Genomic DNA, 124,146 nt, shown 5'->3' with positions numbered 1-124,146 from the left:
CCCTCCTCCTCCTCCTCCCTCCCCCCGTGCCCCCCTCCTCCTCCCTCCCCCCGTGCCCCCCTCCTCCTCCTCCTCCCTCCCCCCGTGCCCCCCTCCTCCTCCTCCTCCCTCCCCCCGTGCCCCCCTCCTCCTCCTCCCCTCCCCCCGTGCCCCCTCCTCCTCCTCCTCCTCCCCCCGTGCCCCCCTCCTCCTCCTCCTCCCTCCCCCGTGCCCCCCTCCCTCCTCCTCCTCCCTCTCCCTCCCCCCGTGCCCCCCCTCCTCCTCCTCCCTCCCCCCGTGCCCCCCTCCTCCTCCTCCTCCCTCCCCCGTGCCCCCTCCTCCTCCTCCTCCTCCCTCCCCCCGTGCCCCCCTCCTCCTCCTCCTCCCTCCCCCCGTGCCCCCCTCCTCCTCCTCCTCCCTCCCCCCGTGCCCCCCCCCTCCTCCTCCTCCCTCCCCCCGTGCCCCCCTCCTCCTCCTCCTCCCTCCCCCCGTGCCCCCCTCCTCCTCCTCCTCCCTCCCCCCGTGCCCCCCTCCTCCTCCTCCTCCCTCCCCCCGTGCCCCCCTCCTCCTCCTCCTCCCTCCCCCCGTGCCCCCTCCTCCTCCTCCTCCCTCCCCCCGTGCCCCCCTCCTCCTCCTCCTCCCTCCCCCCGTGCCCCCCTCCTCCTCCTCCCTCCTCCCCCGTGCCCCCCTCCTCCTCCTCCCTCCCCCCGTGCCCCCCTCCTCCTCCCTCCTCCCTCCCCCCGTGCCCCCCTCCTCCTCCTCCCTCCCCCCGTGCCCCCCTCCTCCTCCCTCCCTCCCCGTGCCCCCCTCCTCCCCTCCCCCCCCGTGCCCCCCTCCTCCTCCTCCCTCCCCCGTGCCCCCCTCCTCCTCCTCCCTTCCCCCCGTGCCCCCCTCCTCCTCCTCCCTCCCCCCCGTGCCCCCCCTCCTCCTCCCTCCCCCCCGTGCCCCCCTCCTCCTCCTCCCCCCCGTGCCCCCCTCCTCCTCCTCCCCCTCTCCCCCCCCGTGCCCCCTCCTCCTCCTCCCCTCCCCCCGTGCCCCCCTCCTCCTCCTCCCTCCCCCCGTGCCCCCCTCCTCCTCCTGCCTCCCTCCCTCCCCCCGTGCCCCCCTCCTCCTCCTCCCTCCCCCCGTGCCCCCTCCTCCTCCTCCCTCCCCCCGTGCCCCCCCTCCTCCTCCCTCCCCCCCGTGCCCCCCTCCTCCTCCTCCCCTCCCCCGTGCCCCCCTCCTCCTCCTCCCTCCCCCCGTGCCCCCCTCCTCCTCCTCCCCCCGTGCCCCCCTCCTCCTCCTCCCCCCCGTGCCCCCCTCCTCCTCCTCCCCCCCGTGCCCCCTCCTCCTCCCTCCCCCCCGTGCCCCCCTCCTCCTCCTCCCCCCCCCGTGCCCCCCTCCTCCTCCTCCCCCCGTGCCCCCCTCCTCCTCCTCCCTCCCCCGTGCCCCCCTCCTCCTCCTCCCCCTCCCCCCGTGCCCCCCTCCTCCTCCCTCCCCCCGTGCCCCCCTCCTCCTCCTCCTCCCTCCCCCCGTGCCCCCCTCCTCCTCCTCCTCCCTCCCCCCGTGCCCCCTCCTCCTCCTCCTCCCTCCCCCCGTGCCCCCCTCCTCCTCCTCCTCCCTCCCCCCGTGCCCCCCTCCTCCTCCTCCCTCCCCCCGTGCCCCCCTCCTCCTCCTCCCTCCCCCCGTGCCCCCCTCCTCCTCCCCTCCCTCCCCCCCGTGCCCCCTCCTCCTCCTCCTCCCTCCCCCCGTGCCCCCCTCCTCCTCCCCCTCCCCTCCTCCTCCCCCCGTGCCCCCCCTCCTCCTCCTCCCCCCCGTGCCCCCCTCCTCCTCCTCCCTCCCCCCGTGCCCCCCTCCTCCTCCTCCCTCCCCCCGTGCCCCCCTCCTCCTCCTCCCTCCCCCCGTGCCCCCCTCCTCCTCCTCCCTCCCCCCGTGCCCCCCTCCTCCTCCTCCCTCCCCCCGTGCCCCCCTCCTCCTCCTCCCTCCCCCCGTGCCCCCCTCCTCCTCCTCCCTCCCCCCGTGCCCCCCTCCTCCTCCTCCCTCCCCCCGTGCCCCCCTCCTCCTCCTCCCTCCCCCCGTGCCCCCCTCCTCCTCCTCCCTCCCCCCGTGCCCCCCTCCTCCTCCTCCCTCCCCCCGTGCCCCCCTCCTCCTCCTCCCTCCCCCCGTGCCCCCCTCCTCCTCCTCCCTCCCCCCGTGCCCCCCTCCTCCTCCCCCTCCCTCCCCCCGTGCCCCCCTCCTCCTCCTCCCTCCCCCCGTGCCCCCCTCCTCCTCCTCCCTCCCCCCGTGCCCCCCTCCTCCTCCTCCCTCCCCCCGTGCCCCCCTCCTCCTCCTCCCTCCCCCCGTGCCCCCCTCCTCCTCCTCCCTCCCCCCGTGCCCCCCTCCTCCTCCTCCCTCCCCCCGTGCCCCCTCCTCCTCCTCCCTCCCCCCGTGCCCCCCTCCTCCTCCTCCCTCCCCCCGTGCCCCCTCCTCCTCCTCCCTCCCCCCGTGCCCCCTCCTCCTCCTCCTCCCTCCCCCCGTGCCCCCCTCCTCCTCCTCCTCCCTCCCCCCGTGCCCCCCTCCTCCTCCTCCTCCTCCCCCCGTGCCCCCCTCCTCCTCCTCCTCCCTCCCCCCGTGCCCCCCTCCTCCTCCTCCCTCCCCCCGTGCCCCCCTCCTCCTCCTCCCCTCCCCCCCCCCCGTGCCCCCCTCCTCCTCCTCCCTCCCCCCGTGCCCCCCTCCTCCTCCTCCCTCCCCCCGTGCCCCCTCCTCCTCCTCCCTCCCCCCGTGCCCCCCTCCTCCTCCTCCCTCCCCCCGTGCCCCCCTCCTCCTCCTCCCTCCCCCCGTGCCCCCCTCCTCCTCCTCCCTCCCCCCGTGCCCCCCTCCTCCTCCTCCCTCCCCCCGTGCCCCCCTCCTCCTCCTCCCTCCCCCCGTGCCCCCCCCTCCTCCTCCCTCCCCCCGTGCCCCCCTCCTCCTCCTCCCTCCCCCCGTGCCCCCCTCCTCCTCCTCCCTCCCCCCGTGCCCCCCTCCTCCTCCTCCCTCCCCCCGTGCCCCCCTCCTCCTCCTCCCTCCCCCCGTGCCCCCCTCCTCCTCCTCCCTCCCCCCGTGCCCCCCTCCTCCTCCTCCCTCCCCCCGTGCCCCCCTCCTCCTCCTCCCTCCCCCCGTGCCCCCCTCCTCCTCCTCCCTCCCCCCGTGCCCCCCTCCTCCTCCTCCCTCCCCCCGTGCCCCCCTCCTCCTCCTCCCTCCCCCCGTGCCCCCCTCCTCCTCCTCCCTCCCCCCGTGCCCCCCTCCTCCTCCTCCCTCCCCCGTGCCCCCCTCCTCCTCCTCCCTCCCCCCGTGCCCCCCTCCTCCTCCTCCCTCCCCCCGTGCCCCCTCCTCCTCCTCCCTCCCCCCGTGCCCCCCTCCTCCTCCTCCCTCCCCCCGTGCCCCCCTCCTCCTCCTCCCTCCCCCCGTGCCCCCCTCCTCCTCCTCCCTCCCCCCGTGCCCCCCTCCTCCTCCTCCCTCCCCCCGTGCCCCCCTCCTCCTCCTCCCTCCCCCCGTGCCCCCCTCCCTTCCCCAAAATCTTGGCCAGTTTGTGCCTGGATTTTGGATGTAAATGCCAATGGCACAAATTTTGCAAAATTATCTGCTTGCAAAGCAGGTTTATGACCATTTCATCCACAGATCATAATGTTCAATTTAATCAAAGCTTGAGTAAAAATCAGAAGGCATTAATGTTTCAACATTATTGTCTTCTGATTTGTATTCATGCATAGGTTTTATAGTTCACTGTTATATTTTCTTCATTGTTACACAGTGATTGTAGATGCTATGCCATTCTGCTAATATGCTTGAATTTGTATATTGTAGAATTTTCTCTTCGGTGTTAATCTGCAATTTCTTTGTCATTTTCGGTGCATCAAAGGCAGAAGAATTGTGTTGTGCTCCGTCTTTCCAAGAAAATTTGAGCGTAAATTACGCAAGACGAGAGAACACAGGTTTTTTGCATTTTATTTGACAAAGTAGGACCCAATGCATTTAAACATATTTCTCACTACTGAGAACTGTACTGTCTTTTCTATACATTATATCTTGCAGGCAACATAACCTGTTACATGAAAAGCTTCCACAGTTGTATTTTTAAAAATATCTGTGCCTAATGTGCAAAAAGAATGATTTGATGGCTTCAGGCTTTAATTTTGTAACTAGATTGATTACATCGATTCCCAACTTTCCTAATAAGCTCATGTATATTAATGATCTTTCCCAGGAAATCTAGGCAGAAGTCGGTGATTGCAATATCGGTGTAAGATTTGTGGCTATATTGACCCCGTGGCCAAATCGTGGAAATTCTTGGCTTTACTGTATTTAACATTCCTTTTGAAGCTACTGCCCTTGTGGATTTGTGCAGAACATTGATTTAGAATGGTATCCAGCAGCTGCAAATGATTAGCATACATTATTAAAACATTGTCATCAGTGACCTGGCTGCACTGTGATGGAAGCAGAGGGAAAAATAAACAGCCTAACAGAGAGGATTGGTGAGGGTTGTGTGGTTGCTCAGGTGTGCATGGATTTCCAAAAAGCATTTGAAGTGTCTCATAACAAGCTTGTCAGCAAAGTTAGAACTCATGGAATAAAAGGGACAGTAGCAGCATAAATACAAAATTAGCTCAGTGACAGGAAGCAGAGTCGTGGTGAATGTTTGGATGTTTATTTGGACTGTTATATAGTGGGTTCCCCATGGCGTTGGTGTTAGGCCCCTGCTTCTCTTGATAAATACCTATTCACTTTTAAAATTAGCAGACGACACAAAAGTCTGTGTGGAGTTTGCACATTCTCCTCGTGTCTGTATGGGTTTCCTCCGGGTGTTCCGGCTTCCTCCCACAGTCCAAAGATGTGCAGGTTAGGTTGATTGGCCATGCTAAAAATTGCCCCTTAGTGTCCTGGGATGCATAGGTTAGAGGGATTGGTGGGTAAATATGTAGGGATATGGGGGTAGGGCCTGGGTGGGATTGTGGTCGGTGCAGACTCGATGGGCCGAATGGCCTCTTTCTGTGCTGTAGGGTTTCTATGATTCTAAAACCTGGAAGTATTACATACTGTGAAGAGGATAGTGATAAACTTCAAGCAAATATAGATGGTGGAATGCATGTGCAAACGGCAAATGAAATTTAACGCGGATAAGTGAGAAATGAATCAGGTTGGTCGGAGAAATGAAGACAGACAACATAAAGGTTACAATTATAAAGCATCTTGCAGTATAGGTGCACAGATCATTGAAAGTGACAGGGCAGGTTGAGAAAACGGTTAATAAAGTGTGCAGGATCCTGGACTTCATAAATAGATGCATTGAGTACAAAAGCATGGATGTTATGGTAATACTGTATTAAATACTGGTTTGTTCTAAACTTAAGTATTATGTCCATTTCTGAGCACTGTGTAGGAAGAATGTGAAGGCATTAGAGATATTGCAGAAAAGATTTGTGGTTCCAGGGATGAGGAAATTTGGTGGATAGATGGGGAAGTAGGGGTTATTATTCTTGGAGAAGAAAAGATTGAGGAGATTTGATAGATGAGTTCAAAATCATGAGGGGGCTGGACAGAGTAGATAGGGAGAAACTGGTCCTTTGGTGGAAAGATCAAAAATAAGAACACCAATTTACAGTGATGGCAATAGAAAGAATTGTGACGTGAGGAGAAACTTTAACACAATGTGGTTAGAATCTGAAATACACTTTCTGAATGCTTAATTATAAAGCAGATACAGGAGAAGATTCATTAAGGGTTTAAAAGAGAATTGGATAATCATCCGAACAGAAAAAAGTTGTGAGGAATTCTAACTTTGGGGTAGAAATACAGGTTTAAACCTGTTTACAATTCATTGTTCTTAATCTGTGCGGAGTCTGCACGTTCTCCCCGTGCCTGCGTGGGTTTCCTCCGGGTGCTCCAGTTTCCTCCCACAGTCCAAAAGATGTGTTGGTTAGGTGCATTGGACATGCTAAATACCCCCTTAGTGTACCCCAACAGGCGCTGGAGTGCAGCGACTAGGGGATTTTCACCGTAATGGCATTGCAGTGTTAATGGAAGTCTACTTGTGACACTAATAAATAAACAAGCATTTTTTAAAAAAGTATCTGCTGCTTCGTTGTGCATTTGGTAATTTATTACCAAATTCTGTGTTCTCCTCCATGATTTTGCAGAAGTGCACTCAAGTGAAAATGATAGGGTGCCAAATAATATCTATCAACAAAAAATAAAAACCAGCATTCTAAATTATGATGAAACTAGAGTTAATTTACTTTAGAAGCATGATGTGTTACTGAATTAACATTTTGGCTATTTAATTGCAGAAAAATATGACTACATAGGCCGGTTGCTGAAACCATGGGATGAACCGTCAGAATACACAGATGAGGAAGATGTTAAGGAGCACTCAAAGCAGGACTAAAACTGTTCAGCAACCAAAGCAAGGGCCTTCCGTGCTGCAACCCACTTTACTCAGATTTCTGCAGCTTTCTTTTTCTTCACAAGCTACAAATGATTGAATGCAAAATATATTTTGTAAAAAGTGATGAATACCCTTGTGTGGAGATTTTAATTAAAATGTCCAGTATATGCTGCCAACATTGTTTTGCAGTTGTTGTATAAGTCAGGTACAGTTACGTCCATGTTAGCAAAAAAAAAGAAACACCCAGGAGTTGATTTATCTTGGACCTTTTGTTTGCCGGTGGAAGTGAGATGGGCTTTAGCCGTCTGACATCACTAATGTTTCAAGATTCTTTAAACTGGGTGTAATAGGACAAGGCTCCTTATCTAGGGATCCTTGTTTTGTGCAATTTTTTATGTACAGCAACATTACAAACAATCACCGGTGATCTTGCTTTTACAATAAAACAGTAAGTAGTTTGCACTACTGACAGCTGGGGTTCAGAGGTGAATTTTGAATTCTCTGCACAATGCGGTTTTAAAGGCTATTTTCCCATAAAACTGCACTAAATCAGTATATAATCAAAGGAAAGAGGGGGTACTGCTAACTGATTGTGCTGGCTCAGTTTCAAAATGTTATGTGGTTTATTCCCACTGAATGTTACGCAATTATATTTCTCTGCAATGATGTAACACTGAAGTCTGGTTCCCCTCCATTTATCGAAATGTAGGTAATATTCATTGTGCCTTATTTTGATTACTTTTCTACTTCAACTTGAAATATTGTGAATCAATTTCCCCAGACCCGAGTCAATGCTGTAATAGTGTTCAAAGAAGAAAAGCAGTTATTTCCTGTAGACCTCAGTTTATCATTGCCTGTAGTATGATATTGCCATTGGTAGAGTGGAAGGAAAAGTCCACTCATGCTAATGTATATGTAGCTAGCATATCCACTGATACTGCCATATTTATGTAGTGTATAATTTAGTGTTGTCATTTTTTCCTCCTTGTTTGGAGTAGCTCTTCTATTCTGTGGAGAGGAGAGTACCTTTATTTAGCTTGTGTGGGATAGGAAAAAAAATTGGGATGGTAAGGCAATGTGAATTTTGTAAATATGTGTGCAATTGTTTTACTGAAAACATTCAACAACCAGACAGAACTGACTTCATGTAGCGTATCAAATCTTGAATTGGAGCTATAGGTTATGGTGGATCAGATGGATGTTGTACAATAAACAATTGGTTATTAATCTGGTCTGATTTTGTGATTTATTTTGAAAATCTTTGTTAACAGCATTGGTAACAGAAATTGCAAAGAAAGAGATTGAGTTACATTTGCTGAAGTATTTAATCTTTACCAAAAGTTATTTATATGAGAAAAGTTACAGATTAAATATCTGTAGTCTCCCAACATTGTACTTGTAAATTTGGGTAGAGCATTGTCTTTGTGTTTAAATTGCATTAAATTGTATCTACTTGTTTTGATGGATGGGAACCAATGTAATCCTAAAACGCGGGCATACAGCTGAGTATCAAAATGCTTGCAGCCTTTCAGAGCACTCTGCAGCTATCTGTTTAGGAATGCAAATCTGTTTAGGCATGCAACCCATTTGCAATATAGTGTCATCAGATACACCTGTAGTTTCTTTGGGAGACTTCCCAAGTGTTTGTAAACTCAAATGCTTGACTATAAAAACTGGATATGAATTCCTTTTTTTCTGTCTGATCTGTAAGTGATCAATCTTTAGCTACTACGTTAATCTTCTTAAAATGCTTTTAATCACATATTCTCCGAACTTTGGTTTCATCTGACACTTTGTTCATTTTGAAAAACTGTGTGTTTGCTAATGCCTTTCTAAACATCTCTGCCACTGCATATTTTTTCCTTTAAGACACTCCTTTATAACCTACCTCTTTTCATCTGCCCTACTATCTCCTTGTGTGGCGCAGCAAACAATTTTGTTTAACATTCCTGTGAAGCATCTTGAGACTATTTTGTGTTTAAAAACACTATTTAAATGGAAGTTAATGTTGTATGCTCACTAAATTTTATTTCGAATCATTTTGATTTTTCAAAAGCTGGGCATCCAGGATACCCCACATTCAAATATAAATGTAAAAATGTTTGGAGAATCCTTTTAATGTGTAAACTATATCCAGAAAAGGCACGCAAACACATGCCTATAAGAATGTTTCAACTTTGAATTATCGTAAGATTTCAACAGAAACATCACATCTGTGGGCCACAGCAAGTTTCTTTTGATGCATTAGCCTAATGAGGTTATTGTAGCATCAGTATGCAGTAATGCAATATATATGATAAAACTCTTGCTGATTTTTCAGCTCATGCCTTTTGGAATGTCTTTCAAATTTTCAGATCATTATCAAACATATTTTGATCAGTTGTCTTTTGCAGATATTTCTGCTATAGCCTTTTTAACATGTTGCCATTCATTCAATAAATTTTAGGGGAGTCATGAGCTTAATGTATCAGCATCTGTATGACTAAAATTGGTAGGGACATTGCCTGTCTGCCTAATGAAGAAGTAGTGTCGCCGTATTGCACATTTCTAAGTGATAATGATTTAACTGAGTAGATTTGTGAAATGTTTACTTGTATCATTAGGTGTTTGTAAAACTTCAACTTACAACAAAGTAAATTCTGGTACTAGCTTTAATAATGAACAGTAAAAGATTGTATGACTTCAGAGATTAGATATTTACCCATGTTGGGGGTGTGTGTCAAATAATGAGTTTCAGTTCAGGCTTTGTACTATTTGTGAGAGAGAGAGGTGACAGAATCTATTCTAATAGGGGAGTAAGATCAAAGTCCTGTGAAGCAATCTTTTGTTCTAAGGATTTGTTTTGGAAAGTCAAAATATGTTTCAGTTTTGCCATTTGTTCTTCCCTTTAGAGAATATAAACTCCCGGAGTTTAATAGTATTTTAATCATGTCACTGAATCGGTTATTGTTTTAGCATTGAAACATTGGGCAGAGGTAAGAAATCTTGTACCTTGGTGTTTTGATGTAGCATATACATGTCTGAGGTAGAAACAGAAAATGCTGGAAAATCTCAGCAGGTTTGACAGCATCTGTGGGGAGAGAATAGAACCAACATTTCGAGTCTAGATGACTCTTCGTCAGAGCTCCGACAAAGGGTCATCTAGACTTGCAACGTTGGCTCTATTCTCTCTCCACAGATGCTGTCAGACCTTGAGATTTTCCAGCATTTTCTGTTTCAGATTCCTACATCCGCAGTATTTTGCTTTTATCACATGTCTGAGGTGATGCCTACTAACTAATTAAAGTTGACCTGTGATTTTCTATTCACCATTGCCTAAAATTCAGTGGAAATTTCCCACCATACGTTTTCTCTTCCAGTTTGGGTCATAGAAACAATTTTGAAATTCATGTATAATTTTGAAAATTCCAGCCATTAGATGTCATAATTTAAGTTGTGATCATATTCTAAAACTAGTCTGTAATACTAGTCTCTAATTTTGTGGCTTTTAATATGTAACATTCCTTGTTACATGTATAAACACTAATTGTAAGCTCAAAAGTAGATTTTTTTACATTTTTCTAACATTTGGTAATTGGAAATGTGACCATTCCTAAGGAGATGGCTTGAGCAGCTTGACCCCTGATACTTTTCAGAACACAAAGACATTAACTTTACTTTATCTTGTGTGGTTTTGGTACACAGAGACTGCTTGAGTTGCACCGTATAATCTAACAAATCTAACCACACTGATGAAATATTGGACTGAGAAAACAAAATCTGAATTTTACAACACTGACTGAGCTAACGCGGTTAAACAAAATGGACAATGGATTCTTCATCGTCTTCCACAACTTGTTGTGATTTCTCGGCTGACCGGATTTTGCATTGTCTTTAAGAACCTTCTGCCCTTTGTCATTGTCAATCGAAATGGTCCTATGCTGGGTTTGCCTTGCACCTCCATTCTTTTCTAGCGACATTTATAGAAAAGGTTGATGAGAAATGTACCTTTGAAAGTTGACACACTCATTGATCCTGAAGATTACCATTAGGTTGAACTGACTCAGTGTAATTACCATCTGTTGCCAAAAAAAGGAAGCTGTTTTTAATAAAATTCAGACAACATCATCTGGCTTTGAATGGTTCGAGTTAAACTGAAGCAATTTGTCACAATTTGATTGTTACAATCCCTAATTTCTCAAGTCATTTTTATGAAAGCATATTCTGTTTAGTGATCAACTGCATGTGTGTAGGAATTAGTTTGGTATCTCTCATTGGATAATTAAGTAGCCAATGGAAATGTTTCTTTTGAGCTGACCTAAATGATTTTGCGATTATATATGGAATAAACAGTACTTTTTGCTAAAATATTTTTCAGTATCATATTTTCACTTCATTCAAATAAGTTCAATGGTGGTTTATCTCATGGTCTTTTGGATTCAACAGTTATATCCTTTAAACATAATTATGCAGGAGTAACAGACACGGCATTAAAGTACTTTGGGTTTCAGTACTGTGGTTGAAAACAATTGTGAATTCTCTTAACATTCCCTGCCTCGTAGCACCAGGGATCCAGGTTCAATTCCGGCTCTGAGTCACTGTCTGTGTGGAATTTGCACATTCTCCCCATGACTGTATGGCTTTCCTCCGGTGCTCTGATTTCCTCCCACACTCCAAAGATGTACGGGTTAGGTGGATTGGCCATGCTAAATTGCCCCTTAATGTCAGGGGCACTAGCAGGGGATAGGGCCTGGGTGGGATTGTGGTCGGTGCAGACCTGTTGAGCCGAATGGCAGCCTCCTGCACTGTAGGAGTTAGTAGGGGACTCTGGAGGGGAGTCCGTGGGAAGGCAAAGGGACATCTGGTAAGTGGCAGGTTTTCAAGTGTGTTAACCAGGGTTCAAGGTAAACACATTCCTCTTCGAGTGAAGGGCAAGGTTGGCAGAAGTAGGGAACCCTGGATGACTCGGGATATTGAGGCCCTGGTCAAGAAGAAGAAAGAGGCTCATGACATGCATAGGCAGCTGGGATCAAGATGAATCCCCTGAAGAGTATAGGGGGTATAGGAATAGAGTTGAGAGAAATCAGGAGGGCAAAAAGGGGACACGAGATTGTTTTGGCAGATAAGGCAAAGGAGAATCCAAAGAGCTTCTACAAATACATAAAGGGCAAACGAGTAACAAGGGAGAGAGTAGGGCCTGTTAAGGATCAACAAGGTCATCTAGGTGCGGATCCACAAGAGATGGGTCAGATCCTAAATGAATATTTCTCATCAGTATTTACTATTGAGAAAGTAACAGTTTTAACAACACCAGGTTAAAGTCCAACAGGTTTATTTGGTAGCAAATACCATTAGCTTTCAGAGCGCTGCTCCGAAAGCTAATGGTATTTGCTACCAAATAAACCTGTCAGACTTTAACCTGGTGTTGTTAAAACTGTTACTGTGTTTACCCCAGTCCAACGCCAGCATCTCCACATCCTACTATTGAGAAAAGCATGGATGTTAGTGAACTTGGAGAAATAAATGGTGATGTCTTGAGGGATGTACATATTACAGAGAAGGAGGTGCTGCATGTATTAAAGCTCATCAAGGTAGATAAATCTCTGGGACCTGATGAAGTATATCCAGGACATAGTGGGAGGCTAGGGAGGAAATTGCGGGTCCCCTAGCCGAGATATTTGAATCATCAATAGTCACAGGTGAGGTGCCTGAAGATTGGAGAGTGGCAAATGTGCCTTTGTTTAAAAAGGGCCGCAGGGAAAAGCCTGGGAACTACAGGCCAGTGAGCCTCACATCTGTGGTGGGTAAGTTGTCGGAAGGTATTTTGAGACAGGATCTACAGGCATTTAGAGATGCAAGGACTGATTAGGGACAGTCGGCATGGCTTTGAGAGTAGAAAATCATGTCTCTCAAATTTGAGTGATTTTTTTGAAGGGGTTACCAAGAAGGTAGATGAGGGCAGTGCAGTTGATGATGTCTACATGGACTTTAGCAAGGCCTTTGACAAGGTACCGCATGGTAGGTTGTTGCATAAGGTTGCATCTCACGGGATCTAGGGTGAGATATCTAAATGGATACAAAATTGGCTTCTTGACCGATGCCAGAGGCGGTTGTAGAGAGTTTTTCAAACTGGAGGCCTGTTACCAACGGTGTGCCTCAGAGATCAGTGCAGGGTCCACTGTTATTTGTCATTTATATTAATGATTTGGATGAGAATATAGGAGCATGGTTAGTAAATTTGCAGATGACACCAAGATTGGTGGCATGGTGGACAGTGACGAAAGTTATCTCCGATTGCAACGGGATCTTGATCGATTGGGCCAGTGGGCTGACGAATGGCAGATGGAATTTAATTTAGACAAATGCGAGGTGATGCATTTTGGTAGATTGAACCAGGGCAGGGCTTACTCAGTTAATGGTAGGGTGTTGGGGAGAGTTACAGAACAGAGAGATCTAGGGGTACATGTTCATAGCCCCTTGAAAGTAGAGTCACAGGTGGACAGAGTGGTGAAGAAGGCATTCGGCATGCTTGGTTTCATCGGTCAGAACATTGAATACAGGAATTGGGACGTCTTGTTGAAGTTGTACAAGACATTGGTAAGGCAACACTTGGAATACTGTGTGCAGTTCTGGTCACCCTATTATAGAAGAGGATATTATTAAACTAGAAAGAGTGCAGGAAATATTTACTAGGAAGCTACTGGGACTTGATGGATTGAGTTATAAGGACAGGCTGAATAGACTGGAACTTTTTTCTCTGGAGCGTAGGAGGCTGAGGGGTGACCTTATAGAGGTCTATAAAATAATGAGGGGCATAGATCAGGTAGATAGTCAATATCTTTTCCCAAAGGTAGGGGAGTCTAAAACTAGAGGGCATAGGTTTAAGGTGAGGGGAGAGATACAAAAGTGTGCAGAGGGGCAATTTTTTCAGAGGGTGGTGACTGGAAACAAGCTGCCAGAGGGAGTAGTAGAGGCGGGTACAATTTTATCTTTTAAAAAGCATTTAGATAGTTACATGGATAAGATGAGTATAGAGGGATATGGGCCAAATGTGGGCAATTGGGATTAGTTCAGGGGTTTAAAAAAAAAGGGCAGCATAGGCAAGTTGGGCCGAAAGGCCTGTTTCCATGCTGTAAACCTCTATGACTCTATGTAGGGATTCTGATTGCCAATATTTTCTTTGCAAATTTGTTTTCATTGTTTAATTATTTAAAGATTAATATAGCAGGCTATGATTGGCACAATATTTTATTGCATAATAAATTGAAATTCTTATGTATAATGGAATTTTGGTATAAAATATGCAGAAGTTACTCGTCTGTGGTAACATCTTGACGTTGGTTTTAGTGTCCCTTGTGCTCAATGTTTTTAGTAAAATCATAGAAAGTTTACAGCACAGAAAGAGGCCACATGGCCCATCATGTCACTGCCAGCTGACAAACTACCCAACCAGATTCCTGGATCCACAGTAATTTGCTTTTACCTAGCCTATTTCTACTTTCCAGCATTTGGTCTGTAGCCCTGCCGGTTACAGCATTTGATCTGCATATGCAGATGCCTTGAAAATGAGTTGAGGGTTTCTGCCTCTACTACCCTTTCGGGTATGAGTTCCAGACACCTGCAACCCTCTGAAAATTATTTTTCTCATCTCCCCACTAATCTTTCCTCCAATCGCTAAATGTATGCCCCTAGTTACTAATCCCACTGCTAAAATAAATAGGCCCTTCCCATCCACTCTATCCAGGCCCCTCACAATTTTGTACAACTCAATCATGTCTCTCCTCATCCTCCTCTGTTCCAAGGAGAACAACCCCAGCTTGTCATGGCTGCAACTTTCCAGTACTGGAAGCAGCCTCGTAAATCTCCTCTGTGCCCTCTCCAATGCACTTGCAGCGTTTCTGTAATGTGACCAGAATTGCACACAGATTTAAGTCATGGCCTAACTAATGTTTTATATATTTACAGCATAGCCTTCCAGTTTAATAGTATATGTCTTTGCTAATAAATGAAAGGATTTCATTCGCCTTAACCACCTTATCAACCTGTCCTGCTATAGAACAAAGAACAATACAGCACAGGAACAGGCCCCCCGGCCCTCCAAGCCCGCGCCGCCCCCCGGTCCAGGACCGAATCCCGAATCCAGGATCCCCGCCCAACTTTCCAGCTATCTTCAGGGATTTGTGGACATTCCCTCCCTCTTTACACCTCCCAGTATCCTCCCATTTATTGTGTAATCCTTTGCCTTGTTTGACATCCCCACAGAACCTCACAGTTCTCTGGGTTGAATTCCGTTTCCCAGTTTTCTGCCCAGCTGACCAGTCTATCACTATCTTCCTGCAGTTCACAGCAGTCCTCCTCACTGTTTACCATGCAGCCAATTTGTGTGTTGTCTGCAAACTTCTTGATCCTTCCCTCTACATATATATATATATATCGAAATCATTAATACATACCACAAAAAAGCAGGGGACCTAGTACTGAGTTCTGCAGAAGCCCATTGGTAACAGCCTTCCAGTTACAAAACATCCATCAACAATTGCTCTGTTTCCTGTCACTGGGCCAGTTTTGTATCCAGCTGCTACATTCCCCTGGATCGTCTGGGCTTTTTAAAAAAACTAGTTTGCCATCTGGAACCTTGCTAAAATCCATGCCGACCACATCAACTGCACTACCTCATCAATGTTCCTTGTTCCTCAAAAAATTCCATCAAATTCTGACAACATTCCCTTAACAAATCTATGCTGACTTGGCCTTCGTTAATCTGTGCCTTTCTATGTGACAGCTTATTCTGTCCCTCAGAATTGATTCCAATAATTTGCCCATGACTGAGGTAAGACTGTCCCGAAAGTATTTGGTTTATCTCTTGCTCTGTTTTTAAACAAAGGTATACTGTTAACAGACCTCCAGTCCTCCAACACCTCATCTGTATCCAGTGAGGATTGTGAAATGATGGTCAGGCTCTCCGCAATTTCCTCCCTGGCTTTTAACAACCTGGGATATATTTCATCCAACCCTAGTGATTAACATCCTTTTGAGGATGCTAATCCCCTTAATATGTCCTCTCTCCCAATGTATATCGCAGCCAATACTTCACGGTTCTCCCCTTAACTAAAATGTCTGCACTGACCCCTCTTTTGTGAAGACAAACGTAGAGTATTAATTAAGAACATACCCACATTCTTCACCTCCATACACAGGTTACCTTTTAGGTTTTTGATGGGCCCTACACAAACTCTTAATGTATTGATAAAACATTTGTGTTCTCGATTTTGCTTGCTAATATTCTCTCATGTTCTCTCTTTGCCTTCCTAATTTCCTTTTTAATTTCACCCCTCCTCATTCTCTTCCTCTTGATTTTCTGTAGCATTGAGTTCTTGATGTTTAACATAAGCTTTCCTTTTGTGTCTCGTCCAGCCCTGCAAGTTCCCTTGACGTCTGGGGGGCTCTAGATTTGGCCATTCCACCCTTTTTTTGTGGGAATATGTTTACTCTGAACCCCTTTAATCTCCCCATTGAATGCCTCCCATGCTCTGACATTGATTTACTGTCAAGTAGCTGTTTCCAGTCCAGTTTTTCTAAATCATAGCTTAGTAACATTGGCCTTTCCCAAATTAGAACTTTAACTCCTGTTCTATCTTTGTTGTTTTCCAGATTTATGTTAAAACTAACTGAATTATGATCGCTATCACCAAAATGTTCTCCCATTGTCACTCCTTCCAAATGCCCAGATTCATTTCTGAAAACTAAATCCAGGACTGCACCTTCTCTTGTTGGACTTGCTACATACTGGCCAAAAGTGTTTTCCTGAATGCACCTTAAGAATTCTGTTTCCTCCATTCCTTTCATACTATCTCACTTAATATTCCGGTGATTAAAATCCCCTACTATTATTCCCTACTTTTTCTTTACTTTTCAGAGATTTACCTAGACATTAGCTGTTGTTTCTCCCTCTGACTGTGGGTCTAAAGTAAACTCATAGTAGTTTGACTGCCCTTTTTTTGTTCCTAAACTCAATCCATATGGCTTCAATTGATGATCCTTCTAACATATCATCCCTCCTCACAGCTGTAATTGCTCTCTAACCAAACTTGCCACCTCCGTCCCTTTTTATCCCCCTCCCTCATTTGAAAACTCTAACCAGGAATGTTGAGCTGCCATTCCTGTTTCTCATGAAGCCATGTTTCTGTAATAGCCATGATATCATACTGCCAACTTTCTATCTACCTCGGCCTGTCTGCTTTATTTGCAACATTTCTTGCTTTGAAGTACAGTGGAACCCCGATTTAACGTGCCCCGATTTAGCGCGAATTCGGATATAACACGATGGTGTCATTGGACCCTTTTTTTCCCGCTAATAATTGGCAAATTTAGCGCGATCCTGCTTTTTTCGCAGCCCCGCTTTTATGGACCCCAACCATCGCGTTATAACGGGGCCGCACTCTATGCCCTCGAACACTGCCAAACTCTCTTTATTTTCTATATTTTGTTTCCTCTGTCTTCCAGACTCTCTGATTTTCTACCAACCATTATTTTTGTTTTGAGTCTACCCTCTGGTTCCCACCCCCTTTGCTAAATGGGTTTAGACAGTCCCTAACACACAAGCAAACCTTTAGCATAGTGTAATGTGACTGTTACCTATAAATTATTATCCAACATTATTACATGTACCCTTCTTGAGATATTCTGTCTCCTGTCTTCTCTCTGCTTCCCAACAACTTCCTGCAGAACAGGTTCTGGATGAAGCTGCATTAGAAGTAAACTTTCAATACAACTTGAGTTTGTTTATACAATAAATTTTAATTACAGTATCTGCTTGGTAGAAGAATTTTGGTTCTGTCGCCACAGAATATTCCAGTATTCATTGTGTTTATTAATTGAATGAAATTTCCTGCTTTCCCAGGTAAGTCAATGTCAGAAGACCAAAAATTGAAATATATGAACCCTGAATCTCCCTTTGCTCCTAAAGATTTGTAATATGTTGTACTATATCGAACACATTTTAGATTATAGAACCATAGAATCCCCACAGTGCAGAAAGAGGCCATTTGGCCCGTTGAGTCTGCATGTCTCTCTGAAAGAGGATCTTACCCAGCAGGTTCAGCATTTCTCTGGTAGTAATATATGCAACGAATCTGAGCATTTATCAAATGTTAAGTCATTCTTCTAACCAATTTGGGGATGGGCAGCCATGATTTGCATAACACTGTTTCACATTTGCTTGACCAGCCATATTTGCCTGATGTATTAGTATCAGATTGCAGCCTTATAAATGGAAATGAGAAACCTAGCAAACCAGGTCTAGAAATATCAAATAAGGCAATAAAATTTGCTTGACAAAGTTTTTAACTGAGCTTGACATCACTGTTAGTGCAAACTTACAGTATTTAACTTTGTTTTTCAATTGAATCACATCCAAGTATCAATTGCTGTATGTACCCATTGAGTCTTACTGGGAAAATAATGGAATGCCATAAAAGCTAACATGGGCAAAACTTTAACATGTACCCAAAATGAAATTCCTGATCCTAACATGCTACTCGTCACATGACTGTAAATGCTGAAAGATGTATTTATACAATTTTCTGGGGTAGCAGGTAGGTAATCTGCTGCTTTTTTTTTGGTTCTGCTGCTCTGCAGGCAGCCACTAGGAAGTGTGCCAACACTTATGTCAGGCAATCTTTTTCAAGGAAACCAAATAGCCCAATAAATAGGAAACTGCTCTGAAGTAGTATCTAATCAACTAGTTGGGGGTAATATATTAGCATGGACAGAAGATTGATTAACAGGCAGGAAGCAAAAAGTAGATGTAAATGGGGAATCCTCAAGTTGGCAGGTTGTGACGAGTGGAGTACTGCAAGGATCAGTGCCTGGGCCTCATTTATTTACAAGCTATATTTATGACTTGGAGAGAATAATGTATTTAAATTTGCTGATGACGAAAAGCTAGGTGGAAATGTAAATTATACGGAGGACACAGGCTACAAAGGGACTTAGATTAAGTGAGTGGGCAACAAGGTAGCAGAGTATTAATAGAACATAGAACAGTACAGCACAGTACAGGCCCTTCAGCCCTCGATGTTGGGCCGAGCTTTGTCCGAAACCAAGATCAAGCTATCCCACTCCCTATCATTCTGGTGTGCTCCATGTGCCTATCCAATAACCGCTTGAAAGTTCCTAAAGTGTCCGACTCCACTATCACAGCAGGCAGTCCATTCCACATTAATCCTGTCTCATTACACATCACAGCTCTAAAATAACCTCTTCCCTGGTTGGTTCCAGGATGTATTTTCTAAAATTTCTTCCAAATACACTCTGAACTCACCCTCCAGACTATCTCTGCAAATTTGATTTGTCCAATCTAAATGAAGATTAAAATCTTCAACAATTCTTGCAGTACCTTTCTTATAAGCACCCATAGTTCTTGATTTATACTTTTGAGCTACAACATAGCCATTGTAGGGGATTCTATAAACCAGTGACTTCTTCTGTTTGCTATTTCTCATCTCCATCCAAACTGATCTGATATTTTGATCCTCTGAACCAATATCATTTCTCACTACTGTACTGATCTCATCCTTAACAAAGCTTTCCCAAATCCTACATAAAAACTAAGAAATAGGAGTAGGCCATTCAGCCCATTCTAAGACCATACCTGATCTTCTACTTCAACACAATTTTCCTGCACTATGCTCATATCCCTTGATGTTTTTAAAATGTAGAAATCTATTGAACTCAGTCTTGATTAGATAACGATTGAGGCTCCACAGCCCTTCTGAGGCAGAGAATTCCAAAAATTCAACACTAAAAATTCCTGCTCATCTCAGCCCTAAATGGCCTGTCCCTTATTCGGAGACTGTCCCCCTGGTTCTAGGACCTCCCCAACAAGGGGAAACATCCTTCCTGCATCTACCAAGTTGAGCCCTGTAAGAATTTTGTATGTTTGAATGAGATCACCTCTCATTCTTCTAAACTCCAAAGAATAAAGTCCTGTCAATTTAATCTTACCTCGTAGGACAATCCCTCCATCTCAGACATTAATTTGGTGAACCTTCATTGTACACCCTCTTTTGCAAGTAAATCTTTCCTTAGAAAAGGAGACCAAAACTGCATACAATGCTGGTATGGTCTTACCAAGGTTCTATATAATTGCATGGAAATAATTTTACTCCTACTCTCAAATCCTCTTGCAATAAAGGCCAAATTCCATTTGCCGCCTTAATTGTTTGCTGTGCCTGCATGTTAGCTCTGTGTCTCATGATCAAGGACACCAAAGTCCCTTCAACATTTCCCAGCCTGTCACCATCTAAGAATTACTCAGTATTTCTGTTTTTCCTGCGAGGTGGATAACCTCACATTGCATTCCATATCAAAATTTGTGCCCACTCATTTAGCTTTTCCAAATCCTCTTGAAGCTTCTTTGCATCCTCCACACAACTCAGACTGCATCATTTGCAAACTTGGAAATATTACATTTAAGCCCCATACGTCCAAATCATTGATATAGATTGTGAATAGTTGGGCCCAAGCACTAATCCTTATGGTACTCCATTAGTCGTAGCCTGCTAAGCTTGTGGCTCAGTTAGCAATACAGATATTATTACCTTTGAGATTCTGCTTTTTTAGTTCCTAGCTTCTCAGACTCCATGTGTCCCTTATAGTCACATCCTCCTGTCCCAAACTATGGACCAAATCTGAAGTACCCAGCATAAGAGGTGTGACTGTCTCCTGGAACCATGTGTCTCGGTAAGTTTTACCCTCCCTGATGCATTGCAATGTGCAAAGCTCAGACTCCAGCTCATCAACTTGGGAGTAGATGTTCCTCAAACTGCAGACAATTATTGCAGATGTGGTTACCATGGATCACAAAGGTATCCACCAGATCCAACATGCTATAGCTGAAATACATCACTTGTCCTGCCTTTTTATTTTTAGTTAACAGATTTAAGTTTCAAGTTTAGATTATCACTCAATGATTATCCATAGTTTGTGATGATACTCTGCCTTTAAGAAATGTATTTGTGCCATGTTTCTTATGCAGGATTTTTTTTTTTTAAGAATCAGTTCTAATTACCAGTGCCACTTTGTCTATAACTGGCAGCCTACAAGTTGATGCTGAGAAGCATAATTGATTTTAATTACTGGAATGTTTGTTTTAATCTGTGTTCATGCAATTTGGCTATTTTTGTGTTTTCCCCTGGGGTTTCAGAGTGGGGCTTGATTAGGTTGATCGACAGGGAATATTATGTGACTGGGCAGGGCTAGGCTCTCAGAGAAACACACAAGCTCAATTACGGCTTGGGATCTTTCAAGAGAAATAATTTTGTGTGTCACTGTCTCTCTCTGGACATTGGAGACTGGGGTCTGACAGAAAATAGGTCTCTTCCTCTAAAGGTCTGCTGTTTGAAGATGGATCTCTCTCTGAAGGCTACTGCATGGGAGTCAGAAGACATGCAACTTTCTGTATGGCTGTCCAGCAGGGTAAAATGATTGGAAATGTAGAACCCACGTGAGCATATCTGTTTTTGTGCTAACTGATTCTGAAGGATGTATGTCTGGGAATATTTTTTAAATTGCAACTATAGAGAGCTAGTTGTTAAGAATTATAACTTGTCATGTTTAAGTTTTTTAATTGGTAAAAGTTATGCTAAATCTTTTTATTTAACAACACATTAAAAAATATAACAGTGTGTTTTAATAAAAGCTTCCTGCATGTTAACAGAATCACACCTGGAGCAAAATACCTTATCCTTACACTAATTCCAAAATCATAGAAAGTTGGGTCTAGGCTAACTTCATAGTATACCTTCGAGTTTCTGATCTAGTCCCTAACAAGTTGTATTGTGGAGTTTATCTAGTTATGCTCTAAATTTAATATACTATTCATATCTCCCCAGTACTATTTTAAACAACTGCCCCAGTGCAGATGGAAAAAATTACCTGCCTGAAAATCTACAAATGTGACTGTGCTTCAGCTTTCGGTTTTGCTGTCTTTGAACAGCACCACCTTCCTCACTACCAAATTCCCAGAGTTAAGTCCTCTGATCTTGTTGTATTCAGTCATTTTGTGGGAGCGTGAGGGTATTCACTTCTGCCATAAACAAAAAATTAGGATTTTGTATTTTTAAGAGGCATGAAACTTCTAAGTGTTGTTCTGAGACTTGTGTCTACACAGAACTCAAAAATCATGGGCAGAATTCTCTGGCCTCCCAGTCATGTCTTTCCCACTGTCGGGAGGTGGTGTGTTGTTTGCTGGTGGCAGGATTCTCTGGTCCTGCAGAAGGCATACAGCATGCTTGCCTTCATCGGCTGGGGCATTGAGTTTAAAAATTGGCAAGTCATGTTGCAGTTTTATGGAACCTTAGGCCGCACGTGGAATAACTGTGTACAATTCTGGTCGCCACACTACCAGAAGGATGTGGAGGCTTTGGAGAGGGTACAGAAAAGATTTACCAGGATGTTGCCTGGTATGGAGGGCATTAGCTTTGAGGAGAAGTTGGAGAAACTTGGTTTATTCTCACTGGAATGACGGAGGTTGAGGGACGACCTGATGGAAGGGCATGGACATAGTGGATAGTCAGAAGCTTTTTCCCAAGGTGGAAGAGTCAATTACTAGGCGGCATAGGTTTAAGGTGTGAGGGACAAGTTTACGAGGATGTATGAGGCAATTCTTTTACACAGAGGGTGGTGGGTGTCTGGAACTCACTGCCGGGGGAGATAGTGAAAGCAGATACGATAGTGACTTTTAAGGGGCGTCTGGACAAATACATGAATAGGATGGGAATGGAGGGATATGGTCCCCGGAAGGGTAGGGGGTTTTAGTTCAGTCAGGCAGCATGGTCGGTGCAAGCTTTGAGGGCCAAAGGGCCTGTTCCTGTGCTGTAATTTTATTTGTTCTATGGGCCTTAAGACTTACTCGAAGAACAATGAGTCTGCTCTGCTAATCAATACAACCATGGTTGGTTTATGGCCTCAACTCCACTTTCTGCCCCACCCCTCCCCCCACCAACCCATATCTCTTGATTCCCCGAGACCCAAAAATCTGCCTATCGCCTCAACATATACAATAATGGAGCACCTGCAATCCTCTGGGGTTAGGGGATTTCCAAGCTTCACATCTCCCTGAATGAAGAAATTTCTCCTCATCTCAGTCCTGAATGAGTGGCCCCTTATCCTGAAACTGTGCCCCTATGTTCTAGCTTCCCCAGCCAGCAGAAAGGACTTCTCAGTATTTACCACATTAAGTCCCTTCAGTATCTTGATACTTCAACAAGATCATCTTTCATTCTTCTAAACCCCAGAGAATATCGGCCCAATTTACATAGGCTCTCCTCATAGGACAATCATCTCATTGCAGGAGATGTTCTAATGAACTTTCACTGCACCGCCTCCAATGCAAATATATACTTCCTTAAATATGGGGACCAAAGCTATGCACATACTTCAGATGTGGCCGTGCCAATGCCCTGTACAATTGTAACAAGACTTCTTTCTACACTGCAATAAAGGCCATTTGCCGCCACCTTCATAGCTTGATGTACCTGCACGCTAACTTGCTGTCTTTATTTGAGTATATCCAAGTCCCTCTGAACATCAACATTTGCAAGTTTTGCACCTTGCTTTTCTATACCTACTCTTAAAGTAATAATCTCTTATTTCCCCACATTATACTCCATCTCCCACCTTGTCTCACTCAACCTGATTCCTTTGCAATTTCTTGGTGTCCTCCTCACAGTTTTGTATCATCAGCAAAATTAGATGAATTACTCTGTTTCTTTACCTCAGTCATTAATATAGATTGTAAATAGCTGAAATTCCAGCACTGATCCTTGTGACATTCCACTAGTCACAACCTGACAACTTAAGTTTTATTTATCCCTACTCTTTGCTTCCTATCCGTTAACCAATCCTCTCTCTGTGCTAATATATTAACCTTGCCTTATCTTTTATATTAACCTTTTGTGTGGCATCTCATCAGATGTCTTTTGGAAATCCAACAATGCTACATCTCTCATTCCCCTTTATCTACCTTGCTAGAAACACCTTCAAAAAAGCTCAAATTTCTCAAACACCATTTCCTTTAAAACCATACTGACGTTGTCTGAACTTTGTACAGTTTTCTAAGTGTCTTGTTAAGATTTCCTTTAAAAATTCCAGTATTTTTCCAATGACTGATGTCGGGCTAGCCAGCCAGTAGTAGTAGCTGTTCTCTCTCTCCCTCTTTTCTTGAAGGGTGATGTTACATTTACTAACTTCCAATCTAGGACTGCTCTAGAATTTAGGGAATTTACTAAAATAACCAATGCACCCACCATCTCTGCACCTGTCCATTTAGAACCGTTGGATGTAAGCCATGTGGGCTCAATGTCAGCAAAACGATAGTCATTGATTTTGGGAAGCATAATGAAGGACATGCCCCTATTTACATCAATGTGATGAAGTGGAAATGCTCAAGAGCTTCAAATTTCTAGGTGTCCAGATCACCAATAACCTGTCCTGGTCCCTCCATGCTGACGCTATAGTTAAGAAAGCCCGCCCTCGCCTCTACTTTCTTAGGAGGCTAAGGAAATTTGGTATGTCCATTACGACTCTCACCAACTTTTACAGATGCACCATGGAAAGCATTCTTTCTGGTTGTATCACAGCTTGGTATGGCTCCTGCTCTGTCCAAGACTGCAAGAAACTACAAAGGGTCGCGAATGTAGCCCAATTCATCATGCAAACCAGCCTCCCATCCATTGACTCTGTCTACATTTCCCAATGCCTTGGAAAAGCAGCCAGCATAATCAAGGACCCCATGCACACCGGACATTCTCTCTTCCATTGGGAAAACGATACAAAAGTCTGAGATCATGTACCAATCAACTCAAGAACAGCTCCTTCCCTGCTACCATCAGATTTTTGAATGGACCTACCTCACATTAAGTTGATCTTTCTCTACACCCTAGCTGTGACTGTAACACTACATTCTGCACTCTCTCCTTTCCTTCCGTATGTAGGGTATGTTTTGTCTGTATAGTGCACAAGAGACAATGTTTTTCAAAGTATACTAATACATGTGACAAATCAAGTTATTAAGTTGGATTTTAGTCCCTTTGGTTCCTTCAGAACTTTTTCTCAGCTGATATAATTACCTTCTTTTCCTCACTATTACTGGCCCCGAGGGAACCCTTTGTTTCTGGTATGTAACTTGTACCTTCTACTGTGAAGATGCAGAAATTATTTGTTCAATTTCCTCATTCATAATTTCTCCTGTCTTTAAAATTTACTTTAGTTACTATCCTTTTTATATACCTGTAAAAGCTCTTGCAATCTGTTCTTTTATCCCTGAATAGTTTACTTTTGTATCTTTTTTTTACCCTTTTAATCAGCTTTTTTGGTGGCCCTTTGCTGTTTTTTGAAAAGCTGTCCGACCTTAGCTTCACAACTATTCAGTAGTGCAACATTATACAAGTCTCTTTTAATGTAATACTATCCTTAATTTCCTTAATAAGCCATGGAAGAATCTTTCTTCCTGAGTTTTTGTTAATGAAATGTTGAATGTGATGAATTGTTCCTTTAGCAAAAAGTAAATCAACAGGAGCAGGGGTATGTAATTGGAGACCAAATTAAAATCAACAGATAATTTCATTAAAAAAAAAATTAATCTAAAGAGTTGTGTTGTCAAACTAATCTTCATCAGAAATGTGGGGGTAGCACAGTAATTGGCACTGCTGCCTCAGCGCCAGGGACTCGGGTTCAATTCCTAGCTTGGGACACTGGAGCGGAGTCTGCATGTTCTCCCTGTGTCTGCGTGGGTTTCCTTCGGACTATGGGAGGAAACCGGAGCGCCTGAAAGACAAGGTTAGGTTCACCGGCCATGCTAAATTCTCCCTCAGTGTACCCAAACAGGGTGAGTGGCGACAAGGGGACTTACAGTAACTTCATTGCAGTGTTACTGTAAGCCTACTTGTGATACTAATAAATAAACTTTAAAAGACTTTGTTTAATAAAAATGTTCCTTGAATGTTTAACTACTTTATGTTCTTTTAAAAAACATCCGTTCAATTAAGTCCTTCTAATTTAAACTTTTCATTGTTTGTCTTTATATGATGAGAACACTCTTTATTTTGTGTAATGTTATGATGCGGAGATGATGTTTCCCTCTACACGATTTTGGAATCACCCAAAGGGATATATCTCACCTTGTAATATTAAATAAATGTGTGTGAGGGAGTAGGAAGTTTTTAGTTTTGGTAAATTAAAGCAGGATCAGACACTCTCTATCATGAACCATTAACAGGTCTTTATTTTAAAACCGGTGACAACTTTATTAAAACGGTTAACAAACTGAATAAACTTCCCAATAGAATGCCATCTGAATAATACAAGACTCATGAATGAAACAAGGGCTTACAAATTCCAGTAATCCTCAAAAGGATCTATGTACACCCAGGCACTTGTTAGAAGTTTGAAGGCTGTTCAGGTCTGAGACATCTTCTGAATTGATCTATTTTTCGACTGTAGATGGTAAGTTTTATGAAGCTTTTATAAGCTTATGGTATTTGCTACCAAATAAAGCTGTTGGACTTTAACCTGGTGTTGTGAGACTTCTTACCAAGTTTTATGAAGACATACGTTAAACTGCAGGATTCTATATGAGAAACTCGCCTCTCCCTCTTACTGATTAAAGAGGTGGCAAGATTACTCCAACTGTTGTTCCCCCTTGTCCGGGTTTATATACCTGGAATTACCTTACAGTATTCTTGCGCTCTGAGTGGCTTGAGGCTGTCAACAACACTCAAATTTGAATTCAATTGGTTCTGTGTCTTTGAGTGCTTGCTTTAAACTCATTGGTCTAATTCAAAAGCCTGTTTTGCTATGCTGGAACTCTGGCTGCTAGGATTTTGACACAATGTTGCAAAATTGGCTTCTGCAGCCTGCTTTCTTCAATTTAAAAATCCAAGCACAAAACCACATACTTTTTAAAGAGACAATGCTATATGATCTCTTCTTTTGGTTGCAGCATTTCTTTTCAATATTTACATTTGTCAAACATCACATTTTTAACCTTATGAAATTGTTAACTGTTATGAAATTGTATATATAACATGATTGCAAATTTCTCCCCTCCTACAACTGCTGACTCTGGTAAAAATGATGATACTTTGTACTGTGCCCAAGTGACCATGTTTGTTATCAGACCAGAAATATGTACATTGCCCAACCATGTTATGACGCCTGACCCTATTTCCACCTGATTCCATACGTATTTTTCAGAGTGATTCTTTTCAAACACAGGAATCCAGCCTGATTTCTTAATGGAGTGTTGGCACCAATTATAGCACACTAAATTATTTCCTTTCGGAAACGGTAAATTCAGCACATGTTGGCAATTACATGTGAAGCTTTGTGGTCTTTAATATTAAAGTTAAAGTCGCCATGGTTCCAGATGACCATAGGCTGACCTCTCCTTTGAGGGGGAGAGCTGACTGGTGGTGATTTAACCTGAGGATCACCACACCTCAGGCGAGGGGCAAGGTTGAGAAGGTGGGCCTTCATGAATAATCTCAGCTGGTACGGGAATTGAACCCATGCTGTTGGCATCACTCTACCTCACTAACCAGCTGTCCAGCTAACTGGGCTAAAGTGACCCTTCCCAACTGAGCTGAACCAAACCACCACCACCACCACCACCCCCCCCCCCCCCCCACCCCACCACCACCACCAGCTGAGCTGAACCGACTTTAATATTAATGAGCTGTACGATGAGTGAAGAATGTTTTCTTTTGAGAAAGGAATATTGGTGACTTTGAACGTGAGGGGATAGTATCTCAGGAAAGGGAATTGTTCACAGTGTGGTGAACAATTGATATTGGCTTGGAAGGGAAGATAAGTGGGAATGGATCAGAGGAGCAACGCTCCGAAGGTGAATCATACAGACTTGAAACGTTATCTCTCCTCCTATGCTGCTAGACCTGAGTTTTTTCAAGCATTCTGCTTTATTTCAAAGAGACAGGAGATTGGCATCATTGAGATTGGCTGAGAAAGCATGAGGGTCAGATAAGAAGAGAGATGCGGGTTCAAGCCAAAGGGGAGCTGTGTGGGATGGATGGAGTAGCTTGGTGATATAAGGGAAGTAGGAAAAGCAGCATAGGTATGTAAAGGTATAGTCTCAATCTTAGTGACTAATTCTGTGAGGTCCTTGCTTATTAAAGGTGATAGAGAAAGATTCAAGAAGATAGGTGGTAGTGGAGAAAAGCAGTCCAGGGTGGGCCTGGAGTGGAGTCATTGTGACAGTGCAGCAAGGTATGAGTGCTTGATGTGAGCCAAGAGCCCTGTTGATAGATGACTACGCCAGTTGTCCGTCAATTATGTTTTACCCCTTGGTCTTGAGAACAATGATGGACAGCATACACGTGTGAACAACCAGGATGGGAGAGAGTAAAGATTTTGTCAAGCTTAGGGTGATATGTGGCAAAAAGTGAGTGATTCAGCAAATCGATATTTACAGAAATAGCAAATGAAGGGCAAAGGCTAAACAAATGGGAGTTGGAAGTCCAGCTCTAAATGATTCATTCTAGGAATAAATACAAGGAAGTGGAATTGGAAAGGGATATATATGCAGGAGGAGGAGTGCATATGTGAGGGACACAATGAGGTGATGGAGAATAATGAGAGCATGGGAATAGAGATATGCTCCAAGGGATGGCTGTGGATACCATGAAATCATTGTCAATTGTCAGAAAAACCCATCTCGTTCACTAATGTCCTTTAGGGAAGGAAATCTGCTATTGTTACCCGGTCTGGACTACATGTGACTCCAGAGCCACAGCAATGTGGTTGACTCTCAACTAGGCGTAGGCAATAAATGCTGGCCAGCCAGTGATGCCATGTCCCACAAATAAATTTTTTAAAAAATATTGATAGGAGAGTTTAATTGACAGACAATTCAGGGGAGAGAGACGAGGCAAGCTGGAGAATGAAATTGGAGAATGGGATGTTACATTGCAGTGACTGAAGAAAGAAAGGATGGAGGTGAGTTTGGGTAGAAACTTGAGATGGGGCTGGGGGTGGCTGTGGACAACAAGGATTTGAAATGAAAGGTGGGATGTTTGAAAGAAGATGTCAGTGGAATAGGGAAAGAGGCCAAAGGCTATTCAGTAAGAAAAATAGGAGACATTGTAGATAGGCAATGAAGCTTCAAAATGTTGTCACCCACGAACTAAATTTCAGTGAAAGCCAAGAGTTCAATGCAATCACCCACTATAATGTTGTGGATGGCAAGGATCTTGTATACAAATAAGCAAGCATCAATTATAGAAGGAAATAGGTAACCTATTTGGTAGCATTGTCTCAGGGAATATTGGTGAGAATGACAGGAAGGAGGTGAGCAGTGTTAGCTCCCAGCAGATATGCTAGCTGTGCAGGAATGTTATTGGGAGAGAGGAGAGTGGAGTATAGTTGTGTTGTTTGTGAGAAACCAGCATGGGAGGCTCACGAGAGAATGCCAAGAGAGGATGGCTGGGGGTTTATTAAAGCCTGGAACATCAGGGACGTAGAAAAGCAGAGACGCAGTGATTGGTTGGGGCAGGAATTGGTGAAGACAAAATAATCGAGACAGGAAAAGTGCAATGTGAAACTATTGGTTCACAGGAGAGAAGGAGCCAAGAGAAGGCACAGGGAAAATAACGGAGATTGACAAAGTGGACTTCAGTCCAGAATGTCAGCCAAACTGTGCAGGCAAATTAGTAGAATTTGCATGACCAAGATAAAGAGAAATCCAAAAGTGAATAGGAGAACAAAAAGCACAATTTAAAAAAATACAGACCAAATTAGCAGAGATCTGATCATTCTTCTAGTTTTAATGAAGCTTTTGAGCATTGGCTCGATCCCTCTACTTTTTTAAAAGTACAATATGCATGTGATACATAACATTTGTTAATTGTGAAGTTGATGGATGTGAAATAAATATGCAGAAAAGCCAAAATTGTGTATTTTTCTCCAAACCTTGTAAAACAGTAGATGTGCATGAATTCCAGTACAGTCCGTACAGGACTGCTTGTTGTTTTTAAAACTTCTCCCAAAATCACAGTGAAGACTTGCTCAAGAATCTATTGTTTCCTAAATTCGAAGAAGCAGTAACTTACTTAGGCTTGCATGGTCAACATGTGATACATAAGAACATAAGAACTAGGAGCAGGAGTAGGCCATCTGGACCCTTGAGCCTGCTCCGCCATTTAATAAGATCATGGCTGATCTTTTTGTGGACTCAGCTCCACTTACCCGCCCGCTCACCTTAACCCTTAATTCCTTTACTGTTCAAAAATCTATCTATCTTTGCCTTAAAAACATTCAACGAGGTAGCCTCAACTGCTCCACTGGGCAGGAAATTCCAGATTCACAACTCTTTGTGTGAAGAAGTTCCTCCTCAACTCAGTCCTAAATCTGCTCCCCCTTATTTTGAGGCTATGCCCCCTAGTTCTAGTTTCACCTGCCAGTGGAAACAACTTCCCTGCTTCTATCTTATGTCCCTTCATAATCTTATATGTTTCTATAACATCTCCCCTCATTCTTCTGAATTCCAATGAGTATAGCCCCAGTCTACTCAGTTTCTCCTCACAAGCCAACACTCTCAACTCCAGAATCAACCTAGTGAATCTCCTCTGCACCCCCTCCAGTGCCAGTATATCCTTTCTCAAGTAAGGAGACCAAAATTGTACACAGTATTCCAGGTGTGGCCTCACCAGCACCTTGTATAGCTGCAAAATAACCTCGCTGTTTTTAAACTCCATCCCTCTAGCAATGAAGGACAAAATCCTATTTGCCTTCTTAATTACCTGCTGCACCTGCAAACCAACTCCTTAAGATTCCTGCACAAGGACACCCAGGTCCCTCGGCAATTTTTTACCATTTAAATAATAGTCCATTTTGCTGTTACTCCTACCAAAATGGATGACCTCACATTTACCAACATTGTACTCCATCTGCCAGACCCTCGCCCACTCACTTAAACTATCTATATCCCTTTGCAGACTTTCAGCATCCTCTGCACACTTTGCTCTGCCACTCATCTTAGTGTCATCTGTGAATTTTGACACACTACACTTGGTCCCTGACTCCAAATCACCTATGTAAATCAATTGCGGTCCCAACACTGATCCCTGAGGCACACCACTAGTCACTGAATACTATGAAGCCTCAACATTCCACTGCACCAGGGAAATGCCAACTAGAAATGGAAAGGAAATGTTATGGGGCTAGCAAAGTGTAGATTTGCAATGCTAGTCTGAGACAGCGCATTCTTCTCTTTGAACTCCGACACACTGGTTTGTGATAAGTCCATCTATGTGATAAACCCATTTAACTTGTAGAACTTTTAAAAGCATGGAATACAAACTGATGTCAGCAACTGAACAAGAGAACATAATTTCAGATTTTTGTGTTTACGGATTTCAAAGACAAACCAGAAAAGATCGCATTTCAAAGGCCGGAAAAATATTTGCATTTTATCCCAAAGGATAAATAATTGGTATGAGATGGGTTTTAGCATTGTTATGCTGTGTTTATTTATCTTAAGGTGCAATGTCACAGGATCTGTTTCCCTATCAGATACAAGTCTTTGCATTGTGTTTGTATGATCAGTATTTAAATGCTGAGACAATGCTGATCTTTACCCTTGTTTGTGAGAAACAGGAGACACGTGTCAAGAGCAAAGGTCAGTCAGTCTACAGACATGCACACAAACGTATGAATTAGGAGCAAGAGTGGGTCATTCTGCCCCTTGAGCCTGCTCCACCATTTGATAAGATCATGGCTGATCAGATTGTGGCCTTTATCTTCCTGTCTACCCCTATACCCTTTGACTCCCTTGTCAATCAAGAATCCACATAACTCAGCCTTAAAATAGATAAAAGACAAGGCAAGATTCATGAATCATTACTTGCAATCTAAACATTGGAGTTAACTCATTAACATCTTAACTACTGGCTCAGACCTTTTAATTTACTTTTAATTGCAGGGATGTTCTCAATTGTTCAACACATTTGATGTAATGTTTTTTCAAATTCTTTCAGTGGAACAATGGTTACAACATTTCAAACAGTGACACCAATAAACTCATCAGTTCTGTCCACCCATACATATTTAGATGATGCCTGCAATTAAAAGAAAATTAAAAGATCTGAGCCAGTAGTTAAGATGTTAATGAGCTATCTCCAATGTTTAGACTGCAAGTTATTTGCCCATAGTCTTACCTTCAATTCCTCTTCCAGAGTCTGGATTCCATAGCTGTCTCTTCAAGCATATGTGAGCCAAATCCCCCTCAGATAATCTTTGCTGTGTCCCCTGAGGAAAAGAAATGGAGTTGAGGGGGTGTTGGAGCCGGAGTCCGGGCGTGGGTAGGTCGGAGCCGGAGAGGAGATTGAACTGGTGGTGTGGGTGGTGTGGTATATCTCCTGGGAGGCTAGGTCTGGGTGTTAAAATCGTTACTCTGGTTAGAAATGCTTTTTTGCCCTTTCTAACTGTTTCAGAATAACACCCGGGGTACAACTGGCAGAACTATTCAAAATTCGCGATTTAAATCACTTCTGCCGGATGGTTCCCAGCCCAGCGCAGTTGTCCAGAGGAAGTCAGCACTTCTGGGCAATGGGCCAGGTAAGTCCTTAGGTGGAAACCTCCTGGAGGGAGTCCCCAGCGCATCATTAGGGTACACCCTCCTGGGGAAGCCAGAAGTTATGAGCCAGAATATTAGGAAAGAAGTTCCAGAACACAGGCAGCTGGTGGGCAGCTCCTAATGTCAGAGCAATTAAAATCAATGATGCACAAGAGAACAGAAATGGGTGGATCCCAGATATCTCCGGGTTTATTGGGCTGAAGATTAGAGACAGGAGGTGTGAGGCCATGGAAAAAATTAAAAGCCAGGAGATTTTTAAAATCAGCTGGTATTAGGGAACTTATTTGAAACACAAGAGGGAGTTTAGATAAAAACTTGAGATTTGTTGTCATCCTGTCAAGGATCTCTTGTCAAGTACCTGCATTTATTTTGATATTTGAATCAAATAAGCCCTCGGTAATCTAGAGTCCTTTCCCTTTGAGGTTTTGAAATTCACTGAGCTGTCGTCAGTGCATGCCTTTGTGAGAGACTTGCATTTTTATATTCCTCTTGCTTTTATATGTAAAGATATTTAGAGGACTTCTCCAAAAGATGTTGAGAAGTTGTTATTTCTGAGGCCTCTGGTTCACGTTGTTTCCTTGTATTATGCACCATTTTGGGGAACAGTAGCACAGTGGTTATCTCACTAGCTTGGTAATCCAGGGAGCTGAACTAATTAGCCAGAGACACAAGTTCATATCCCACCGTGGCAGCTGGTGAAATTAAATTCAGTTAATTAAAGAAATTTGAAATAAAATGTTGGTATCAAGTGCTCGGCTGACCTTGGTAGAATCCGAGAACAGGATCAGAGAACCTGGTCCAACAAACATAACCAGTAAATATTTTCTTGGATTTGAAGTTCCTCTGCTTACGTAGTGTTCGTGTATCTTTACCTCCAATCCAAGCATCACGATCAGATTCCCATCAGATTCACACCTGGGGAAATAACATATGTTTGATACTCAGGGAAAGCTTCTGTAATAGATAAATATAGCCAATGGGAGAATGTGATATCTTGACACAATAATAGAACCTGATTGTCACATATGCAAATAAAATCTTTTCAAGATGTTAAACTGAAAAAATTAATGATCACCATGAAACCACTGGACTGTCATAAAAGCTACCTGGTTCACAAATACTGAAACAAAGAGGTCTGTTTCCCTTACCCAGACTGGCCTGTGTGTGATTCCAGCAAACAGCAGTGTGGTTGACTTTTTACTTTTCTCTGAAATGGCTTAGCAACAATGTCCCTCTAAGTGGCTGTGCACTTAATCATTTCAGCATATCCTGATCGTTAAATTAGACTTACTGCCTCTCAAGCCCTTGAGCCAAGAACCAGGGCGATTCTTCTAACATCCTCCCCCACCCCCCAACCTTGACAGGAAATTGACTGACAGGGGCTAAGCCTGACATGCTTAGTCAGGCCGAATTAACAGCCTGAATTCACGTGTGTCATGAGTACAGGAGCTTGAAGGTACGTCGCCACTTACGTTTCTTCTGGCCTGCTCACCACCCCTGATGCTGCTGCACTGAAGTCTGTTCTATGTGGATGTTATAAAATGTCTGTCAGGTTTGGGTGTGGGTTCCAGTTTAAGTCATTGCCTTAGCCGTTCATGACAGCCTGCATGAACGTAACCTCACAGTTAAACATTACCGTTATAACAGTTCCCATTCTTCACTTGTATGATACAGATCAATGGACCTAGCTTTACTTGGTGACACCTGAAATGTCTGCTAGATGGCCACAACTGTGCAATGTTATAGGTGTGTGCCTAGCCTCATGAACTACATGTGAGATCCTGGTTTTCTCCTGAAGGTCTGGCTAGCATGACTTGTTAGAATCCCTGTGCTATCTCTCAGAAGGGCAGTCGATATTGTAATCTGATCTGTACCCCTAGATGTCTTTGTTCTATAACTCTCCGCAACACCCTCCCAGTAATTGAGTAAATCCTGCCCTGGTTCAATCTACCATAATGCATCACCTTGCATTTATCTAAATTAAATTCCATCTGCCATTCATCAGCCTACTGGACCAATTGATCAAGATCCCATTGCAATCCCAGATAACCTTCTTCACTGCCCACTATGCCACCAATCTTGGTGTCATCTGCAAACTTACTAACCATGCCTACTAAATTCTCATCCAAATCATTAATATAAATGACAAATAACAGTGGACCCACCTCTGATCCCTGAGGCACACCACAGATCACAGGTCTCCAGTTTGAAAAACAACCCTCTACAACGACCCTCTCTCTTCTGTCATTCAGCCAATTTTGTGTCCATTTGGCTACCTCACCCTGGATCCTGTGTGATTTAACCTTATGCGATAACCATCAGTAAATTAAACAAATGAGAGAGGGTGACAGCCTCTCGTTGGGTACTGTAACTAAACTAAAACGTTAGAAGTCCAGATATATGTGGGGGTGAGAAGGAAATGGAGTTGAGGCGGAAGATCATTTTGAATGAGGGGGAGCAGGCCCAAGGAGCTTCATGGTCTGTTTGTGCTCTTGGTTCTTAGGTTCTAACAGCTTGTCCTTTTTTGATATTGTGGGTGGCAGATCTGGACTCAGCTTCTGATTTTTGTTTAATCTCCCACTATTCCTCCCCCCTGTTTTACTTGAGTTATAGCATTAATGCATAATAGTTGTACCAAGAAAAACAATTTTTAAATTCCCAAGCAGAAAAAAACATTTTACATTTGCAAGCAGTTGTTTTAAGAATTGTTTTTACTTTATAGCTTCACCATATCTTTGGCACAGTACTAAGTTCCAAACCATTAACAGTATGGGAACATTCAGATTGGCGGCAATGTTTATCTTGCTTTTCCTTTTGGGAAAACCAGCATGCAGTGTAACTGGGGAAACCTTGGAAGTAACTAACTTGCTCCAAAAGTCATGTGTACAATAATGTGTTTCTCATGTTGAAAATTGAAAACTTTTCTATATAGTTAAGACAGAGTCCATTTTTCTTTTTTTGAACAAAAGATCGGATAAACATTGGATGAAGTGCAGGGCTACAAGGAGAAGGCAAGGTAGTGGAAAGTATTTTGGATTTCTCAAACAAAAAATCAGCACGGATTAATGCCTCACTTCTGAGTTGCAAACTTCTATACTTTTAGAAAGTATGTGTTATAGTATTCCAATACGATTTAGGAACTGTGTGCTTTTTTAATTCATTCTTGGGATCTTGATGTTGCTAGTGAGGCTAGTGCTTGTTCCCCATTCCCAAATGCCCTTGAAATGAGTGGCATTGAAAGCCATTTCGGAGGGTGGTTACGAGTCAATCAGATGAAAGCAAAATACTGCGGATGCTGGAATCTGAAACAAAAACAGAAAATGCTGGAAAATCTCATCAGGTCTGACAGCATCTGTGGAGAGAGAGAATTGAGCCAAAGTTTCGAGTTGTCATCCAGACTTGAAACGTTGGCTCTATTCTCTCTCCACACATGCTGTCAGACCTGCTGAGATTTTCCAGCATTTTCTGTAAGAGTCAGTCACATTGCTGTGGGTCTGGAGTCACATGTAGGCCACACCAGGTAAGGACAGCAGATTGCCTTTCCCAAAAGGACATTAGTGAACCAGATGGGTTTTTATTTAATACGACAGTTTCATGGTCACCGTTACTGAAATTATCTTTATATTACAGAATAATTCATTGAATTTAAATTCAATGAGCTGCCAAGGTAGAATTTGAACCCACGTTGCTTTGAGCATTAGCCTGGGCCTTTGGATTACCAGCCCAAAGGCCTTACCACTACACCACTGTCTCCCCCATGCCTAAGTATCCAGAATGCCACATCATTCACTACTGCACTGCAGTCTGCTTATCGAATCAGCAATGTATTAGCCCTCAGCATTTAGTGTGATCTCGGAAAGAGATTCTACGAATCTTCAGCATTTGTGTCTAAAACTGTGATTATTTCAATTTTCTGGGAACTGCAAGACTTAACATGGCAGCAGGTGTCTTGAGAGTAAAAGCCAAGCACAGTAAACAAAATAAATGCTGAATTAGACTGAGAAAAAATAGTGCCAGAGAGAAAGAAAAACAGAGTGCATTGATCAGAAATAAAATGGCTGCCATCGTAGCGATGGACGCACAGCTCCAGCTCAGCATGATTAGAGAAGTTTAAACAAAAATGCAAATTGGCATTCACTTTTCCAAGAAGCAGTCATGCAATGGAAAGGGTCAGCTATATCGTTTTGTGGGCAGGAGAAAAGTGTTTAGATTTGTTTAATAGCTGTGAGTTGACAGTTTAATTAAGGACACATTTTTGAGAAATTCAGCATGCATTTCCAGCCAAAGTCAAACCATTAGATCCACTAATAGGAGATTTAAAGCCTGAGGCAGGAACCAGATTAGGATGTTAACAATTTCTTCGTAAGATTGAGAAATGAAGCCAACATATGTAAGTTCAAAAAAAGGGATGAAAAAGGCTGCTTGACCAGATCATTTGGGGCTTGTACACCATGATGTACAAAAAGCTCTGATTGGAAGGGACAAGTTCACAACATTATTTATTTATTAATGTCACAAGTAGGTTTATACTAACACTGCAATGAAATCCCCTAGTCACCACACTCCAGCGCCTGTTTGGGTACACTGAGGGAGAATTTCAGCATGGCCAATGCACGTCTTTCAGACTGTGGGAGGAAACTGGAGCACCTGGAGGAAACCCACACAGACATGGGGAGAGCATGCATACTCCACACAGTGACCCAATCGGGAATTGAACCCGGGTCCCTGACACTATGAGGCAGCAGTGCTAACCACTGTGCCACCCATCTAAGATATCCCAAAAACTCTCAGAATGTTAGTTGCCAAGATCTAGGAGAGGGAGAGGAGCTACAGGCAGCAACACTCTATGGTTCACCTCGTAAAAATGTGTGTGTGTGTGTGTGTGGGTGGGTGGGTGGGAGACTCACTGTGAAAGACAGTTTGGAGATTAAATGGTCCCAGGCTGAGAAAGTTCTGCAGCTAAGAATAATTTTGAACTGGTTCTGGGAGAATTGAATATCTACTTATAGGACACAGTAAATTATACCTATGAAGTGGGTTTTCAGTTGCACTAAGAGAAAAGGGGGAATGTTTTGTGCCGTGGTTTAAAATTGCCTACAAGGATAGTTTTGAGTGAGTCGTGCTTTTGGGTGTTTTTTTTGCCGTAAGTGGCCTAAAGTGTAAAATTTTGTCATGTCATCCTTTCAGCTATTAACTGGAAGTTCAAATTTATTTTAAGTATTGGCTTCTGCAAGAATTGTATGTCTGAGAAATACATTTCATGAAGCTCCAACATTTGTGTCTGAATGTTTTTGAACTCTATTTTGAACTTCTAGGAACCATAAGACATAACTGGATAGAAATAAAAGGTTTTTGAGAAAGGAGAAATGAGATATTTACCAGCTGGATGGGAACAAAAATCTCAGCAAAGAACATGTAGATTACAGTTACTGATTGAAAATGCTGAAATGGAAGGTTGTACTGAGAGATGATTACACCATTCTCCAGCTCCCTGCTGAATGAACTAAAATGCTATCTTGGTACATGTTTGTGCAGGAACAGTTTCCTGAAATTACTCACTCAGATGGAATGAGAACCACTTCTTGCTGCTCTCCTGGTGATGCTTTGCTTGGCTGGCTCTCAAATGGGGTATCCAACAAGAATGCACTGTACCCCAAGCTGGATACTTTAATGAGGAACACTTATATTTACTAAATGTTAAATTTAATTGTTTGTGAGGTGGGGTCACATGATGCAAGAGCAGCAACAACTGCGTTTCGCGAGGTCTGTCGCTACTCATCATTTAATCCCTTTATTTATCCTGATGCACAACCCATCACTACCTAATCCTGGAATGTATACACTGTGCTGTGTTCCTGGAAGATCCTGGTTAAGTTTGGGTGATGTGTAAAGTCAAGAAAATCCTCGTTCGGTCAAGGCGTTTGGAGACAGCTGGTTTGAGGCCTTGTTCACAGTGACGGTTCACCTGGCAAGCAGGCTCACACTCTGGCGATGTTATAGGCATCGAGATAATGGTGCCATTGTGAGTAAATTTGTGAGTGACCATCTCAGCTTCCTGGCACAAATCATTGGTGCTCACATTGATGAACTGTAAAATATCCAAAAGAAATGGATGAAGTGGAGGAAAGAGTCCTGTCAGTCGAGAGGGCAATTTCCTCGGTGAAGGCTCACCTTCAGTACTTGGAAATCCTGCTGCATGGTATGTTGGACATCCTGGTTGATTCAGAGATGGAGCCGGAGAAGCAGTGTCCGTGCGTCCGATCTCCTGACGAGAGCTGAAGATAAATTCCAGGCTGAATTTGAGAACTGGCTGCCATGCGTTCTTAATCTTGACTTGAAGGCTGGGTGTTTCAAGTTCAAAGAGGCATACTATGTCCAGTCTTTGAGATCTGGAGTCGGTTATATACCCCGATCACTGGTCTTACATTGTCTTGACCTTAGTGTTTGTTGAAAGAGGCTGGAGGTGGCCAAACATGATGGGACCTTGCCTCATACCTGGGTGTCCCTCTCTCTCTCTCTGCTGGGACTTCTGAGCAATGACACAACGAAGGTGCAGAGGCATTGGTGAAACTACGGATGGATTGATCCTTGATGTTGCTCAAAAATAATGCCAAGGCTTTGGCCTTTTCAAACTCTGTGGATGGCTATGTTACCCTGCAGTTCATCATTAATCCCCAACTATTCCCTTTGTGATTATAATCCTGATTTTGCAATGTTGCCTTTTATCCTTACAGGGTGGTTGATATATGTGCACTGAGGTGTAAGTCTCCTGTTATCCTGTTATTCTTTGAAAGCCAGTGATATCCATTTATTTATATGGAATTTATCTACCGGTAAACTCTGGCGGTGGAACGAGTTGACCTTAGTTTAAAATGTATTACCATGTGTTGCGTTGTTTATAAAAAATGAGGAAAGATCTTCAATAAAACTATATATATTATAGATGTAATTGGTTGCTCACAAGCACAATGTTCTTCCAAATCGTACTGCTTGTTGAGAAATCCAGCAGCAATTGTACTTCTGCTTTTCAGCCTTGTTCTTTATTGTTTCTGCTGATTCAACATGAGAACATTCATAATGTAGAAATGTAATTGGAACTTTGAAGACTTCTACTGTTTGATTGTGGTATCAGACAGTACCTGAAGCATTTCCAAATGCTCGCATTATTTCCACTTTATGGGTTAATCTTCTGTACAGGCAGACCATGGGTGCCAGTCTCTCTTTTATTATTCTTTTTTACTTTCATTCTTTGTGTCGCCCTACCTTTTCATTTGCTTGTCGTTCTTTTTCTTTAATTGTACTGGCACACGCTTTTTCACTGTTTGTTTTGAGTGCTTATCCTCATGACCACTGTGCCCTCTTGTACAGCTGTCACCAGCCTCAAGTTGAGCACAAGAACACAACACAAGAAATAGAAGCAGGAGTTGGCCACCGGGCCCTTCAAGCCTGTCCTGTCCTGCCATTCGATACGATCATGGCTGATCTATGCCGGCCTCAACTCCTTTTCTGTGTCATTTCCCCATAGCCCTCTATTCCTCAATCTGTCAAATATTTATCCACCTCTACTTTAAATCTAGGCTGAGGCTTCAGTGCTGAACTGTCAAAAATGTTGGTCTTTCAGATGAGACATTAAACCAAGGTCTATTTTCCCTGTTGGGTGCATGTAAAAGTCCCATGGCGCTGTTTGAAAAATCAGCCTGATCAATATTTATCCCTCAATCAAGACCTAAACAACAGAATATAGTCATTATCACATTTCTGGGCCCTCCCTGTATCATTCAGAGTCCTTCGACACATTTAATTATAACAATTAGTGAATTGCCTACTATTCTTTTACACACCTCCCTGTACTACCGACCGAGAGACAATGTGGCCAATGTCTCATGCCACTGGTTTATGCTCGCCACATGACTCTAAAAGAAACATCACTATATAGTTTGAACTGATTTGTTTGAAAACATTCCTTCAATATATTACAAAATCATAAGTATGAGTCGAGAAAATTCAACATTGTTCAAGTCATTGAATAGTGGTGAGATGGTGGACAACTAGCGGGGCTCAAAAAACAATAAGCAGTGGTTAGCACGGTAATAGTTGTCACCTACTCATTTATAAAGACTCATAAATTAAGCCTTTAAGGGGGGTTTCCAAATCCTTGTGGAGTGGCATAACTCCTCTGTCTGGGGCACTTCCACAGTTGACCAACCATAATGACAGGTGCCTCTTCAGGCACAGGCAATTCAGTTCGATCTATTTCCATGGAGACATCGGTTGTGCCTGCCACAGAACCACCATGCACTTCAGTGCTAAAACAGTCAGCAATATTTCCTGATGGCAATATACTTCCTGGTGGCAAAACTGGTTGCTGAGCATCTCTCTTTTTCTCAAATGGTCTGTGTGTTTTCAAACGATCCTTGCTTCTTCATCCACTTGATAAGACAGGGATCCAAGTTTTAGAGATAACGATTCCAGGGACCCAACTCGATCCACTACCAAAATTCCTCACATACTCGGCATTCATCCGTTATAAGTGGCCGTGTTGACTGACATGAATCATGACTTGCCTTCTGACTGCTTTGGCTGGCTTCTACCCTCCCTGGCAAATTTGGAAACATAAGGCTCTGTCTCATTCTTTAACAACTCTGCTGGTGGGACTCCCATTATTGCATGTGGAATGGTCCAGTAGCCAGGAAGAAAGTTTATTTATTTATTAGTCACAAGTAAGTCTTACATTAACTCTGCAATGAAGCTACTGTGAAATTCCCTTAGTTGCCACACACCGGTGCCTGTTTGGCTTAATGCACCTAACCAGCACATCTTTCAGACTGTGGGAGGAAATCGGAGCACCTGGAGGAAACCCATGCAAACACAGGGAGAACATGCAAACTCCACACAGACAGTGACCCAAGCCGGGAATCGAACCCAGGTCCCTGGCACTGTGAGGCAGCTGTGCTAACCGCTATGCTCCCGTGAGATTTTGTTCCCCAAAGTCCCTCCTGACTGCTTCTTTAAAAGTTTGGATGGCTCACTCAGCTGGTCCATTGAATGCTGGGTGATAAGGCACAATTCTAATGTGCTTGATACCATTGAATGTGGTGAAGCTTTGAAACTCAGTGCTTGTGAATACAATTCCATTGCTAAATACTGTTACTTCAGGTATTCTGTGGGTGTAAAAACATGGGTGTAATCTTTCAATGGTAGTATGTGATGTCAGAGACTTCACCTCAAAAAAGTCCATCCAATTAGGGTGTGCATCAACAATGAGCAGAAACATTGTGCCCATGAATGGACCAACATAATCAATATGGACTCATACCCATGGCTGGCCAGCCATTCCCAAGGGTGCAGTGGGGTTGCAGCAGGCGTCCTTTGTTACAATTGGCACTATTCACAATGCTTGACTAGGCTCTCGATGTTGGCATCGGTGCTAGGCCACCACACATAACTTCTGGCGAACATCTTCACCTTTGAGATGCCTGGATGAGCACTATGTAACAATGGAATAGTAGAAGGTTGAAATGTACTAACAAGCTAGAAGAATGGAGCAATTGTTTTACTCTGTTGAAACCTTCTTTCTGGGGAGTCTTCCAAGAACAATGGTAGCATTTCTTTTGCCAATAATGTCGACAAGTTTGGTTAAGAAAAAGCCCATAGTAATTTACCATTCCCAAAAATGACGAACTCAGAAATGTTTTTGGGGGCTGGTGCCTCCTTTATGGCCTTGACTTATCGTCCATGGGGTGTAATCCTTGTGCATCTACATGGTACCCCAGGTAGGTGGCACCATTGCCTTGAAAAGTACATTTCTGCTTGTTGAGTGAACTCCAGTCTCTTGAAATCTCTTCAGCACCTCCTCTAAATTTGCTAAATGCTCAGCTTCTGTTGAGCGAATTATGAGAACATCATTAAGGTACACCACAACTTGTAGCAGCCCCTGAGCAAACTCTCCATTGTCCATTGGAAAACTGCATATGCTGAAGACATGTCTAAAGTTTGGTGCATGTATTGGAACATCCCTTTTGTGTGCATATATTGTGACATAGCCTCGGGAAGTGTAATCTAATTCAAGTTGCTGATATGCATGACTCATATCCAGCTCTGTATAAGGTTGACCTCCAGCCAGCTTTGCATACAGATCTTCAATCTTTAGGATTCGATATTTATCCAACTTGGCAGCCCAATAAACTGTTAACTTCTAATACAAATACAAACTTTTTTTTCTGGTTTCAATACAAAAACTATTGGTGCTACCCATTCCAAGAATTGAACTGGCTGGATAATACCCAGTTCTTCCAATCACTTTAATTCAGTATCTACTTTCTCTCGTAAAGCATATGGTACTGGTCTCACCCTAAAGAATTAAGGGGTTGCCTCAGGGTCCACATACATCTTTGCTTGCAGACCTAATTTTGCCTAATTCATCTTTGAAGACGCTCTTTTATTTCTTAATCAGTTTGAGCAGTCCTCCTTCCTGCAATTGAAAAATTTTGTTCCCGTTTAACTTGATTTCCTTAAGCTAATTGCGGCCGAGAAGGCTGGTCCTTCATGATCACTGGGAGTTGGGCGGACTGTTGTCCATAGCTTACAGATACCATTGCACGCCTTGTTTATTTACAGGTTAAATCTATACAGAGGCTTGTAGCCTCATGCTGCAATCAGCTCCTGAGATGACTCTGAATATAAAAGAGAGGGTGAGTCTCCAGCATCTCCCTGATTGGTTCCCTAGGTCATGTGACCCTTACTCTGCAGATTGATCCTTAAAGGAACAGTCACCACAGTTTAATAACAGAGGCACTTAAAAAAATTCAAGATAATTTGAACGTTTATCATAGCATTGTATGCAATCTGCATTACACTACCTGTTTTTCAATAGCATTGACTGTAACTAAAAGATGCCGTGATTTGCACCTAATTAAAGGATGGTGGGTATACTTGCACATTGACACAATGATCATTCCAGGTGGCCTAGCCAGCACCACAATTCATTTTAAAAGGCTATTAAAACGGTGATCAGGATAAAATGTCACCACGATTTCTGAAGCTAAACACAGCTGGAGTAATGTACACAATAACTTCCTTTCAGTATGAATAACCCAATCTGCTGGAAAGTGAAAACAAATTTGATATTTGCTCATCAATAAAAATCAGGCTGCCTTCTAGTTCTGTGTTTTTTTTACGCACATGCACATGCACGCACGCATGCAGGCACACACACACACAGTCTGTCTAGTGGACATGCCAGCCCCGCATGAGTGCCTAGCTTTGTTACCTGCTGAACATTCATCCTATTGAGGGAATACTTCAATAATCTTCATACCTGGCTTTAGTGATTGGAGAAGATTTATTTCATTTACTGGGTCTGCAATGATTGTTTTCCTATCTAGAAACACAGGAACAATGAACCAGACATATGAACTATTAATTTTCTTTTGTTTACATATTGCAATGGTGCACTATTCTCTCTAATTGTATTGTTTTCTCAAGCATATGTGTGTGCATGAGTGCTGAATGATTGATGTAGGATTTGGACTTTTGGGGTGAATATGTGAATAAATAATCCTCTTTTTTTAAGCCCATGAAAGCTTCCTGCTGTTATTTAAATTGACCGCACACTCTAGAGGTTACGAAACACAGACATCCCTCTTCAAAAACAACACAATAAGGAAAAGGGTACAAAGGTTTTGATTCACCCCCGATCCTGTCTGTAGCATAATCCTAACTCAATTCACACCAGGAGAAAATACAATATATAACTGTTCAGCAACAAGGCATGGTGGCGCAATGGTTAACACTGCTGCCTCACAATGCCAGGGACCTAGGTTCGATTCCTGGCTTGGGTCACTGTTTGTGCAGAGTCTGCACGTTCTTCCCATGTCTGCATGGGTTTCCTCCGGGTGCTCCGGTTTCCTCCCACACTCCAAAAGATGTGCTGGTTAGGTGCATTGGCCATGCTAAATTCTCCCTCAGTGTATGCCAGAGTGTGGGGACTAGGGGTTTTCACAGTAACTTCACTGAGGAGTTAATGTAAGCCTACTTTTGACACTAATAAATAAACAAAAGAATACAAATAAACAATCTATTAATACAAAAGCAGCTTATAAAAGAAAATACAGTGAAAGGGATTAAAAGGAAATGAGATGAGAAAAAGATGAAAAAATAAAGAAATGTAAATAAGGTGAAGATAGAAAAACTTTTGTAAAGCTTTTAAGAATGTCACTTTTACATGATACTGAAGGATGCATTGCCAGTTTTAGTTTGCGATGATATTAATTGGAAGCCTGTTTTCACAGCATTAGAACGGAGTTAAGGAGGATGGATTTTTTTATTTGTTCTTGGCCTGTCAGGAATATCAGGAATTCAGCTCTTTTGTCCATGCTTGGACCAAGGCTGGAATGTGATGCCCGGAACTGAGTAGCCCTGGTAGAACCCAAACACAGTGAACCGGTTGTTGCTGAGCGAGTGCCACTTTCCATCACGTCACGGATGATTGAGAGTATCAAAGACATTAATGAACTAGATGGGTTTGTATAACAACCAGTAGTTTCATGATCAGGCGCTAGCTTTTTATTTTGCAGATTTATCTCATTAATTGAATTTAAATTCCTCGGCTGACATGGGGAACTGATATTCCCAGAGTTCTGGATCTCCAGTGCAGTGACACTACCACAATGCTGCTGCCTCATAATACATCTAGTTCTGAAACCATTCAGACTTCATTGCTCAACAAACTCTTATCAGCAGTGTGAGTTTAATAACTGAGTAGCTTTTATGATAAGAAAAGTTAATTTTTAAAACATGAATAAGTTATCCAAGTTAATTTTTAATTCAAATGTTTAACTTGTTTGGCAGGACTTCTAAATGTGATATTCTAAGTCCATCCTCTGTCAATTAATTTTGATAGCGGATTGATTGAAACACCTTGTCCCATAAGTAGCTGGAAGAATTACTCAGATAATTGAAGAATATCATGGGCTTGCAGTAACCAATAACAGAAGACCTCAATAAAAGTAGTGACAGATTTCTCCATCGTGCTGCATGTGATAGAGGGGGTGAGGGTGACAATTTGAGGATGACAGTTCCAGCATGCAGCTTGTGATTGAAAATCTCATGCTTGCGTTGACAGCCTGACAAGTTTTGTTTTTAATTAAGCTACGATCCCAGCTGATGCTACTATCAGACAAATCAGATCCCAGAGTGGAACCCGGTTTGATACATCCTCACTCTTAATTTTTATGTTCGAGACATGGATGAACAAAGTCACAGGATTGCCGATTAACTTTTAACAAAAGAATAAAACATGAATTAAGCAAGAAAAGATTAGCTATAAAACCCAATTCCTTCACCCCAGCCATACGTTCACAGATATATACAGATTTGTAAGGATAGAACAAGTTACTAAATCTATCTTATATTCTAATGTTCTTTGTAAGTACGCAGTCCATGTAACCAGTAGCTGAAATGTGGTCAGACACATCACACTCTGAAACCAAGTGACTGATGCCACCCGATCCAACTTCTGTGGATTTCTCATCAAATCCTCCCAGATGCTTGTCACACTGTGAGTCAACTGGTCACCCAGCAAATGCCTCATCTCAAGGTGTCCATTCTGGACCAACCTGCCCCAGCCATTCAGTTCTGCCATGGAAGGACCTGTGGCACAACACCAACAACACAGCCCAGAATCAGCACCTGGTTGATGATCCCACAATGGAAATCCCAGACTTTGACCTCCCGCACAGTGGATGGGTCAAACTGAACTGTTTCACAGCTAGAATCAAACACTGCCTCAACAACCTCTTCTATGGGAGACACCGTGACTCCCTCCTATGCAACTGTGGCAAAGTGCAAACCATGTTGTAGATGATCAACAAGTGCCCCAATGTGTATTTCAGTGGTGCCCTCACTGCCAACTGACCAAAGAATTTCAAATTTGACATCTTGCTGCTCGTCCGTGCATATTATAGTAGCAGTAGTAGGTCTGGAACCTGGGCTTTCACACAAGGGTTTCCAATCACCACACAAGAAGAACTTTGAAATTTTCTCCTGCACAAGGCTTTCTCTTGGATGCGTTCTCCAAGGATCCAAGTCCAGGGTTTCAACTTCTCCTTTCAGTATTCCTCTGCCCTGGATCACAACATGCATTCAAACTTCCACACGATCTCTCAGGTACACAGCCATGCCAACAGAACAGTAGTGTTACTCACCTTAGAATTATTTGGATGTCTGGCTTCTCGCTAGCTGATATTTCTAGGACTTCATCCAGTAGCTCTGTCTTATCTCTCTGCTCCTTTAACTTCAGGGAACATATCTTGTTCAGATTGTTGCAAAGAGATAAAAATGCCAACCAACCCGACAACATTCATTTATTTGTTAGGATATAGAGATTCTTCTAGTGTAGCAGCTCAGCCTTCAACACCATTATTCCTACGAAACTCATCTCTAAACAGATCACAAAATGCTGGAAAATCTCAGCAGGTCTGGCAGCATCTGTAAGGAGCGAAAAGAGCTGACGTTTCAAGTCCAGATGACCCTTTGTCAAAGCTGGAGTTTTGACAAAGGGCTGTCTGGATTGTCTCACCAACTTTTACAGATGCACCATAGAAAGCATTTTTTTTGGTTGTATCACAGCTTGGTATGGCTCCTGCTCTGTCCAAGACCGCAAGGAACTACAAAAGGTATTGAATGTAGCCCAATCCATCACGCAAACCAGCCTCCTATTCATTGACTCTGTCTACACTTCGCGCTGCTTCGACAAAGCAGCCAACATAAGTAAGGACCCCATGCACCCCGGACATTCTCTCCTTTACCTTCTTCCATCAGGAAAAAGTCTGAGGTTACGTACCAACCGACTCAAGAACAGCTTCTTCCCTGCTGCCATCATACTTTTGAATGGACCTGCATTAAGTTGTTGTCTCTACACCCTAGTAACATTACATTCTGCACTCTCTCATTTCCTTCTCTATGAACGGTATGCTTTGTCTGTATAGCGTGCAAGAAACATTACTACTCACTGTATATTAATACATGTGACAATAATAAATCAAATCAAAATCAAAATGATAGATTGGCTCTGAGTTGCGGAGTGAAGCTTTACTTCGGAGCTTTAGCATTATAATCTAGATTGATGGTGAGAGTGAATCATTGAACCATTCATTGAATCATTCTACAGTGCAGAAGGAGGACATTTGACTCATCATACCTGTGTCAAATGTTTTAAAATTCTATCCAATTAGATCCACTCCCCTGTTCTTTCTCCACGCCCTGCAAGTATTTTCCTTTTTAAGTGTACATCCAATTCCCTTTTGACTGATATCATCGAATGTCTCCACCACTTTTTCAGGTTATGCATCCCAATCATAACGATGCATTAAAAAATTCTCATCTCTGGTTCTTTTGCCAGTTATGTTAGATATGTGTAATTTGGTTAGTGAACCCTTCTGTCAGTGGAAACAGTTTCTCCCTGTTTCCTCTGTCTATCAGAACTCTTTGTGGTAGTGAACGCCTCTATTAATTCTCTTCTTCATTACCCTCTAAGGAGAACAACCTCAACTTCTCTGGACTACCCACATAGCTAAAGTCTCTTATCCTTAGTATCATTTTAATAAATCTCCTCTGCATCTTCACCAAGGCCTTGATAGCCTTACTAAAATCTGGCCTCCAAATTTGGACACAATACTCCAGCTGAGACCTAACCAGTGATTCTCAGAATAAAGGTTTATCAAGACTTTCTTGCATTTGGACTCTATTCCTCTATTTATAATGCCAAATAAATTATTTTGTTTTTATGAATTTGTCCTTGCACCTACAAAGATTTATGTATGTAAATCTCTAGGTCTCTTTCATTTTGAACCCCCTTTAAAATTATATCATTTAGTTTATATTACCTCTCTTCGTTCATTCACTGTTCTCTGCATTAACTTTAATTAGCCACCTTTCTGTATATTTCACCAGTTTGTCTATATCCTCCTAGAAACATAGGAACACATCTTACTTGCATCCACTCTGTTTGTTCCTTTAGATACTTTGTAGGTTTCAATGAGATTATCACCCATTCTTTGAAACTCTAGCGAACACAGGCCCAGTTTGCCCATATTCTCTTAATAAGATCCTGAAGTCTGCTACTGTCCTCCTCATTGTTAGCTATTGTTCCAAGCTTTGTAATTGCTACAGGCTTTGAGTGCACGCCTCCTAACAGCAGGACCAGGTCATTTATATTTTTGAAAATAAGCTGTGGACGTATACATCAAATGTCGATTGCCATAATTGTATGCTGCCCTCTTGTGTGATAAACAATTGTTCACTACCACTCTATGCTTTCTATCTCTAACTTATTTTTCACCTATTTGCCACTGCCTCTTTAAACCCATGGACTTTGATTTTGTTAACAAGTTCATTGTGAGGCATTTAGTCAAATGTCTTTTGAAACTCCATACAAAATATCAATTGCATTACCTCTTCATTGAGGGAATACAATCAAGTTTGGCAGGCACAATTTGTCTTTAACAACAATGTTACCTGTTATGCTCTTCCAAGTGACAATTAGTTTAATTCTGAATTACAGTTTCTATAAATTTCTCATTAGGTTGACTGGCCAATGGTTACAGGGTCTTTCCTCTTTTTTGAAAGACTTAGTTTGGTCATACAGAGGGCACACTTCCTGCACCTCTCTTTGCACTGTCTATGACATCAGTGCCAGTGACTGAAGAACTCTGATGATTAAAATACTGCAGATCGATCTATAGAATAACTGAAGCAGAATTATAGACACTTCTCTGGGTTAGAGCGATATCATCACCACTGCCAAATGAAGGGCTTAGGAGAGGTGTAGTGGAGGGGGTGGGCTAGTGAGGACTAGGGACTGTTGTGGGCAAGATGCGCCAGAGGGAGTAGCTGAGGGAGGTGTAAACCAGTACCAGCACTGGCTGTCAAGTGTACACCAGTGGTGGGAGAAACTGTGCATTTGCCAGCAGGTGCAGTGTGAGCTGAGTGCGCATGCACACCTGTCCCTGGTGCCTAGTTAATCAGCTTCAGTTAATCAGTTGCAGTGTTTTTTTGTAAAGGAATATAAAATTGAAACCCTGCAGTCCTTTAGCACCACTTACATATCCAAAGGAGATTGGAAGATTGTAATCAAAGCTTCTAATTTCCACACTTATTTCCTTTGGCAATTTAGGATGGATCCTATCCAGATTAGAGATCAAGAAAAATCACACATTGTTGAGGGTGTTAAACTGAATCTACTGGTTCTGGTGAATGTTAAATGTTCCATGACATTATTTGAAGAAGAATAAGAAGTGCTCTTAACCACATTCTTTCCCGAAATCTACATCCAAATAAATGAACTGTGCATAGCAATAGTTATTTCATTTACATTAAAGCTGTGACTCATGATTAGACTTTTACATCTGTGTCAGAAGGTTGTGTGTTCAAGCCACTCTTGAGGATTTGAGCACTTGTTAGCTGAAAATCCAGTGCAATATTGAAGAGTGCTGCACTGTCTGAGGTACTGGGAGTTAAATTGTTTAATCCCTGAAAATGGAGTCAATGATTGTGGTGCACTATCAACCCACACAATTCAGTAGAATACAGGCAGCACGCCATTTTGTCTAAAGACTTAGGCTATAATGAGAAGGGACATTGCTGAGGCTGTGGTCCTTGGTGGGGCTGAAGACAATGTAGATGAAGTTATCTGCTTACTTAGTCCTCCTTCTCATCCCATTTCTCCCTCATCTACATTCTCTTCTAACACAGAAGCTGATGATGTTGGAAGCATGCACCTCTTACTTTCTCCTCCCCGCTCATCATAAGCTTTTTCTCTTCAGATACCCAAGCACGTAATCTGTCCGGGCAATGAAGGAAGAGCAAGAACAGGGTGAAGATCGATGAAGACAGTGTGCAATTTCAATCGTAACCATCTATAGAAACATAGAAACTAGAAGCAGGAATAGGCCATTCAGTCCTTTGAGCCTGCTCTGCCATTCATTATGATTATTAAATTTAATATCCTGATCCGCCCTTCCCCCCATATCCCTCGGTCCCTTTAGCCCCAAGAGCTATATCTATAGAAACATACTGCTCAGATACTGATACTTAATGTAGTTTAGAAGAGGTTAGTAAAATAGAAGTCAAAAGAAATATACCAATATCTAGACTGTAAGTATCTGATGATCTCTGCATACTTTTGATCTGAGTATGCCAACCTTTCTACCAATATAGCAACTAGTGCACTTTCCGTCAGAAGTGTGCACATGTGCCATTGATGCCATTTTGAAACTTTAAAGGGCTTCATATCAGCCAATTCAATCCAATATCACCATGCGGCCTTTTGAAGAAGGCATTAAACTGGCATCCTGCCTGCCCTCCCAGGTAGATGTAAAAGATCCTATTTGAAGAGCAGGGCAGTGTTTCTGTTGGCCTGGTAAAGTTTATCTCTCAACCAAGATTACAATACTTTTCACTGTATCCCCAATACATGTGACAACAATAAATCAAATTAAGTTGATCTTTCTCTAAACCCTAGCTATGACTGTAACACTACATTCTTCACCCTCTCCTTTCCTTCTCTATGAATGGTATCATAGCCTAGCCTATCAAGCAATGAATCATAGCCTCCCTACAGTATAGAAGGAGGCCATTCGGCCCATCGAGTCTGCACCGACAACAATCCCACCCAGGTCCCGTAACCCCACAAAATTAACCTGCTAATTCCCTGAAACTAGGGTCAATTTAGCACGGCCAATCAGCCTAACCCGCACATCTTTGGACTGTGGGAGGAAACCGGAGCACCCAGAGGAAACCCACGCAGACACGGGGAGAATGTGCAAACTCCACACAGACAGTGACCCAAGCCGGGAATCGAACCCGGGTTTGTCTGGAGAGTGCACAAGAAACAATAGTTTTCACTGTATCCCAACACGTGACAATAATAAATCAAATCACAATCAATTTAATTGGTAATTGATCTAACTAACTTGCTGTGTTTCCCTGCATTGGAACAGTTTCATTGGCAGTGAGAAGCTCTGAGGTGTTTTGAAAGGTGCTATCTTATATGAATGGGAGTTCCTACTCCAGGGAAGTTCAATTAAACAACCCATCACTCATTCACTCTGAGCAGCAGGAGAGGCTCTCCATTGGTCCACTAGGCATCCAATCAAAGTTGGAGCCTCGGCGCACGCGCAGTTCCGGACCCCGGTGTGCGCATGCCCGGTTCAGTGCGCCTGCGCGCTGACTGCGCTCTGACCGGTGGCATGATGGCGGCGCAGGTGGACTGTGAGTTTTTGGTGAAGAAAGCTCGGGATTTAGTGGCGGAGGATCCGTGGGCCGCCAAAGCCTGGCTCATCACCGCCAGGACGTTGTACCCTACGGACTTCAGTATTCAGGTTGGTGTGAGCCGGAGGGAGGGGGAGAGACAGGACAGTAAAGGTGATGATAATGGGATTATTGTTGAACATGTCCTGGAGTGTTTTATGCTTCATAGTCATTGTCAACAATAATCTTCACTGTCCATCAAACTTCCCAGTTTTACATGTAAGGGACTACAGTTTACTGTTTTACAGTAGTTCAGTGCAGTGTATAATACTAATGGATAATATCTGTATCTCTACACTGCCCATCTCCTAATGACTGACATTGAGCAGTCTAGATGTGGAGATGCCGGCGTTGGACTGGGGTGAACACAGTAAGAAGTCTCACAACACCAGGTTGAAGTCCAACAGGTTTATTTGGTAGCAAATACCATAAGCTTTCGGGGCACTGCTCCTTCGTCAGATGGAGTGGATATCCATCTGACGAAGGAGCAGTGCCCCGAAAGCTTATGGTATTTGCTACCAAATAAACCTGTTGGACTTTAACCTGGTGTTGTGAGACTTCTTACATTGAGCAGTCTAGTACAGCCACAGCTCTGGAAAACTGCGTGAAAGCTCTGGAAAACTGTGAAAACTCTGTCCAATTTATATTGTTTGTAAGTCATGCAGACTGCTCTACATATTGTTTACTCTTTGACAAATGACAGCCCTGTACAGTGTATCGTGTTAGATATTGACACAAAAACAAAAAATGTTGGAAAATCTGAACAGGGTCTCACAGCATCTGTGGAGTGAGAATAAAGCCAACCTTTTGAGTCGGGATAACCCTTTGCCAGCTCTGACTTGAAACGTAAGCTCTATTCTCTCGCCATCAATGCTGTCAGACCTACTGAGATTTTCCAGCATTTTTGTTTAAATTTCAGATTCTAGCATCCACAATATTTTGCCTTTATCTCTGTTAAACATTGGCATTTATCTTCAGGATGCATACCATTTATTGATAGTTTCATAGAGTAGTGCATCATAGCTTTTACCTTACAACTTGTTCAGGCAGTGAATGTATTGTTTATTTTAAAAATTAAAGTGCATTTAATATAAGTTTAAGAAAAAGTTAAAGATTTTTTCTTTACATTAAAAAAATCTCAGAACCCTTAAATTAAAATCCAGTCTCATAACTCCTTGATATTTTGTACTGTGTAATGCAATGTAGCATATGCAAAGTAATTTACTATTGTGTCTCCAACCTCTGTGACCCACGTACATTCCAGTATTAACTAATAGGAAAATAAAGTCTCCTTTTACTCTCTAAAGATCACAAGGAAGTTTCAACTCAGATTTTCATTAATGTTCATTGCAAAATGTCCATGATTTGGCATAAATTGGCATTAAATTTGGAATTGTGATTAGAAATGTAGGAAATGAAAATATTGCATTTGTGCAATTTTGAGTGATTTATTTTAAGATAATTTGGCTTGACTGGGGCACGGTTGATGCTTTGGAAGACTGGAGTCTTTTAATATTTAATGTTTATTTATTTATGCCACAAGTAGGCTTACATTAACACTGCAATGAAGTTACTGTGAAAATCCTCTAGTCGCCACACTCCGGCACCTGTTCGGGTACACTGAAGGAGAATTTAGCATAGCCAATGCACCTAACCAGTGCAACTTTCGGACTGTGCGAGGAAACCGGAGTACCCAGAGGAAACCCCACGCAGACATGTGGAGTATGTGCAGACTCCGAACAGACAGTGACCCAAGCTGGGAATCGAATCCAGGTCCCTGGCGCTGTGAGGCAGCAGTGCTAACCACTGTGCCATCTGGGAGTCGTTTGTGCTTACTTTAATGAAGGAAAGAAATTTTAAAAAATATATAAATGGGAGACCATGAGGAGTCTATTCTACTTAGAAATTAATTGTTTCAAGTCATTCTGCTTCTACATGTTTTAAAATTCCTTTGGTTCAGTGTCAAATTTTGTTCAATAAACACTCTGAAGCAGTTTGTGAAGTTTTATTATGGTTGTAGGTACTATATAAATGCACATTCTAAAATTTGTTAGCATTTGCATTGTATCACATAGTCCTCTGATTGGATTTATTAGGCGGCCTAGTGAACTAAGTGCAAGCAATGAAATATAAGGTCCCAATCACATGTTCCTGTTTAAGATCTAGAAAGAGACGTGGGCCTACCCATTACCCAGACTGGACACTCAACCTTATTTCCATTGTAGTTGGAAAGCAAACCTATTATTATTTTCAAAAAGATCCCCAGAATGTCAATTGCATGGGATGTTTGAATTCAATGGCTTGACACTTTCCTGATTCTATTCTATAAAATGATTCTAATTACTTTAGTTAACTTGTGACTGCAGGAAATGAATGTGTTCAGACAGTCAACAGGACCACTACTTGAAAAAATACACCCGATTCTTCAGTCAACAGATCTGAATATATTAAACCATTTCATTCTGTTCCCCTGAAACATCCTTCAGTGACACAATGTTTATTTTGCAAGCCTGGGAACTGATTGAAATAGCTAGTAATAACCAGTTTTAACCATCTGCGTTGTATCAGCAAGAAAAAAATCCAACAGGTAATATGTCATGGAGAAAAACATTTCAATTTTGACAGGGCAGGAAAAATAGACACAGTTGTAGGAATTTGTTTTGGCACTAAGTAATATGGAAGATCACAGTCACACATAATATATGCATCCTGAAATGATTTTAAGGTGGAAATTCAGAGGTACATTTCACCTTGCCTTTGTAACTTGTGACATTAGGAGAACTATTTGATTAAATTCTAACTGTAATCCATTGCCAGCTGTTCTCTGATACCTGACCCTTTAATTTCACTCAGTTCTTGTGTTGCCATCACAACTGAACTTGTGGGAGTGACACCACAGCACTCTGTCTTTGTACTCATTGGACCACTTAACCAATCAGTGAATCTTTTAAGCTAATATTCATATATGGTAGAGTCCTGGATCAATGTTTTAGCATTTAACTGAAAGTTGTGCTGGTTATTATCAAATTGCAGCTCATTTCAATCACAGATTAATTGAAATATTTATGTCAGTATTATTGAAATATTATACTGAAATGTTTTGAACTAATTTACTGTTTATTCCCCCCTGCACTAATGTTTTAATTATTCGTGTTCTTAACAATAAACAGAAGTGCAAAGTAAGTTTCAACATGTTCTGCTGGCTTGTACTTTGTGATTATAACGAGAGCAAAACTGTTGGCATACGTTATCATTCCTCTGAAACTGAGAGAAACTTCTGGCATCTGCACATGCATAGCTAAATGCAGATGCCCATTAGTTGCTGTCGGTGATTCCCCACTGCTTCACAGGGTGTCTGTCCTGTTGAAGTCTTTGTTGATATAAATAAATTTGAAATTGTTATTTTAAGATGAACTTTTCACATTATTAGTCTTGCTGTAAAAAGTTAAGCTGATGAATGAGGTGTGTCCTAATTTGTAATGCTGTACGCAGCCATAATTACCACTGAACGACCCCTAAATCTAATTTTTTATTTGTGGAATTTCTTCATCCCATTCTTAAAAAATCCATGGTTTGGTAGATTATTTTAAGTTTATGAAATTTTAACTTCTACCTTAATCCTATGTATAAGTCCCAATATTTATAATTTTAATGAATGAAATAAATATTGGGACTTATACATAGGATTAAGGTAGAAGTTAAAATTTCATAAACTTAAAATAATCCACCAAACCATGGATTTTTTTTGCTGTCTTTGAGAATTCTTCATTATGATTGGCTGCTTAGCCAGCTTGATGATGTCGCCATTGCTGGATGCCATAAAACTCTTATAACTGGTGCCAGAATGTAATTAACACAGGCAAGATAAAATCCATGAATTGGAATCCCCTGGACAGCTTTCTTCATGATCAGTGACGTCTGCTGTTACTTCAGTTACTGCAAAAATCCAGACACTTACTGCTCTAGTGCCAGCATTCTCTAAGCCAGGATCCAGACGGTAAAATAAAAACTGGCTGGGATGGATTAATGACAAGTGGCTGGAGTGAGATCACGCACAAAGCTTGCTTCTTGATTTAAATGGTTCCTGAGCTCAATTGCCCATTTCACTTCCAGATTTATTACCTGGGGTCAGTCAGCAGATTATTGATATTTGAAACTCAACTTTTGCTCTCTCTTGTTTTCCCTCTTGAGCTATAACAGAATAATGCTTTTATGAAATCATTTAAATGCTTTGGATTAGTTTTATGGATTTTCTATTAATAATGGTTTCTAATCTTAGTATGAAATGTACACAATTGAGCGAAATGCTGAGAGAACAGCTTCAGCTGGAAGACTCCTTTATGACATGTAAGTAACACAACAAATAACTTTCCATACAAACAGGCAGCAATAAAGTGCTTTGAGATACTGCTAGGCGGCTCTAAGGAAGATGTAAAGAAGAAATAGCAAATGCCAGAAATCTGGCAAAACAAAATATTGATGATGCAGCTGAACAGAAAATATTTTGGGTATAGATCATTCATTAGACCTCATTCTCGGGAGCTTGTCTAGGCTCTGAATATGAAATAATCATTATTACAGGAGAGTTTTCCCTTTTTAAAGTCAGAAAAGAAACATTTAATATTTTTGATACCATCAATTAATGGAATTATTAATAAATTCTTTTGAGCAACAAGGTAATAATAACTCATGCTCTTCTCCAATTAGATATAGCTGCGTTGGGTAGTGAAACACAGTACTTATCATAGAATTATAAATCAAACTATATTCTCTTCCTATATAATTTATCCAATTTTATTTGTTTTGATATATCTGAGCCAACCACCATTTACCTGAATTCAAGACTTAAGTATTTTATAGTTTGGTAATGGTGTGCTTTCTAGAACAGTGAAATAATGTCTATAATTACAAGTATCTCAATATGATTTGTTTTAAATACCAGGTTTGTAAATTTTCCTGATCAACCAATGGTATGGAGGGAAATAAGCGTTATTACAGCAGCACTGCGTAATGACGTTCAGGACAAGCAAACACAGTTTTTACGAGGTAAAATATTGGTCAACGTTTCTTAATATCATATATTGTTTGTTTGCCAAACTATTGTAAACCAACACACTGTACTAATGCCAAAAGAGAAAATGCTGGAAAATCTCAGCAGGTCTGGCAGCATCTGTAAGGAGAGAAAAGAGCTGACATTTCGAGTCCAGATGACCCTTTGTCAAAGCTTTGACAAAGGGCCATCTGGACTCAATGTCAGCTCTTTTCTCTCCTTACAGATGCTGCCAGACCTGCTGAGATTTTCCAGCATTTTCTCTTTTGGTTTCAGATTCCGGCATCTGCAGGAATTTGCTTTTATTACACTGTACTAATGGGTGGGGTGCCAGGAAATGGAATTTGTCAAAATGTTGCCAGTATACAGTTCTGTTTGGAGAGGATTCGGGGACAGGAGAATACTTAATGACAGAGATATGAATAAAGGGACATATTGGAAAATGAATTACTCTGGCTATCTTTGTCTACTTCCAACCTTCTGACTGAAGAAACAATGCTGGTGGAGGCCTGGGTACTTATTGGGTGAAAATTAATTTAAATTGACACATGGATGTTTGTAAGAATTTTCTATGACAAGTTTCTCAGTTCAAAAGGCTTGTTGCTATTATTGGATCATGTTGTATGCTACTTTACATAGAAGACAGTGAATTTCTGAGTAACTTACAATCTAGAATGGCCTGTTATCCTGTGGGGCTGTCTCTCAAAACTTAAAAGTTCTTTGAGACCACGTAGCATCTCATTCAGAAAATGTCAAAGTTGTCTCCAGTGAAAGGTTATGCCAGTGTAGAAAAAAAATAAAGTAGCATCCGTATACAAATTGATAGTCAGCAAATTACAGACAATAATCTAGCAACTTTAACTGAGTTTGGCCACCAAGATCTATGTAGTCATCTGATCCTTTTGATTGGATTATGGACTTGTAACTCAACATTATTAATCATTTTTTTGTTTTGAAAAGACTGCTATTTTTAAAATAAATATTTGGCTCTACCATTATATGAAATGTATATTATTATGAATTGAATTAATATAACGAGAAAGGAGGTCTGTTTTACATTTTAACTTTTTTTCTTTGTTAGTTGAGACATTGGCTGGAATTTCACACTTCCCAGCAGCAGGATTTTAGTCAAAGGGGAGGGAGCAGTGTTTATATGCTGGGGGGATGGGGGCGGGGGGATGGCAGTGATTTTATGCTGGGATTCGGGGCCCCCAATGCAGATGTTACCGGGAATGAAAAATGTTAGTTAAGAGGAAAGTTTGGATAGGTTGGGGTAGTTTTCCTTGGAACAGAGCAGCAAATTTATTGAGGTGTATAAAATTGAGGAACTTGGAACAGGTAGGAAGGACCTAGTTCCATTAGCTGAGAGGTCAATACCACGGGGCATAGATTTAAAGTAATTGGTAGAAGGATGAGAGGGCAGTAGAGTAATTTCTCACACACAAGGTGGTGGAGCACTCTGCATGAAACAGTGACAGAGGCAGAAAACATCATTGCATTAAAAAATACACTTGGATACTCAAGGTGCGTAGGTGCCAAAAGCTAGAATGTGCAATTAGGCTGGATAACTTGTTATGCCAGTATTGCCATGACAGGTCAAATGGCCTCGTCCGGTGCCCTAATCTTTTCTGTTTCTAAGTTGATCATGTGACATTTTAAAATTTTGTGCAAATGCAGTGATGTTCCTGTTCGTAAGAGCAAAACAGCAAAGAGATATCATTTTGCTCAGTTTGGTTAAATATGTAACAGATATTGACGACAGTAAAGCAGGATGAATTAGACTTCACATGGTTCAGTGAGACAGTCCTTCTAATTTGACAGACTAAAATAGTTCAGTAGCAATCATTGTATATTGTCATAAAGCTTTTTAACTGTTGTTATAGGTTTTACAGTTGGGTGATTTGTGTTTTACCTGATTCCTATATATATATAGGTTGGATCTGCAGCATAAGAAAATTGTGTGTTGTGGCATCACCACTGGTTTTGTGGAAAACATAATTAACTAACAAATTTAGTAACTTTGCAATATAATTAGTTTATTTCTGATAATTCTTTGTACTAAAATATTGAATTATTTGATGCTTTCAATTAAGATCTGTAAATAACATAAAAGTGGGAATTTAGTGCTTTAAATGAACTAATACAAGAAAAATAGACTCCTGTTTTCGGTTTCTCATAATTTAACACTAGTCCTTAGAAGTCAGTGGGTAATGCAGTAAAAGTTAACATCTGTACACTTCTTCCAGAGGATGATGCTGTAACAGCCTTTTTTTAATGAAGGGGAAGTAACCCATAAATGATCAAAATAAAAATTAGGGTAATGGTGGTCGCCATTATTTAAGTGCAAATGCCGCAGCAAATTCACCAGAGAATAGAAATGTGATTAAATGCAGAAATCTAAATGCTGCCATTGGAGGTTCACTGGCCTGTCAAGAGCTTTATGAAAATTGGCATCTTTCTATCTGAATCCCCTATCGAACTTGAAGTTCCTGTAGTTGAATGGTGTAGACGAAGCAAACTCACCACAGAAAGTTAAGTCAAGTAATTTCAAGTCTAAGTAACTGCATACCAATGTGATAATGTTAATTACTGCCAGCCTGAAAATTAACTATTGCAAGTGTGGGGTTTCATTCACAAAATCTTTAATTGCTTACAGTAGAGGAGGGCATTTGCTCTGCTGGCTCTCTAAGGAGCAATTCATCTCGTGCCACATTTCTGCTTTCTCTACATAGCCCTGCGTATTCTATTTTACATAATTCAATTCCCTCTTGAATGCCTCGATTGACCCTCCCTCCACCAAACTTAGGCAGTGGATTCTTGATTCTTACCACTCGCTGCATAAAAAAGGTTTTTTCTTCTGTCACTGTTGCTTCTTTTGTCAATTACCTTAAATGTATGCCCTCTGGTTAGAGTCATAGCGGTTTACAGCATGGAAATAGGCCCTTCGGCCCAACTTGTCCATGCCGCCCAGTTTTTACCACTAAGCTAGTCCCAATTGCCCGCTTTTGGCCCACATCCCTCTATATCCATCTTACTCATGTAACTGTTTAAATGCTTTTTAAAAGACAAAATTGTACCCGCCTCTACTACTGCCTCTGGCAGCTCGTTCCAGACACTCACCACTCTGAGTGAAAACAATTGCCCCTCTGGACCCTTTTGTATCTCTCCCTTCTCATCTTAAACCTATGCCCTCTAGTTTTAGTCTCCCCTACCTTTGTGAAAAGATGTTGATTATCTACCTTATCTAAGCCGCTCATTATTTTATAGACCTCTATAAGGTCACCCCTAAGCCTCCTATGCTCCAGGGAAAAAAGTCCCAGTCTATCCAGCCTCCCCTTATAACTCAAACCATCAGGTCCCGGTAGCATCCTAGTAAATCTTTTCTGCACTCTTTCGAGTTCAATAATATTGTTTCTATAATAGGGTGACCAGAACTGCACGCAGTACTGGCCTTACTAATGTCCTGTACAACTTCAACAAGACGTCCCAACTCCTTATTCAATGTTCTGACCAATGAAACCAAGCATGCCGAATGCCTTCTTCACCAACCTGTCCACCTGTGACTCCACTTTCAGCAGCTATGAACCTGTACTCTTAGATCTCTTTGATCTATAACTCTCCCCAACACCCTACCATTAACTGAGTAGGTCCTGCCCCAATTTGATCTACCAAAATGCATCACCTCACATTTATCTAAATTTAACTCCATCTGCCATTCATTGCCCCACTAGCCCAATTGATCCCTTTGCAATGCTAGATAATCTTCTTCACTGATCACTATTTCACCAATCTTGGTGTCATCTGCAAACTTACTAACCATGCCTCCTAAATTCTCATCCAAATCATTAATATAAATGACAAATAACATTGGACCCAGCACTGATCCCTGAGGCACACCGCTGGTCACAGGCCTCCAGTTTGAAAAACAACCCTCTACAACCACTCTCTGTCTTCTGTCGTTGAGCCAATTGGCTATCTCTCCCTGGATTCCGTGAGATTTAATCTTATGTAACAACCTACCACGCGGTACCTTGTCAAAGGCCTTGCTAAAGTCCATGTAGACAACGTCAACTGCACTGCCCTCATCTACCTTCTTGGTTACCCTTCAAAAAACTCAATCAAATTCGTGAGACATGATTTTCCACTCTCAAAGCCTTGCTGACTGTCACTTATCAGTCCATGCCTCTCTATATGCGTGTAGATCCTGTCTCTCAGAATACCTTCTAATAACTTACCCCTACAGACGTTAGGCTCACCGGTCTGCAATTCCCAGGCTTTTCCCTGCAGCCCTTCTTAAAGGCACAACATTTGCCACCTTCCATCTTCAGGTATCTCACCTGTCGCTGTTGATGATTCAAATATCTCTGCTAGGGGACCCGCAATTTTCTCCCGAGCCTCTCACAACGTCCTGGGATACTTTTCATTAGGTCCGGGGATTTGTCTACCTTGATGCGCTTTAAGACTTCTAGCACCACCTTCTCTGTAATATATACACTCCTCAAGACATCACTATTTATTTCCCCAAGTTCCCTAACAGTAAATACCGATGAGAAAAATTAATTTAGGATCTCACCCACCTCTTGTAGATTCGCACATAGGTGACCTTGTTGATCTTTAAGAGGCCCTATTCTCTCCCTCGTTACTCTTTTGCCTTTTATGTATTCGTAGAAGTTCTTTGGAATCTCCTTTGCCTTATTTGCCAAAGCAATCTCATGTCCATTTTTTACCTTCCTGATTTCTCCCTTAACTCTGACACCCTCTATACTCTTCAAGGGATCCACTTATCCCAGCTGCCTATGCATGTCATATGCTACCTCCTCCTTTTTGACCAGGACCACAATACCACGAGTCATCCAGGGTTCCCTATTTCTACCAGCCTTGCCCATCACTCTAAGAGGAATGCGCTTACCCTGAACCCTGGTTAACACACTTTTGAGAGCCTCCCACTTACCAGCAGTCCCTTTGCCTGCCAACAGACTCCCCAAATCAACTTTTGACCGTTCCTGTCTAAAACCATCAAAATTGGTCTTGCCACAATTTAGAATTTTACGTTTTGGGCCAGACCTATCATTTTCCATAGCCATCTTAACACTAATGGAATTATGGTCACTGGTCTCAAAGTGATCCCTCACTAACACTTCTGTCACCTGCCCTTCCTTATTTCCCAAGAGGAAGTCAAGTTTTGCCTCCTTTCTAGTCAGGCCATCCACATGCTGAATGAGAAATTCCTTCTGAATACACTCAACAAATTTCTCTCCATCCAAGCCCCTAATGCTATGGCTGTCCCAGTCAATGTTGGGAAAGTTAAAGTCTCCTATTATTACCATCCTATTTTTCTTGGAGTTATCTGTAATCTCCTTACATATTTGCTCTTCAATTCTCCGCTGACTATTTGGGGCCTGTAGTACAATCCTATCAAAGTGATCTCTCCCTTATTTTTCAGTTCTACCCTAATAGACTCAGTGGGCGAACTCTCAGATATATCCCTTCTCAGTACTGCTGTGATGTTCTCCCTAATCAAAAACGCAACTCCCCCTCCTCCCTCGCCTCCTGTTCTATCTTTCCTGTAGCATCTGTACCCTGGAACATTGAGCTGCCAGTCCTGCTCCTCCCATAGCCATGTTTCAGTAATAGCTATAATATCCCAGTCCCGTGTACTCATCCATGCCCTGCTTTGCCCGTCAGGCCTCTTGCATTGAAATAAATGCTGTTTAATTTAGACTTCCCCTGCTTTCTCAGATCATCTGTCCGGTCATGTTTTGTCCACACTCCGTGTTTTATTTCTCTTAGCCTTACTGGACCCATTCACCGAGTTCTTCTCAGTCTCTCTACTCTGTACTGTGGCCCTTTTTGATTTTTGACTTTGGTTTCTCTGCCTTTCACTTTTCCCCTTACTGCCTTTTGTTTCTGTCCCCACTTTATTCCCTCTGATGTCCTGTATCAGTTCCCATCCCCCTGTCACATTAGTTTAAACCCTCCCCAACAGCATTGGCAAGCACTCCCCCTAGGACATTGGTTCCAGTCCTGCCCAAGTGCAGACCGTTCAATTTGTACTGGTCCCACCTCTCCCAGAACCAGTTCCAATGTCCCAGGAATTTGAATCCCTCCCTCTTGCACCATCCCTCAAGCCACACATTCATCTTAGCTATCCTGACATTCCTACACTGACGAGCACATGGCACTGGTAGCAATCCTGAGATTACTACCTTTAAGGTCTTTTTAGTTTAACTCCTAACTCCCTAAGTTCAACTTGTAGGACCTCATCCCATTTCTTGCCTATATTGTTGGTGCCTATATGCACCACGACAGCTGGCTGTTCACCCTCCCCCTCCAGAATGTCCTGTAGCTGCTCAGAGACATCCTTGACCCTTGCACCAGGGAGACAACATACTATCCTGGAGTCTCGCTTGCATCCGCAGAAACGCCTGTCTGTTCTCCTTACAATTGAATCCCCTACCACTATAGCACTGCCACTCTTTCTCCTGCCCGCCTGTGCAGCAGAGCCAGCCACGGTGCCATGGACCTCACTGCTGCCACGTTCCCCTGGTGAGCCACCTCCCCCAACAGTATCCAAAAGAGTACATCTGTTTTGGAGGGAGATGACAGCAGGGGACCCCTGCACTGCCTGTCTCCTCTTCCTCTGTCTGGTGGCCACCCATTCCCTATCTCCTTCAGTGATTTTTATCTGTGGTGTGACCAACTCGCTGAATGTGCTTTCCACGACTTCCTCAGCATCGTGGATGTTCCAAAGTGAATCCATCCCTAGCTCCAGAGCTGCCAAGTTGTCTAACAGGCGCTGCAGTTAGACACGAGGAGCCTTAGACACCGGAAGGGTCCATGAATTCTCACATCACATAAGAGGAACATGACACGGGTCTGGGATCTCCTGCCATGACTTAAATTCACTGACAACAACTACAATGCAAGAGGAAAATGAAAAGAAAAAGTATTTGCCAGTCACCAGCCAATCACTTACCTGCTGGCTGTGACATCGCGGTTCAATTTCTTTCTACCACTCACTAGCCCTCGAATCTCCCTCACAGGTCTGCCTCTTCCCTCCTCCCGAAGGTGAACACCTCTTTCCTTTCAGCTCCAAATTCCCGATACCCTCACTCTGGCTGAAATCTCACTCAGGCTGATTGGTCCTGCACAAGCTCACTGGTCTCGACCCTTCTGCCAAAGATGACAGCTTCTCTCTATCTTCGCTGTCCAGACTGCCTCCTGATTTTGCATACTTATATTAAATCTCTCGACCTTTTCTTCTCCCAAGAGAACCGCCCCAATTTCTCTGATCTATCTATGTAATTGAAGTTGATTCCTGATTCCTGGAACCATTCTTGTGACTCTTTTCTGTACTCTATTGCCTTTACATCCTTCCTAAAGTGTGGTATCCAGAACAATGTTGGACAGATGTTTGATTGACAAGGGAATTAAGAGTTATGGGGGTCAAGCAGGAAAGTGGAGCTAAGGCCACATTTAAATTGGCCATGATCTTATTGAATGGTGGAAGAAGCTTGGTGTGCTGAATGAACCACTCTTCCTATTTCATACGATCTTATGAGAACTAGACACATTACTGTAGTTGAGGCCGGATCAGTTTTTAGCAGGTTTAACATAATTTCTTTTGTTACGGATAGGGAAGAGAGGAAAACTCCTTTATTTTCTCACTGTCTGCCTGGAAGTTGAGATGTTTTAACTTTTAACATAGGCATGTTCCCCCAAACCCTATGTTTGTGAGATCAATTTTTAAAATTACTCGCAGTAAACTCTCGTCAGGGTTAAATCAGAAGTGTAGTTAATTCATACATTCAAACCTAGGTACAACTTCATACACATCACACAATAAGAAGATGGGAAAATAATTTTTACAACTATGAATAACCTAAAAGAAAAAGAACCACAGATACAAATGTCAGATCACAGGATTGCCAGAGACCAGTGAGGATTCCTTCACAGTTCATGTGGGTTCAGCTAAATGAAACAAGAGTTGCAAAATTCTGTTAAAGTTGATGGTTGGTGTACAGAGACATGGTCTGTGCGGGAGATAATGCCAGTAACCTCCAGACAAACAGGCTTTCATAGAAATCATAGAATTCCTACAGTGCCAAAGGAGGATATTCGGCCCATCGCGTCTGCACTGACAACAATCCCACCCAGGCCCTATGCCCATAACCCAACATATTTACCATGCTAGTCCCTCTGACACTTAGGGGCAATTTAGCGTGGTCAATCCACCCAACCTGCACATTTTTGGACTGTGGGAGGAAACCCATGCAGACTCGGGGAGAAAGTGCAAACTCAACACAGACAGTGACCCGAGGTCAGAATTGAACCTGGGTCCCTAGCACTGTGCGGCAGCAGTTCTAACCACTCTGCACAGTTCCGCCCTGAAGCCGTAGGTCAGGCTTGATGCAGGCTGTTGGTCAGCCTGGAGACCTGTTTTGATGTTTACCAGCTGGAGGTTAAACAGCAAGCTGAGTTTTGAGTCTAGAAATGTAATAATAAATCTTTCCAAGGCCAGAAGCTTAGGTCATGTGATGTTGCCCAGTCAGTTGCAGGTTAGCAAACAGTTCCTCTGCCCAAATTCCAATTCCATTGTTTACCTTAGGAGATAGATGGTGGCTATTATAACTTCTACGGGCATAATGAGTCTTGATGGCTATCCCTTTGTTGTAGGACCAGACTGGGGAGACAAATCGTCTGGTGCAGCGTTGGTGTCCTTATCTGAGGAAGGATGTTCTTGCTATAGAGGAAGTGCAGTGAAGGTTTACCATGCTGATTGCAGGGATGGTAGGACTAAGTCAGAACTATATTCATTGAAGTTTAGAAGAGTGAGAAGGGATTTCGTAGAAACTTATAGAATTCTAATAGGATTAGATAGGATAGATTCAGAAAGAATATTCCTGATGGTGGGGAGTCCAGAACTAGGGGTCATAATTTGCAGATAAGGGGTAAACCTTTAGGATTGAGGCGAGGAGAAATTTCTTCACCCAGAGAGTGGTGAATGTGTGGAATTCACAACCACGGAAAGAAGTTAAGGCCAAAATGTTGTGTGATTTCAAGAAGAAATTAGATTTATCTCTTTGTGCTAAAGGGTTCAAGACGAGATCAGGATATTGAATTCAATCAGCCATGATCATAATGAATGGTTGAGCAAGCTCGAATGGCCTACTCCTGCTTCTATTTTTTATGTATGTTTCTATGCATGTCCCTGGTTTCGTTTATTGTGCTGTGTCCTCACAATGAGATGTCTGAGATTTCACAAAGATGAGGGTTGAGCTTTTTATCCTGTAACTGCTATTGAAGATTTCCAGAAATGGTAGCCACGATATGAATCATGTGACCTTTTGGTTTAGCAATGTCCACTTAAAGTAAGTGTTGATCTAAACAATTTATTATCTCTTTCTTATATTAGGGGCATGAAACCTTTCTTTTTTACTCTATCCACCTGTTGGTAAAACCCAGGATGCCTTATGCTTTATTAACCATTCTTTCAACAGTTCTACCGTTTTTAAGTTTTTAATGTTTTTAACTTTTGCATCTTTCTGTGTGTCTCTCTCACAATCCAATCTTTCTTTGCTTCTTGTTTGTCTTTTGCTACTTGATTTGACGTTTTAATTCAAGATTCTAAATTGCACTTTCTTGTTCAGCTGTTAATTTCAGAATTGGGTAATCTAGTTAAGGAGAGAGACAGTTGCTTGTCCAGTTCATTCAAATGCCCTGTGGAGGATGGATAGTTTCCACCTCACATCTCAAACAACTTCCAGGGCAAGATATTGTTGTCATTAAACAGGCAATGACATGTCTAACTCATTGCAACTGCTGTTGATTGATCTGTTACAGGAGTTTTTGTGCCAAAACAGTCCCCTTCACTTGTGCTGTTGCCGCTTATCCCAACAGGAGCCCATGTTGAGCAAATGTTGCTGATCATTTGTCATAGGTGCCAACTGCAAAGGTGCTACTTAAACAGTATTTAGCGGGCTGTCTGTTTCAAGCAGTGCAAGCAGCTGTTTGCTCCTGTTAAAGTGCTAATTCACTTGTGTTGTCTCGGACTCCTGCCATCCTTGTGAGCTTTGCTTGTTGAGCTGGACACTATCCTGCTTTAAATTAATATGAACATCTCTTAAAATGGATTTAAGTCTCTTATTTCTAACCCGAGTTGCTGGCAGAGAAATTTCAAAGCTGCCTTCACCAAATGCTAAAAGGCATAACATTTCCTCCAGTTAATTGTAGAGGTAGTGACATGAACCGTGCGGTTATTATCGATGAGGGTGTTTCAACTTGAAATGCCGGTTTGTTTAGTTTTGTTTTTGGAATGGTGTGAGGAATCATGTGAAACCCCCAGTAAGAATAACCACCCAATCATCCTGTAACAATTACTAAGACTATTTATTAAATTAAAAGATAAACATACATGAATAGGACTATAACACTCAAAGACAATTAAATATATGAATTACTAAACACATCCACAGTTTATATAGAAATTGCCCCTTGTTCTGAAATATATGTGATCGTGAACTCCTTAAGACTTTCCCGTTCCCAAACAGCATCCAAATTAAATAAACTTATAAGTCAAATACAGCTCATAATTACCATACAATACAAGGCAGATGATCAAGTCTGGGAAATATTCTTTCCTGGTTCAGCGAAGATATTTAAATTGCCTTTGTGAAGATTTCTGCACAATCTTGGCTCTAAGACGACTTTGAAATAAACTGTTTCTCAGGCTCTGAGTTATAAACTGGCCTCTCTGGGTTGTCGATGTTAAAATGGCCTCTTGGCTGTGAGATGTGTGTGCTTCTGCAGATGCCGGCAATTATACCCTGGTTCCTCTTTGATGCTTCCTTCTGTAGTATTTGAGCTGTCTGCATTTCTCACCTGTCAACTGCAGCATTTTGCCAATTCCAAAAGCTTTGTTTTAACCACCTTTTGTAAACCACCCTGAGTAACTTCTTCCATCCCCAGGAAACTTTTAGCCACTGTAAGAGCCATTATTCCACAAGGCATTGATATGTAAACTGAATGCAACACCTGAAAAGAAACCACAAGTATACTCACCACTCACTGTTTTCTGAGTCCAATAATCTTAAACCAGACAAGGAATATAGATTTTAATTCTGCAAAAGAGCCCCCAGTTGTTAAGACCCAGGTCAGAAACCCCAAGGTGTTTTAAGAAGATAGCCTAGATCCTAAGGTTTTACATTTCAATTTGGCATGGGTGAGCATAAGGTCTGTCTCTTCAGGTATGATTCAAGTGACCCACTAGGAAGCTTTTATCAAACAAAGTTTATTTAAGAACACAGTTAAAATATAATAAAAAGAATCAGCATAACTTTTATCAATTATAAGATTCAAACAAGATACAGTATAAACCTTAACCGCTAGCTATCTATGTTGTTCCAAGTCAAGAACCATCCCACAAACACGCACCCCTTTCTAGACTTGGCACAAAAAGCAAGTATGCTCATGTGATGCTGGATTTTCAACTTTTTAACACCTGCTGTGAATTGGGCTTTTGAATGGTGGATTAAGTCTCTGAGGCTTTCCAGTCCTGGAACTTTCCAAAAAGCCTCTGGAGAGAGAGAGAGACAGGGACAATGTCTGTTTCCACCAGCTTCTAACAGCAACTGAATTTCCAACTCCAGAGAGGGGAAAACAAGAGACACTGCTTTCTGTCTCCAAACTATTTACTGTGACCTTTGCATGTGTGACATTGAGGGCTTTAAATACAATGTGTGCTAAATGCAAGTATTGATTGACCTTATGTGCCTGCTCTGAAAGATCTGCAAGAACCAAATATGAATCCTTTAAGAAATTTTGAAGTACAAAATAATATAATGTACATTTCTGAGATTTAAAACTGTGTTAAATTACTTTTCAGGATTGTTTGAGACCCTTCCAGGTCGAATACAATGTGAAATGCTTCTTAAAGCAACAGAGCAGTGCTTCAACACATTAGAGAGAGCAGAAATGTTGCTGCTGCTCTTAAGACGGTTTCCAGAATCTGTAGTACAGCACGGGGTATGTATATTCTTATAATACCAATCTAATGTTATTTTACTGTTGTTAACTAACCCGTATATTGTCACTGTGCTGGAGTCATGTATTTTGTTTCAGCAATTACGATGGATCTGTTCTGTTGGTTAATTAAAAAAAAAGTTTAAAATTAATGCAGTAGTTTCTCTCACTTCAAGAAATTGTTCCTGAACCAAAATAATCTGCTGGTTTTGTATGTGGTGTTTTCTACAAATTTTAAAACCTGTAGCGTTTAGTGACAAGCTGGAGCATAAGAGGTCAAGTCCCAAGATTTACCACTTGGTGAGTCCTGACCCCAGTAGTTTTGTGGAGGGTGATGCTTCGCAGAGACTGGACATTTCCTTATAGGCCAGAATGGAAAAATCAAAGTCCACAACAGCTAGTGGAAAGTGCACAGTGGCATTGTCAGGTATCTGGGAGCAATTTTGTTTCCTTCCTACCTTGGTCGGGACCAGTACATAATGTAACAAAATATGGAAAATGTGGAGAAGGAAAGAATGGTATGAAATAACTCCGCCTTCCCCCACCTAAAAGTTCAAAATCAAAGATTGCAAACAAATGATAGATTATTTTTCCTTTTTCTGGTGAAATCTGGATTTTACTCTAACGGGAATACAAAGATGGTGTCTGCCAACTGTAATCAATCCTGTTGCAGCCAGCAGTTTTGAATGTGATCTAGGTTTTGGAATGCCACGTGTTCACCAGCCAACAGCACTTCAAATGTTGGTCAACAGGAGGCAGGGGAGTGAGTAGAAATGCACCGTTGTACGCGCTCCTGTCTAGTGTTCGGGACAAGAACTGATAAAACTCATTAAGCTGAGATATGACTTAATGTGGTTGATCTGCTGGAGTTCTGGTGATTACCAATTTGTGAGAAAAATGCTTATCCTCTGTCGAATTTCACTGGGAATTGAAATAAAAATCTCATTCGGTTTTATAAAAGTAGATCACAGGACATTTCTGAAAGAGCAGGCCACCATCATGTAAATTCTTGAAATGAAAAGTCCAAATAATAAAAGAGGCAAATGTTTGTAATGCTAAAATAGATGTTCTGATGTACTAATTAGGGTTTGCACTTAGTGTCACAGTGTTAGTTTTATAGCTGCGACCTTCATTCTAAAGATTTTATAACTATGTCTTGTGACCATTGTGCATTCTCTGTGCTTCTGTGTCATGAATATTAAGTCACAGTTTTCAATCACAGCATAACAGCAAGAACCCATTTTGACATTTGACTGTTGAGTTGTAATTGCAGGCATCTTGACATTAGATGGCATTATTGTCTCCCTTCCATTTGCTCACATGTCCTCTACCTTAGAATTTCTGTCTTTGCTCTTTAATTGTGAAGTGATACATCTTAGTAAAAAGCAGCAGCAGAAAGTATACCCAAATTTGAAGTAGGATTGATAACGTGGAAGTGCAAATCAATTTAGAGTATATGTTACAGGACTTTAAAGGTAGCACATCGGGCTGCAGAAGAGATAAGTATTCTTGATTTTATCACACAATATGAAAAATAAAAGCCAACAGATAATGAAGAGCCTATATGAAATGAATTAGGCCGTAGTATGAGTAATGTGAGTAGTATTGAGCCCCACGTTACAGCTGAAATAGAGAGGTGCTAGAGGGAATATAATATGAGGGCGGCACGGTAGCACAGTGGTTAGCACTGCTGCTTCACAGCTCCAGGGTCCCGGGTTCGATTCCCGGCTCGGGTCACTGTCTGTGTGGAGTTTGCACATTCTCCTCGTGTCTGCGTGGGTTTCCTCCGGGTGCTCCGGTTTCCTCCCACAGTCCAAAGATGTGCGGGTTAGGTTGATTGGCCAGGTTAAAAATTGCCCCTTAGAGTCCTGAGATGCGTAGGTTAGTGGGATTAGCGGGTAAATATGTGGGGGTAGGGCCTGGGTGGGATTGGTGGTCGGTGCAGACTCGATGGGCCGAATGGCCTCCTTCTGCACTGTAGGGTTTCTATGATTCTACAATATACTAGGATCCTACAATTTCAGTAATTTTGTTGGGCGGCTTGCTGAATTAGACTTGTTTTCTGGTCTATCAAATGTAGGAGACCTGAGAAAAGACAGGATTTTTGAACTTCTTAGATTTGTTTTCATGGGGATTGGGGAAGGGTGAACAGAAGTTTGTGATCGAATAATTATTGCTTCGTTTATTGGGGACAGAGGAGGGCAAGTGACTGAAGGAATTTTACATGAGGGGTGGCTGTTACTGATGATTTACTATGAGTCACAGTTTCATCTCCTGTGCTCAGTATTTCAAGTTTACAATGCTACTTTCTGTGCAAATTTTATTAAATTCTCTGGTGTAGGTTATAACAATATAAGAACATAAAAACTAAGAGCAGGAGTAGACCATCTGGCCCCTCGAGCCTGCTCCGCCATTCAATAACATAATGTCTGATCTTTTCGTGGACTCAGCTCCACTTGCCCATTCACCATAACCCTTAATTCCCTTACTGTTCAAAAATCTATCTATCTTTGCCTTAAAAACATTCAACAAGGTAGCCTCAACTGCTTCACTGGGCAGGGAATTCCACAGATTCACAACTCTTTGGGTGAAGAAGGTTCCTCCTTATTTTGAGACTATGCCCCCTTGTTCTAGTTTCACCTGCCAGTGGAAACAACCTCCCTGCTTCTATCTTATCTATTCCCATCTTAATTTTATGTTTATATAAGATCCCCGCCCTCATTCTTCTAAATTCCAATGAGTATAGTCCCAGTTTGCTCAGTCTCTCCTCATAAGCCAACCCTCTCAACTCCGGAATCAACCTAGTGAATCTACTCTGCACCCCCTCCAGTGCCAGTATATCCTTTCTCAAGTAAGGAGACCAAAACTGTACACAGTACTCCAGGTGTGGCCTTACCAGCACCTTATACAGCTGCAACATAACCTTCCTGTTTTTAAACTCCATCCCTCTAGCAATGGACAAAATTCCATTTGCCTTCATAATTACCTGCTGTGCGTGTAAACCAACTTTTTGCGATTCATGCACAAGGACACCCAGGTCCCTCTGCATAGCAGCATGCTGCAATTTATTACCATTTAAATAATAAGCCATTTAGCTGCTATTCCTACCAAAATGGATGACCTCACATTTACCAACATCTGCCAGACCCTTGTCCCTTCACTTAAACTATATATATCCCTCTGCAGACTTTCAGTGTCCTCTGCACACTTTGATCTACCACTCATCTTGGTGTCATCTGTGAACTTTGACACCCTACACTTGGTCCCCAACTCCAAATCATCTATGCAAATTGTAAATAATTGCGGTCCCAACATTGATCCCTGAGGCACACCACTAGTCAATGACCACCAACCAGAAAACACCCAATTATCCTCACTCTTTGCTTCCTGTTAGTTAACCAATCCTCTATCCATGCAATTACTTACCTATAACGCCGTACACGTTTATCTTATGCAGCAGCCTTTTATGCAGCACCTTGTCAAATGCCTTCTGGAAATCCAGATACATCACATCCACCGTCCCCATTGTCCACCATGCTATAATGTCCTCAAAGAATTCCAGTAAATTAGTTAAATATCACCTGCCTTTCATGAACCCACGCTGTGTCTGCCCAACGGGACAATTTCTATCCAGATATCTCACTATTTCTTCCTTGATGATAGATTTGAGCATTTTCTCCACTACACAAGTTAAGCTAACTGGCCTATAGTTAACTCCTTTTTTAAACTGTGGTGTCACATTTGCTGTTTTTCAATCTGCCGGAACCACTCCAGAGTCCAGCGAATTTTGGTAAATTACCACTAGTGCATTTGCTATTTCCCCCACCATCTCTTTTAGTACCCTGGGATGCATTCCATCAGGGCCAGGAGACTTGTCTATCTTTAGCCCCATTAGCTTGCCCGACACTACCTCTTTCATCACCTGCCATAGCCGCCTTGTCACTAATTTTTGGCATATTATTTGTGTCTTCCATTGTGAAGACTGACACAAAGTACTACTTCAATGCCTCAGCCATTTTCTCATTTCCAGTTATTACATCCCCCTTCTCATCCTCTAAAGGACCAATGTTTAGTTTAGCCACTCTTTATCATTTTATATATTTGTAGAAACGTTTGCTATCTGTTTTTATATTCTGAGCTGGTTTGCTCTCATAATCCATCATACTTTTCTTCATAACTTTTTTCGTGGCTTTCTGCTGCCCTTTAAAGATTTCCCAATCCTCCAGTTTTCCACTAATCTTTGCCACTTTGTATGCATTATCTTTCAATTTGACACCCTCCTTTATTTCCTTAGATATCCATGGCTGATTATCCCTTTTTCTACAGGCCTTCCTTTTCACTGGTATATACTTTTGTTGAGCACTGTGGAAAATCATTTTGAAAGTCCTCCACTGTTCCTCAATTGTCCCACCATAAAGTTTTTGCTCCCAGTCTACATTAGCCAACTCCTCCCTCATCCCATTGCAGTTTCCTTTGTTTAAGCACAAGACGCTGGAATTGGATTTTACCTTCTCACCCTCCACCTGTATTTTAAATTCAACCATACTGTGATCGCTCCTTCCAAGAGGGTTCCTAACTATGAGATCATTAATTATTCCTGTCTCATTACACAGGAGGAGATCTAGAATAGCTTGCTCCCTTGTAGGTTCCATTACATACTGTTTGAGGAAACTATTGCGGATACGTTCTATGAACTCCTCCTCAAGGCTGCCTTGACCGACCTGGTTTGACCGATCAACATATAGATTAAAATCCCCCATCATGATTGCTGTACCATTTTTACATGCATCAGTTCATAGAACCCCTGCAGTGCAGAAGGAGGCCATTTGGCCCATTGAGTCTGCACTGATCACAATCCCACCCAGGTCCTATTCCTGGAACCCCACATATTTACTCTGTTAGTCCCCCAGACACTAAGGGGCATTTTAGCACGGCCAATCAACCTAATCCGCACACCTTTTGGACTGTGGGAGGAAACCGGAGCACCCGGAGGAAACCCACGCAGACACGGGGAGAACGTGCAAACTCCACACACCGAACCCGGGTCCCTGGCACTGTGAGGCAGCAGTGCTAGCCACTGTGTCGCCCTTTCTTTGCTAATTGCCTGCCCCACCATGATGTTATTTGGTGGCCTATAGCCAACGTCTATCAGTGAAATTTTCACATTATTTCTAATTTCCACCCAAATGGATTCAACCTTTTTCTCCATAGAACCTATATCATCTCTCACTACCACCCTGATGTCATCCTTAAATTTCAGAGCTACACCACCTCCCTTACCTACCTGTCGGTCCTTCCAAATAGTCTGATACCCCTGGATATTTAACTCCCAGTCATGACCATCCTGCAACCATGCCTCTGTAATAGCCACTAAGTCATACTCGCATGTATTTACTGTTCAGTTGGGCCTTAAATTGATGGCTGTGAAATCTAGACAGCACAAATTGCTTAATAGTACTGACTTCCCAATGTTGCTAGGAGGTTGCAATCGCAGTTGTTTTAGCAAAAGCCTGACTATCTTTACAGGTTTATTTTGGAGATGCCATGTAACGTTATGTTAAAAAGGCACATTGGATCTTGGGTTTTCTAGAGACATAGAGTGCAGAAGTAAGGAAGAAATGTTGAATCTTTATAAAATGCTGGTTTGGCCTTAACTGGTGTATTGCATCCAATTCTAGGGAACACACTTTAGGAAGGATATGAAGGCATTAAAGACTATGCAGAAAAGATTTACAAGGCAAAAGGGACTTCAGTTGCATATATATTTCAGAAGCTGGGATTTTTCTCCATAGAGAAGAGAAGGTTAAGGGAAGATTTGAAAGAGGTGCTCAAGATCATGAGAGGTTTGCATGGAGTAAAAGAGAGGGAAACTGTTTTCATTCACACAAGGGTCAAGACAGAGGACACATTTAAGATGAATGGTAAAAGAACTGTCAACAACATGAGGAAAATCTTTTTTACCCGGTGAGGGTTAGGATATGGAATGTAATACCCAAGAGTGTAGTGGAAGCAGGGCCAATTGTGAGAAATTTGTGGGGCTATGGTGAAAGGACAGGAGAGTGTGATTGGGAGAGTCGCTTTTGTAGAAAGCTGACAAGAGCACAACAGACCAAATGGCTGCCTCCTGTCGTTTAACCATTCTATAGATTGTGCTTTTCAGGTGAGCATTGTGGAGGGAAGTGGTTTGAGGTTGTAGGTGTATGGCACTGAGAGTGAACTGGAATAATGAAGAGTTACAGGTAGAGGGACTGTGGGGAATGAGAACAGGATATGGTGGTGAAATAAGGAAATGTGGGAGGGCAATTAGAATTTAATAACTTGGGTCGGGTGATCAAATTGGAGAGGTAACAATAAGAGATTGAAATGGTGGTGAAGGGGATGGAACACAAAGGGGAATTTTAGGAGTGGGGGTGGTGGGGGAAGAAGGTGACTTCAGACCTTTGGGAATAAGTGAAAGCTGATGTCACTGTAAGGGTTAATGGTTGTACAGGGCTTGAGGGATTAGTGCAATGGGCATAGTCACTATAACTGAGAGTGGATACTGGGAATGGAAGTGACCTGACATAAAGGGAAGAAGCAATATGTGAGGGTGTAGAAGTAGGAGATGTCAAGGGAAGTGCTATAACAAAATGCAGTTTGCCAGCCTGCAGTATCTCCTTCCATGCTGCACTATCCACTCAAATTGATATGAGAGAAAAGCAACTGAAAGAAGAAAAAGAATAGACTAGAGAATGCAAGAAAAACAATATAGACATGATTGGAAAGAGAACATGAGATAATGGAATTGACTTTGACTGATGGACAATTAGCTGGCCTCTCATTCCAGCAAAGAAGAAGACTCTGTGATTTGAAGGCAGAGCCCCATTTAAATTTTACAGGCAAGATGTGTGCTGCCAAACCATCATTCTAATGCAACTTGCCTAATTGATCAGCTTGGGCCATCAATGAAAGTTGCAGGGCCAGACAGAGGTCTTTACTGTGCCTCTGGGGCTCACAAAAAAATAATTTAACACCTAACCGTTCCTCAGCTGCTTCTGTTGCCGTGTGTATGGAGCTGGTTAAAGTGTGCAAGGGATAGGCCTTGGCTAGTTCTGATTTCAATTGGCATCATAGGACTCCAGTTTGCATATTAAAAATATCCTTCCATATTAAAAAGGGCCTAACACCTAAAAAGAGTAGATGCTTCGCATCCCTGTGGTAGGTCCCAGTCAAAATGGAGTCGGCCACATTGCCAGTGTTAAATGTTCTTTCTGGCAGTTAATGTTTACTTAACAGTGATTGATTCCAACAATCAAGCCTTAGATTCTTCAGTCTTAAAGGGGTTGAATAAGAGGGGGATCTTTTGGAGGAATATACATTTAAGGGGCGACACGGTAGCACAGTGGTTAGCACTGCTGCTTCACAGCTCCAGGGACCTGGGTCACTGTCTGTGTGGAGTTTGCACATTCTCCTCGTGTCTGCGTGGGTTTCCTCCGGGTGCTCCGGTTTCCTCCCATAGTCCAAAGATGTGCGGGTTAGGTTGATTGGCCATGCTAAAATTGCCCCTTAGTGTCTTAGGTAGGTTAGAGGGATTAGCGGGTAAATATGTAGGGATATGGGGATAGGGCCTGGGTGGGATTGCGGTCGGTGCAGACACGATGGGCCAAATGGCCTCTTTCTACACTGTAGGGTTTCTATGATTTCTACGAGGCTAGATGAAATAGAAAAGGCTAATCTGGCATATTTGTCATGTTTCACCATGACTGCTAAACAAAGAACCTTAGAGCATACTGTTGAAAGGTATGTTTAGGGCTAAGGTTATAAAGCACTTCATAGTGATTGATATGTAGAATAGTCTTCTGGGAAGCATGGTGGAAGCATTTAAGAGGTGGCTAGATATTGTGTTAGGGGAGAAGGTTGTGGGTTTTTATAAGAGAATGAGCTAAATGGGGCAAATGGCTTCCCTCATTTGTACTGATAATTGTGCAGTTTACAGTGACCTTTGCATGTGTGACGCTGAGGGCTTTAAATATAATGTGTGCTAAATGCAAGACTTTTAAGAATGGGATTTTAGGAACTTGGAAATGTTTTTGAGTATGAATGAATCAATGCTGATAAATATTTTGGGTTTGTTTATTTTGTTTCATAAATTAGGTCAGCCTTGGTGAAACATTATTGGAAGCTGAAAACCTTGATGATCAAGACTCGCCTGTCAACTGTTTTAGAAAGTTATTTGGTAAGAAAGCAAAGTCTTTATGAAAATATGAGTTTCTAACAATGCCTGGATTGTTTTGAGTTGGAACTTGCTGATGGATGCATGGGTAAATACACCATATGGTATGGTTCTGGGTTATCTAGATTTGTAAAATCTCAGTATTTTTGACTTTTTCTGAGTTCATCACAACCAGAGTAGTACTGCAGTGCACTTTACTGCCCCTAGGTGAGGTAGGAGAATAATAAACCAGGATCCTATTTCTCATTGCTGCTCACAATGCAGTGTGCATGTGTGTGGATATTGGTCAGACTCAGATGCGATGCTCTTGATATTGGCTGATGCTTGTGGCAAGTGGATATATGAGGAAGTTTGGCTGGGTGAGGTGTCAGGTGACTGCTGCTCCCTGTACTATTTGAATATCTGGCAAAATCCCTTGAGTGTATTTGTCATTCTTGAGGTGTTGTTACATTGTGTTATAATCCAAGAATTGAGGTCCATCATGTCTTCCTATGATTTCTGATTTCCAAAAAATACTCTTTTTAGATTATTTATTCTCCTTTAACATAAAAAGGTGTTAATAATATATTTCCTTTCCTTAAGCTGTACTTTTTTTGAAGGAGGGCAGTGTATAATTGAACTGTTTGTATGCCTGTAGTTTCGAATCCAATATAATACCTGTACTGCCAAATGACATGAAACCTTTTTTCTCGTGGTAACATAAATGCTTCTATAACTCAGTGTACTTTTTGTATCTACAGTGTGTGATGTCCTACCTCTAATTATTAATAACCCCGACGTGAGATTACCTGCAAATCTGTTGTATCAGTATCTCCACAAGGCAGCAGAGTTTTATATTGGTTACGTTACCAGATCTCCTTCATTGGAAAACCAGCATCAAGGTAATGCAATGTACTCTCCTAAGAGCCCAGTATTGCGTGATCACAGGACCAGTTGTAAGAGAAAGAATTGCTTAAATAGCTGCCAGAAGGTGATCTCTTAATTTATTAACAATCAGTTATGTAAACCTGTGCGAAAAGGACTTTTGCAGCACATCCAATGTATTTTTTTTTTTGCTTTGCTTCATTTAAGTCTCCTTGTTCCAAGCATCATCCTCATGAGAAAAAAGATAGGCTGAAGCACTGCCTACTAGGCATTGGCCTTACCCTATTGTTGACTGCTAGAAAATATTACTAGAATGGCTCAGAGTGACTACCAGTGAGACTTTCCACTCTGGACACAACACCACTAGAAGACAAAGAGATCTTCTTCATGATTAACTTTGGTGAAGTTTCCATAGTCAGGTTTGTGAATCCTTTTTTGTGGACTACAGCATTTGCATCAGATTAAAGGGACTGGCAACCATAAAAAATACAAATGGTTTGCTCTGGCTTAGAGAAACTGACACTAATCTACTCATTGTAGTGTATTTAATGGTCTATCCATTGATACAATGGGCCGAATGGCTTCCTTCGGTGTTGTAAATGAATATGCCTCTGATCCACCAAATTACCCTTATCAGGTTAGGATATATGTCCTGATATTTGACAAAGCTTTGACAAAGGGTCATCTGGATTCGAAACGCCAGTTCTTTTTTCTCTCCTTACAGATGCTGCCAGACCTGCTGAGATTTTCCAGCATTTTCTCTTTTGCTTTCAGATTCCAGCATCCGCAGTAATTTGTTTTTAACACTCCCAGTCTGTTTTGTACAGCCGTTGTTTATATTAAGTATGGCTAAGATCTTAATGAGATTTATGTGACACATGAAGTTACTTCAGTATCAACCTATTAAAGTATTCTTACCCATATTTACGTTCATATTTTGGAAGATTGCTATGAGATAAGTGGGTAGGACCTGGCAGCATGCTTGTATGTCTAAGTTTCCTCTCTGCTCATGCCAGAAGATTGACACAACTTGGCAGGAAATTTTGCCACCCCTGTTATTTTTCATTATTACTTTGGGGAAAGTACCTGATTTATGCTATGACTCACTGACAATACTGCTTGACTCACTGACAGTACTGCTTGACTCAGAGGTTCCTCCTTATTTGAAATCCTGGTGCCTGTTACTCCCTGGGATAATTTGATTTCATCATCCCTTTTTAACCTAATATTGCTTTTCAACTGATGTTGTATTTCTTAGGCAACTAAATGGTACCTGTAATGCAGCAAAATTATTGATCACTGTTATATTTGGAGACACTTTGAGTGGGGAGAAGGAGCACATCGGTCATGTTTGTATGTACTTAATATAATGGACATATCCTTTAATTTTGAGACATGCGGTCAACCAGAATTGGCAAATTCTGGGGACTGTTTATAATTGGGAATTTGAAAAGTAAATTAGTTTTGTAATTTTACCTGGTAAATGAAACCTGTCAGAAATGTTTTGATGGAAATGATTTGACTTTGAAATATTAAATGGATCCTCGTGTAAGTTCTAAATGGATGGATTTTTCAGAATTAAACTAAGGAAATTAAAAGAATGATCCACAGTGGATGAAAAGGCTGTATTTTCCCTGTTTGTGTTTTAGCCAATTAACACACAAAAATGAGTTTGCTCCAATCTTCTGCTAGGTTCCCAAGACGCAGCTGATATAAAGTCACCCACCAAGCGAAGCACTCAGAAGTATATCATAGAAGGGTTGACAGAGAAGTCGTCATTGATAATGGAACCATGGGACAGATTATTTGAAATCATGTCTATTGTCGCAATGAGGTGTGAGTGGCAGATGGACAAATCAAACAGGTTAGAATTCTGATTGAACATTTCTGCCCACTGTTTCCTGGGATAAGCATTGTAGAAAATACCCCAAATTACAGGCTATTATAATCAAAGGAGGGAACTCTTTCACCTTTTATCTGTGGGGCTGATGGGTGGGGAGACTGTTTCAAATAATCTAATATAAAGCTTTTAGTCGTTTTATAAGATAACTGATTTCTAGGCTGTCTTCCAACGTTGTTTAAGTAGACTTGTCCAATGCATAGACCTCTCCATAAAGATATTTTAAGGCTATTCTGGGGCAAGCACACTTGAATAATATGGGGCTAAAGAGATATGGGGGTGAAGATGCGATCAGGGTATTAAATTTGATCAGCCATGATCATAATGAACAGTTGAGCAGGCTCAAAAGGGGGTCAAATGACATACTCTTGCTTCTATTGTCTATGTATGAAAGAGGATCTCCTGGGAACAGTTTCCCTTTATTCACTTGCCTCCTTCCTCCAATCAGTGTCAGCTATCCTCCTAATCCCAGGTGGGGATAAGGCCGCTCCAATCGGTATAGGACTGGCAAAATGGCCTTTTGACAAAAATGAGTAAATTAATATTAACTATTATTATTAACATTAAGTTTGAATAAACTCTAGAATCAAGCAACAAATTATTCCCTATTAGCTGCACCACTGTCCTTTGTTTGGTGTCAAGTTGCCCTATCTTAATAAAAGTTGAAGACACTGAATGAATACATTTTTGAAATAATCTTGAATTAACCAAGGTAGAAATTCAAATCCGATTTCTTACTAGTACATTATGGAAATTCTGCTAGCTGAAAAGAAATGCTTACAACCTGACATTTTGACATTGTTTCTATATTCCTTGCTCCTCTGAACTTTTGTTTCTTGTTCCTCATATTAACATTTCAATCTGCATGCTTATCCTCCTTACAACCCTCGTTGTTTTTTCAAAGCACATAGCATATTCTCGAAGCTCAAAGCTATTGAACTCCTTATCTCATTTCAGCCTTTCCTTCCTCCAAGTTTCAATAACCTGCTTTAACTAATCCATATTTTCTTCCTTGTGATGTATTGAACAGTAGTGCTCTCCCATGCCTTAGCTTCTTGACTTTAAAAAAAGTTTTGGTTGGGTTGAAGCTGATTCCTACTCCGTTGACATGGGTAGCCATCTATAGATGTAAAGATCAAAAGAAGTAGAGAAAACATTGATCTTTTAATTCAGAATCAGTCCATACATAATACTGTTATTACACAGCTTTCTTTCTGTGCTCACTTTTGTAGATGTAACACAAACATACATTTATTAAAAATCAATGGTGTGACAGATATTGCAGCCTGAGATTTAAATCCACAGTTCAATGTAATATTGAGGGTTGTTTTGTGTGTTTTTTCCCAAGTATTTCAATCATCCTTGAGTTCCAGATTTTCTTCGATTTTATCTTTCAGGAATTGTGGTGAAATTCTGCATAGGATGAAAGATTTATGCAGATATATAAACAACTTTGATGATGAGGGCCACAGGAAGTATAAGCATCAAGTTGTTTATTCTACATTACTGGTTTTCTTCAAGAATGCATTCCAATACGTCGGCAGTATCCAGCCATCTCTATTTCAAGGTTAGTTAAGGGGTTCTTAAGAAAATAATATTGTCTCAAGTAGATCAAAATTACAGCTCTTGTATCTACAGGAATTCCCATATCTTACAGTAACATTTCACCTGTATGAAAATGCAGGGAGGAAAATAAAGAAAGCTGGTAATTGGTCAAAAGAGAGAATAAATGTTTTTTAAAAAATGATGTCACAGGATGTGAGCATCGCTGGGTAGGCCAGCATTTATTGCCCATTTGTAACTGCTCTTCAGAAGATGATGATAAGCCGCCGCCTTGAATCACTGCAGTCCATATACTGGTGTTTTGTTGGCAGGTTGTAATTGTTTTAAAACTGTGTGAAACAAAACTAGAAGATCCCTGCATCTTTCCAGACGTTACTATATTGACCTATTGCGGAAGTGTCTCTTGTAAGTTAATCAGTTTCACAGAATTCAAAAAATTCTTAAAAGTACAGAAAAATGTAATCTTGAACACTATTTTATTCAAGCATGAAGAAAATAAAATTACATAATTTATTTTAGTAAGTACAGCTGACAGGAAAAGTCTCATTGTTCAGGATTGCTGAAACGTAACAGATTCCAAACTTCGGATCTCAATTTAGCTTAAAAACATAGATCTGTGGTGGAAGAATTGACTTTTTAATGAAACTAAATTTCAAGCTCTTTGACTTTGAACTTCCTAGGGCTGGGAGAGCCATACAGGAGAATGGATGGGAGATAGGTTCGCATGCATCTGGTTCTGGTTGGACTCCAACCTTTTCTCCTCACTATTCTCCATGCTCTACCCAAACCAATCGTTAGAAGAGTTAGAGGTGGTTGAGTGATGGATTGTCTACCAGAAATTTCATCTTTTTTCAGGACAAGAGAATGGTGTACCTTGCATCCTGCAAGCATATTATGCAGATGAGGAAGTGGATGACTAATGCTAGAGTGATTGGTTACCATTAGAAAAGCAGTGACAGAAATATTTTAGGTTTTTAAAATTGAGATTTCATAAGTTAGTCAAGGTGCCCAACCCTCTTCACACCATCCACATCAGTGGAATTGTGAGATGCCACTGATAATTTTGACCCCAACGGAGTGGATGCCCAGGGAGCACTGTAAATGGTACTAGTGCTCGTTTTTTATGTAATTGAACCTATTATGAGGATTTGGGAAAGAGATAATACGAGCACAACTGGAGACTGGAAGGGATCACCCTGCCATACTTCCACCAGCATAGTCTCATTCAAGGAATTTCGGAACCTTTTACAATAAAATTTCTTATGAATCTTCCCTTTATTGTCTGTGTTATAACAATCTAACCATTGTTCAATTTTAATCTGGTCAGTAGTTCCCCTTTAACCAACATCACTGAACCAAACCAACTGGCCAGTTCATTGGGACCTCACTTCATGGATGTTCCATTTGTCTACATTACAGACCACACTTATTGTTTATTTGTTCATCTTGTAGATGCTATGTACTACTGACACTGTGCACTAGTGGTGCAAGGAGTGAATTTCTAAGATGTTGGCTGGGGTGATGACCAAGTGAGCTGCTTTGTCATGGATGGTGCAGAGCTTCTGGTCAATGCTAGCCCCAAGATGTTGGTAGGAGGGGATTCAGAAATTGTCAGCCCAAGCCTAAATGTTGTCCACGACTTGCTGCATATGGACAGGACTGTTTCAGTATCTGGGGAGTCATAAATGGTACTGAACATTGTGCAATCATCAGTGAACTTCCCCACTTTTGACATTATGATGGTGGGATTGTCATTGAAGCAACTGAAGATGGTTGGGCCTAGGATACTACCAAAGGAACTCCTGCAGCGATGTTCTGGAGTAGTGATGATTGGCCTGCAACGTCCACAAACATCTTCCTTTGTGTTGACTCCAAACAGTGGACAGTTTTACCTGTGATTCCCATTGACTTCAATTTTGCTAGGGCTGCTTGATATAACACTTGGCCAAATGCTATTTGTTGTTAAGGGCAGTCAATTTTACCTCACCTCTGGAATTCAGCTCTTGTTCATGTTTGGTCAAAGGCTGTAATGTGGCCTTGAGCTGAGTGGCCATGGCAGAATCCAAACTGAGCATCAGAATGGAGGTTATTGGTAAGATCTGCTTAGTATTGTTGTTGATGCCTTCACTTTGCCGATAACTGAGTGTAGGCTGATAAGATGCAAATTGGTAGGATTTATGTAATTGAACCTATTTTCTGTGGACTGGACATACCTCAGCAACTTTCCATAGGTAAGCCAGCTATGTTAGCATTAATTGGCACATTTTAGGCGGATTTACATTGATGCTATCATTCAGCATTTATGAAAGCAGTTTATGATGGACTGCTGAATTAATTCTGAATACTCAAAGCAAGATGACTTTTTTCTTTGTTTGTGAGCAAAAATGTCTTTTCCCTCTCAGAAAGCATTTGTTAACCTCTCTCAGATATTCCCCTTGTGCTGTTCAGGGAGTTTCAGGATTTAGATCCAGCGATGATGAAGAATTGGTGATATATTACAAATTAGGATGGGATGTGACATGGAAGGGAACTTGCAGGCTGTGGTGTTCCCACATGCTGCTCTTTTCCTCCTAGGTGGTAGAGATTATTGGTTTGACGGGTGCAGTTGAAGAAACCTTGCTGAGTTGCTGCAGAGTACTTTGTAATGTATATATGTTATTGTTAATGCTAATGCTCTTTTATGCATATTGATTAATAGCTTAAACGAATTTTATTTTTAGCATCAAGCCCTTCCAACAACCAAGTTCCTCTTATTTTGTTGGATGACTTGTCAAATACCTATGGTGACGTGGACATCGATAGGGGTAAACACATTCATAAAAGACGGAAACTTGGAGACGGAAGGGAAAAAACACTGGTGAGTAATCTGTACCTCCTAAATTTTTCATTATTTTTGGAAAGTTATTCTTTTGCCTACTGTAAATGACTAGGTGTCAGACCTTTTGTAATATTATGCATGGAAACACCATCCGCAGCCATGGATCAGCTTTCACATAAGAGGAGAATTAGGCCACTTGGCCTTTTCCCCATAACCCCTGATCCCCTTATTAATATACAGGTTCCACATGTATACACCCAGCGCTTTCCCTCCCAACTCCAGAACTGCCTCTGTGTTATTGGCATGTTTAGCTGATATCCAATCATGGATGAGCTGCAATTTCTTGCAGGTAAGCCCTGGGATGGGTGAAGCCATTGTCACCAGCACCAGCATATCTGAAGCCATCATCTTTTACTCCCGTCACAAATTTGCTATTGATTCCATCCTCTTCTCCTGCTACTGTTTCATGTTGAACAAACTGTTTGAAACTTTTCTACCATCTTTGATGCTGAGCTCAGTTTCTGATCTCATGTCCTCCCCATTACAAAGACTGCCTGGTTCCACCTCCATAACCACACCCATCCGGCCCTTGCTCAGCTCACCTGCTGAAACTCTCCTCTGTATCTTTGTTACCTCCAGACTTAACTCCAGCCAATTTACAATCCACAGAGCATTAACTAGCTGTTGGGCAGCCATCAGGAGTGGGGTTAAGTTCCTGTTTGCATTTTCAGTGCACATCTGAAAGATTCTGTCCAGTATGGCTACCACCTCTTTTCTCTCAATGTAGTTCCTGTATCTTTGTGCTAGTCTTTTTTTGCTTTTTGTAAGTTTTCTTTCTTCCAGTTCATCTATATGATTGTACTGTACTTTGGTTAAAAGAGAACATTCCTATAAAGGTTTTTCCAGTAGTCCGCGGAAGTATTTTTCTGATTTTAGTTGAGGAATTTGCTATCACTTGAACCAATAGGGAATATCCTCGTGCATAGGCTGAAGGTCCATTCTTGCATGAAACATCAAGCAAGGTAAATCAAAGTACCGCAAACTACCCCATACTTTGTTGCCTTTCAGGTAAATGCTTTGTTTCCAATTGTGCTTTCCATGTGCTATTGTAAGATTTAAATTATTTCAAATGACCAAAACTATTACAGCCTCTCTTTCCCTCATCAAACTCACTTCAACTTATTATTGTATATAGGATGTCTGATGTAATTTATTACATTCTTGGAACACCCTTCATGATTTAAAGTATCCAGGATAACACATGACTGTTGTGGAAGAGGGAAGTTAGACAATGAGAGTACTTTCTCCTGGTTAATTATACACTTTAAGATCTAGAAGCTGGTTGGAAACTATTTCTTCCAGGCAGGGAAAATCTGGTTAATGCAATGATATTCTAGTATTTTAATTAGCTTCACAAAACAACAGCTTTGGTGGTCAGACCAGTATGTAGTTATGTAGTTTAATCATTATTCAATTTATTTATGTATTCCTTGGACAAGCCACTCTTCCAAATAATACTCAAGACATTCATAAGTGATTTTTTCTTCCCCCCCCCCCCCCCCCCAAAATAATGTTGATAGATGTTGAGGTATATTTTCAGGATTATGGAACATATCCCTTGGTGTGTTATGGCTTTACAAATACTGATCAGAGTGCAGATTGATTTAATACACTAAATTCTCTTCACTATACTACAAAAAAGACATATGCACATTGGAATGGTTATAGAGAAGATTACCAAAAGTTATCTTGAATAGAAAAGATGACTTATGATTAAATATTTCCGCATACTAAAGCTTTGCAGCTATATGGAAGACCTTTCAGTTTAAGACACCTTGGTCATGTGTGTTTTCTGCCTTATAAGCAGCTTGTTCGTCGTTGAATTTATCACTGTCCACTTCTACCTGAGTATCACAGTATGTGAGCACTCTACAACTAAAATGTGTTTATTATTAATATTGATTTCAAGTACTTGGATTTGCCCAACATAATAGTAGAGGAAAAGATATTAAAGATATCCAAAATGATCACTTACCTTGGAGAGTTACAGTGCTAAAGGAACGTACAAGATCCAAATGACTTTTTCCCATTCTTGGCTCACGTTCTGTTATGGGTGGCACAGTGGTTAACATTGCTGCCTCACAGCGCCAAGGACCTGGGTTCGATTCCTGGTTTGGGTCACTATCTGTGTGGAATCCGAATGTTCTCCCCGTGTCTGGATGGGTTTTCTCCAGGTGTTTGGGTTTCCTCCCACAGTCTGAAAGCTGTGCTGGTTAGGTGCATTGGCCATGCTAAATTCTCCTTAGTGTACCAAAGCAGGTGCTGGAGTGTGGTGACTTGGGAATTTTCACAGTAACTAACTTAATTACAGTGTTAATGTAAGCCTACTTGTGACACTAATAAATAAACTTTAAAACTTTGAACTTTTACTCCGGATTGACATTGAAGGCAACGATCCTTAATCTGCTATCCTTTAATATCGTGCAAAGTTGATTCTGTCACTAAGGTATCCAACAATATTAGTTCTTATATACTAATTTACTGTCGACCAGGCCACATCACATGAAGCCTTGTGTGATGAAGTACTTAAGAATCAGTTGTCTAAATTAGGGTGAATATAATGAGTGCCCCAGGCATAGATCAGCTGCACAATTCATGAAGAACTTGTGCTGATGAAAGACCAAATGATTTCACTTGAGCCAAAGTTGAACCTCAGAACTTTGTGTACCTGGACTGGATGCCAGTTTGAGAGTAGTGGGTTATTGGAGAACTCTGTGATCAATCAATTTCTTGGTTATGTGGCCTGATTAAAATGGGATATTATTGCTATTTTGAATTTGTCCACTGACCTGGGAGCTAAAAAAAACTCTTGACAGCTACATAATACTTGATTGACTCCTTTCTCATTTGACAAAAAGTTGTTTGATCGCTGTGCTAGTTAGCAGTCTATTTACATCAGCTGCAAATATCGCCATCAACTATGAATCCTTCAACTGGCCTGACTACACTGCTAAATTAAAGGGTGGGGTCAACTACTACTGACCTACACATCACTAGTGATCTCATGCCATTTTTAACCTGCATAGCCCATCCCCCCCCCCGCCCCAAACACCAACACCAACCTTCTGGACCACTGGGAGGATCTGGTATTTTATGCTCTCTGTAGCTTGCATAATTTGTTTTGCAACTCAGGCATCTTGTATTAGGCTATAAATTTCCTATTACATGTATGCAACAGAATCAATGATGATCCTTTTACCAAGTTTTTGTACATCAGAAATTGCAGAGATGTCCACTATGCACTTCTGAGTTCTCCGATAAATGACAAACACTGTATCGTAAAGGCTGAAATAAACTTGTGAATTATTCACAAGTTATTATTACACAGTAGCAAAATAGATGCTACTAATAGTTACAGAATTATATAGCATATCAAAAACCTCAAGTCCACAATTTCAGTTAAAGTAGCTTATTCAGAGACTGTTTCTTACACCATCTGATGAACAGCAACTTCGTAACTTTCATGGTCATATATTGCTATGTGAATGTGGTTTTGTATTTGGCTGTCGAATCTAGCTGTTGCCTCCACACACGATCAAATGGCTGCAATATAGAACTAGTCAGCAATAGAATTATGATTAGATGACCATCAACTAAAGGAGCAGTTATACATTGACATAGCTAGCAAATGCTTGCTTTAATGAGGCACGTAGATGGAGATTCATTGTAGATGTGTGAATACTGCCTGCATGGCTTGAGTTAATAGAATCATACTTATGAATGTTTGGGTTGTGAAAAAGCAAAGTCTCTGCTTTCCAAATGCATTCCGTAGTCTTTACAAGTTAACAGTGCAGATGACTAACTGAAGCTGCCTGAAATTTCCATGAGCTGTTTGCAACTCAAATCAGCATCTTGATACATTTAGTGTGAGGTCAGGTAGTTCATTCGCAGATAGAAAATATACTGTCTGTATATGGAGGGCAAATCATATTGATTTGAACAGACCTGTTAGATGCTCTGGGGATTGAACTATCAAACAAGATGGTGGCTGTAGGGAATCTATTTAAGGGGTGTTTTCAAGTGCAGGTAGTTTCTGACTTCCCTCCAGTGGTTTGCCATCTGTGATGGCATTTATATTTATATTAACCTTTTCCCAGCAATTTTGCCTCTGTGTTTGATGTCCTTCTCCCAGATGTTGGCCTTTTCCACGGCCTCAAATTCTCAGGCCGTGAACGGGTAATCACTAGATGATTGACAAATCTGGCTCTCTGCTGTGTAATCTGTTAGTTCATATTTTTGCTCGCCTTCAGAATTGAATATATCTATCACATTCATAAAGCCTACCAGCTGATCATCTTTCCCTCAGCCCTCAATCATTCAGTTCCTCCTCTTCAACCCTTTGCCTGCTACCATCAGTCTCCCATTTCAAGATTATTATGATTTCTCAAGCATAGCACCCATAACCTCTCTCTTCTCCAAGCGTTACTCTGTTTTGAACCTTTCCTTTCTCTCTCATCATGACAGCTACCAACTGAGCCAGTGCTGACAGTTTACTGACAGTAAATGCGGTTTTATATTAATGTGATTAAATGGAATGATTATTTTGAAAATACTAATGGTTTCCCAGTGACACAGCAGGGCACGACCATGTGTAGCTGAGCCATGTCACTACGGTAGCTTCAAGTTCAGCACCCTCCAAGTTGGCTGATTTCTGTTTGGGCAGTGGTAGGCATTGCAATTAACCATAGCCCACCTGAAGGAGAGAGAAAAATCAGCTACATTTTCCATCCCAAATTGTTATCTGGTGCCTGGTGCAGTCGTTCTCTTCAGTTGATCACTTCCAATGGATTAATAATCACAAGTTCTACCCCCACACCCCAATCTAAATAATACTCGATAGTTGGGAGAACTTGTATTTGGGTATCCTTTCTTTGATTTTAATTTTAATTAATTTAAAAACTCCCCTCTGTCGAGCAAGGCTGAACTTGCATTGGTAACTGCGGGTCTACCTGATGACCTTCCTGCCTCATTCAGTGCTCCTTCATGTGTGCTCTCCACATCTGGTAGATCGTTCGAGAAAGTAAGATCTAGCAATCCCTGCTGGAAGTGTGTGTGTGGATATTGTCTTAGGACAGAGAATTAGGAGCTGTGGTAATCCTTGTCTTTCATGGCTGAGTAGTCTGGAAATGTTCGTTGTTGAGGCTCACACATGAGAACCAACCACTTGTGCAAGGTACAAGAGACCATTGAAAGTGTTAACTTATCCAGAAGTGGGAAAATTGGTGGAAAGTATAACTCATAAAGCAATATTAATTGTTTAACATTTAAATTTTAAAGACGCTAACTTTATTTCACTTTATAATTTAGAGTTCCGATGATGAAGAATGTTCTGGGAAAGGGCGTAATCGTCACATTGTTGTCAATAAGATTGAGCTGCCAAACTCAATTGATGCACTTGAGAACTTTAAGCTTGCAAGAGAAAGTTGGGAGTTGCTTCATTCTCAAGAGGCTTTGGAAAAAGGTAGGGCTGATCCCATCTTATAGTGGGAATTAAATTCTCTTACTCTGTTAGGACCTATTTGTGAGGAGAGGATTTTGTGACTTATTTTCCCTCAAAATATCTGTGCAAATGCACAAGGCTTTATCTTGCTATATTTTAGAGATTTGCAGTTAACAGTTGCTGCATCAAATTACTGACTTGGTTAGCTTATTCCTGGCCTAATAGCAGTGTGAAAGCATTGAACAATTCAATCCCATTTCAGGTTTTCCATAAGGGAATTGTCCTCTAATTTACTCATAATTGTATTATGCTATAAATTCTATACCATTTATAGTACAATTCTGCCACTGGTTGGTTAAAGTCTGTGACAAATTTAAAATATGATTGCTGCCTTTGATTTTGTGGAGATTTGCTTGATGACTGATTTCCTGATGACAGAAGTCCTTCTTGTCATATCAGTGCCATTGCAAACTAAAATTGTATTGATGCCAAAGGTGCAAACAATAAAAGCATGATTACTAACATACCCTGCAGCTGAAATATTCCTGGTCTTATCTGTACAGTGAGCTACATGGTCTTACTGCTGTTCATCCATTTGGTTTTTCTCCAGTAATTGCGATTGGGGCTGTTAGTAAAGCAAAGGGCAAGTTTTAATTTTTTTGAGAATCAGCTATGCCTGTGTAAACTACACTGGAACCCTGCTATTATGTGGTCTAAAGGGCCTATATCTTGAGTCCCCATTATAGGTGAGGCCACATTTTAAAGAGGTCTTTTCAAGAGCGTCAAACCAGTAGTCAGAATAAAGCAGAACTGCAATGACCTGATTAAATTGGCCTCAAGCAGATAACTCCTAAGATGCCAACCACATGTTCTATATAATGTGTATTCAGATTTTAAATCCTGCTTCATATTTTTTCATGAGCTTGCGCTGAGCTTGAAATGGATACAACAACGTTTTAAGTTTAAAATAAAAAGTGTCAGTGGATTTCATTTGTATAATACTGTATATGACCTGGCCTCAAATTTAAACTTTAAAATTTGACAGGAGAATAAAAGTAAAAGAATTGCAAGTTAAAAAAGATGACGGGGAACTTACAGGCAGTGCTGAAACTTGCAGAGGTAAATTGTTGAACCATTAAATGACAGTCATGGGTCAGTGATAACAAGTCTGCAAACATCCCGAGCTATTGCCAGACATCTTCAGCCTCTCTTTACACCAATCTGAGGTCCCTATCTGCTTCAAGAAGACGACCATCATCCCGGTACCTAAGAAAAACCAAGCGGCGTGCCTTAATAACTATTGGCTGGTGGCTCTGACAGCCATCATTATGAAGTGCTTCAAAAGGTCAGTCATGGCATGAATCAATTCCAGCTTTCCGGACTATCTGGATCCATTACAGTTTGCCTACCACTGCAACAGGTCCACAGCAGATGCCATTTCCCTGGCCCTGCATTCAACCCTGGAACACCTAGATAACAAGGACACCTATATCAGACTCCTATTTAATGATTACAGCTCAGCCTTCAACACTATTATTCCCACGAAACTCATCTCCAAACTCCGTGGTCTGGGCCTCGATACCTCCCTCTGCGACTGGATCCTGAACTTCCTAACTCGCAGACCACAATCAATAAGGATAGGCAACAACACCTCCATGATCATCCTCAACACCGGTGCCCCTCAAAGGCTATGTTCTCAGCCCCCTACTACACTCCTTGTACACCTATGACTGTGTGACCAAATGCTCTTCCAATTCGATTTTCAAGTTTGCTGACAACACCACCATAATGGGTCGGATCTCAAACAATGACGAGACAGAGTACAGGAATGAGACAGAGAATCTGGTGAACTGGTGTGGCAACGTTAATCTCTCCCTCAATATCAACAAAATGAAGGAGATTGTCATCGACTTCAGGAAGCGTAAAGGAGAACATGCCCCTGTCATCAATGGGGACAAAGTAGAAAGGGTCAAGAGCTTCAAGTTTTTAGGTTTTCAGATCACCAACAACCTGTCCTGGTCCCCCCATGCCGACACTATAGTTAAGAAAGCCCATCAACGCCTCTACTTTCTCAGGAGACTAAGGAAATTTGGCATGTCAGCTACGACTCTCATCAACTTTTATAGATGCACCATAGAAAGCATTCTTTCTGGTTATATCACAGCTTGATATGGCTCCTGCTCTGCCCAAGATCGCAAGGAACTACAAAAGGTCGTGAATGTAGCCCAATCCATCACGCAAACCAGCCTTCCATCCATTGACTCTGTCTATACCTCCTGCTGTCTCGGCAAAGCAGCCAGCATAATTAAGGACCCCATGCACCCCGGACATTCTCTCTTCCACCACCTTCCTTTGGGAAAAAGATACAAAACTCTGAGGTCATGTACCAAGCAACTCAAGAACAGCTTCTTCCCTGCCGTTGTCAGACCTTTGAATGGACTTGCCTTGCATTAGGTTGATCTTTCTCTACAACCTAGCTATGACTGTAACACTACATTCTGCACTCTCTCGTTTCCCCCTCTATGAATAGTATGTTTTGTCTGTATAGCGCGCAAGAAACAATGCTTTTTACAGTATGTTAATACATGTGACAATAATACAAATCAAATGAGAGGCAGATGAATGTTCCAATGATCGTTCCATGGAATGCTAACCAAGGGCTGGTTACTGCTGTGGATCTTGCCCATTCTGCTTAAAAGGTTGGAGGGATAGAGGGATGCCCATCCACAATCCCAACAGCTGCCCTGCATTTGACGCTAGGAGCAATGTTGACTATTTTAAGGTCAGACTTCTGTCCATTTTTCAGGAGGAATGACTCCTGCCATTGAGAGCAGCCAGCCAATCGGATTATTAGCCACTGGGAACCACAGGTGGGTCTGCAAGCAGTCCCCATTACTGAGGAGCCTGGACTGACAGATCAGTCCAGGGTTGTGGTGTGGGAGGGGCTGCGCTTCAAGCGGCAAGTGAAGACTGGATTATCTTTGGGATGGGGACCCAAAGGAGATTTCCCCATCCTTACCCGACACTAGACCGCACAGCTAAAACTGCTGGGCTTCCCGTATGGGGTGGTAAAATACCTGCGGCAATGGCATGAAGCCCTTAATTGGATGTTAATTGACCACTTAAGGTATTCCGTAAGTCCAAAGGTGGCTGTGCTGCCTGATCCCTCCTGTGCTCTCCGCAAAATTTCAGACAGGTCAGGGGTTGGCAAATAGACAGCAGATTGTGAACTTCCTTTTAAAGTTCTTCAATTTAGATCATCTCTGTGTTTCCCTGAACTTATCAGGGTATCTGAGGAGCTATCAGATATAATAACTTCTATTTTGCACAACAATTCTTTTTTAGTTCTCTCTAAAGTTCTGAAACGTTTGTGGATAATTAGCTATAAATGATGGACTTGGTTTACATGTATCAAAGCACCTGAAAGGGACTGGAAATATTCAAAGTCGATATCTTGTTTTAAACAAGGGTCTTTTACAATTTTCTTCAAAGATAATTTTGGGGAAGAATTGTAGCTGCACACTTGGGTTTCAATTTTTAAGCCTTTTTATTTAAATATCTGGTGATAGTGAAGAAATTAATTCCGAGGATATGGATTTGTTCATAGTTATCAAAATGAAAACTGCTCTTTTAAATGTTTGAAAGGTTGTCCAAGAAGCCCAAGTGATAAATCAGCACATCTTTGAAAGAGTGTGGTTTCTAAATTCTCTGTTGGTTACTATCTTTATCAGAAAAACCGTAGAGTTGGATCTAAACCTTAACCAGCTGGTTTGTCAAAAATCAAAGAATCCCTACAGTGCAGAAGAAGCCATTCAGCCCATTAAGTCTGCACCGATGCTCTGACAGAGTATCTAACCTAGTCCTATCTCTCTAACCCCATACATTTCCCATAGATAATCCATCTAACCTTCACATCTTGGGACACTAAGGGGCAATTTAGCATGGCCAATCCATTTAACCTGCACATCATTGGACTGTGGAAAGAAACAGGAGCACCCGGGGGAAACCCACGCAGACGTGGGGAGAATGTGCAAACTCCAGACAGACAGTCACCCAAGGCCGGAATTGAACCCAGGTCCCTTAGGTGAGGCAGCAGTGCTAACCACTGTCAACTTTTAGAAGAAAATCTGGCAAATAGGAAGTTTATTCAAATCGCAAACAGCGATAATACAAATAAAAAAATATTCTAATGGCCACACAACAGTCTATGTTAAGGCTATTCTGATTCTGTGGCTTAATACTTTGACGGTACGCCTTATTTCTCGCACTTGGATGTGCTCTGATTATGGTTTTTCCAGACACATGTCAAATATGTGAACATACAAATTAGGAACAGGAGTAGACTATTCAGCCCCCGACCCTATTCCGGCATTCAATAACATCATGGCTGATCTGGTTGTGTCCTCAGCTCCACTTTCCTTCCTACCTCCTATACCCTTTGACGCCATTGTGGACAAACATATAAATTAGGAGCAGGAGTGTCCATTAGTAATCAACAATATTGGCTTGACTAACTTTTTGGCAAACTAATGCAGTGTCAAAATAATAGAAAATAATTTTTCTTTGCACGTAATTTCAGAAACTATTTTGAGGGTGCTATTTCAGAAGAGGTAGTTTATTATGTTCAGAAATGTAGTACAAAGAGAACCCGTAAATTAGGGACGATTCGGGTCCATTTTTGTCACCAGACAGTGACATGAGGCATGGGATTGATTGACCTAGAATTGTAGGTCCTTTTATATTAATTACTTGTGCCATTGATATTCCAGAGTTGCTGATGTATTGGAATTCTGGAATTACAAATACTGAAAAACCTTTTTCTACTTTTTTTTTCAACTGAGATGCATTGCGTTATGATATATTGTAGAATTTATTTGTGATTATCTTTCACTCTTTAGAATTCACGCGAATCTGCATGTCTTGGAAGACTGAAACTTGGCTGTGGTTGAGGATATTCATAACCGACATGATTGTATACCAGGTAAGTTATTTGAGGTCACACTGACTGTGGAAGCACAGAAAGATCTTTTGCTGCCAAATATATTTGCTTAGTCTTATTAACTAAAGGCTTATTCTGAATTTATTGATTGAAGTTAATTAAGTTATCCTCACAATAACATTTCTTATCGTGTGTCTATTACCTTGTGACTTTGAATCTCTTCTTGGTTAAATGTTTCAGTCAGTGTTTTTTTTCCTATTTTATTATTTTCTACTTTCCCATTCGTATTTCACCAAACACGTACACAATCGCATTCAAACAAAAATTCTCCAATATCCAGCTGCTATTAAAATTCCTCATCTACCCCACTATACACATCCTAAAAAATAAGTTTCGCTTAACAGGATTCTCAGATTTGTTATTAAGCTTGGATTTTCCAATGTAATCTGTCCCCCACAGTCCACTTAGCGTCTGAGTATCCTCTTTTTAAACAAATTTGATCACATATCTTCCCCATTCCTAGTTGCCTGAAGGCATTGTTAACCATGTAGTTTGGAACTGTAGTCACATGTAGGCCAGACGTAAGGGTGGCAGTTTCCTTCCTTGAGGGACATTAGTGAACCAGTTAGGTTTTTTTATGAAAATCCGGCAGCTTTTATGTACATTTTTATCTAGTCATATTTTGACTTGTCACATTGGGAAACTTCTCAGTGTATCCCTGGTTCCTAGTACAGTAAGAAGTCTCACAACACCAGGTTAAAGTCCAACAGGTTTATTTGGTAGCAAATACCATAAGCTTTCGGAGCAATGCTCCTTCGTCAGATGGAGTGTTTAAAAAGAGGATACTCAGACGCTAAGTGGACTGTGGGGGACAGATTACGATGGAAAATCCAAGCTTAATAACACATCTGAGAATCCTGTTAAGCGAAACTTATTTTTTAGGATGTGTATAGTGGGGTAGATGAGGAATTTTAATAGCAGCTGGATATTGGAGAATTTTTGTTTGAATGCGATTGTGTATGTGTTTGGTGAAATACGAATGGGAAAGTAGAAAATAATAAAATAGGAAAAAAAACACTGGTGTTGTGAGACTTCTTACTGTGCTTACCCCAGTCCAACGCCGGCATCTCCACATCCTAGTACAGTGCCATTCTCCCAAGGTGAAATCTGCTCCCTTCCCCTTCTCACGCAGCTATTTTTTGTGAAGTTGATTCCTATGTTTGGATGTTAATGCAATATGCTGAATGTAATAAAGAAAATGTATTGTGTAAAATCCATCTCTGACCCAAAAAATCAATTTTCCAGGAGGCTGTGACTACCACTGTAACCCAGTCAGAAGGCAAATCCTGTATTCATTCTCTCAAAACATTTTGTATAGATCAATCTGAAACATTTTATTTAGATTAAGTTTGAACTTTATTTTTGATATTAGAACATAGAACATTACAGTGCAGTACAGGCCCTTCGGCCCTCGATGTTGCGCCGACCAGTGGTACCAATCTAAAGCCCCTCTAATCTACACTATTCCAATATTATCCATATGTTTATCCAATAACCATTTGAATGCTCTTAATGTTGACGAGTCCACTACTGCTGCAGGCAGGGCATTCCACGCCCTTACTACTCTCTGAGTAAAGAACCTACCTCTAACATCTGTCCTATATCTCTCACCCCTCAATTTAAAGCTATGCCCCCTCGTGCTAGCCAACACTATCCGAGGAAAAAGGCTCTCACTATCCACCCTATCTAATCCTCTGATCATCTTGTATGCCTCTATTAAGTCACCTCTTAACCTTCTTCTCTCTAACGAAAACAACCTCAAGCCCCTCAGCCTTTCCTCATACGATTTTCCCACCATACCAGGCAACATTCTGGTAAATCTCCTCTGCACCCTTTCCAACACTTCCACATCTTTCCTATGTTACGGCGACCAGAACCGTACGCAATACTCCAAATGCGGCCGCACCAGAGTTTTGTACAGTTGCAGCATGACCTCCTGGCTCCGAAACTCAATCCCTCTACCAATAAAAGCTAACACACCGTACGCCTTCTTAACAACCCTATCAACCTGGGTGCCAACTTTCAGGGATCTATGCACATGGACACCCAGATCCCTCTGTTCATCCACACTACCAAGTATCTTACCATTAGCCCAGTACTCTGTATTCCCGTTACTCCTTCCAAAGTGAATCACCTCACACTTTTCCGCATTAAACTCCATTTGCCACCTCTCAGCCCAGCTCTGCAGCTTATCTATGTCCCTCTGTAACCTGCCACTTCCCTCCGCACTGTCTACAACTCCACCGACTTTAGTGTCATCCGCAAATTTACTAATCCATCCTTCCACGCCCTCATCCAGGTCATTAATAAAAATGACAAACAGCAGTGGCCCCAAAACAGATCCTTGCAGTACACCACTAGTAACTGAACTCCAGGATGAATATTTCCCATCAACCACCACCCTTTGTTTTCTTACAGCTAGCCAATTCCTGATCCAAACCACTAAATCACCCTCAATCCCATGTGTCCGTATTTTCTGCAAAAGCTTACCATGGGGAACCTTATCAAACGCTTTGCTGAAATCCATATACACCACATCAACCGCTTTACCCTCATCCACCTCTTTGGTCACCTTCTCAAAGAACTCAATAAGGTTTGTGAGGCACGACCTACCCTTCACAAAACCGTGCTGACTATCCCTAATCAAATTATTCCTTTCTAGGTGATTATAAATCCTATCTCTTATAATCCTTTCCAATACTTTGCCCACAACAGAAGTAAGGCTCACCGGTCTATAATTACCAGGGTTGTCCCTACTCCCCTTCTTGAACAAGGGGACAACATTTGCTATCCTCCAGTCTTCTGGCACTGTTCCTGTAGACAATGACGACACAAAGCTCAAAGCCAAAGGCTCTGCAATCTCCTCTCTAGCCTCCCAGAGAATCCTCAGATAAATCCCATCCGGCCCAGGGGTCTTATCTATCTTTACCCTTTCCAGAATTGCTAACACCTCCTCCTTATGAACATCAATCCCATCCAGTCCAACAGCCTGCATCTCAGTACTCCCCTCAACGACACTGTCCCTCTCCAGTGTGAATACCGACGAAAAATATTCATTTAGTGCCTCTCCTATCTCTTCAGACTCCACGCACAACTTCCCACTCCTGTCCTTGACTGATCCTAATCTTACCCTAGTCATTCTTTTACTCCTGACATACCTATAGAAAGCTTTAGGGTTTTCCTTGATCCTACCCGCCAAAGACTTCTCATGTCCCCTCCTGGCTCTTAACTCTTTCTTTAGGTCCTTCTTGGCTAACTTGTAACTCTCAAACGCCCTAACTGAGCCTTCACGTCTCATCTTAATATAAGTCTCCTTCTTCCTCTTCACAAGAGATTCAACCTCCTTAGTAAACCACGGTTCCCTCACACGTCTGCTTCCTCCCTGCCTGACAGGTACATATTTATCAAGGACGCGTAGTAGCTGTTCCTTGAACACGTTCCACATTACAATTGTGCCCATCCCCTGCAGTTTCCTTTCCCAACCTATGCCAGCTAAATCTCGCCTAATCGCATCATAATTTCCTTTCCCCCAGCTATAACTCTTGCCCTTTGGTATATACCTATCCTTTTCCATTGCTAAAGTAAACTTAATCGAATTGTGGTCACTGTCACCAAAGTGCTCACCTGCCTCCAAATCTAACACCTGGCCTGGTTCATTACCCAGTACCAAATCCAATGTGGCCTCTCCTCTTGTTGGTCTATCTACATACTGCGTCAGGGAGCCTTCCTGCGCACACTGGACAAAAACCGACCCCTCTAAAGTACTCGAACTATAGCTTTTCCAGTCAACATTTGTAAAGTTAAAGTCCCCCAGTACAACTACCCTGTTACTTTCGCTCCTATCCAGAATCATCTTTGCAATCTTTTCCTCTACATCTCTGGAACTTTTCGGAGGTCTATAAAAAACTCCCAACAGGGTGACCTCTCATTTCCTGTTTCTAACCTCAGCCCAAACTACCTCAGTAGACAAGTCCTCATCAAATGTCCTTTCTGCCACCGTAATACTGTCCTTGACTAACAATGCCACACCTCCCCCTCTTTTACCACCTTCCCTGCACTTACTGAAACATCTAAACCCCGGAACCTGCAACAACCATTCCTGTCCCTGCTCTATCCATGTCTCCGAGATGGCCACAACATCGAAATCCCAGGTACCAACCCATGCTGCAAGCTTACCCACCTTATTCCGGATGCTCCTGGCGTTGAAGTATACACACTTCAAACCGCCTTCCTGCCTGCCAGTACACTCCTGCGACTCTGAAACCTCATCCATGACCTCACTACTCTCAACCTTCTGTACACCGGAGCTACAATCCACGCTTCCTTTAGAAATATACCATTTGACATTTCAATGGTATCCTTTGTTGGCACAAAAGCATCGTGCTGTGACGTAGTTCCCCACATGACAATATAGTAGCTTGGTGGAGTTTTGTTGAAAAAAGAGACGTTGAAGCTTTGTACCTTGCACTCATCAGGACACTTCACAAGAATGCTGATTGGTTGGCAAGCGAACTCTGGTAGAGGCATTGCCATGGAAAATGCACTAGTTGACAGTGACTGACAACTGCCAAGCGTTGTTGAAAATTTAAACCAAGCAGCTTGACCTTGATTCAAGATATTGCCCTGGGAGAATGAATCAGCAAATGGCTATCACTTATTTTGTTTGGCTGAAATAGATGCAATGCGTGTATGTGTTTTTTCTGTTTGCTAAGAGCAGGACCTTGTGTATTAATATATGTGCCTTCCAGTACACATGCACACACACAGCACACTGCGAGCCCAATTTACAATCTTAAATTCTTAGCAAATGTTGTCCAATCATCGTGGAATCACATCCAATGTTTTGTTTTTTAACTCACTGTTTTGAGTTTTGTAAGCATTGGCTGGTTGGGTATAGCCTGTACCTTGCCCATTGCGAACAGCAGCTGGGACATGCTGTTTGATATGATTTGAGCTATACAGCCTACATAGCTAGCATCACGGTAGCACTGAATTCGTATACCAGATTACTCATTTGTGTGATGGGCAGAACATTTTTTGGCTTGTCGGCAGCATCCTATTAGGCAAATACCACCTGTGTTGCTACTGCATTGTAGCAGTGTGAAACAATTAACTTCACCTGTTGCTCAAATGTTTGACATACCTTACCCTTCCAAGATAATCTGAGGCAGACTAGGCATTTTTCAGGAGCGAAAGTGAGGACATTAGTCCCGTTCATGAGTTTGCGTGGTATATAGCACGAAATGATCTGATCAGTATATCCATTATCAAGAAGAATGTCTTTGATGCGCCCTATTTCGGCATCAGGCTTGCATGGTGGGCAAATGGCCCAAACCCTTTATACAAGGTTGACGAAAGCACTAATCTTATGTATGGAACTATAAGAATCTCAATGCGTGTATTGACAAGTGAAGGTAGACTTGCAGTAGACTGGTAGAGAAACCCCTGACAGATTTCTCAATTAATACATCAAGGAAAAGGAGTTAATTTGACAGTTCCATTTCAAATGTGAACTTGAGAACAGGACATTAAAACATACAAGGAAATTATGTGCAGCTGCAGATTTAAATATAGCAAATGTATCATCCACATTTTGGAAAAATGCAAGTGGCAGGAGGTTAGGTGTCATTCCATCGAAAACATGTTTCTCATAGAATCCAACAAACTTTGACATGTCAATTTTTTTCAGCAAAACACATGACATTGCCTTCTGTGCTGCTGAGGGGAGAGGAAGAATGGTAATGGGTAGAGAATGGAGGATGCTGGATAAAAAGTAAACATGACACCATATTAGTTATCAGAAAAAGGAAAACAGTTGCAGTTTCTGTGATCTATTCAAATGTTAGTTTGCTGATTAAGGGAAAGCAGGATTATTGAATTGGCTTAAAAATAGGCCATAAATTTTTGACTTTTTTATTATGTAGGATGGGATTATATAAATACTGTAAGTGATATATTTCCTTATTTTATTGCCTTAGTATGTAATTGATTTTTTTCTTTGAAGGGCCAGTATAGAAAAGCAATAAACAGTCTTCATCAGTTAGGTGCTCTTCAAGGAGCCCAGCAACATGTCATGAATCAAGGTACACTCGAACAACAGAGAGCATTAATTCAAATGGCTGCCTGTCACTTTGCATTAGGAGAATATAGAGTAAGTATACAATGGTAATACATTCTGAGCACTTGAAAATTGACTTTTGCCTGTCCATTTTACAAACTTCAAACCTTCTATTGCATAATTGATTATTTTTGATAAGATATGGGAAATCTTGTTAATCTTTGAAAACGTGATCAACTTGGTTGCACATTTTTGATTTGCATATTATTCATCAAAAGGGACAGTAGAGTTGCTTGATCTAAGTGACCTTCTGGGTTAATGGTGTGGTGGGTTGCTGGAACTCAGCTGAGAGTTTTTCACGCAGTTAGTTTCTGATCTAAGTAATGAACACAATGTGAAAATGAAATGCTATTCCTTCAAAGATCGCAAGACAGCATCAAACTGTTGCTGTTCTGTAACTTCCTTCTGTAAAGTAGGATGAGCTGGTTGCTGCCACTGCTCTTGAATGAAACTAAGTTGGCTGCTCCTTTATGGGCAGTGTAAAAGTTAAATGAAAAAAGTATAATACATGAGGATTTGTTAATTGAGGAATCCTCTGCTTTGACCACACTCTTTGGGATGAACTGCACTATCTGATTCATTCATGAACGTTTTTTTTCTTTTTAAAACAAGTATTTAAATTTACTTCTGCCATTAATGATTGGGAAGACCACTAAAACAAACCATAAAAATGAGTTGGGAAGACCACTAAAACAAACCATAAAATTGAGTTCAAGATGCAATTGGATATATCTCTGAAAATGAGAAGTATGACGAGAAAGGGTAGACTAGTTTGATCTGTCAAAAATGGCATAGTTTATTTAGATTTTCTAGCCTTTGCTGTTTTTCTGAAGTCCCTATATTATTTAAGTTGATAAATTGAGTATATGACCTTGTCATTTATTTTTTCACCATTTGACAGTGTAATGAAGTCAATTGTGAATCTGACCTCTTGTTTTCCTTCCATAGATGACATGTGATAAGGTGTTGGATGTTATGTGCAGTGTCATTCCATGTACACAAGATGTAGTGAAATTGCAGGAGGAAGCTCCAAAAGTGAAACCTAGATTTAGGAAAGGTATGGACTACAGTGAAATATTCAGATATGTACTATTTTATCTTCCTAGTTTATGAAGAAGATCTGATTTGGCAGGGCCTGCTTTCCTTCTAAACTAATCACACAGAAGTACTAATTATATGTTGCCTGATTGGAATGCTTTGATCCAAATACACAGTACAGTGTTTGATCACAGTAGCCTGTTTCCCTGTTCAACATAGGTAAAATATATTAGGGTGAGGTGCACGATTAGTTTGACTCAAAAGTAGGTATTTGTGATTTGTATTTTCCAACTTCCTTTTGTAATGTATGATATAGTTTGGAATGCAATTGAATAATTTCTAGTAAAGTAAAACGATGCAGATATTGGAACTCTCAACTAAAGACAGAAAATGCTGGAAGTATTCAGCACTCTTTGAGAGAGAAACAGAGTTAAGGTTTCAGATTGATTAACCTCATTTATAAGCTTAGAAAAGCCTGTGAAAGATGTCTTTTTGTTTTCACACATGAAATGTCATTGGGACAAGTGGATTCTTGCCACCTGTTCCAAATCTAAATATTCAAATTGTCTGTGCCCCTCTAAAACCTTAGAACTTCTACTAACAACGCCAATGCTGATGCTGTCAGGATTTTGTGTTCTTTCCTATCTATAGAATTTTAGTGACTGTGATGGAAGACATTAAAATAATAGATATTGCACCATGAATTCTGTTCCTGCACTTGCATAAAGATATTGACACAAATCTCCTTGTAAGATGGAGCATGTTAGAGCCCTGTATTTTTGTGATAATTATGAATGCACGTATAACCCAAAGGTGTAGATTGCCTAACCACATGTTGCTCAGTTCCTGAACTCGCACCATTATAGAAAGACAGCAAATAGAGGAAACAACCAGTACTGCTTCTGAACTGCACTTGGGTCTTTGATTAATAGCAGCATGGTGGAGGCCTAGGAAATGGTTGCCCTCCAAGCATCTTAACTGAGTTTCATTTGTTGCCATTCAAAAGTAGGAAAGGAAAAAGCATGGGATTATTCCTGTGTGCATTTTTTAAAATTCTAATTAAGTACATTATCATTTGTATTAATTCCTGACAAATGTTATATGTGGCATAATTTAACATATGCAATAAATAATCTGAATTTATAGAAATTATAATTCTGCTTAATTTCTTAAAAAATTCAGTTGTAATGGTGCCAATTTCAGTTTTTTTACCCCGTTTACTTTCAGCTTTAGACCTTAAACTGTTGCCCTGTACAAGCAAAGCTATGATGCCATACTGTCTTCAGTTAATGTTGGCCTGTTTTAAGGTAAGTCAATTGACTGACTGAATCTCTTTGTTAACATTAGTAAATTACAGCATTTATAATGGAAAACTTGAGTCAGTTCTGGTAAACACAAAAAAGCTATGTGAAGTGCAATAGATTTTTCCTCCTCTTTTCTTGGAGGCTGAATCTTGATGACTTTATTCACCTAAATTGTCCTTGTTTGTGAGCAAGGGGAACGAGTGCCAGTTTGATGGTTAACTATAAAAAGGAAGAAAGGAGGAACTTGCATTTGTGTAGTAGCTTTCAGGAGCTCAGTGTTCCCCATTGCATTTATGTATTCAGTTAAGGGTCATTATAATAATCATGATCAAGAACCATACTTCCCACTCCCCTGCCCCTCCATCATCCTCAAGTACTGAAACCAATGGCAGTGTTTCATTTGCTGTTTGGTTGAGTTGTGTTGACATAGCATAAACTGGAAGTCAAAACTATGAGTATCTGGATCAATTGGCTGCGCATTCATCCAGTAGGCAATCGGGGAAGATTTTATTTACCATTATCTGGATTATTAGCCCTTTTTCACTCTGATATTCCCACCCTAACTCCAGGTTAGAGGAAAAACAGTTGGGCAACTGATTGCTGGAAGTATGCACTTTAGTGCTGGCTATGTTTCTATTTATTAAGGATTTATCTGGCCTTTTACTGGTGTTTCATCCAATCCACAGAATCCCTACAGTGTAGAAGCCGCCATTCAACCCATCAAGTCTGCACTGACTCTCTGACAGAGCATCTTACTTAAGCCCACACCCTGCCCTGTCCTCGTAACCCCAAACATTCTCTTGTTAATCCTCCTAACCTGCACACCTTGGGACACTAAGGGACAATTTAGCATGGCCAATTCACCTAACCTGCACATCTTTAGACTGTGGGAGAAAACAGGAACACCCGGATGAAACCCATGCAGACGTAATTTGATTTGATTTATTATTGTCACGTGTATTAATATACAGTGAATAATATTGTTTCTTGCGTGATATACAGACAAAGCATACTGTTCATAGACAAGGAAACGAGAGAGTGCAGAATGTAGTGTTACAGTCATAGCTAGGGTGTAGAGAAAGATCAACTTAATGCAAGGTAAGTCCATTCAAAGGTCTGACAGCAGGGAAGAAGCTGTTCTTGAGTCAGTTGGTACGTGACCTCAGACACAGAGAGCGTGCAAATTCCACACAGTCGCCCTAAGCCAGAATCGAGCCAAGGTCCTTGGCGCTGTGAGGCAGCAGTGCTAACCACTGTGTCACCATGTCGCCGTTTGTTCAGAGAAAGTCACCAGGTCGTTACATGGGGAATTGTGGACACAAAACATACTGGGTAATAAGTTGGGCACATTGGCCTCTTATTTTTTTGGGCACCACAAAGTGCCCTTAGAGCTCCAAATGATATCCAAGGCATGGCAACACACTTGAGGAGTGAATCACGCCCGATGTCATATTGATAAAGATGTTACCACACACAATGAACATCTGCTGGAGGTACACAGCAAGCAGATTGTGATGTTTCTGATGCCATTTTGGAGGTTGATACTTCAGCCTTTTAACCTCACACCACTGAGCACACATTCAGCAATAGGAAGGGCACCTTATTTGTGCTTTTCAAGGGATGATCAATTGCGTATAGGTTAGTTGCTGATTATTGCTCTAATTCCATAAGTGGTACTTTCTATAGTTGTTTCAAGAGCAAAAGTATCCTGGAAGTCATGCTAAGCACTTTTTTGTTACTTCAAAGCTTTTGCACAAACTTGGTGCTGCCCACATGGATGCACTTGTAGGCATTTGCCTTCGAATGCAGTGTGACTTGGAGAGTCAGCAGAGACTATGAAGAGCAGGCCAAGTTACTGAAACAGGCAGGGGAGGGGGAAAGAAGGTAATGAATTTTAATCCATTTGACTTTTGCAATATCCTACAGCTTGCTGTCCACTGTTACTTGAGGGAGGCCACAAAGGTTACTACATTTCATTCTCCATAGGGGCAGGCAGAGAGTGAGAAGGAGCACACAACTTTGCGAGGATTGCAGGTTTCCCTATGGTTCCTTGTATATCTGAAAGGAAAAAGACACGAGCAATGTTGTGATGTGGAGAGTAGGGGAAAAGTAAGCAGTATTTCCAGCATCTACTTGTAAATCAGAATAATGTGTAAATTAAGAGGGAAGTGCGGTTTGCGAAAAAAGAATTGAGTATGAGGCTGCCGTTTTTGATGATTTCAGCTTGCCACTGGCCATGGCCTCGGCAATTGCCATCCCAATAATGACCAGAGGCCATCTTATCCAGTGCTGGCCTCTCCAGTTAGCTCTTGCTGTTTCCAGTCAAGTGCCAACCATGTTGTCCTGCCAGAGAGAGGCATGGGAGACGGTAAGAGTTGTGCATTTTATATGGGTGAAAAGGCTGTCATGGTTGAATAGTTGGCAGTGTGTGTGTAATCTGTGAGCCGTGGATGTGAGGCATGCAATAGTGTCAAGTGGGTGAGGATAAAGTGAAGTATATGAATACTAGGCATGAAACCTGATTGTTTGAGATTGTTGGTAGGTAAATGGAGAGTGTGGAGAACCGAACAGTGGCTGAGGCTACTAGTTCTATTGGTTATGGTATTTGAAGACTTCACAGCCAGAGGAGGGTTTTTTCTCAGCATCTACCCTGTCAAGCTCTTAAGAATTTTATCTAGTATATTTTATGTAGCATATATTTTATCTTTCCATCTTTCAGAACAGGTATTAAATAAAAAATCCCATCCAACTGCTAGATGATATAGAAGTTCCTAAGCCCTTTTTGAAAAACAAACAGAGAATTTTTTCAGTAGCTTGGCCAACGTTTCATCTGCTATAAACAACGCCACCAAAAATACAAACTCGCTATTTGTCATTTGCTAATTTTGGGAACTTGCTGTGTGCAAATTGTTGCTCGGTTTTCCTACATAGAAGTGAATTTACTTCAAAAATAACAAGCTATAAATTATTTTAGGGCATGCTGAAGATGTGATGAGGAGGTATGTGCATACAAGTTTGTTTATATGGCTTGGCAAATGTTCAATTTTGATATGCAAGATCCTGCATGCGCAAGTAAATAGAAAGTGAGTGTAATGCCTGGTGGAATAGAGCTCGCCAGTGGGGAACCTCTGAAAGAGGTGTAAGGGTGACAGGTAATCTCTCCTGAATTATTAGTAAACAATACCAAACAGTAATAAATAATTCAAATGAAGTGCTGGGTTAAAATGACAAATAAGTCATTTGGGGATCAATTAGTATCTTGTATTGCACTGGAGATACACATTTGTGCACCAATGCTTTGTGTCATCTCATCATCATTTAAGTTTTTTCAGTTGTTCATTGAGATAATCAGCCTTTGGCAACATAAAATAAAACCAAAGTACAGAAAAATAATTCTGCAATTTCTTGTTTCCTTCAGGGAGATTTAACAAATAACTTTGCTTTTTGTAGTTGAGAGCCTTCACAGACATACGAGATGATCTAGCTTTAGGTCACGTGATTGTACTGCTCCAGCTGGACTGGCCTCGTGGAGAGAACCTGTTTCTCAAAGCAGTTGATAAAATCTGTCAGCAAGGATCATTTCAGTATGAAAACTTCTTCAATTATGTCACGAGTATCCTTTTACCTTTTTTATTGTTTGCTCGGAAGTTCTAAGATGCCATCCTGTTTATTAATCACCTTTATTTGTGAGTTTGATGTCAGAAGGTAATGGATTCAAATTCTGTTCCAAAGACTTCACTTTGTTGCAGTATTGAGAGACTGCTGTATTGGTGGAGGGGCCATTTTTGAATTGGATGCTAAATTCAGGTCCTGTCTGGTCGACCAGGTGGGTATAAAGAATGTGTCTGCACTGTGAAGAACAGGCCGTTTCTAATGGTGTGTCGGCCAACATTACTCCACACCAGCAGAACTGATGAATTTGCCTTTCAACTTTATTTGCTGCCGGTGTAATCTGACTGCACAAATTGACTGGTAGCTTCTGGCACACTCACGACAGTGCTTAAACTTAATTAGTTGAAAAGCATTTGGAGCTTCATATATATCTGTTATTTTCAACTGTTATGCTCAGAAATCAGGAGTTCAAGAGATCAGAAACCGAAGTGTCTATCCCCTTTAGATTTAGTATCAAATGAAGTGTGTAAAAGTATTTGGAGGTCAATAACACCTGTGTTAATGAACTTCTGTGTTATTCTGTTGTTACAGCATTTGTTTCTACTATGTTAAAAAGCATTTAATTGGATATTGTACTATAATATCTGTACATTCCCTCTGGCTGTGCGCATGTCTAATTCTTTAACTTGAAACAAACTTTCTTGCCTTATTTGAACAGTTAGTTAAGGGAGCCCTGGTGCCACTGAAATCATTCCAGTTTGAGTGTGACTTCAGCGTTGATTGTGCTGCAATTTGTATTTTCAACAGACTAAAGTCAGATCTCGTATCTTGAACTTCAGGTGAAGCACACCAAGAACTGAAAAGAAAAATACTGAATTGTGCATTCATTTGGCTCCAGTATGTTACTGTAGTCTGTGACAGAACATGCATAGTTACAATGCAGTTCTGGGCCCATGTGCAGTAACCACACAAGTGAAAATGGAGGCAGCAGTATCCAAGTATATGCTTACTTTTCGCATCGCATTAAAACGAAAATGCATTATTAGAACGCTCTTAAAATGGAATATCTCTGTACTGAAGTAACATTTTGTAATCTAGCTATAACTTCTACCAATTAGAGTACATGAGAGAAAAGGGGGTAGAAAAATATGCTGTAAAGCTAAGGTGATTATAGATGAAATAGGAGGAGATTCACGTGGAGCATAAATATCACTGCGGCTGAGTGACCCCTTCTATGTTGTATGTTCGCTGTAATTCTGTGTAGTTTGTTTATACCTCAAGAGTTGTACAAGACGTGATATTCTTGCATCGGAATAAATTAATCAGATGAGATTGAATTCTGAATGTGCTCCCAGATTGGTGGTAGAAGAATACATTCTGCACCTTTTGTGAATTTATTAAAACTGAACTAATAGTGTTGTACTAAAATAACAATAGTCAACTTGTCCTTAATCACATCTGTCGACATTGACATGTTGGAAGAATTTGCTTATCTCAGAACTACAGAAGGTGGTAAAATTCATCTAGAGCTCTTGCCAAATCAAGGTCTTCTAATAAAGTGAGTACTAAGCTTGTAAAATGATTATTGGTGCATACTGTGACTCATATTGGAATTTCGTTGTTTGAGTAGCTCATGTTGCTCCTTGCTTTGTTACAGCATGTTACAAGGAATATGTGTTGCAATTGCTAAGGGAAAAAGATGCTGGAAGGTGTTAAATCTCTGAGAAGGCCAACAGTAGTTTGAAGTATCTTGGGAGATTAGTGAATAATTAACATTTCTTTAAGCATTTAAGTTTTTCAGATTTTGAATGTCCTTGGAACAGTTAGATTTTAAAGTTTCTTTTAAACATCAGTTAAGTTGTTTTTCTTTTGCTCAATTTAGTGATGGTTTTAAAATCTCTGGATGGTTAATTATGTTTATCCAGTGATTATTGTTACCATCCGGATCTGGAAAATCCAGGTTTTGTACTTCTAGTTTGTCACAATGTACTTGGATTAGGGAGGGGACACTTGACCAAGGTTGTCAGTTCTGATCACTATCCAGTACTTCCACTGAAAGTGTACACATGGACATCAGATGAGTGCAAGATTAGGTTTGATTGTGTTTCTGCCTGTTGTTGAATAGGCATCTGATGGTGGAATGAAAATATTTTTGATGGGTTGCGTTTGCTGTCAATGCAGTAGTTATACTGGCATAACATCATTGTGAATGATGGGCTCCATTTGCTGGTGATGTTTGTGTACACCACACTGTTTTTCAGTGAAACAGCCATCAAATTGAAGTTGTCTAACCTTGGTTCAAAAGTTCATACAGTTCCCTTGTTTTCATCGGATTCTCGACAGCAGTAATGAGCTGCCCTCTTATGCATCACAAAAGGCTGATAAATAAAAAGCAAGCAAAGAGCAGGGTTATTTTCCTTCACAAACTCCAAAATGCCTCTTTTCTTTCTTGTTAAAAGTGACAAGGTGAAACTTTAATCATCCTGGTACAGTATATTCAAATATTTAGAATATACAATAAATCCACACTGTCTCTCTTGCTCCTGCTTTCTGCACTATGATGTGGAGATGCCGGCGTTGGACTGGGGTAAACACAGTAAGAAGTTTAACAACACCAGGTTAAAGTCCAACAGGTTTATTTGGTAGCAAAAGCCACACAAGCTCTCGAAAGCTTGTGTGGCTTTTGCTACCAAATAAACCTGTTGGACTTTAACCTGGTGTTGTTAAACTTCTTTCTGCACTATGGCCATAATTCAAGGCTGTACACTGGATGCAGTGTTATTGGTTTTCTGCGCACATGTGGACCAGTGTATTGGTGGCCATCATTGGGGTCGACTTGCATTGGAGGGAGATCAATTAGCACTCCTTTTGCCTGGTTTCAGTAAGGCATCACATTTTTAAAATGGGAGGAGGTAATAAGAGACGAAAAAGAAAAAAAAAACGATTTTCCCCCACTCCTTTACATTGTTTCTCATTATTGTCCCACTGACTCAGATACTAACAACTGAGGTAGAACTCTATTTAAATGCCATGGTAAAGTACAATAGATTTGTGTGTGGATGTATGCGTGCGCATGAGTGTGTGTATTATAATAATGATTACTGGAACCAAGAATCTTTGGAATTGCAGGTAAGGTCCAGTTTTCTCGATCGCTAAATTATCTTTTCTTCTGAGAATTTCCGAGATAAACAACACTTCAATAATTAACTTTCCTGCTGAGAAATTGTTTTAGTCAATGGGGAACTTGAGGAATTGTTCTTATGTGGAAAATAATTGTCTTATTAAAAACATCTTTCTGTTGTGGCCAGTTGTGCTAACCTACTGTTTCATTTTCACATTTGGGCAGTTCAAGTAGCTAGCTGGACTGTGTAAACCGAACAGCACTATTTTTTGAGAAATTAGATTTAATCAACATTTGTAATACACATGTTGCTGATGTATTTTAACTGGCAAAGAAGTCAGGAGCTATGATTGAACTAATTGGAAATAATTTCCCCTCCTATATTACAGAAAGATTTGGAATTTATATTGGACAGATTAAAATCAAAAAAAAAATCTTGGCCTGTTATACAAAATAGACACTTTAATGTAAAAAATGTTTTACAGTTTTATTTATTTATCCACTTTTCAAGAGCTGAATCTCTAAATGATGCATTTAGCTACTCTAGATGTTACAATTTCCCCCAAAAACGAGATATTTTCTGAACTCTTGGATAAACATGGGGGGGAAAAAAAGTTAAAAGGGGATTAAAGTATCTACTGAAATAAGGAAAATGCTACGGATGCTAAAATCTGAAACCAGGCCAGAGGATGCTGGAAAAACTCGGCAAGTCTGCCAGCATCTATCAGGCGAGAAACAGTTAACTTTTTGTCAGAATCGAAAGGAAGGGAGAATGTGTTAGAGCTATAGAAACTACAACAAAAAGTAGCAACTTTAAGTGCAAACAACAGATGGGCTGGTGCGAGAGGGGGAGGAAGTGTTTGTATTAAGACCGTGCATATATGGAATATGAAAAAAAAGTGGGAGGTTTAAGATGAGATGCTGCTCCTCCAGCCTGTGCTGGGCTTCACTGGAGCATTGCAGCAGACCAAGGACGGACATGTGGACTTGAGAACAAGGTGCTGAGTTAAAATGGCTAGCAACAGGAAGGTTGCAGTCATGCTTGCGGACTGAGTGAAGGTGGTTCCGCAACGCAGTCGCGCAGTGTGCATTTAGTCTCCCCATTGTAGAGGAGACTGCATTTGGAGCAGCAAATACAATAAACCAAATTGAAGGAAGTGCAAGTGAAATGCTGTTTAACCTGAAAAGAGTATTTGGGGCCTTAAACAGTGAGAAGGTAAAGGGGCAGGTGTTGCACCTTCTGTGATTGCGTGGGAAGGGGATAGGAGTCGGGTGTGATTGAGGTGCGGACCAGGGTGTCACGGTGGGAGTGGTCCCTATGGAATGCTGCCACTGGGGTGAGGGGAAGATGTGTTTCATGGTGGAACCGTGCTGGAGCTGGCAGAACTGGCAGATCCTTTGCATGCAGAGGCCAGTGAGGTGGAAAGTGAGGGCAAGGAGACCCTATCCTGGTTCTGGGAGGGAGGGGAAGGGAAGGGGTGAGGGCCGGCACATGGGAGATGGGCCGGACAAGTAGTTGTAATATGGAGCTAGCACTGGCATTACTGGTATATAGAATCGTAGACTGGTTACAGCATGGAAAGAGACCTTTTTTTATTCATTCGTGGGACATGGGCGTCATTGGCTGGCCAGCATTTATTGCCCATCCCTAGTTGCCTTTGGGCAGTTGAGAGTCAACCACATTGCTGTGGCTCTGGAATCGCATGTAGGCCAGACTGGGTGAGGATCGCAGATTTCCTTCCCTGAAGGATATCTGTCGATACCTGTCGTATCCATGTCCTCTTAGTCCTCTAAACCTTCCTTTTTCAGATATTGATCCCATTCCTTTTTGAATCATGAGGAGGCCTTTAACCTATCAAGTCGGCACTAACTCTCTGAAGAGCATCTTACCCAGACCCACTCCCCCTCCCCTATCCCTGCAACCTCGTGCATTTACCATGGCTAATCCACCTAAGCTAGGCACTAAGGGGCAATTTACCGTGGCCAGTCTATCTAACCTGCGTATCTTTGGATTGTGGAAGGAAACCCACACAGATATGGAAGAACATGCAAATTCCACACAGTCACCCAAGGCTGGAATTGATCCTGGGTCCCAGACGCTGTGAGGCAGTAGTGCTAACCACTATGATACCATGCTGCTCCTTTGTGTTTTGAATGTCACAATTGAATGTATTCTCAGACAGTAAATTCCACTCGCTGTGTTTCCATCTGTGGAGAGAGAAACAGAGTTAACATTTTAAGTTCAATATGACACTTTGGAAGAAGTTCGGTTCTGAAGGAGACTCATATGGGACTTGAAACATTAACTCTGTTTCTCTCCCCACAGCTGCTGCCAGACCTGCTGAGTTTTTCTAGCATTTTCTGTTTTTATTTCAGATCTTCAGCATCTACGGTATTTTACTTTTAGTTCAACATGATTTGCCCGTAACAAATCTGTGCTGTCTTTCCTTAATCAACCCATATTGGTCCAAGTGGCTATTAGTTTTGTCCCAAATCATTGTTGCTAAAAGCTTTCCTGCCACCATAGTTAAACTGACTAGCCTGTATTTGCTACACTTACCGTTCCATCCTCTTTTGAACAACATTTGCAATTCTCCAGTTCTCTAGTAGCATCCCTACATTTAAGTATGCTTGGATGCATCTCATCCGGTCCTGTCTATCCAATACCACCTCCTTATCAATCTTAAACTAAACAAGTGTCTGAACTATCTCCTCTTTCACCATGACCTGGCTCGCATCTCCTTCCTTGGTAAAGACAGATGCAAAGTATTAATTTAGTGTTTCAGCCATGCTCCTTGCTTCCAAGTGCAAATCCCCTTTTTGTTCCCTAACTATCCCCAATCCTTTTAATGCCCAATTTTTCTATTTATATACCTATAGAAGATTTTTAGATTGCTTTTTATGTTCACCATCAGTCTCTTCCCCACCCGCTGTTTGCTACTCTTATTTGGTTTTTTTATTCCCTTCCAAACCTTCTATATTAAGCATAATTCTCAGTTAGATTATCCAACTGAAATCTGTTATATGCACACTTTTTGCTGTTTCATTTTATGCTCTAACTCAGAGAGCTCTGGATTTGTTTGCTCTACCTCTTCCCCGCATGGAAATGTACCTTGACTACATCTGAACTATCTCTTTAAAGGCAACTCTCTGTTCAGTTATAACTTTGCCTGCCAAATGTTGGATCCAACCCAGATAAATTGGAAGCATTCTCACCCCGTTGAAGATGGCTCTCCACTAATTAATTATTCTTACTCTAGATTGAGATATAGGGTGGGATTTTCCAACTGTGCTCGTCCCAAAGCCGGAAAATCCTGCTCGAGGCCAACAGACCTTTGGATGGACTGCCCGCTGCAATTCCTGTGGCAGGAGGATAGGGAAAATTCCTCCCGTAGTCTTCAACAAATCATTGACATGTATTCATGCTGCACTGAAAACTAGTGTGTCCTATCAGAAATTATTGATTTATTAAAATCACCCAAAGTTAAACCTTTTCTTTTGCTTTCTTTTAAAAAGTGTGGCCTGCATGCCAATTAATATGACATTAAAATGTTTTAGTAGTGGAGAGGGGGGTCGTAGGTGTTAAGGATCTGTAGGTTTTATAGTGCTGTGTCCTTGAATTTGATGATCTTACCAACTTGCCATTGTATTGTACTTTTCCCCATTATTACATTAATTCTGGCAGTCTAGAGTGCTGCTTCTGATCCTAAAAAAGGAAAGATTGTTTCTGATTTGAATAAAGAAGTATTTCCACTTTGGCCATTCTTTATAAAACTTGGCATGTTATCACATCTTTTCAGTTTTCTTTTCCAAGGGCCGTTATGCATGCATGGTCTTGTAGAAAATGAGCTATGAAGTCATGTACTCCCAAGCTTCCAGTTATGTGTCTACATTGGTGAAACCTTTTATTAACTGTAATAAATGTAATTGGGAGAAAAAGCAAATCAGCAAACAGGCAAATGTGGCAAGAATTGCCAATAAAAGCGCATTGATGGAAGTTTGAGATAAAGTCATCTGTCTTTACTGTCACGTGAGATGCATGGCCTGGTGAGGCTGTAAGGGGAAAATCGGACTTCTTGACCTTAAGCAGATATGATGATGAAATCCTGCACGCATTTTCTCTGCTGTAAAAACATTAGTTCCTAATTTCACTGCGCCTGTTTTTTTTTTAAACCAGTGATTCAAAAGGTGTGCACGTCTTGCGTTTTATTATGTTGCATGTTTTAACTAATGAAAAGCCTATGTAGTTTGTGCATGTAGTAAATTATGAATTTGAAAGTTATTATGTACTCTGTTCAATTCCTTCCAGTTATCTTTTTCCTGTTGGCAACAGGTAGAAGTTTTGTGCTATTGGTGAATATGTGTGAGTGTTGAATGTATTGTTGATGTTTACTGTTTTCAAGGAATTCTAGCCCTCCACTGGGGGTTCTTCCGCAGGAGTTCAAACTGCAGCCCAGCAGTCAGACAGCTGACAGGTACCACACGACCTGTTCGTCATGTGCTGTGTTTGTCACCATGTTAACCCATGGGTTTTTAAATATTTTAAAAAATGTCTTTATTTTTTGTTTACACAATCCATGATTTAAGCGTCATGCCATACAGTGATCATTTTAGTATATTGTACTTCACAAAATGCAAACTTTGCCATGAGATTATTTCAATACTTTTTTTTTGAAGGGATGTCTCTGACTATATTTTGGAAGTTATTATGAAATGAGTGCAGCAAGGGAGCATTTATCACAATAACGACAATGTTATCCATTCCAATGTATTTGCACCATTGCTTTTATTTTTTTTTAAAATCAACCAACAAATTTGCATGCTTTAGTTAGAAAGCATGTGGGTCATAAATCATTGTTTTTCAAAATGTCCTTAACTATTCACCAATCAACTTTTATATAATTAGTGCAAAATAATTTAATCACAAATTTGGGAATTTGGCTAGATAAATGGAAATGTATTTCGATCGAATAATTCAATGAATTTAAAACATTATTTCAAATACTGATGATCTTCCTATGCATACATTATATATTTAAATATTATTAATCTCTAGTAAGTTAAATTTTAATAACTTGAAATTTTCTTATGGTAGGATATTGCCAAAGGATGAAAAGTTATTTACAGTTGACAGGAATGTGTAGCCAGATGGATAATTTGCTTTTTTAATTTGTGTTGCAGACATCACACTGTAACCCGAGGTATTACGAAAGGAGTGAAAGAAGATTTCCGATTAGCCATGGAACGGCAGGTTTCCCGCTGTGGGGAAAATCTAATGGTGGTGTTGCATAGATTTTGCATTAATGAGAAGATCATATTGCTTCAGACTCTGATGTGACAGACACATGCAAGCATTTTCCTTTTAGAATTTACGGAAGATTGTGTCAATCTGCTGAAGTGCACTGCTCCTATCATGTGCATGGTAAAGTTTGTTATTGGATTTTAGAGTCTATCTCAATGGAACTCAAAACAGACGTGAAAGGATGCGCTCCAATGCCACTGAAAAATCACTAACATCGATGCCTTAAGTAATCCAGTTTTGATGAATATTTGCATTCATTAAGACCAGAGATTCCAGTGCTAAAAGATTAGAATCATTTTCCTTTTTTGTCATTTTTGTCAGCTTCGAATATTGTGAGCAGGCAGACAAGGCTTTAGCCAGTTGTGTAGAGAAAAATATCTCCCTGTACTCTTAGCCCAACAATGTGCTTTAATACTGCACAAATCTGCACTAGCTGATTTGTTACACCAAGTTCTTGTGGGAACCTGAGATGGTCAAATATTTGTATGGCGATTTTGGTGATGTGGATCTTGCACCAATCAGAAGCTGAGCTGACGTTTTCCAAACTAATTTGACCTGGGTCTGTTACAGCCACAGAAATAGGAGACTTTCTCACCATCTCTGGCTGGACGGTCTAAATAAAAGGATTGTGTTACAACCCTGTCCTCTCAGCAGTATAACATACTGAACAAAAAATTAGCATTATCACTTTTAATTCAAACGTCACACAAAAGTAATAAAATTCAGGTCCTCTTCAGTGGGCCCATTTGTGGGCCCCAGTAGATTGAGAGAACCCCCCACAAAAAATCCAAGCACAGACCTTTACTTAACTTTTTCTGGATCAATTACTATTCCAGTCGCGTAATTTCCAGACCATAATATCTGCCATCAGTAGAGCTCAATTAATTGACAATTTCCAAACTGAATACCTCATCCTGAATTATTTCTGTCCCATGGAGATGAATGCGCTAACTTAAAACTTGCATTTAAAATGAATGACTTTTTTAAAAGCATTTTAAATACTACTTTTTCTTCTATCACGATGCAACATTAATTAATTCCTTCCAGTGGTGGAACTAGCCCTTGCAGAATTTATTTACCATGAATGGAAATCTGAGAGAAATGCATTTCTGGGAGACAAATAAGATATTTGTAAAAGAGTCAATCTCTGCCATAAGCTTAAACATTGTATATTTTTCTATAGGCTGGAGAACCTTTTGGTTTTCTTTACAGTTTAACAGCAGCTTGTGTGAGATGGAACTAACTAATTTTTCAAAGTGATAGTTCTGTTAAATATTAAAATGAGGTTCTTTTCCCATTTTTATTTTCAACTAAGCAGTTAAATTGCAACTTGCATTTTATAATTCTCAATATCTTACCTGCTTTAAACACTTGCCCCACTGCTAATTGTTCAACTGCAAGGTTTTAAGCACCATCCCGCAGTCAGTTGAAGAACCAGGGGGAATTTCCAATGGGTTTGCCTAATCTTACACTTTGGTGTAAATGATTGATTGTAGCAGTAGATTGAGAGAACCCCCACAAAAAACCCAAACACAGACCTTTACTTAACTTTTTCTGTGTAGGTGCAGAGCTGTAGTAGGAACAACCGATGACCAATACATGTTGGGCCAAATGCATCCCTCTTTAGAGTACCTACATGCTGTAACTTCTCCAGCCATATTCCAAAAATTGAATTAGTCAGCGTACTACCGATTTTGATGAACCATTCCCTTGGCAATCAAAAGGCTTTTTAGGAACAACTTATCTTTCAAGTGAAAGTAACCCAGTGCTATAGTGAGGGAGTAAAAAGATCGTAACTCAAGTTGATCTCGAAGAAAGGAAAGATTGTTCTGGGATGTCATAATGGGCCCACAGGCTGAAACAGATGGACTTGAGTGCTCACCTGTGGTCTAAGCCTCAGGCATATCTGATTATTCCCAGATACTTGTCCAGTTCTATTTACTTGAGCGTGTAATACATTCTATTCAATGGCCTTCAATGTCTATGGTTTTAGTAAAGCAGTGCTTCATCATGGAATGCAATGAAGATACAGAGGAGATTTATTTTAGAAAGTTATCAACCAACTATCCAGTGTGGACCTAGTAACATTGAATTGTTCGTGGAACGTAATGTAGTTTTCTTAGTCCACATAAAATATGTGGTTTTTTTTTACAAATCTGTACGAGTTTACAGAACTGCTGTAATTTACGTGCCCTTGTATTTTTATGTAAAAAGTTCCCTAAAAATGCCATTTTGTCTTTATTGTGATGTGTTGCATTTGAGCTAATTTACTAATGCTGTTTGTTTCATATATATTTTAATCTTTCGTCACGTGTCCTGATATTTAAAAATACCTGCTTGAATGTGTGAAAGAAGATTCAAATTAGTTCCGATTTCTTGCACATATGAGTTCGGTCAAAATACCACTGCTGTTTTTTTCTTGCCCATAAGCAAAGTTAACACACTTGGTAAGCACGTTATAAAAGTCATTATCTAATGCCTGTGGAGAAGGCACCATTTATTCTTCATTTTCAAGATAAGGAATAACTTGTAATCCAAATTATATCCAAATTTCTCTGATTGCTTCTATGCCTTCTTGGATATTTTCTGTGCACGAAAGCAAGTTATAGGTTTTCAGATTGCTTTAAATCTTCAAATTTGATTCACCTATGCCTAGTGGTGAATAGTTATTAGTCTCCTCTGGGTTATGATTGTCCATCATGAAATTATTACACACCAGATTCTTAAACTTTCTCTTGTCTTCATTCTGCAGTGTAAACTTCATCTGTTCTCATTTTAAATTGGAAGCTGGTCCAATGATGTTCTATACATCATCCAGTCCACTTGCTTCCAAGGATGGTCCTTGGATGATGGTGAAGTAGTAAGTGCTTTAGTACAGTTTTAGTTTGATGAAAAATGTGGGTTCTCATGAATAGATAGTCCATTAGTGTACTGTAGTGATTGCTAAATTGTTTCCATTTCCTCTCGAGTTCAGTTAAGCCTTAAAACATGTATAATCTCAATTTTTCAGTTAGTTGCTGAGCAAACCTTATACTTAAAAGCATCCGTAGTATATTTATGCAAAATTGGACATCTGAGAATAGATTTTACAAAGTTATACTTCCGAAAGTGAGTATTGCAGAATCAGGAATGAAGATCATGTAGCCAAAAACAAGAACATCAGGAGTAGACCATACGGCCCTTCGAACCTGCTCTGTCATTTAATGCAATCATGGCTGATCTTGGACTTCAACTCCCCTATCCTGCCCATTCCCCATATCACATGATTCCCTGGGAGACCAAAAATCTGTCTATCCGAGCCTTAAATTCAGTGATGGGGCTTCCACAGCCCCCTGAGACACAGAATTCCAAAGATTTGCTACCCTTTGAGTGAAGTAATTTCCTCTCTTCTCAATTCTAAATGATCGGTCCCTTATCCTGAGACTGTGCGCCGCATTTTAGATTCCCTGACCAGCAGAAATAATCTCTCAGCACATACACAATGAAGCCCCTTCTGAATCTTGTACGTTTCAATGAGATTACTTCTCATTCTTCTATACTCCAGAGAAAATTGACCCAGCTTGTTCAGCCTCTCAACATAGGGCAACCCCCTCATCCCACGGACCAATTTAGTGAACCTTTGCTGGATTGCCTCCCAGGCAAGTATCTCTTTTCTTAAATATAGAGACGAAGACTGCAGATGACTCCAGATGTGGCCTCACCAAGACCCTGTGCAACTTGTGCTAAACTTCTTTATTCCTGGACTCCAGTCCCTTTGCAATAAAGGCTAACATGCCACTGCAGGATTCCATCTGTATTTACCACAGTTGAAGTATACCCCATAGGAATATTGTTAGTATGGAGTCTCATTAAATAAATTAAGTGAATTAGAGACAGCCCTATTATACTTCAGTGTCCGTTCTACAGTGGTTACATGCTAAAAATGCAGTCTTGCAAGATTATCCTCAATATTTTGCGTCTGATGCAGTTGCTATAGCATTGAGCCTAGTTGCCCTGTCAGGGCATACTTGTTCCCTAGTTATCTGATGTTGGTACAGCTTGCAAGATCAATATTAAATCTTGCAATTATTATATTTTTATAGGCAAGAAGTAATATAAATCAGGAAAGTTTTGATTTTACTATACCCTTCACATTGTTAACCTGGGCTCAATCATAGCAGTGCCCTCCGTATTAGAGGGTTGTGGACTTGAACACCACTGTGCATTACTGAGTGAGTGCCACACTGGTGGAGGTTCCATTTTTCAGATGAGACGATGAATTGGGCCCTATCTATCTGCCTTCTCAGGAGGATGTAATAGTATTCTTCACAGAAAAGTCTTGGTGTCATGGCCAACATTTGTCCCTCTGCCAACATCATTGTTATGTGGCCATTTATCTCATTTATGGTTGTGGGATGTTGCTGCATTGTAACAATAACTTACAGCTCAAAAGTGCATAATTGGCTAGGAAGTACATTGGCAGGTCCTGAAGTTGGAAATGTGCTATATAATTGCAAGCTCGCTCATTTGTTTGTTTTTAGAGAGCAACTGTGATAGTTTCACAAAAGAACAATCTGTACCACTACATCTTGTTCCCTTTATGTAGTTTCAAAAACTTTATTTTAATGTCAGAAATTTTGAAATAATGCACGTTAAATGCATCATCCCATAAAACTAATGAAACTAATTTACAGTTTACTAACAGATGATGCAATTAGCGCATGGTTGTGTTTAGTTTTGTAAAACCTAGCCTATCATATAACTGCAGAAGCAACTTTGATCAGTGTATTGATTTACATGGAAACACATTAGCAGGAATCCATTCATTTCAAGAGATTTTTGAACAGTACCATGACACTGGTGAGAGCCAATGTCCATTCGGTCTACTCGAGTAAATGACTCTTGAGCATTCCAGTTTGATGGGATGCTGTTACCTCTGGGTTGGAGTGAAACAATTTGAGCATGTAATCCAGGTTGATGTTTTAGTGCAGTACTGAGTGGTAGCTGCATTGTCTTCTAGAAGTGATGTTACCTTAAAGCCCCATCTAGCTGTTCAGGTGAACATAAACACCTGAGGAACTAATCAGAGAGCAGAGGAAATTGGCACATGTCTGCAGAAACTCTTCAAATCTGCTTATGGTGGTTTGCGTGGCATAGATCCACTAATGTTATCTTTACGTAACTGGAACAGCCGCATCAACTGTACATTTCCATATGTTAGGGAGAAAAATACAGCTATTCAGTTATAGTGAACTTCACACACACTCTCGAGAAATCCAGACAAAGACTCTTGGAGTTTCAGACAAGGTCTTTATTATGTACTATAGTACAGACGGCCCCAGTGCTCCAACTAGTGGCACATCGGGGAGAGCCCTGATTCAAGGATTGTACAGGCAGTTATTGTGAATATCCAGTTACAAGAAATTAGCATATACCAATCAAAGATGTACATTTGCTCAGAGGTTATCTATATCCACTCAACTATCGATTAGGTTTACATAATGTATAAGGTACGAGTGCAACTAACCAATTATGACGTGCACATCTACTTGATTATAATACCCAATCAATGTAAAAGCTTGTACATGCCATCTAGTCTGATTTACCACCAGCTATAATTTGTTCTCAACATTAGTTGTGTCTGACTTGTGGATCTCAATTATCTTCCCTGTCCAGGGTTCCTGGTTCTTAACGAATTCTCCCAAGCTAGGGAGGTTTGATAGACAAACTTTTTTGTTCGGGCTGTAGATAGTATTACCTTACTACATAATCTTTAGATCCTTTGGTTATCAGAGCCAATGGTAGAGATCCCACATTGTTAAGATAGACCTTGAGATCTAATACCTGTGAAGTTTTGGGCGGCACGGTAGCACAGTGGTTAGCACTGCTGCTTCACAGCTCCAGGGACGTGGGTTCGATTCCCGGCTTGGGTCACTGTCTGTGTGGAGTTTGCACATTCTCCTCGTGTCTGCGTGGGTTTCCTCCGGGTGCTCTGGTTTCCTCCCACAGTCCAAAGATGTGCGGGTTAGGTTGATTGGCCATTCTAAATTGCCCTTAGTGTCGGGAGATGTGTAGGTTAGAGGGATTAGTGGGTAACTATGTAGGGATATGGGGCTAGGGCCTGGGTGGGATTGTGGTCGGTGCAGACTCGATGGGCCAAATGGCCTCTTTCTGTACTGTAGGGTTTCTATGATTTCTATGAAGTTCTGCCTGGGACCGAGCCCTGGCTGATTGCGCCATTGAGGTGTCTCCTTGCAGCTAACAGTTTGCCTCTCAGAGCAAACTGAAGATTTCAACCCCTTTAGTAAATAATGAAGATAATAAACATATACCAAAGTTTTAAACTAATTTTTCAATATAATGTCCCACACCTGCCTCCTTTCACCCTATTTTCTGCTTCTGGATCTCGCCTGCCTGAACTGCATCACTGGAATCAACATCTGAACTCTATTGCACTCTCTCTGTTCTTAGTGGGCTTCAACAAGTTCCAGATGTACCAGAAATTTTGGTTTCCAATCTCAGTTTCAATTATAGTCTCTTTGCAAACTGACCTTTCCAGGTTCTATTCTTCGTTTCCATTTTCAATTAGGGCCTGTTTCAAAAATATAGAAGTTTTGAAACCATGGATTCTATCAGAATATGAAGGATGTTGTCTTTGCTGCAGGTCTGCAAATAAATCTATGCTACCATTCTAAATGACTTTCTGTACCATGTGCTCATACTTTGCCTTGTTAGGTTCAAATTTTTAATTTTAGAAGAATATGTACAGCAACCCTTAACAATAGCATTCACCACTTATTATTTTCTCTCAGGATGTGCTTAATCTAACCCATGTCTCTGACTAGTCCTGATTATTTCTGATGACTTGCAAGCAAAAAAAAATTAAATAAAAGATTGCCCTGCCTCTATCTGTATTAAAAGGATGGCCAATTTTTGAACATGGAAAGAAAGTTTTTTTTTAGAAGTTATGGGCGGCACGGTAGCACAGTGGTTAGCACTGCTGCTTCACAGCTCCAGGGACCTGGGTTCGGTTCCCGGCTTGGGTCACTGTCTGTGTGGAGTTTGCACATTCTCCTCGTGTGTGCATGGGTTTCCTCCGGGTGCTCCGGTTTTCTCCCACAGTCCAAAGATGTGCGGGTTAGGTTGATTGGCCATGCTAAAATTGCCCCATAGTGTCCTGAGATGTGTAGGTTAGAGGGATTAGCGGGTAAATGTGTAGGGATATGGGGGGTAGGGCCTGGGTGGGATTGTGGTCGGTGCAGACTCGATGGGCCGAATGGCCTGTTTCTGCACTGTAGGGTTTCTATGATTTCTATGACTTCTTTGAAGTCCTTGACCAGTTAACACCTCACACATAATATTGAGCTTTCCTTAACAGCTCACATCACTCTTTTTGAACTCCACTGCTTTAGCCTAACGGGGCGACATACTGGCACAGTGGACCACAATGCTGCCTTACAACACCATGAATTTGGGTTCAATTCCGGCTTTGGGTGACTGTGTAGAGTTTGCACATTCTCCCTGTGTCTGCATGGGTTTTCTCGGGTTCTCCCACAGTCTAAAGATGTGCAGGTTAGGTGGATTGGCCATGGTAAATGCACATGGTTACGGGATAGCAAAGGGGAGGGCCTGGATGGGATGCTCTTTTGGAGAGACGGTGCAGTCTCTTGGGTAGATTGGCTTCCTTCTGCACTGTAGGGATGCTAGGTTCAATTTGGATCCTGGATTCAGGATCTACCTTTTGAGAAATAATTGATGTGCCTGAGGGTGTTTAGCTCTTTGCACACTGATACTAGCTATTAAGAATTCAAATTGAAAAATAATCCCAGTAATAAAAAATACTTTTTTAAATCAAAAAAGGCATCCTGATTTTCTGGACCACATCACTTGCCATTTGGAAAAAAGACGGTTTTGGACTGAAATATTTGTGTAACCTGTACTTGCAGAACATTAAATACCAGCCCTAGAGGGATGATGTTTGACAAAATGTTGACTTTTGTGATGTTTGTATCTGATATAGAAACAGCTTGCACCCCTACAGGATACCATTCTGATGCTTGTACCATGATATTGTTCCAACTCTCGTATCATAGAATCTCTACAGGGCAGAAAGAGGCCATTCGGCCCATTGAGCCTGCACCGACAGTAATTCCATCCAGGCCCGACCCTCATAACCCCATGTATTTATCCTGCTAACCCCCTGACACTAAGGGGCAATTTACCATAGCCAATCAACCTAACCTGCACATCTTTGGACAGTAGGAGGAAACCCGTGTAGACACAGGGAGAATGTGCAAACTCCACACAGTCAGTCAGCCAAGGCCGGAATTGAATCCAGGTCCCTGGTACTGAGGCAGCAGTGCTAACCACTGTGCCACCGTGCCGCCCTGCGAATGTTAGCAGATGATAAACTGCATTTCCTGAGTGAGGCTTTTCAACAAAGATATTTGTAAAATTGGATTAGTTACATGACCAAGCATAGAACAGTACAGGCCCTTCGGCCCACGATGTTGTGCCGAACCTTTTCCGAAACCAAGATCAAGCTATCCCACTCCCTATCATTCTAGTGTGCTCCATGTGCCTATCCAATAACTGCTTGAAAGTTCCTAAAGTGTCCGACTCCACTATCACAGCAGGCAGTCCATTCCACACCCCAACCACTTTCTGAGTAAAGAACCTACCTCGGACATCCCTCCTATATCTCCCACCATGAACCTTATAGTTATGCCCCCTAGTAACAGCTACATCCACCCAAGGAAATAGTCTCTGAACGTCCACTCTATCTATCCCCCTCATCATCTTATAAAGCTCTATTAAGTCACCTCTCAACCTCCTCCGCTCTAAAGAGAAAAGCCCTAGCTCCCTCAACCTTTCCTCATAAGACCTACCCTCCAAACCAGGCAGCATCCTGGTAAATCTCCTTTGCACTCTTTCCAGTGCTTCCACATCCTTCTTATAGTGAGGTGACCAGAACTGCGCACAATATTCCAAATGTGGTCTCCCCAAGGTCCTGTACAATTGCAGCATAATCCCACGGCTCTTAAACTCAACCCCCCTGTTAATAAACGCTAACACACCACAGGCCTTCTTCACAGCTCTATCCACTTGAGTGGCAACCTTCATATCTGTGGATATGAACCCCAAGATCTCTCTGTTCCTCCACATTCCTCAGAACCCTACCTTTGACCCTGTATCCGCATTCAAATTTGCCCTACCGAAATGAATCACCTCGCACATATTACATTTTACAATTACAATCTTTCCATCTGTCTTATTACAATTACATTTGAGAGATTTTCTCAGCCTAGAAATGAGTTTCCAATCAGTTGCATTTTCTTTAAAAGCTATATTAGATACAAATGCCAGAAGTTATCTTGCTGTTTAATGGCACTCTTCCATTATGCTTTCCTAGTAGAAATTAATATCTGGTATTCATTAGATTAACA

At 41.4% G+C, this 124,146-nt stretch overlaps 2 protein-coding genes across 6 annotated transcripts in view; both read left to right on the top strand.

Annotated features, from left to right (window-relative positions):
* pgrmc2 (progesterone receptor membrane component 2) overlaps positions 1 to 7,588 on the top strand; it is a 34,640-nt gene extending 27,052 nt beyond the window's left edge. The window contains exon 3 of the mRNA XM_078211029.1: positions 6,264 to 7,588. Within this exon, the coding sequence (XP_078067155.1) occupies positions 6,264 to 6,361 (98 nt within the window). The 3' untranslated portion in view covers positions 6,362 to 7,588. The remainder of the gene's footprint in view (positions 1 to 6,263) is intronic.
* A 43,628-nt stretch (positions 7,589 to 51,216) lies between these two features.
* On the top strand, positions 51,217 to 115,703 carry ints10 (integrator complex subunit 10). Of its 5 annotated transcripts, none has more exons than XM_078210981.1 (18): positions 51,217 to 51,370; positions 55,579 to 55,646; positions 56,242 to 56,345; positions 68,234 to 68,373; positions 76,504 to 76,585; positions 77,323 to 77,463; positions 79,139 to 79,310; positions 80,744 to 80,913; positions 83,630 to 83,766; positions 89,095 to 89,248; positions 94,126 to 94,208; positions 100,231 to 100,377; positions 101,293 to 101,401; positions 102,610 to 102,689; positions 106,137 to 106,299; positions 107,763 to 107,856; positions 113,823 to 113,894; positions 114,601 to 115,703. In XM_078210981.1, exons 1-18 carry the CDS (start codon positions 51,239 to 51,241, stop codon positions 114,755 to 114,757), a joined length of 2,205 nt encoding a protein of 734 aa, XP_078067107.1. In that variant the 5' UTR covers positions 51,217 to 51,238; the 3' UTR covers positions 114,758 to 115,703. The 5 variants fall into 5 exon arrangements, with proteins under 5 accessions (XP_078067107.1, XP_078067115.1, XP_078067134.1 ...); XM_078210989.1 differs by having other exon boundaries at positions 51,226 to 51,370; positions 107,805 to 107,856; XM_078211008.1 differs by lacking the exon at positions 113,823 to 113,894 and having other exon boundaries at positions 51,226 to 51,370; positions 107,805 to 107,856.
* Positions 115,704 to 124,146: the final 8,443 nt, after the last annotated feature.

Source organism: Mustelus asterias, chromosome 1 (assembly GCF_964213995.1).
Source record: "Mustelus asterias chromosome 1, sMusAst1.hap1.1, whole genome shotgun sequence".
NCBI classification, from domain to species: domain Eukaryota; kingdom Metazoa; phylum Chordata; class Chondrichthyes; order Carcharhiniformes; family Triakidae; genus Mustelus; species Mustelus asterias.
Note: the sequence above shows the minus strand (reverse complement) of the source record. Positions and strands in the feature narration are given on the sequence as shown.

Bases quoted from the DNA above. Each gene is read 5' to 3' on its own strand.
- ints10 (XM_078210981.1), top strand. From the start codon at position 51,239: ATGATGGCGGCGCAGGTGGACTGTGAGTTTTTGGTGAAGAAAGCTCGG. The intron at 68,374-76,503 runs GTATGTATATTC...TTCATAAATTAG, and splicing joins AATCTGTAGTACAGCACGGG to GTCAGCCTTGGTGAAACATT. The intron at 113,895-114,600 runs GTACCACACGAC...TTTGTGTTGCAG, and splicing joins AGCAGTCAGACAGCTGACAG to ACATCACACTGTAACCCGAG.